The sequence below is a fragment of the Brachyistius frenatus genome, unplaced genomic scaffold (assembly GCF_029030835.1).
Source record: "Brachyistius frenatus isolate BFR_SWC_R1_liver_20210118 unplaced genomic scaffold, ASM2903083v1 Contig_35, whole genome shotgun sequence".
Lineage (NCBI taxonomy): Eukaryota > Metazoa > Chordata > Actinopteri > Embiotocidae > Brachyistius > Brachyistius frenatus.
In genome coordinates this window covers 944,034-1,088,212 of record NW_027210634.1, presented here as the reverse complement: position 1 = coordinate 1,088,212, position 144,179 = coordinate 944,034, and the positions used below count along the sequence as shown (strand labels likewise).

Sequence of the window (144,179 nt, the reverse complement as noted above, 5' to 3'; positions counted from 1 at the left end):
TTGTTGTAATCTCCAGAGTCCATGTGTAGTGTAAATTCAGGAGACTGTAGGAGACTCCCTTCTAAAAAAAAACAAACGTTTTTTAAATAAACTGACTGCAGCGTGACCGACTAATCCAGCCACCGGAGCTTGTAATGTTGTTGTCTCCAGCAGGGCCCGAGGAGCACAGCGGACCGCGGCAGAGCGTCGCTCTCCAGAACCCTGATCCTGAACTCTGCCGAGTTAGGATGCAACAGACGCTGCCCTGCCACATACCCAGTCTGTCTGTCTGTCATTCTCGCCTGCTCCCTCTTCTTCTTCTTCTTCTTCTTCTTCTTCTTCTTCTTCTTCTTCTTCTTCTTCTTCTTCTTCTTCTTCTTCTTCTTCTTCTTCCTCTTCTTCTTCCTCTTCTTCTTCTTCTTCTTCTTCTCCTTCTTCTTCTCCTCCCCCTCTCCCTCTCCCTCTCCCTCCAGTCTTGTTCGGGGTACCATCCCAGCTGCTCAGCTGAGCATTATGACAAACCGGTCGACATCGATCACGTGCAGCAGCGTAGGTGTACTAAAAAAACCTTTGAATTTTCTTCTTCTTTTTTTTTTTTCTCTTTTCCGTGACCGTCATCTGCCCCACTTGGTCATGAATCCCTCCCGGGGAGAGTCGAGGAAAGAGGCCGAAGCAGTTTGAAGGGGGGGAGGGGGGGGCGAGGGGGTAATTGCGGTGAACTCGCCAACTCCCACCCCCATCAGTCAGAACAAGGCCTCCACCCCCATGGGGTTATCCTTCTCTCTTCAGTCTGGAAAACTGGAAAAAGATCTGACTCACAGGGTGATAAATTCCTTTCCTATGTCGAAGGATTCCCCAAGGAAATCATTACTGGCACGAGTTACCACAAGTTGCCAGGATCAATGAGCTAAAAAGCTACGCAACTAAATAATCAGCAAATTTCAGCTGTAATATCTTTGTTTTGGACGTTTTATGTTTTGGAGGTAGCCTAGTTTTATGAGCTCAAAGATAAACTCCGTTGTTTGATTTGGCCCTCAAACATGTGGAATCATACTTTTTTTTTTTTTCCTTTATCTCTTGTTTGAGATTTTTTTTTACACCGCGTTACACTTTCCATGTTATTGGATTTTATTCCTGATTTATTACTCTTGAGTCAGTGTTGCAGGCTTTAAAACACTTGTGTCAGAGCTTGGCTTCTGCAGAGCCTTTAGGCAGTTGTGTCCTGCCATGTTCTTCGTGTTGAACTTTCGCTTGTTGGTGGCAACCGACTGATACCGTTGGCGACACCTTCGATTGTTTATGTAAGGCAAATGCTTTGCATAATCGTAATTAAGCAAATAATATCTTGAACGTGAAAGCGCTCTGTCCATCCAAAACGGACCATATCCAATGGTGGGCAAGTTGTACACACAGCTGTGAGTTTATAAATCATCTCGGAGAATATCAGCAGCGACCGAGGAACAGAATAATACCCAGCGGCAGTCTTGGAGTCAGCTTTGCCTTCATCTATCCTCAAAACATCGTGGACATGAAGACCAGCAAGCTGTTTTCAATCAAACAACACAATCCACACTTTCCTCCTTCTTTCTGCCATTTCCTGCTGTTTTTTTTTTCACTCCTCCATTAAAAAAAGCATCATTTTAATAACTGGAGAAAATGTCCAGATTCTGTGTGTAGGTCAACGTAGATTCAGCAGGAGAGAAGATGTCTGCTATGGTTTGTGAGGTCGTACAATCAAGTATGGGAGAAGACTCCCTAAGTCACACCGGAGGATTTCTGAAAGTTGTACCATGAATTGCAAAACCATTGAGAGTCACTAGGGGCTGGCATAAAAACAACAACAAAAAAATCTCTGGCTGAAATTTTTTTGATACCTATAACTATCAGCGGAGATTACAGCAGTATTGTTTGTTTCATTCACAAAAAACTTACAACAAAAACATGAAATTATAATTTGCTGTTGAAGTTGGCCGACCCACTGAAAGGTCCTGGGAAGGTCTTCATGAATGAGTCACTTGAATCTCACTCGATCATGACAATCAACTAGTGATTGTAGAGGAGAATGTCTGTGTATTTGTATTAATTGTTTAATCCAAAATGTATGACTTAAGACAAACAGAGACTGAATGAGGCTGTAACGAACATTAAAGTAAAAGACACCTTTGTCTAAATAAGAAAAATACAATTTTATCTCTTCAACAGACTAAATTCCATGTCTGGAAAAGACGTTTGAAGACAGCCAGGTTCTGATTGTAGAGAAACACAGTTTTCTTGTCATCATAACTCACTGTAAAGATTTAGGTGTCATCGGCATAATAGTCAAGATTTATAGAATTCAAGCATTTTAGCCAAATGGCAAAAAGAGCCAGCGTGAAAAATGTGAACTTAAAATGGTAAATCTTTCGAACAGATATGACTCAAAACTCAAGGTGCTCCAAATTCCAGCGGAGCTCACGGTGCAATTTCATTTAATTTATTTTTCTTATACAAAAATCCAAAGATCGAACGGGATCAAAAGTAAAGAACAGCCAGAATAGAGAGAAGAATTATTCCTTTACCATATTTTCAGTGTTGCTGCTTTGGAAAGAAATGTAGCCAGACTGCAACAGTACAAATAGACCACAGGTGGAGAGATAATCAACTTTGTTGTATTTTCTTTCCGGGATTTAAGAGAAAATTTAACATTGGCTCTTGATTCTAAAAAAAACATCAGGAATAAGCGGGGTTTTTTTTCTTCCTAGCTATTTGTTCAGCGGCAGTTTATTCCTTATATGACCAGACATGAAAATGGTCGTGATCAATTAGCAGAGATATATCACCTAGCCTGAATGCGTGTCACATGGGGTAAGAAGGCTAAAATCAATTCCATGTTTGTCGTGCCTGAGTTCAGGTCAGTTGTACGTTGTTATTGGAAGGGCTGGGTAGCGATGTTTGAAAATTTTACGGCACCAACTTTGATATCAAGTATCAAAAAATGTCTATGCCCACTAGGATCAAACGACTTCGAACGATCCCCCTACGGAGCGACATATATATTTACGCTGTGAATTTGGGCGTGGGTACACCAGGTTAGCGCCCCCCCCCCCCCCTCTAAACTGCATGATAATGTAATATTATCAATCTTTAAATGGGTTTTATAAATTTGGGATCGAAATCAATATTGTTCACGAACTGGGGTCGAAGTCAAGGTATCGGTACCGGTGTCAATATTTTTATAAACGATACCCCGCTCTAGTTATTGGTGTGCAACATATATTAAAAAAGATTTTAGAAGTGGATGTGTGTTAGAAATAGAAACATTTTTGTCTGTAATGAGGTTAATTTTGGGCTTAAATCAAGTCAAAATGTAGAAGAGAATATTTTGTTTGTCTGAATACAGATTGCCTTGGATGCATTTTTCGCAACCACGTCTGTTTGGCGCAGAAATTCAGATGGCAGTCATTATCAATCAACAAACGTGTGGAGGGAACAGAATCCTGTAGGCAGCCAAAGTTTTATAAAAAATTACCCCTCTCTCCTGTTTCAGGCACTTTTGTTTTTCTTTTCTCTACCTACTCCCCCGCAAATCGGTGGGAGCTCTCGGCTCGGGGACATCTGATCCAATGTTTTGGGCCTTTCAAGGAACACTTTAGTCAAGCTTTTCTTTTTCCTGTTGGATTTAATTTCTGCTGAAAATAAACAAAAAGCACAATATGCCTATTCTTAAACGGAGAACTACCATTTTAGTTTTCGCAGCGTCCTACAATCACCGCTCACTTGTGCAACTTTAAAACAGTTCTGGTCAGCAGTTAGACGCGTTTCACTCAACTCGTATGTGTTATTACAGCAAATGATGAAGTGCGTGTTTGTCTGACTGTGTCTGAGTGTAGATTATAAAGACATGAAAGCAGGAGAGGACGTAGAAGGAAACGGCACGCTGGCCTCCCTGCGACTGAGGCAACAGGCGGAAGTGAAAGGAAGCCGGCGCGCTCCAATTGCCAGCTGATTTGAGGAGTCGTCATTTCGCCCTCTCCATACGTTGCTTTCCCCCGTCCCCATCTCATTTGACAGAACGGACCCCTGACCCGTCGCCACCCGGGACCCCCAGGCAAAAAAAAAAAAAGCAACCAATGAGCTCACGCTCTCTCCTCTTCCCTCCACCTTACTTCTCTCAGGTTTGGGCCATGTGTGGACAGAAAAAGGTTTAAGTTCCCTCAGCTATCAGCCAAAAAAAACATGTGAACCAAGCTTCACCTCAAATCCCTGACTCTTTGACCCATAAAAAGTCGCCATCTCCACCCGTTTTGGACATTTACCCAAATTGCGGCAATTAGCCGCAAACGGTTGCGGCAAACGGTGGGCGGGACGTTGAATCTTTCGGGTTTCCAGTCAGATCCCCCGGCTCGTCCAACTATGGTCGCCACCGGCTCCAAACCGCTCCGGACTAGCAAGATGGCGCCGGCCAAAATCCGAACCTGAGGCTTTATAACGGCCGTTCGCAAACCAACGGGTGACGTCACTGCTGGTTTCATCCTCCCCCCTCTTCCCCTCACTCTTCCCCTCACTGGTCTTCAAATGCCGGTAAACTCACTGTCCACATCTTTCTTGTTCTTGACTGAGGTGTGTGTGTGTGTGTGTGTGTGTGTGTGTGTGTGTGTGTGTGTGTGTGTGTGTGTGTGTGTGTGTGTGTGTGTGTGTGTGTGTGTATACACGTGTATGTGAGTGTTTATACCTCACAAACCTCCCTGGAGATGATAACCTCCTCCAGGTTGACGTATCAATTCCTGAGATATTGCGTCATGACTTCACCACGTTGCCACATCACAGATTCATGACCGCTCCGTCCCCGTCCAACACTTAATCCAAACCATTTTGTGCAAATGTAAGATGGACCGCAGGACAAGAGGCTTTTTTTTCTTTTTTCACAGTACTTGAATTTGTTCTGATTTCTGCTCGACAGCTGCTGGATCACCTTTGGTCGGGATTAGTCAGTGTCTGGTGCTCGAGTGCGTGCTGGTCATTACTTCAGGGGTGATAGACTGTTAAAAACCCACAATGAGGGAAACGTCTAACTACGGTATGACTCACTCTTGTAGCACTTCACTTCGAGTCATGCCGCGCAGAACGTCTCTATCCTCCGTCTGTCTCTTACAGCCGGTAAACCAAAAGGCAAGAGGAGATGTGCCACTTCTAATGAACAATGCTGGCAGCGCGGACTTCACAGATGTTACCGACGGAGGCGGTCGACACTCTCCAGATCTCGTCTCCGTCGTCCAGCGGCGAGACGATCGGGGGGGGGGTTTGCTTGAGTGACAGAAAAAGAGAGACATATTTTTTTAAGAAAAGCCTGCATTTACTGTAACCTAATGAGCGCTCTCCATCTTCCCTCTCCATCCTCAGTCTTTCCAGTCTGACCACATCTATCTCTTCCAAACTCCCCTCCCCCCCCTCTCGCCGCCTCCTCCTCTTTATCCTGTGTCTTGTGTTTTAGCTGGCAGACATAAATCAAGTGTCTGGAATGGAAACACTCACGTTACTGGTGTGCCACATATGTTTATATTTAAAGCCCTTTCCTTTTTTTTTTTTTTTTTTAACTCTTTCACACAGAGAGAGAGAGAGAGAGAGAGAGACAGCACCTGAAACACGAGAGGGGGAAACCGCTGGAAAGTGTGATTCAACCGAAAATGACTGCCTGCACCCCCCCCCCCCAAAAAAAAAAAAAAAAAAAAAAAAAAAAACAACCACCGGACCTCCACCCAGCAGCTTAGCAGAGTCACATCAGTGTATTAACCAGAGGGAAGGGAGAGCGAGAAGGAGAGAGAGGAGAGGAGAGAAGAGGAGGTATGGTTTTGCTTGACCCGTGAGGCCGACAGAGGTGGAAAGAATGTGCTGTCCAGCCGGTGAACACGTTAACTTAAGAAGAGGGGGGAGGGTGGGGGGGGGACTTCCTACAAGCAGCCCCCCCACCCCCACCCCACCCTACCCCACTCTCCTCCTACTCCTCCCCACAGTTTACGCATGGAGGGGAAGGAGGAAGGGAGACAGAAGAGGAGGAGTGAAGGGGAATTGGAGGAGGGGAATGAAAACACAAACTGCAGAGAAATGGAAAAGGTACTGAATGGCAGCAAAAAAAAAAAAAAAAAGAAGACCGATGTGGTTTGGTCGTATAAAGAAACAACAACAAAAAAATGTTGGCGATGACTTTTAAGTTTGAATTTTAGAGAGAAGAGACACAAAGAGCATAAGTGGTACAACAATGCAGTGATGCAGCGGGCACTTCGGCATCATCAGGACTTCGGCAAAACTATTAAAGTCCCACAATTTGGGAAAAATGCATTCATGCTTCCTTGCGTAGGGAAGATCAATATTAATCAGATCAATATTCATCTCCTATCTTTTACATGAACATCTTGGAGACAGTCTGGGAGTCTCTACCTCCTAGGGATGGGTCATGATTTCAAATTCACGAGTAGAAAAATGGCTGCGAAGCACCTAAAAGCTGTGAACCAGCCACCGTTAAACAACCAGAGGAGGAGCAGAAGAAACATATTTGCCAGCAGGCTCCGATAAAACATTTGTAGCGGCCGCGAGATTAGACGCTAAAACACAAGAAGGAGAAACGTGCCAAGACGACTTCGGCCGTCAAAATAGTCGCGTTTTTTTCGGAAAAAATATACGTGCAGCGCAAACTCGGCCGGGTAGATCTCGCCGAAGGAGACAATGAAAAGCGCAGAACAACAATCAATGGCGAGCTTTGTCAACCAGACGATGGAAGTTTGATGTCTGACGTGCCCTCGTCTCAAAAGCAGTAGCAGAAGACACATTTCCCACCGGCGGGGTCTATGACGTCTATTTCTCTGGTATTGGGAAATGGTCTGCAAAACAAACTTGTCAACCAGCTCTCATGAAATTTTGAATAGTATTTTGAAATGCCCACTCCTATTTACAAGAAGGTACGAGTGGATAAATCCACCTACCGACACCTCTATGTGTCTTTATATCTGCAGTATGGTGTATGTACGAGGAATGATTCCAAAATATTCTCCACTTTTGCGAGGATCTTTTCTCGTTGAGTTTTTATTTTATTTCTTTTTTTAAATAAATTTTGGACAACAATGAGGCTCTAAGGCACAGAGAGATAAACTGAGCTCTGGCAACAAAGCCTTTACTTCGACAATCTGTTGTTGGTTTTAGTCTTTGTGTAGGATTTGTTGACAATATGAAAAACGAGAAAATCCCCAGATTTATCCTTAACGGAGCCATACTAGCATGTTTGCAAGTTTTAGTAAAAAAAAAAATTTAAAAAAAAAATCAAAAATCATAAATCGTTTTTTTCCAATAACTTTAGATACATTCTACGCAGTTTAAAAACTTGAAATGTTCTTTTTCTTGCTCAGGCAGCAGCTGATTCCATTCATTTCTGTACAATATAACAATCAGTGATCAGACTCTTGGAATGATTACAAGTGTCGAGAGTCTGCTTGATGAGTTTCACATCGCCTTAAAGTGATTTAAAGCCAAGGGATGCCTGAAATAGCTGGAAAAAGACGTGGGTTTCGAAGACACAACAGCATGTGGAAAACGGTTTGTTCGGTATATGCAACTTCTGGCAATTGGACTAAAGCATGAAAAAAATACTTTGGAAAGGGGGCTTTACAAGAAAACAATATCTTTAAGTCAGTTCTGTACACAAATCTAAACCCTCTACATACATACTCTTACGTACTTTTACACCACAGGGACCAAAAAAAAATTATATCTTGGCCTTAAGACTCTGTTTGAGAGTGATTGATAGGCAGATTTATTGCAAAATCAAACTGAAAAATGGAAGAGGAGGAATCCCACTGCATGGGAAACTTTAGGGGCCTCTTGGAGATGGAAAACTGTCTGTCCGCCAATACTTTAAAGGTTCACAGAGGCTTTAAATGGTTCCACGTAGCAAGGACACTGTTTCTGGCGAGACGCTATGATTTTCTAAATGCAATTTCTGATGCTTTAAGACGCAGAAACTTTCCAAATTGTGCATTTGCAAAATTGCATTCGGGTGAAGCCGGGAATCTCAGAGGTGGATATGTCAACACCTCAGCAGATAAGTCTGAAACTATCCACATGACTAGGAGAAACAATTCCTTTTTTGATTTTAATGTAATTTGACTGAACAGTCCCTTTAAAACTGAGGCTAACCGCCCCCCCCCCCAAAAAAAAGCCCAGAACGTAGGAAGATGTTGAACCAAAGAAACAAACAATCAGAATGTCGAAATGTTGACAGCCGTGCTGTTTCCTGTTGTTTCAGCAAACAGCGGGCCCACCCAGCCGGCCTTGAGGTGTCTATGTGCCTTGTGTGTGTGTGTGTGTGTGTGTGTGTGTGTGTGTGTGTGTGTGTGTGTGTGTGTGTGTGTGTGTGTGTGTGTGTGTGTGTGCCTGCAGCTACACACACACATGTGTAGGTGTCAGTCCCCTCCTCTGGGGGTCTCTGGCCCCCGTTAGAGCCACTTTATAGGGAACAGACACACACCTGTTCGCCCGTGGTCGGCCTCCGTCTCCCGGAGAGGAGACCCTCTCGAGTTCCACGTGGAGCCAACTTCCTACTGGCGTGCAGGGGTTGGGATGGGGCGGGGGGGGAGGGGGCACACACACCATGATTTAGGGGGGGGGGGCATCCAGTGAGAGTCTTTTTTTTTTTTTTTTTTTTTTTTTTTTTTTTTTTTTTTTTTTTTTTTTTTTTTTTTTCTCGAAAACACGGTGTAAATCAGAGGCAGAGGACGCCTGGAGGAGATGCAAGGACGGGGGCAGAGGGGAACCGGTCTGCCCAGGATATGGCTCGCCTGCCTGGGATGACTCAACTCCAAAGCATCTCTCTCCAGGCGAAACATCCACGTCAGCACTCTCCCATGAGCCCATTGGGTCTTTTACTTATTGTCTGGACTGCCTAATTCATTCTCAGCCTTATAGGTGAATCCCATGTGCGTTTCTTTTTGCCTTCAGATTTGTGAAACAGGTGCTTTTACTCCTCTAACATGGCCTTTCCTCGTCTGCGAGCGCGTGTCGGAATATTAATCTGAGTCGGCATAGCTGAGATTACCGTTCCTGGAAGTGTTGATAGCTGAGGGGAGAGGGCTCTGATGTCTTTAGCAGACTGTGGATTCTGTAAACAGGGCCTTGCAGCCTCCTGACCTGCTCAAGCCTGCGCTCCACGAGCAGCTTCCTGTCCTCCTATGTCACGCCACCCCCCCCCACCCCCACCACTCCACCTTCTCCGTGATTTCGATCCACACTGTTACAAAACCTGAACTTCAAATGACAGGAGTTCATACTTCCAGCAATCAGCAAACACATCAGCAACTTTAAAATTTTTTTTTTTTTTTTTTTTACAAAGTCTCATGAGCGGATACATTTAAAAAAAAAACTATCAGTGCTGATGTTTCACAGTAAAAGTCAACTTTATCGCTTCCCCCCCCCCCTCCCCCTGCATGTAAACAGAGTCGATCACAAACTATGGGAACGATCATGGACACATTTTCATGTTCATGCTGTCAGAACACCGAGTAGGAATGTTGATTGATAAATTACATTAATTCAGCTGCTCTGACCAGGCATTCATAGCAGCCATTCACATCCAAAAGTGCCCCACATTTAGAAAAATGCAAGAGGGCTGCGCTGACGTGACGTTTCATGGAACAGGTGAGACGGGAAATAACCATCCAGGAAGTCCAGCTTGTGGATTTAAGACTTTTAGTCATAGTTATCGTTTTAGTTTTTTGGCGGTCATCAGCTACATATGTTTATGTCGTCATTTATGACGCAACCTACCTGGAAGTGCACTCGCACATATTTGATTGCAAATAGCACGATTTCTGGATGACGTAGCCTTGAGAGCCGTCACGGTGTTATTTCGTTATTCAAAAACGGCACCAAAGTCGCACAATTACTCAAAACCAACGAGCCAATTGAGACGACGGTAGACCAGCAACACCTCTGTTCTGCGAAATAAAAACCACTTCTCTGTTAAAGTAAACGCAAACTGCAAAGAAATGCAAAAATCTCTTGGTTGCTATTGAGCGAGCATCCATCCCCTTTTCCACGCTCACAGAGGCAGCAGGTTGAAAGAAGTCGGCCCACACCTGCCTCTCCCCATCGAGATTCACCAACGGACCCTGTGGGGTCCCGAGGCGTTCCCAGCCCAGATGAGATATGTAATCCCGTCCTTCGGGACGTCCTTCCGAATGTCCAACGAAGAGAGCTGAAACAGTTTTTAAAGAGAGATCCGTCATGTAGCCACGAATGATCCGGGGTTCCTTTTTTTTTACAGTGCGTTTTGTCTTATGTGAGTCAGTGGTCCATCTCATGCTACTCTGACAGGACAGATCTGCTTGTGTTTGAACCGGTGCCGCTCTCTTGACATGCAGCTCCGACCTCAAGTACATTTTTTTATGCCTGAGCGCTGTCTTTTTTCGCTTTTGCCAGCGAAAACGTCAGTGATCGTGTGCTGGCTGCTAAAACGCGGGTACCTTCCACCCTGCGCTGCGCTTCGAGGCATCCTGCGTAAACACAGATGGAGGACTAAAGCTGCTGCAGCTCTGCTAACATGCTGCTTTCTGCACACAATTAGTGTAAACATAAGCCCACTGACAGCACCGGGGTTGGGTTCACGGGGCTTATTCTATAATAAGAGGTGTTTCTAATGTTTGGCCCCGCAACACATCCAAATGTGAGGGGTGGGGAAATTAAAGACACATTTTGATGTAATGCAGTCCGTTACAACAGCATTAGTGTAGCCTCAATAATAAACAAATGTTCTAATTAGCATCTCTCTGACAGTCTCCAAAAAACTGAACAATAAACAATATTTGTCTGTATTCCCTTAAATTGTATATGTGTACGAGGGGCAGCCAGCGAGTGTATGTCAGCGTTGTTGTCAACTTTAACCAAACTGAGACCAAGTCATGATGAGGACTAAAGTGTATCGAGACCAAGGCCGAGGCAGGGAAAAACCGCATCAAGACCAGGACCGACGCAATTCCCACACCGCATGACACACTCACAATAAACCACTTGATTTTCTAATCATAACACTGAAATATTAGTCATCTTTGGTTAAACTTGTACGGAAAGGAGGTAGGGGTTGTATTTTTCTTAGGAATATCTTAACACCCATTGTGTTAGCAAAAGAGGAAACACTCAAAACACACAAGCACTTGCGTTTGATGAGGTAAAGAGTTATATATTTGATCGGCGACCGAACTATTCGAAGGCAATCTTAAGCACACTCTAAAGTAATGTGTCGTGTGCAAAGCAGCCTATTTAATATGTAGAAGCCAGGGGTACTACTGGGTCTCCATTCCCCGCTGCCACAACATTAGTTCTCTTTACGGACACAAGTCCGTTTTATTTTGTTATTATTAGCTGATAACAACGGAACTTTATTAATGGTTACAAGCTTTATGTTGACTGTTTTGTCATTGTTTTTCACAAGCAAAAATGTAACTTAGGAACAAAATGTGTCACCACATCCCTTCCCCTTACACTGCCTTCGCCACGTACCTCCATATAAATATATTTTCTGTTTGGGGTTTGGCAGACGTGGTTTAGGATGAGGAATCTCGAAGATTTCGCTGACGTCTCCTTCCAGACTGCCACCAGCATCTTCACCCGTCTCCCACGTTGTTTCTTGAAGTAGGTGTAAAGGTGGGCGGGGAGGGACGATAACTGTTAAGAGAAACCCAAATTTTAAATTAGAAATAAATCAAGTTATTGGTTGCATACGAAGCGAGACATTTGACACATTAATGATGTTAATAAATAACGCTGACAAATCTCGGCAGTTATGGTCTTGCCCGGTCTTGAGATAAAATCCAGGACTGAGACAAAGACGAGAACAAGTAAAAATGCGATTCCGAGATGAGACGTTAAAAAAATGGTTTCAACATCAGTGCTGAGACGACTACAACACACTAGTGTATGAGAAAAGATGACGGTAATAATAATAACAATGATAATATCCTTTTAACTGTCCAGAACCTCATCATATTGCAACATTTATTGATCGACACAGGACTCAAGAGGCCTTTAAAGAGCTCACGGCTAAGACATGGCCAACGACACCACAATGGACTCCGCATTGGCCTTCATGTGATCAGCGCTAGAGTCATTTCATGCGGATCCACTTATGGAGGAAGATGTCACAGCTTGTGGAAATAATATCCTTTGCAAGGGGTGCCACTTGGATTTTATGCCCCTCCCTATTGCAGTCTGTTGCAGCTTTCATCTTCTCGGTTGCTGACAACTCAATAAAAAGCGAGAGGAAAGTTGCCCAACATATCTTCATTGTTTTGGACATGGAACATGCACACTTCCTCTTCCTATTCGTATAATAAATACATTCAAAGCCAATGTGTTTCATGAGAAAGGACACTAATGATGTTGTATTGTTTGGCTTTATGGCTTTCTGTAAAAAAAAAAAAAAAAAGGCTGCTGAAATTGAAACTCGTTAAGTGGTGCTAAAGACCGTGTCCTGGAGCTTGGGAAAGCTTCAGAGTGAGGGCAGAACATGCCTGCAACAACCCACATCACACAATGCAACTATGTAGCCACAAAATGCCGATCACTTTGTGTCAGAGATTGTAAATCAGGGTAAATTAGGAACAAAACTCCAGTTTGTGAAGATTTCAAGCGATTAAAGCAATAATGTTTGCTTTTTGCTCTGACCAACTAATAGATTTTCCTGTGGAATTTACTGAAAAGTGACATTGGATTGCAACAGCATGAGCTTTAATGGAAAAGAACCAACATACCGAATCAAGGAAGAGACTTTATTACAAGGAAATTGCACCCTTGGAGTTTAGTACAGGATGGTTTCCTCAGAAAACCTCCATTTACAAAAGCTTTTAAAAGAAAAGAAAGGGGAAGATTTTTCTGCAACAGGGTGATTTTGAATTTGAATGTTGTTCCTAATGCACGAGGATGGGCGAGGCTAATGTGAAAACCTGACCCTTGCAGACCTTTCTGACTCCGTCTTGACCTGAAGCTTTTGCGGGGCAGGATGAGATGCGGCAGAACCAACCTCTGGAATCCAAACATCAACCTCATCTCAGACAAAGCAGCAGAAAGGTGAGTCTTTTGACGCATTACAATGAATTCCAGTCCGTCACGGTTTTCACACCAAGAGTGAAAAGAGACATTCTCATATTTTAAAGCTGCGGCGAGACCCGCCTAAAGAGAAATGTCCCTTGGCAGGCCCGGTGTTTCCATAAATCCAACTTAATTTGATATCACCTGACACCTAAATTGAGTGTCACCTACCAAAAGCTGTGGCTCAAAGCAAAACAGGCAGCGTGCTGGCCACATCCATCCAGTGTGACCACGGCTCAAGAACAGTGTTAAAGATGAGCATCCACAAGTGCCTGATTTAGAGGCTCTTCGGATTCCAGGAGCTAAAAGTAGTTGACGTAATGAAGCCTCAACCTCACACGGTTGCGGTGCTCCCCTGTCATTTGCTAAATTTGAAAACTGACCAAAAATATATGCAGTATTCTATAGTTGTATTCTTTATTTTTGATCTTCAGTTTCAAATCTGGAGTATTATTTGGAATTTCTATGACTAAATACGTAAACAATCAGGGCTTACTGATTTTCAGGACTATGTGTTTGTGGTTTGGTTTAATGTGACTATGTGAGCAATATTAACATAAAAATCCTCTTGGTGCAGTGCAGGCAGTAACATCCTGTTTATTAAAAAATAATCCCATCCTCTTCAAACCACTGAGAAGAGGTTAGAAAGAAGAAACATTAAAATAAGATCGATAAAACTAAGCAAAACTTTTCTAAAGTTCGGTCCTTTGGATCCCGTAACGAAGCAGATGACTGAATGAATATTGCATTTTTTCTATTATAACACATACGCTTTGTAAATCACAGGTCATGTGCTGTTCTGCTTCTCTACCAAGCGGCAAGCACCAGTGACGTCAGCCGCTGGTTTGAGAACGGCCGTTATGAAGCGTCAAGTTCGGATTTTGGCCGTCGCCATCTTGCTGGTTGGAGGCAATTTGGAGCCGGAAGTGACCATATTTTGTCGAGCAGGGGGAGGAGCGAGCGGTGGATCTGACTTGATCTGATTGAGAACCCAAAGTTACTACGTCCTGCCCACCGAAAGTGGAAACCGGACTGCACCACGGGCCTGTCAATCAAACATATACTCCCCCAAAAACACAACTTTTTGAGGCCTAATTTTTAACTAATAACGGTATTATTTTCAGATGGCCTGCCAGAAAACTAATAAAAAGGAGTGACTTTAGCTAACAGCATAACTCGTGGAAAAAATGTATTGACTTCGTATTTCATGAGAGAAGATGAATGGGAGTCTATGGAACCAGAGCCTTTTTGGAGCCACCCCCTAGTGGCATTCGGTGGGAATACAGCTGAAGGCACTTCTGCATTTGCCACATGTTTTAGACCCAGAAGCTACGTCCATTTTCATACACAGTCTATGGTCTCCACAGATAGTGAACTTGTTTTCATACAGCCAATCAAACGACTTCATTTTAAACCATATTTCCAAGGTCACATTGACAAATTTAAGCAGATGGCAAGAGACAAGAGTCACAGACTTTACATTTTAACACATTTTAGCTTTCCTGCTAAAGCCTCCTTCTAATCCAACCTACAAATGTGAAGACACGTTTTGTCTTGCGCCTGAGCTTATCAAACAAGCAACCAAACATTCACGAGGGGAAATTGTTAATTAGCTGCTCAGGTACAGCTCACTCGACAGCAGAAAACCATTTGTTTACATGCTGGTGTGTTCCTTCCTCTTCAGTACCACTGTTATTAACATGCGATTTGCCCCTGGCTCGTAAGTTACAGAACGAGTTTGTTTATTTTGTGTCTCGTAGCCCTGCCGGGGTCTTCCTGGCAGCAACTGTCAATCAAACACAGACTCCAACATGCTCTTCCAGTCACTGAGAGGAAAACGTGTTATGGTTAGACCCATTTTCACTCTATTTCATTATTTTATTTATGGATTTATATTAATAAATCCATTGAAAATAAACAAAAACAAAGCTTCTGGATGAATTAATGTGATTTCCGTTGGATTTTAAAGATCAACGACCGGCAAATCATCACTGTCATTGTGTGCTTTGACCTTAAATCCCATGTCATAAAAAAGGCATCAGTCTGCCATTCATATAAGACATTTTTTTTTAACTCATCAGTGATGTGGGAATTTCTATTATTACCAACACATTTAGCTTCATTGAGAGGAAATCTTGGGAAAATAATAACAAACTCATGTAAAACACTGTTGTTTACATTTTTCTGTGGAATGAGTGGACAGCATGTCTGCTTCTTATCCCAGGGACCAGAGTGTCATCCTCCCCTTTTTTTTTTTTTTTTTTTTTTTTTTTCAAGTGAACACCCACCCAAAATATACACTCATGAGGCAAACCTCAAAGCAAATGAGCCTCCATCCAGCTGTGTCAGACACAGCTGTAACGGGCTTAACTCCGCTTGATTGAAGATCTCCAGGTCTGTTTCAGTATGTTTGTCTGCCTGCCTGTCCATCCCCAGTCCTCGGTATCGATTCCCTCTCTTGTTTTTTAACGAGTAGTCACACCACGCTTCACCCCGATTGGTTTAAATCATGCTGACAGTGGGATATGGGATCGTGGTCAGAGTAAATGACAATTCAGTCGTCCAAGACCGAAATGGAAGCAAAACAACATTCGGGATGGTTTCGGGAACGACGAGAGGGAGGGAAAAAGACAAGAGCACAGGCATGACAAAAAAAAAAAAAAGAGGTGAGAAGGAGCGATCTGGAAGAAAAGGGTCATAACGTAGGAGAAAAAGAAAGGAGGGGAGAGTTTAGAGAAGCTTTTTGAGAGGGGAGAAGGAGAAGTCAAGGAGGGAGGGAGCGGAGGAAGGAAAAAAAAAGTGACGGAAAGTTAAAACGTGGGAGCTGTGAGAACGTGAGGCAGGCGGAGCAGTGAGTGATGCAAATGGGTGGGATGGAATTTGCTCAAAAGACAGAGCCAAGGCAAATGTGCAGCTGTCAAGGACTTTTGTTCTCTTAAAAAACATCTTTCGCTCTTTTGTGCAACTTGTTTCAACACACGAGGCAACGGTCGAAAATGTGAAGCGGACAGGAAAAGAAAAAGTGGGAACGTGGGAGGAACACAAATGGAGGGAGATTTCTTCTTAGTTGCAAAACAAACAACAACAAAAAAACGACCAAAGAGAATAAGACAGGGCGGCAGAAACGAAAAAAAAAAAACAGAGGAGCAAAGTGAGGCTCAGCGAGCTGGGTCACATGTGGAACAAACTAGACGTGGGGAGGAGAAAGTCCAAAGTGAAAAGATCCATGCAGCAGAAGGGGAAACCAAAGGAAAACAGGAAGAAAAAGGGGAAAGGAGGAAAAGAATTAATAGTATTTTTTCAGTGCACCATGTATCCCTCACCCTCCCTGTGGACCCAGGGCCCGCGCACATGTCAGCGCACCAGTGCGCATATGTTTCTACTATTACATGATAGGCTGTGGAGGAAATATAGGAAAGCCGTATCTGTGTGTGCATTGGGAGGGAGCAGAGAGAGAGAAAAGGGGGTGGAGAGATATCGACAAAGCCGCCTTTCCAACAATGAGCTCCACCTTCGTGCGCCTGAAGTTTTCCAGTCCCGGCTAGGGAGCCCTGCCCTGTCCCACCTCCTCTCTCCCCCTACTGCTGTTTCTCTTACTGAACAATGACAGTATAACCTTAGAGTGAGCCAGACACATCAGCTGCAATACCTCCTCCTCTGTTCTAAAGCTGTCTTTCACCTGTCTAACTCTAAAAACACTCACTTAGAGGAAGATTTCTTTTTTTGTGACAACATTGAATGTTTTAGTGAAACTTTAGTGGTAACTTCATTTGTCACATGGGTTTTTAACGTGGATGAGTGCCATCATTCACAGGTCATTAGACATTAACAGATTGGTCCAGCGGTGAGGACAGCGTGGTGATGTCATTACATGAAAGACTGTCTGGTATGTGGCCGCCATGCCGTGTCGTCTGCGTGTTAGTCCCATGATGCTGATGCTTGGCAGAGTCCCGCTACAGCCGGGTTTTGTAACGGAAAGAAGGGGGACTCACCAAGGTGCTTGCTGTGATGTCACCCCATGAGGTCATCTGTGACCTTACAGGGATGGTTCAATAGTGGCGTTATGGGAGTTTAAATTGATAAATTTATATATGTATATATATACATTTAAAAAATTTCCCCTCGGGATTAATGAAACAGCTACCTAACCTAACCTAACCTAAATGTGCACCATATATTTATATTATAGTTAAATCTTTTTTTTGTATATCTTTGCCTTTTGATAGCAGGTAGCCTTTTGTACCCTCATTTAATGTCACATCTTTACAGAAATAAAATGAAAAGAAGTCACATGATGTTATGGTACACTAGCTACATAATAATATGTAAAACATGGCAATATACTAATGCCAAGTTGGGATAAGTTACTGCAAGTGAAGTGAAGTGAAGTGAAGTGAAGCGAAGGTACAGTATGTGAAGTGAAATGGAAGGAAGCAAAGCAAAGTGAAGTTACTGTAAGGGAAGTGAAGTGACGTAAAGTTACTGTATTTTAAGTGTCTATAAGTGAAGTGAAGTTACTGGAAATGGAGTGTTGTAAAGAAAAGTGAAGTAATTGGAAGTGAAGTTACTGTATGTGAAGTGAAGTTACTGAAAGTGACTTCAAGTGAAGTGACTATCAGTGGATGTGAAGTTACTGTAAGTGGAGGGAAGTGAAGTCAAGTTAATGTAAGTGAAGTGTCTCTAAGTGAAGTAAAGTTAATGGAATTTAAGTGAAGTGACTGGAAGTGAAGTAAAGTGAAGTTACTGGAGGTGAAGTTAAGTGAAGTTACTGGAATTGAAGTGAAGTTACTGGAGGTGAAGTGAAGTAACTGGAAGTGAAGAGAAGTGAAATGACTGGAAGTAAACTGAAGATATTGGAAGTGAAGTTACTGAAAGTGAAGTGATGTGAACATAACGTTCATTTCTCGTCACGTTCATGTTGAACTGATAAAAAAAAAGTACAACATTCCTTTTTAGCTCAGATTTGTTCTTCACCAAATATATCCGGGTCAGTATGTTATTCTTTCATACTTCTTATCTTATGTCACCGTGGCTTATGCTATGGTTTGTGGCTGTTAAATCATTAGCAGCAGTTGATCTTCAAACTTCATCTCTCACATGCTTTAATGTTTGAATACCCCAGAGGCATGGAAGAGGAAACACTTTGTTACATCCACTCGCAGCTGATGGGCCTGTCAAACAAACTGTGTGTGTGGCACTGCATGTATGTGAAAGAGAGAAACATAAAAGGCGGAAAAGCAAGAAATATTCCAGTGCTGATGAGTTTATGTCCTAACACTTTAAGTATTAGTGTGAAAATGTACATATTGGTTTGAAAAAAGGGGGGCATTTGTCTTTATGACTCTGCTTACAAAATGTGTGGTCTATAAACAGACCGTGTGTGTGTGTGTGTGTGTGTGTGTGTGTGTGTGTGTGTGTGTGTGTGTGTGTGTGTGTGTGTGTGTGTGTGTGTGTGTGTTTGTGAGTGTATATTTAGGACGGGGGGACTAAAGTGACAGACGGACAGTAAAAGCAAAGCGGGGTTATGTGTGTCAACAGACTTTATATATAGCGAGGGCTTTGTGTGTATATATATATATATATCTCAACACGTACAGCTAGAGCCATAAAGAACGATCTTTAACCAAAAGAAGCAAGAGGAGTCCTGCAACAAATGGTATTCATATTTTCTAGAAGCATTTTTTTGGGGTGGGGAAATTTCTCACATTAAAAAGTAAACAACAAGAGTAATAGTCTATAGCAATGCTGGTGAGGCTGCACTCTTGCACAGCAGCGATTTGAGCTAAATGCAAACACCAACATGTCAGCATACAAAGACAATGCTAACAGCCTAATGTTTAGCTATAATATTAACCACCTCTCAGCTTAGCATAGCATGCGAACATTTGTTGCACCAGTACATGGATCGATGGCCTATTCCCATTCCTAGAGCCTCAGTACGTGCATTGCTAAAACTCCAAGCCTGAGAAGTGTGACCGCGGCTTCGGAACAACAGAACCAGTTGAGTTTCTCTCGGTTAGGGAAAGTTTGTTTTCCTGCCCTCTCTGATCCGTCATCATGCAAATACGACAGCATATGCAGAATCTCATGTATTCCTTACATGTTTGCCCTTGACGCCTTCACTTGTAATTGCATATTTCCATTACAAAACTTTAGTAAGTGTACACTACCAAAACGGAGAATTGTGGCTGCGCATTTGTCAAGAGTGCCGCGCCGAGACTGCGTGACAGCCACCGCTGTTCTGTATTATTTGCATTTTGCTGTCAACTTGCAAGGATGTGTACGAGTGGAAGGCACCGTCCCATTCTGACGTGGATTCCAACGCCACTCTTGAGGAATAAAAATGCAAAGTACTTTGATAAAAAAACAAAAAACCACACCCAGGCAAAAGAAAAGCACCAAGATTTTGATCCTGCGTTGATATACTGATAAAAGAGTAAGATTTATATTAAGAAACCCTTTCACAGAAAACCAGGCAGATAAAAAAAAAAAAAAAAAAAGTCTGAATAGTGAATAGGTAGGAGGCTGATGCCAAACATATGGTTTTCTATATAAAAATGTTGGACCAGAACAAAAAGAATAGGCCAGTTGAAATTTCTTGCTGCTCTTACAGACACTTCCTTTATCAACTTTCAGCTTGGACTCGCTCTAGCTCATGCTGTTCCTGTCTGCCACAGCTCAAGATTTTATTATTACAGCCACAAGTAGAAATCACAGAGTTGATACAGCTCTAAAAATCAGCACCATTGGAGTTGCAATTGACCCCGGAGTTTGTACTGCCGTCGAGAAAACACCAAGAAATGTGGGAGAATTGGAGTTGCATTCCTCCACTAGAGGTCCAGATGTTTGCAGAATCGGTGCCAGCATGTGCTGCAGGTTTCTGAAAGTTCTGGTGTCTCAGAATTATTAGCACACATTTTCATATTGTGGATCAGTGTCATTTAATGGCCACCTGCCTGTGTTTAGACAAAAAGGTGGGAAAATCTCCAGACCAATTCACTGTCTTTTTGTTGTTTATTTGCAGGTCAGCTGATGTGAGAAGTATCACCGAACCACATAAGAATGTAAACTGTTTCATAACTCTTTTTTAACAGTGTAACCAGGACTTTGAAGCAATTCTCTGATTCAATTGAAGTATTTAAAAAAAAAAAAATCCTGTCCAGCTGGAGCAAGGAATTCAAACCGATATTGTCCACAAAGGATTTCATGTTCTTCTGAATTTAAGTTTAAATTCAGCAAGTGGTGCTTGATGCACAACAAATCTGGGCTCTTCTTCTATACAGATTATTCTTGCAGTGTTGAACAGGTCATCTACAGGCTGGTTAATGTCTGTATAGTTGTGAGGTGAGCAGCACAAGAACACCTCCTGTTCTTTGTCCTGTTTACCCTCTAAAGCTTTAAATCTATTTTCCATGATAATCACTTAGAGACGATCAAACTTTTGGAGGCCAGGTGCAGAGTTTTGTCATATTGTGTAAAGGCATAACAAAAATGCTTAATGTCTGAAGGGACAAGATTAATGCACAGCAGATTTATCATCCAGGGGGAAGGCAATGATACGCTCCAATCCCACTAGAAAATAGATCTAGATTTGGATAATAAATGAGGCTAAATGTCTCGACCACTCAAATCACAAAAAAGTACATTATCGCACTTTCCACTTGTGATATTTGGAAAATGTTCCGCAAACAGTGTCACAGTTACTCGTGATATTGAACATACCTCGCTGTGGACAGTTTCCAGCGCCACTACTTTCCCCCAATAAAGCAGTAACACAAACCTCCATTCGACCTCCCGAGCATTGTGTTGGCATCAAAAGTTTCAGGGAGTATAAACACATGGAAAATGTCACTTCAGAAAAATGTATGAATATAAAGCTTTGTGCTCTTGATACCAAAATCTGAGCATAAGCTGCAGAGGCAGCGATATTGCAGATGGCAGAGAAAAATTCTGCGTGGGATGAAAGAGACAGGTGCATGCTGGGAGTTAGGTAGTGTATAGTTTGGCCTGCTGATTTGGCCTGCTCACCAGCACAGCAGTGGGAGGTGCACAGCTCAAGGAGGCCAATATGGTACTTTGAAGCCCATAACACTTGTTCTGTACAATTTCCATGTCTTTGATCATAAGATTGCCATCAAATTTGAAAACAGACACAACATTTTAGAATCAGTGTGAATTACACTTTCTTTTCACATTTCTCCCCAATTTTTGAGAATTGCATTACCATAAAGTCTATCATGAATCATGGATATGTTGCTAAAAGGAACCAATAAGGGTTAATTCAGCTTATTTTAATGGTGAATTAACCAATTTGCAAAAATTCTGTTGAGTCCAGTTTCATTTCGGCCAAATCACAATATAAGTCATCTCGGCATTTAACTTAGTAAAGTCACTCTAACAGAACGCAGCAATATTACAGAGGAACCCAACAAATCAACAATTCTTACATGAGCGACAACTGGAAGGAAAAACTGGTGAGCAGCCATCTGCCTTGACCAGTTGGGGTGGTGGAAGAGCAGAGTAGGAAAAGAACAGCATCGAGATACAGCAAACAATGAATGAATGTAATGAAATTGTAAATAAACTAATCTTAAAACCTATAGAACGATGCTTCAATATAATACTTCCTTACAACATCCAACGGCCCCAAAATATGAAACTGTACGTCCAAAACAGAGCATGATTATCTCAAATCAAGTGACAAAAAATTACTAATATGCGTTTTGCACGTTCAACATACTTTTACATTGCAAATTCTCAGAAAGTCCCATCAAATATGGTTTTGATATTCCTGACACTCTTACATCTGTTTACATGAAAATATTTCCTCTTTTTGTTCATCCTGCTGAAACGGCGATACCGGAGGTAAATCGTAGGCCGACGAAACGGCAAATCAGCTAACTTCCTCCAGAGGAGACTCGAATCTTTCAATGCGCTCAATTTACTGTAAAGCCACATTTAATTTTTTTTTTTTTTATGCCGCTTTAATCTGGCCGTTCGACGGGCTGATGAAATGCCGCCGAGGGGGAAGATTGGTTTGCTGGGTTTGGCCTGTTAAGGTAGCGGTGGAGGAAGAGGATGTCAGTGTGCCATATTAGACTCCGTGACCTCCTCCCTTCATGCCATACTGTCAGTGTAATGAAGCTCATTCGGTTACCGGCTAATTCCATTGAGGCGTGCCAAGGCGCGCTTGAGGCGCTGATTTGTGCCACAAAGGATGATTTGTCTGTCAGTCAGTCCGTCTCTCTACAAACATGCCCAATCTGAGCGCTCTTCCACTTTATGTCTAACAATGAACTATTTTGTTGTCTCTTTTAATTGTTTGATACCTCTGTTTGAGTCATCTGTTATCAATTTGTATCCTACATGGTACAGTATACGAATTCCTTACTCTCTCTTTAAAACCCACGTCTCCAGTGGGTTGTGACATCACATCAAATCCCCCAACCCCAGTGCCAAACTACAGCAAAATTGACCGCAGAAAATGTTAAGTCATCGTGTTTAATTCACTTAGCTCATTCTCTCTTCCCCGGTTTTTTTTTTTTTTTTCTGAAAGTGCACATTAGAGACTCTCTTTGTCTGTAACAAGAGGCTTTTTTTTTAACAAGTTTCTGGGTTTACATTTTTCTCAGTGGGTTGTTTAGATTAATAACTGCCAGCAGCTCCCTTTTATGAAAAGACAAACCTTCGTGCCCCCACACACACACACACACTCCTTCCCCCTGGCCTCCCACCCTTCTTGTAATTTTCGGAAGATTCTGGAAAGTGCTACCTCACCCTTTCTATAACCCCCCCCCCTCTGTCTTTAAAAAGGGTGGCAATGCTTTATGTGCGACTTGCTGAAATGTTTCCACCACTGCATTGTTTCTGGATTGTTTCAGATTCCTGTTCGTTTGTTGAACTACAGTATACAGTGCACCCAACATTTTTTTTTTCTTTTTTCTGCGCTTTTGGTAGAGTCATTACCGCTGTCGTGTTTTTATAATTTGAAGGGAAGTGGCTGACTTCAGGCCCCTTGAGATATCAGACAGAAAGTCAATTAGAGCATCCGGGTACGAGTCCCGTCCTTTTTGCATGTGATGAAAAGCGCACTATCTCTTGTCTCTTTTTTTTACACACACACACACACACACACACACACACACACACACACACACACACACACACACACACACACACACACACACACACACACACACACACACACACACACACACACACACACACACACACACCTAACATCTGCTTGGAATGTGGTGGGGCCCAGTGCACGGCAAGGATGACGGAAAATGGCATGAGGGAAGGCAGGAAGGAGAAGGGTGGAGGTGGAGGTGGTGGTGGTGGTGGCTGCATAAAGGGGAAAAGGGATCAGTGGAAGGAATATGAATGGGGAGAGGAAGGGGGGGGAGGGAGGGAGGAAGAGAGAGAGAGAGAGAGAAAGAGTGCACAGTGTGACAGGCACTGAGGCTATAAACCCGGAGATGATGGGCTAAAAACAGAAGATCTGGAGTAAGCCTCATCAGAGCCCTGCACACATGCCCTGAGAGTGCAGCACGCATCACTAACACGCACTTCAAAAGAGCTGAGCTCAGGCAGGCCAGGAACAGTCTAGACACGCTCTTCCCATCACACCAGTCCCCCCCCCACCCCCAACCCCCCCACACACACCTCTGTTCAATTGAACCTCTCCCCACTACTTTTACATTTATTTTTATTCAACCTATGTTTCCCCTCCTCCTTTGGACTTGTCATTGCTTTCAAGGCAACAGTGACTGATTTAAAATTGTATTTATATGGTCTGTTTGTGCTCACACAGCTGAGCTGGTAAAGAAACGACTTATAAGACATGGAAGCATTTCTGTGTGGCTGTCAGCTAAAATGTTCATCATGGCTTAGTGCCTTTGATGTGATGTGAACATGGTACGGCAAAAAAGGGCATTTGAGGCAAAGGGAGATATCATCTTGTCATAAAACAAAATACTGAACAGATTGAAATGTTGACATATTGAACCAATACTGAGTCCGATCTGAGTCATGATTCTTGTCCTGAGGGTATGAATGTCTACCGATGTAGCAGTATTTCAACAGATGAGTAAAAAAATGTGACCTGTTGTTGGTGCCACGGAGATACAATATTAGTGCCACATCTACAGTCCCACAACACAAATCGTCTGCTGCCCATGAAGCATTTTTCCATTGTTATAAAACAAACATCTGTGAAACGGTCGACAGGACAATGTCCAAATTCAAAAAAGACCATTATTACTCTTTATGTTATGAATGTCTGAGCCATGAAGATTAAATGGTTGTACACTAAGACTTTAGGACCAAGCAGGTAAGGCCCTCGACAACATGGACACAAACAAGGAAGCTAAAATACATTATAATACCTCAGCACCAGCAATGGCCACAGCTGGAGGCCTTATGTTTTTGGGTTGAGGAAATTTCTTCAAATTTGGCACACACATTTACATGGACTCCAGGATGAACTGATTAGATTTCTGTGTCCCAAGATCAAAGGTCACCGTGATTCACTGAACTCATTTGTGGAGATAAAATTAAGAATTCATACACCGATTAAGAATAAGTTTTACACAAATGTTGGGATATAATGGCGAAGAAAAGACATTTTATACTCAAAGGGTCGAAGATCAACTTCACTCTGACATTAAAATGTTCTTCAAAACCATTTTTCTGGCCATCATTCAAAACCATATCTGACAAGATGAAGAGGAGATTATGACCATATTTCACATTTGGTTGGATACTGAATTGGTGACACTAATCCTCTGTGCTGTCAGGTCGGCGATGCGTTTGAAGCATCCACGTTTAAGAGTTTGTAGCTTTCTGGCAGCAACTTATATATGCGAAGCATTTTCAACTGTCCATCAGCTTTATCGGCCAAGCATGTGAAAAAATATGAATGACGTCAAAGTCTTGACTGCATATATGATATGAGTGTGGACTTCCCTGGTTGGTGGAGGCATACAACCATGAGGTGGCAATTCCAGTTGGCTTAAGCACTCGGTTTTCATAATACATGCTTTGGACACCATAGATATTCAAACCAAATCTCAGGGCAATCTATTGTATATTTGTCACTTAAATGCCTGAAATATAGCACGAAAGGAAAATTCAGAAGATGACTAAATTCAGCAAGAGTCGACCTAATGGGTCCCTGAAAGTCTGTACAAAGGTTTATGCGATTCTTCTCAGTAGTTGTTGAGATATTTAAGCTGCGACAAAAGTGGTGAACTGACAGGCTAGGCATGAGACCGACACTGCCATCTCTAGAGCCACAACGTAAGCACGGATAAAGAGAGATTAAAACATGAAAAAAGTGGGCAAACACTGGAACTAAAGAATAAGAATAGGAAAGAAAGAAAGAAACAAGGACTGAGGGAATGAACTGAGCGGATGAGTAGTTCACAGTGAGCAGTGGGGAAACCCCCACCTTCCCTGTCCACATCCCTTCCTCCTCTCTCTCTCCCCCTCCCTCACCAGTGGCTGCAGTCCTCTGACACCCAGTCTGGATGGGACTGATCTGGACTGACTCAAGGTTGGACGCTGAGCTGACAGTAGGCAGAATATTCCACTCATCACCACAGACACGCTTTCAGAATGGTTTTGTCTCCATCACTATTTCAACATCTACAGTTTATGTCTCGTCAATGGAGGGAATGACCACATTTTTTAGCTCCGTCTGTTGTAGTCTGGACTTGTACAAGAGGAAAGTCTTTAAAGAGTTCTGTGGTGTGGTCGTGTGAGTGTGTCATCAGCCACATGAAACAACCGTCACACTGGGATTTCTGACATACGCTTTGCTGCCCCTGATACCGGCATTTCTTCGGGCCGTCACGGCCTGTGGCCGTCTGCATATTTTCAGCATCGTTTGTGTCCGTTTGCGTTTTAACAAAGACACCAAAACAGTTTTCAAGCCATGCGAGTTTTCCCACTGAACATTGTCCATTTTCCCCTCCAGTATCCCCTTATACGACCCCCTCAAACAATCTGCCTCCCTTTCTGTCCTCGGCTCCCTCCCTCTTCTTTCCACTGAAAAAAAAACGACCCTCCTCCCGTTCTCTTTTTTTCCAACTGTGCATTCACCAGCAGACATCTGGATTTCTAACTGCAGACCATTACATGGTAACAGCTCCAAGCTTTTATGATCTTAGCAAGAGAAGTGGCAAGTAGCAGCCATAAAGTGACAGACATCCAAGGAGTGGCGTTACTGTACATGAGAGGCACGTTATGAATGGGCAAATTGTGCCCCCGTATGTTCCCTTTCATCTAAGCTTTGATGCAAACAGAATTTTTTTTTTTTTTACAAATATACTTCAGCGATACATTTTGCAGCAAGAAGTCACCACTGTGCTTGTGAGTTCCTGTTCGCAGACGTAGTGTTTATCAAAACCAACGAGCGCTTTGGTTGCAGTGTTAAGACTTTCCATAGGAGCGCTGCTAAACCTCAATGTTTGTGATGAATTGCGTTAGATGGAAAGTGTATTAAAACGGGGCTGAGCAACAAGACCGCCAGTAAAATGACGGAACAGTCGTCGTATATATGTGTATGTGTGTGTGTGTGTGTGTGTGTGTGTGTGTGTGTGTGTGTGTGTGTGCGCGCATGCTACCATTCACAGCAGATCAGGGACGCTTGTATAAACACGTATTATCCCCAGAAATCCATTACTCTTTGTGCGTGAAGGCCTTGAAGAGAAGCAGGGGGGGAGGGGAGGACGAGTAGACTTAAATCTGCGGAGTTCAGGGTCCTCCTGGCCGCATGCGGCTCCACCTGGCTGTTAACGCTTCTCTTTAATATGCTCGTCCATGCATACAATAAACATGGGATTTTCTGAGGGGGTAGCAGAAACAAGGAGTGAGGTGCGAAGGATTCCTCCCAGAGGCTTAAAAACCCCACAGGGAAATAGTTTGAATGTCTGAGACGGGTGCTTCTGGAATCCAGGCCTGTTAACTGCAGCGGGACATAATCGTATTACATTTGGTGGGGCTTCTTTGTGTGTGGTGTGTGTGTGTGTGTGTGTGTGTGTGTGTGTGTGTGTGTGTGTGTGTGTGTGTGTGTGTGTGTGTGTGTGTGTGTGTGTGTGTGTGTGTGTGTGTGTGTGTGTGTGTGTGTGTGTGTGTGAGAACATGTGCCGGGCAGATCTGGGATAGAAGCGAGATGAGAAGGAGGGTAGGGTCAGTCAGATAGGTATCAGTCCTTGATCTCCGTTAACTTCACACATTTCGGATGATTTATATATTAAAATTTGAGATCATTTAACCTTATGATAGAAGGAAAGTGTCCTGCATACTGGAGTCAGTTTCGTAAGAATGTCTCTGGCAAGAAAAGCGAGAAAGACACAAAAAGTCTCAAGTGTGTCTTTTTCATAAGCTTTTTGTATGAGCTTGAATCCAAACCCTCAGATTGGACCTCTTAGTCAGAGAGCTCACTGAGCCAATGGCATCATGACCAGCTAAAGGAAAGAAAAAAAAAGAAAAAGATGGCCACAGGCTGCTTGACTCAGCACATCTCACCGTTTCCAGCATTTTCCAAATATCTCACAATGCTTCACACATAGAAGGTCTCGTGAAACTGAGTAAAAGGTTCCACTTTGAAAGAGGTTAGGGGCGACAGACGGGGAAAAAAAGGCCTCTTAAACAGTTTTGGGCTGTCTGAGACATAAATTGACTGTTGAGAGAAATGTGGTGAAATCTACGGATGCCAAGTCAATGAGATGGTCCGCTATCAAACCGTGAGACACATCAAAGACACCCTGATGCAAAATTCAGACAGAAATTCAGAGATTTTGGATCTAATTCTCACAGCGAGACTGCAGCTACGACACACGTCTACAAACAGACCAATAAGAATAGCACAGAAAAATACTGATCAGTGCCACCTGCCACATGTGCCACTGTTAAATAAAGTTATGGGGCGAAAAACGACACACACGCACACTTAAATTGAATGGAGATGGAAGGAAAAGCAAAAAAAAAACAAAGTTAGTGAGAGACGCATGTCCCGAACGACCGACTTACATCTGTTTCCATATGTCTTTTTTTATACTTCACATCGTAGCGTTATGATTCACCACAAATCCATCACAGGAGTCTTGACACGTTTCAGATTTATATTGTAAAGTCTGACACGGACTGACATGAAGATTTTTTATCAGAACCATCTTGCGCAGTGTAATGTGCATTAAACTCACACGATCGTTGCCTATCAGAGCCGTGAGAGTCTGAGCTGCGCTAGTGGCTCTGTACGATGGCTGAGGCAGAGCAAGGCTTTGAGCTAAGTGCTCATGCCAGCATGCTACTGTGTTGATGTTCGGCAAGAGTAGTCCTTAAAATGCTCTCCGTCTTTGTACGTCACATCTGCATGCTAATATTTACTGATTAGGGATTAAAGGTCCCATATTTGTACAGATTCAAGTTTCAATTTATACAGCACATATTTCTAGGTGCTTTATAATAACATTCAGTCCACAGAGAAATACCCACAGCCTGCATTGACCAACTGACCAACAAATCACAGAGCTATCAATGCGCCTTAAAGGCACAGACACAAAACTCTTGGCAGAGTCAACGAGAAAAGAGGACATGTCAAACTATGTTGAGATGATTTTTGGTTCTTAAAGTCACAAAAACATCTTATTGTGGGTGTCAAGGCTGCAAATGAAATCCTTGAAAAGTGTAACATATGGGACCTTTAACACAAATTACAGCTGAGGTCGATGGGAATAGAAAAATAGCTTTTAGGTCATAAACAAACAAACATTTTGACCTGGTAAGAGATAATTAAAGTTATTACAATTCATCCAGAGGAGTCAGGGATGTCTGCACCAAAATGCATGACAATAAATCCAAGAGTTGTGGAAACATTTCACTCAGGACAACAAATGTCAACATTGCAATGCCACTGCATAAAATCAAGGTATCGGCTAAGTCACTGAGGCTTTGTTGAATCTATTGACAGGTTTATTTAAAGCAACAAATATTGATTCCACTGGTAAACTGAAAACGTCAATCTGCTTGTCACAATAGAGGAAAGTACCAAAGTCATTAGGAGTTATCCTTGGGGACCTTGAATGTCTGCACCAAATTGTATAGCAATCCATTCAACAACTGCCAAAACCTTTCAATAAACTTGGAAATATTCTGACGACAATAGATGGAGAGGAATTCATCCTCTGGTGACAATACGCTGTAAAAATGCCAAATTACATTCTTTGGCATGAATCACGAGTACAAATTACAGGAATATAAATTGTAAGCATTAAAAAAAAGAAAGTATCTTGCTTCAACAAAACTGAGTGAGTTGTTTTTGCTGACTGACGTCGCACTACAGAGAGCCATATCACCAGCGGGCTGAAAACCTTTAACAATTACATTTAAATTTGAAAATAAAAATTAAATAAGTCACTTGTAGCACAAGATCTTTCCATCAAAGTTTGCATTTATGAGAGACTGCCTCTGCTTTAACATCTGACAGGCCATCGAGGAAGAGGGTTTCTCAGAACATCCAGAAATCATCGAAGCTACAAGAAACCATCAGAAACTGAGATATGGTTTGAAAAAAAAAAAAAAACAAGATTTGATCCAGATTTTGGGATGACCCATTCCTTCCCCCAGCAACATTACTAATGTTTCATCGATCACCACTTCAGACATGTACTGTGGGCATTTCTCTTTTCAACTGAGGCACATCCACCCGGACTGCAGCTGGCATGTGCTCTATCTCTTAAAATCCCATTCCCATCGTGAAGTCTATGATTAGCATATCCCGCTGGCTCTTAATTATTACAGCCTGTACGTGATGTTTAATTTATGACATCAGCCCTCCAAAGAGCACAAAACGGAGTGGGACAGAGAACAGCGGGACCAGTGTGAGCCAAGAACAGGGGCTGCATGCCACATGTGAGACCAAGGTAGTGTATTTGAGGCGTTGCTTGCCAACAGAGTTGAGTGCACAGTCAGCCGAGGGGCAAGGAGCAATCCAAGGTGTTTCTCAGCTGCTCACGGAGTCAGTGGGGTCATTTGATTACATACAACTGATCTGCTGTTAATTTGACTTAATGTAGCACAGCTTGTCATGTAATGTACCCTGCAACCTGAACTTGATCTAAAAATATATTCTGAGGCAAAAAGATTAACAACTCAAGACTTTCGTAAATATCCAATCAGAAAACATTTCAGTGAAACCATCTGATTTGACTGTTACCAAAACTACTGAACTGTCGGTTATCGTCACACATCTGTTCCAAATATACGGGCCAGTAGGGATCCACTGTTATAACCCATTTATTTCAATAATCCTATGGTCTGACTGGGCAAAGTTCACCTATAAGTAGGCCATATTTAATGCGACCTCGAGTGGCTTTAGTATTTATGATGGAAGCAGGAGGAATCAGGAAGTCAAATGGCGTAGCATGAGGAGGGGGCAAAGTCCGTATGTTTGGAGGAGGCTCGCGAGATATGTTTATAACCTCCATAACATATGTCGTGATATAGGTTGCGTAATTAGTTCATTATTAAAAAGTAGTTATTTTAACCTGTACCACGACCTTTTCCTAAACTTAACAAAGTTTTGGTGACTAAAACCCAAAATAAACTGCAAGCGTGTCACAATATAAACGTGTTTATTATTGTTACTATGACGAAATAGGTCCGTACGCCTGGCACAGATTTTATTTTCCAACATACTTGATACGTCGTAGGTATCCACACTGAAGCTGCCAGTTCGGTCAATAGGCCTCCACTAGATCATATACTTGGGACAGATGTGTGATGTTATCATGTAATGTACTTAATTTGGCGTACATTAAATACCTGTGGCAGGTAAGCATGAAAATTATTGATACATAAACATCCAATTGCGTTGGATAACGCGCCGCACGCTGCGGACTGAGGATGCCACTTAAAAAGTCAGTTCTGAGTTGTGATTTATGCCTCCGCTCTCTGGGCGGCTGCTTGTTTACACGAGGGTGGGGCTGAACTCCTCAAACTGCAGCGCAGACAGCAGAGTTCAGGCCGCAGAGAGAGAATCAAACAGACTTTCGGGTTTATCTAACTCGAGTCGGAGGAGCCAGTGCTCCATCCCTTAGTGCGACAAAATCCACCATCGAAGGAGAAAGTCTCTGAAACGCCTGTTGAACACACAACAACATAATCTTAGAGATTATGCCGCATCTTGGGTTGCTCTCCTTTCTCCACTCAAGTAACTGCACCCCGTTCAGACACATCTAATACTTTTTAGACCAAGATTTGGTGCTTTTTTTTTTTTTTTTTGCTAATGGCGAGTTGTTATCTGGGAACTAAAAGCAAAAGATGGAGCCCAGTTTGTTATGTATCTTGAATTTAGTTGAGAGCTCTCAGCTACTCATGACATGTAGGACAAAAGAGATTAATGATTTCACGGGCTGCGCAGCCAGTTTCTCGTAAAAGACCTGCACTTTTCTGGTCTAAAGGCAATGATTAGTCCAAAATATACATCCTCGAATGACCACACATGTCGTTTGTCCCAAAACAAATTCACTATAATTGGGATAGCGTCCATTGTTGCTTCAGCGAGTGTCCCTGAATACACTGCAAGGAAAAACATTTTAAAACAGTCCCGGCTTTCTACTACTTTACCACAAAAGGAAAAATTATACATTTCAAACACTGGCAGCCACAAAGATTGGAACCGATATTGCACTTCATAATGAAATCATCAGTAGAAATGAAAAGTACACATGATTTGTGGGTAAAAAAAAAAAACGTGGACGTCTGTGATCTCTAAGTCAGTGTGTGCACAGGGCGGATACACAAGGAATACACAAATTTAGAGATGAGGAAACAGTTCATCCTCTCGATTTTCTGCTGCAAAAAAAAATGTTTTATGTTTTAAAAATGTTCGCACAGGGATTACACTCCAGAGTCGGAGGAGAGGTAGTCCTCCAGAGCACAAACATGCAGGCCGTGGAACGCCGCCAGCAGGAGATTTGCACTCAATTGATAACTGTCAGCTGGTGAATTCATGACAACGTGTCAAGTGTGTAACTGTGCGAGTGCGGACGGGGGGGGGGTGTGTGTGTGTGTGTGTCTGTGTCTATTAAGAGTGTGTGCGCGATGTATTCATGGTTTTACGATCTGATCTGATGTATTACTCTCTTGCGGGCAGCTGCTGAAGTCTTTCACATGTGCCTAAGTATTCTGCTCTCATGATAATATTTATATGAGCTCAGTCGCAGCTAAAGGCCAATGGAAAGTCTCGTGCACTCGTATCTTCGTGATCAAAACAAAAACCGAAAGAAGCGGGCGTATACCGTGTGAGTTTATTTTTGTCTGTGTAGGTGCTTTTAAGCTGCCATTAAGACCGCCTGAAGGGAAACACAAAATAAACAGATTTAGCCTAATTCCTGCGCTGACACTTGATATTTTCCCCTATCCTTTATTAGTTTGAACAAGTAGCTATTCTGTAATACAGTAAAAGGGTTTTAGTAACAAAAATCTGCGACCAAGTGCCAAAGATGTTTTAAAACAAACAGCCAAATCTCGGACCCCGGCGCCGCCGGCATCGTGGTAGAGTCTGTGTGGTGCCATGACGGGATGGTTTAGGCTGATGGGGCATTCAGTTGGTGTTGCGGGGTTGTCCTTTTCATTCAAGTAATGCTCGAATCACTGCGTAATTGTACTTCCATGGGGCATAGATCCTGAAAAGGCTGCAGGCTTGTTTGAAAAGGCAGCAAGCCGCCATTAAAGATGACCCCGACCCTAAGCTGTTTCTTTTGAATGCGCACCCGAATCCTGCGAGCAGACACTGTGGAAGGTCCGTAGGGAGCAAATTAACTAATTGTATATTGGGATGCCATGTTACGTAATGCCTCCCAAGTTTGTCATCAGCACGTGGGGAGACGGTAAACTGATTAGGATTTGGTGGTCAAAGGTAATTGTGATCTTCCAAAATATGTTCGTGACCATAGATGAAGTCCATATTCTAATTCGGACAACGTCTAATAGGACACTAGCTTACTGTTAGAAAATCAGCTGTTAGCCTGCACATTTTAGCTACCAGTTATGATCGCCCAAATGGCGACAGAATTTAGGTTTTTTTTTTTTGTCTGCTTGCAATGATGTATTAAAGTAGTTATGAGTATAAATATGCTAAATATAATCAAGCAGAAAGATGTAGATTGAAATGGGAGAAAAACTGAAGTGAACCAGAAAAAAATAATGAGGTCTGATACAGAGCCTTCATTCATCATGCTGATAGCAAGCCAATTATTGCTTTGATTTGAGGTGTTTCAGCGCATTATCGAGCTCTGATGGAAGGTTGCAGCGAGTTACAGATGAGCTGCCAGGCCTCAACCTTTTCGAGTTGAATGGAAAATGGTCTAAAGAAGTGAGTGAAATACAAACTGGCCTGCAAATTCTTAGATTCTCCAGGGTTGACTTTGGCCTTCTCCAACAGAAATATGCTTATTTCCACTTTTAAAAAATATACGCACACAGTTTCAGTTTCATAAACAGCCTGGTGAATTCTTGCAGTCTGTCAAGAGACCGATTAAAGAGGATTTACTCCACCAGGTAAATATAAATTTCAGTCATTTTTACATATTGCAACATTACCTGCCAAATATTTTCATATTTAAAGACGGTTTTGCTCAAGACCTTCAGCTTAGACTTATAAAATATTCGGTGCCTGTTGCGGATTTGAGAATCTTCTTGTGAGGACAGTCCTGTTTATACAAGAAAGTCGTATTTATTTCAGGTAAATATCATGATATTGCATCTGTACTTAAGTCCTCCTTCTGTTCACGCCTCAAGAAATTTCTCATTATGTGGACATAGACTAGTAACTTGTCTGCGCTGTGTCACTCCTCAGACCCTTGAAATTATGTGACAGGCCGCCTTCAGCAGTGAGAGATGAACATAACAAATAGGTCTCGTTAAAAGGCATGGGTATGAACTAACTTCCATAATTACAGTCACCACTACAAACAGCCGACAGGGCGGCGCTGGGTTCGCAGGGGTGGGGAAGGAGACATGGTTAGTTAATTCCTTAGACGAAGGGCGACAAATTTGGCACTTTGATTCTCTCTGCTTCGGTTGAAAGATTTTATTTAAGCCCCCCCCCCCTTCCCTCTCCAGTCTCTTCACGGGAGTCCAAATCTGAACAGACAATGTGGGATTCAGTAGTTTACAAAAAGAAGAAATAGGCTTACCTTCAAAATGTTCTTTTATGGTTGTAATTTGATGATGTTTTACCAGTTATACCGAAGATTGCCCCTTTTACATTGTTGTAACAAGTGTAATTAAGTCAGCCGAGAAATAATACACTTTACAGTGGTACTTTGATGATGCTAGACAACTTCAACTAATTAACATCTACATCAAAGCAAGTGCAAAGTCTAATTTGTTCAAGTTTTACTCAGCCTTTAGAAGAAAACTTGTAGAGACCTATTTTTTATCTCATCATGTTCTTGAATGTTTTGGCATCCTTCCTCGCCTCTTTCATGGTTCTAATTTATTCAAGCCATCAGTGCTGAGGGCTTTATTTATGAAGTAAAAATAATTTTTAATTTGACTTTTGCTGCCGAACATGAAAGGTGCAATATGTGGAAATTAAGTTACAGCTTACTTTACTAATTTGTACGTAAAGAGGTAATTGTGCAACTTCTTTTTTTATATATATAATCAATGATTGTTAAGTTTGATGATATGGACCCAGTAGCAAAATGATCCACAATTAAAAAATAAGTTAAAGCACCGTTTTCCAGCTCAGTGACCAGTTTTTGTCTGTCAATAGGAATTCTTTTTTTCAGTGTGAGTCAAACCTTGCATGGAATAGGCAGTGCTGCATAAGATGCCCCACTGGGGAGAAAAAAAAAAAAAATAACATTACAAGACTCTTCTTGAAAACAGAGCTGGCACTGTTCTGTAGTTTTTGTATTTCCCTACCCGATTTGTGGCTCTCAGCTCTAAGCCCATTTGTTCCTGCTGAACACATAAATCTTCAAAAATTTCACCAATATTTACTTTGATTTAAAAAGAAGAAAAGACTAAATAATCCTCTTACACAGGTTGGCCGTGAGGTGTTTAGCAAATGTCTCTCACACAAGAGTAAATCAGGTGTTTGTTGGGGACTATTTTCAGTCACAGATTTTAGTCAATATTTCCAACAGCAGAATGATGTGAGAATGTAGTTTAGATCAAATTAAAATGACTTGACTCTCCTCATTTTAGATACCAGAGACTTTTTGGGATTTTGTTTTCCACTGCTGGGTCCCCCTGTATGTGGCATCGTTTCATATTCTCTGATCAGTCAGTGGTATGCAGTGTTTTTACGTCATCTTTTAGTGTCGGCTCAGCTCACTTGGAACCTCGATAGAGGTGACACCAAATATAGTACCAGGTACCGGGTACTATCCACAGCTTTTGCCTTGTGAAAAAACACAAAAAGTGAGTAGATTCAAGCAGAACCAAGCCGGTGCAGGCAGTGGAAAAGGCGCCTAATGTAGGTCATTGCTGTCTTTAAATCAGTTTTGGACAGAATGAACTATTTCAGGGTGTAGATGCAAAGGCAACTCTTGGAGGGTCAATTTATTGTTGGTTTTGGTCGGACAATATCCTAAACTACCGGGAAAAAAACCCTGAATATTAAAAATGTACCCCTTAAGAACATCAATTACCAAATTCTGAATGACACATTAAGAAGAACTACAATTTTTTTTTTTAAAGCTAATTATGGCCTCACCTTAACACAGACAAATAACTGGCTGAGGAGAACAACATTGAAGCTAACACAGTTGAAGAGTGTAAGCAGATGTTCTGCGCTTATTGAATTACACAAACCGGATCAAGCTCGGTATTGTTAAAACAGGAAAGTTGCAGCCAAACTGAACTCAAGGATCATGGAGGACACAAGAGTTTGCCACATGGCTGATAAACTTAACTCCTTGCTCTCTCTAAAAAAAAAAAAAAAAAAATCATGTTTTCTCCTTTGGAACCATTTGAGGATCGGAGCAACAGTTCAGCACAGATTTGAATTCTCTACCTGTTTCACACTGTTTGGCATGTTTATGCAAGTCATTCAAGGCTGCTCATGCATCACTGTCTTATCTTGTTTAATGTAGTTAATGCCCATTGATTGATTTATGCCTGGCGTCGATATTTTTGGCCTCCGTCTTTTACAAGAGGAAATCTGTGCTCGGAATTTTTTTCCAATGAAGGAGATGAGCAGCAGCAGAAAGTATGAGCAGACAGGTGAGAGTGACTCATTAAACACAGCTCTTTTTCTTCTTTGATGACAGACACCATTTTCTCATAATCCCAAGTGTTCATGTACTCTTAAGTTTTTTTTTGTTTTTCTCTCTCCAGGCTGCAAAAGTTCCCCACAGTGAGTTTAGGGAAGCCTGCCATGAGCAAGTCTGGCACGGGAAGGAGTCACACATTGTGGAATGGAAAATATGGTGTCCTGCCATGATGCATCATGCCAAAGAGGCTTTAACAATGCATAACAACAACTGTGCGCATCTGACAGAGGAGGCACCGGGTTCAGTTTCTGGAAATGATTCCACGCTGTCTTTGGGATAACATAAACAAAACACAAATTTTTTACGTTTTCATGCAAGTTGTTCTCCAAGGTCTTGATAATCTGGTAAATACTGCATCGCCACAAATCAAAAAGACATCTGCGCTTTGACCTAGAGATGTACATTTGTGTTTCAGATGGCTGTCTACATTAATTATTCTTTTGATTGTGATTCAAAAATATAATACCGATGTCAGACTCGCGGTATTTCTTTTCTTTATTTCAAAGAGAAAGTCAGCTTCTCTCTGTCCTCGCTGAGTGCACGTGCCTCGTTTGTATCCCCAGACTTTCATTTGCTCCAGAGAGCACGCAAGAAAACACGCAAACACACACAAACACTATGAAGCTGTATTTCAAGTAACACTGCTTTTGTTACTTCCTGATCTGCAGTACAACATCCTACATTGCGTAAAAATCTAATCTGTGTTCGTAGCTGCCAGGAGCTGCTCCGTGCCAGGATCCACAATTTATCTGGTCTTTTGGCGTGATGTATTTGAATTTCCCCTTTCTAGCTCCTTCAGAAAGTATGATTAAAGTGAAACCAAAGAACAAACTCTGTCATCTCCCCCACAACACTGAAGAGCAATGTTTTGACACAGGGTTTGTGATAAATTTGCGGTTGTGATAGAAATAATTGAAAAGATCCAAAAAGGCAGGTCTGAATGTGTAATTCAGCTTGTACAAAGTTTACACGTTCTTGACAAATGAAACGCTTCAGTTTATAGGGAACCTGAGCAGGAAGAAGACGTGCAGATGCAAGCTTCTTTTACAGTCTTGCCCATAAAGATGGCCGTCTAAAATCCCCCGTGTACTTCAAGATGCAACTGTGAGATTAAAACCTTGCCTAAAAACAACAAATCCAAACTATGCAGCATTTTAATTGGCAAAACAAGTTTTTATATTTCAAAAAAGAAAAAAAAGATTTGACTGACCTGTGAATCAGAGAAGGGTACACATTCGATTCTGATATGCAGGAGCAGATGGAGATAACTAGGGTAGAGGTTGGGATCAGGTTAACTATGAAAAAGACATGACTAGTTAGGGTGAGTGGTAAGGTCAGGTTAAGGGGAAACACATCTGTTAGTTGAGTTGGAGTCTGTTGTTTACTCTTCTTGGAGTCATAATTCAGTCAACGGTGGTTTAACTGCTGGTTTAATTAGCAATGTAACAGTCCCGCCTGGCAATTACTGGGGGTCAGTATGCAGTATAAACATTTAGCCTGTGTGGTGCAGCAGGTTTTGATTTATAAGTGCGCAAATCTTCATTTCAGTATTGTTATCGGTGGGCTAAATTTGAACTAACCAGCAGCTGGTGCACTCTGCAATGAGTGTGTGTTTACTGAGGTAACTGTCCAGCAACAGGTTGGAATTTTTCAGCTGGTTTCAGTAACAGTCTCACCATCTCTAGGAGAACAATAAAAAAAAAGATGGATCGTATTGGGTTCTCTCAGGCTTTCACATATCCACCCTGACACCTGGTGAATTTGGAAAATAAAACAAAAGACGACTGAATAGAAACTCTTCAGCAGTAAATCACCGTTTCCTGTTTCAGACAGTATATTCTATCTTGTGTCCCACTGGGACGTCTTTAGTGAAAAAACAAAGTCAAACTCAAATGAAGCATAACCAGCTTCAGATAAATCAACATGTCTCTGGTTAAAGGACAAATTAAGTGAGCAAGTGCAGGCCTTGAACAGGAGCAGTTTGTGAGCTTTGAGATTAGTGCGGTGTAGGCATAAACCCACCCTAAACATAGGTCTTGGGCCATAATTTGACCCATATATCTGACCACGTAACTGCTCCACGGCTAAGTGGTCAGTTTAGAGAGGCTAGTTTATTGTTGATGTAAATCTCCTCTTCACTTTTAAGGACAAACTCTTCATTTGATACAGTTGAGTCAAGTATTGGGAACGTTTTGTTGCATGTGGTAATCTGAGTTATCTATGAACTATAAGGAAGAGCATTCCAGGTGTGTGCTTTTCTTTTTGCGCAACACCTCTGTTTTCCAAGTGAAGGAATCCCCCGTCACAGAACATACATGCAGATATGGACCACTTATGTAACAGTTTCTTTCAAAGCTTTTAAACACATTTTTTTATGAACTTCACAGCCCGATATTAAAGTGTCTTCTCTTGATAGTTTTACAGTGTAACATAAAACAACCTCCATGCCTTGATGTAGAAGGTCTAACGTTCAAACGATTGTTTGAACATCCATGTTCGTGGTGTCAGATGTTGCCACAGCTACGGTGCTGTTTGTTTACAGTGTTTAAAAGCAGCTTTAACTGGGCAATTAATGTAAGTCTGCCCCCCCCCCCGGCCCCCCGCTGATGCAGCCATTTGACACCTTATAAAAGACAGATGACATTTTTGGCAGTTTTGGAGTCAACGGCAGCGAGAAATACAACTGTTCTTCATTGTGGGTAAATGTACTATACTGTCAAGGTGAGTCCTCCGATCTTTTGTGTTGATGGCCAAGTAGTTATAGAAACATCTCATTTGCTATAGCCTTTAATTATCAGGTTCATATTACTGTCCTGTCATGAGCCCCTATGAGGTGCAAACTTAGGTTTCAGCTACTCTGAAACTTTAATGTGAGACACTGACAGTTGATGAAGCGCAGACTTTGATAGATTCCTGTTCTTTAAACAAAACAGGACGCCCACTCACACGTGATCATCATCCCATTGATTGAAAACACCCCTGGGGGTTCACACACTTTTGCTCCTCACAGATAAGTCGTATTAGATCATTTTCCTCAATAAATAAATGAATGAGCAATATTTGTAACCTCATTGTTTTGTTTCTTATTATCCACATCTAGGACCTGTCTGAAAGTCTGATCATTTTTTTTTAAGTGATATTTATGCAAAAATATAGAAAATTCATACGGGTTCACAAACCTTTTAAGCATCACCATATATGCTGTAAAATGAACATTGGTTGTGCATTTAGACATTATAACCCTTAAAAATGAAGCTGTATACTTTGAAGACGGTTCAATATTTGTTTATGAAAGGAATATGGATATAGACAGATATAACAGCGTATAGGCACTGACTTTAAAAAAAAAAAAAAAAAGAGCCAGGTTTAAACAATCAACAATTATGAAATGGCGACCACTGACGCTTATTTACTCACAAAGTAGGCAAATATTTGGTCGCAAGCACATAGACCAACATTATACAACGGCAGCTTTCTGTTACACTGGCTGTTATGAAAGCCAGATTTACAAAATATGTGATAAAGGCATGGTCAAAATTGTTGTATTTATTTTTGTATATATAGATTGGGTGTGTATTTATCCATTGGTCTTACTTTTTCTAAAACAATCTTTTTAAAAAAAATCTATGATATTGTTATTGTGTACGTATTTGTAATTTCTTCTTATTGTGTGCACATTTTATTCCTAACTGTGCTTCTATGCTGCTGTGACGACTACATTTTCCCACTGTGGGATTAAATAAAGTCTTACCTCTTATCTCTTCACTCTAGTATGAAATGTGCTGTTAAAAAAAAAAAAAAAGTTGCCCTGCGAGCGATGTCTTCATCCTCTTCTTGTTGTGCCTGGGTGTTGTTAGCATTAGATTCCTCCTCTCCTCTCGCTCCCTGCCCTCTAATTAGAAAAGAGTTCATCGGGGTATTTATATTTTATCGTGTGCACGGCAGCTGCTGCCACCGTTTGTTGGTTCTAATTCATTAGGTTTTGCTCTTTTTTTTTTGATTGCTTCGTACAGAAGTCTAAGGTTTAGCTTTTGTTTGGCCACTTTCTTGCTGTTGCACGTGTTAGTGGTCACCTGAGACCTTTGACCTCTCTGCCTGACCTTAATCATAATTTCTGGTCGGACTGAAAGATTCAAACCTATAATATCCACCCTTAACCACCTACTGAAATCAAAATATCATTAAAAATGAACACAAATTAAAATGAAATTAAATCAAACTTTTATTTCATGTTATTACTATTTATTTTTTTATTTATAGTGGTGGATTTGCAGGTCCTCTAACATCTGCTTCCAAAGACCCGTATGAAGACTAATCTATACTGTGGTGCCCACCTGTTGGTGATACAACACAATTTGATCTTACTTCCCAGCTCCTGACTCTCAGATCCAGGTTTAAGAATCACAACAAACTGCATATTAAACAGACTTGCATGTCTTTGTCCATGACTTGTCTCAAAAGGCAGTTTGCTTTTCCCGCTCTGACCCTCCTCTCCTCTCCTCTCCTCTCCTCTCCTCTCCTCTCCTCTCCTCTGGAAATAGCGGACTCCATGTAAAAGAATTCAGAGCGCAGGAGTTAGTAGGCGTGAAACTTTCCCCTCAACTTTTCCTCCCCACCCCACCCCCGGCCAATAACAGGGGCTGGCTCTATTATATGGACTCCTCTGATTTGCCTGAGTCTCCCGTCCGCGCAGTGACTGACAGCCTGAGGGGGAGGCGGGGGAGGGGGGGGGGGGGCTTTTTTTTTTTTTTTTTTTTTTTCCTCGTGTGTGTGTGTGTGTGTGTGTGTGTGTGTGTGTGTGTGTGTGTGTGTTGCCCCGTTTACTTGAAGGGGGGCTCTACGTGACGACTGGAAGAAAAAAGGGGGCAACACTTTCAGATCGGAGGCGCTGCGGTGCAGGACAGTTGAACAGCAGAGCAGAGAGAGGAGAGGAGCAGTGCGGGAGAGACGGTGCCCCATCCGTCAACCAGCTGGAGGAAACCCCACACTAAACAAACCCTTATGGCTGCTTGAGAAATAACGATACACCCCCCTCCCCCTTTTTTCTCTTTCTCTGGGACTTTTTGGCTTTTAGTTTTTTTTTTTTTTTTTTTTTTTTTTTTTTCTCCTTGGTCCTGACCAGAAGTTGTTGCAGGTCTAAATAGTTGTCTCCCAAGTTGAAAAAGTGAAATCCACTTGCCCGTGGACGTCTCCTTGGCGGTCATGGATACCCATATAAGATGGAAAGTTAAACGGAGGATAAGGGACGCCCAAATCACTTTAGCGGTGATTCTGCTTTTTGTCACGTCGCGAGCGAGCTCAGGTAAGATGCGGCTGTGTGTGGTTTGTTTGTTTGTTTGTTTGGAGACACTTTGGAGAAGCGCTGCGCTGCAAAAGAAAAAAGAAAAGTTGTTCTCTTAGTTGGATGTCTGCCCCTCCTCCTTTTTTTTTTTTTTTTTATTGGTGCCTTAATGTATCCAGCTTTGGTCTGTCCGAAAGTTTGAGACTTGACAAAGTATGAAAAGAATGCTTTTGGAAGGTTTTCTGAGTCGAGGCGTTTTTCTTTGCAGAAATAATGAAATGGTCACTTTATTCTGTCTATAATCTACATAAAAGTGGGGCGGGGGGGGGGGGGGACGACGACGACGACGACTGGTCTGCAGTGAAGTTGTGCAAAAGTTTTGCCACTGCAACAACGTAGTAACTGATAAATATAGCCTATAGGTGTACGAATTTATTTATGAACTTATGACACCTTGGGCGAAAGTACTTCTTAGAAATCACTTTTGAGATGTTTTTTTTTTTTGTAGACTTATTGTCATGTTTTAAGGGTAATTGCTGGGTTGCAGTTTAAGAGAGTTTTAATCGGCTTTTTTTTTTCTATAGATTTTTATTTTCCACAGATGAGAGGGATGAGCATAATTTTCATAAGAGGGAGGGGCTGTAGCTCGTCTGAAGTGGTAGGGTGGAGCCGCCTCAAGGACTCCGGCATCAGGGGGGTGAGGTGGTGGGTGGGTGGGTGGGTGGGGGGGGGGGGGTCACAAAGCACTGGGCCCTACTCAAGCTCTAAAAGAAACACATAGGCTTTATGTCAGGAATAACGTTCTACAATATTTCCTCATGCTCAGTGTGAGAGTCTTAAAATACGAGTGTAAAAGTTTGTTTGGTCACTCAGTCCATCTATAAGCCGAATGGAAGATGGTGATATTTAGCCCATCATCACTGAGTGGCACTGTTTTGCCCCAGGGCGTTGAGAGGTAGTGCAGCGGGGCTCGGGGTCCGGCCTGAATGTATTATTAGCACCTTGAGAGTGCCTGCCACGGCTGGTGGTCCGCAGTCTGCTCTGAGGCTCTTGACACGGGACCTTGAGGTGAACAGGTGGCTTCTTCTGTCTGCTCTGGACAGTTAGAAAGCGTCCACGTTAGTGCTGATGGGGTGAATTTGTTGCAGTGGCTGACAAGAGCTCAAAATATTCAGCTTCAAACTCCGTCCAACGCAGAAAATTGTGTAGGGTTAAGATTGAAAACAGATGAAGTTAAAGTGTTTTTTTTTTACAGCCTCGTGCGTACTGATAAATATATGAAGGAATTACTGCAGCCTGTTGGTTTTCCGTGTTGCCTATAAAAGCTGCTGAACACAAGTTAGGTCACCGTATGACGGCTGGATCCAGATCTGGGTCATTTTTTTTAGATGACAGAGGAGGGGTTGAGTTTTTTTGGTGGGACATTATGGAGCTTGGGCCTGAAGTCATTTTGATGCTGCAGGCGGGATTTAATCATCTCTTAAAAAAAAAAAAAAAAAATCCAACAGATACGAACCAGAGTCTTGTAAGGGAGCCTCAAGGGTACTGGTGCACTTCCTGAAACTTGACACATACCCAATGGGAAATACTTCATGATTGAGTGCTAGCAACATGCCAAGTACATGCAAATTTTTGTGTAAACTAATCATCTTGTTCATCAAGATTTTAACTTTCATTCACCTTTTTTTTAATTTTATATATATATATATTTTTTTTAATCTCGGTTGCTGTCATTTAAGCATCAAATACAGTATCAAATTAAATTTAGTTTTTGATATTATCCACAATAATACCACAATTTTGAAAAGAAAAACGTTCACTACCAACATAGACAAATAGTAATTATGGGAAATTTGCTAGATTGTCAGTAGTAAAAAAAAAAAAAATAAAAAAAAAAATCATCTTGACCCAAACCTGATGACATCTTTGCCTTAGGGAGGACCTGAGTGTTACATACAAATGAAGACTTGCAGAGGCCTGCCCAGACACACACCATCACTGGTTCGCACTTTACGCAGTATGCTCGCATAAAAAAAACATTTGTACCAAAAATTATGGTAACAATGCATGTTTATAGTTTGTATTCATTCCGTTTTCATGACAAATCTAACCTTTAATAAAATATATCTCATTATAATTGAAATAGGAGGCAGATTTTGTGTGATTTTTACACTGAAAAAAACCCAAGACTAGTTAATGTTACATTATTATTACACAACTAATCATTTAAATAAATGATACTTTTCATTCATTGTTCATTTGGTCCAATAACTAGTTACACAAATGGATATGATCTCAAATAAAATACTCAGCTTAGCTTAAAGGCTTGCAAATCTCTTATCAAATCATATCTTCTATTGATAATATGGATATAAATATAAAGATATAGCTTCATAGCATAGGTATGTTGCATAAATTATAAGTTTGGTTTTAGTTTTAGTTCATAAAGCTGCACTGACTGACTTTTTTTTCACACCTGGGGGCAGCAAACCAAGTTGAAAACACAATGTTGGCAACGAATGTTTTTTTTTGTCCACAATGTTTCCCCTCCAGCAGACGCAGAGCAGCGGTAGAATTCACCAGGAGGTGTCCGTCTGTGCATTCGGAGGATATTAGTCATATTCACCTTTTAGCTCTCCTTTGGTCTCCAAATAGCCTCGGCCATCAGCCTAATTCTGCTGCGAGACAATTGGTGTCGGGTGGCTCGTCGGTTCATCCGAGCTTCTCCCGCCGGAAAAAAAAACGAGAAGTTGCCTGCTTCTGCTGCTGGAATATAAAGTTCGTAGGAACGGTGACGGCGAACAGAAACTCCGAAGTCATTGGCGGTAAACGGTAAACGTAAAAATAGAGACTGGCGTGGATTTTAAGGTTCTACTGGACCTTAAACATATTGGTCTGCGGTCAAAATGTCGCTCAGCTCGTTTTTCTGCTAACCAGTTCGCTTGTTAGCCGAATTGTTTAATAGGGAACAGCAGTTGATATTTGCATTAAATTGCACTTAAGCTACTGACAACTCTAATGCTAAAGAGGAAACGTTACATGCACATACTATTTATGCACATGTTCATTGAATTCATAGTTGACATTGAATTTCTTTGAGTTTTTTCAAGTTCACAGGAACCTGAGGACTCAGAGGATGAGCACACCTGACCGTAAGGTGAGCTTTGTCAGTAAAAGCGAGTTCCCAGGTTCTTTAACCCGGTCGTCTCATCCCGACTTTAAAGACGGAACCTTACTTTAAAGCCATGCGAAAAGTGGTAATAACACGAGGCCCGTAAGACATAGAGGTCAAGAATGAGAGGAGCGGGTCGGAGTTCAAAGGTGAAGGTCAGGACTTTCAGATGGCCATCGCTGTCAGGTTGCACTGGTCCTTGTTTCAGGAAGCTCTCCTTCTTTGAAGAGAAAGACAGAGAGAAAGTGTGCTCTGCACGGATTTTTTTTTTTTTATCTCAGCAACAGTTGACAGAATTTGTATTTACTTCTGAATGACCAAATCCAGTGTTTTGCCTAAAAGGCAGAGTTTGAATTTGAGACTTTCTCAGGGCATTAAAAGGAGTTTTGTCTGTCCAATTTGTTGCCAGTTGGTTCCCAGCTTTTGACCAAATCTTATTTTGCAGCAGGTTTCCTTTGTGTTTTTGCTGAGTTGCCACTTTATTCTATTCGGTTTTCTCCATCAATGGGCTCTTTTCACAAGCCCTTAGAAATTTTTGTTTTGTCTCTTTTCACAGTGGTTTGTTATCATTAATTAACCAAACGTTTTTTTGGATGGCCTTTATCCGTAACAAACATTCACACAAGACCAGAACGAACTTGTCCGGAGTATTTTAGTCACCAAAAATACTGAAATAACATTTTTGAATACCTTGTGCAAATGAAAACAAGGATGGATTTTGGCCAAAACCACTGATGGTAATATGTGACTGAAGTGAAAGGAGCAGTTGATGTGCAAAGAAATCACAAACTATAGTCCTGAATTAAGAATTAAACTACATATTAGGAGCTGAGATTTGTTTTAATCCTTGTGTACGCTTTAACAGGATAAACAGAAGAAGGCCTTGCTGTTTCGCTCAGCGCTTTGCCATCTGGATTTGATAAGTTCCATTGTGCTGTCTGCTAAGCCCTCCAAAACGCCAGAAAAAATTTCTTCCAGATGTTTTCTTCCCATTCTTGGTGGAACAGGGACCGTGAAAAAAATACTGCTGCATTTTTTTTCCTCAAGAGAAAATACACCATCCTGTGCTAGTTTTGGAGAAAATTCATAAAAATATAACATCTGCAGCCATATAGTAGAGTTTGTAAAAATAACAGCAGCGTGCCTTGCGTTTCGACCAGGTTTGCACACACACACACACACACACACACACACACACACACACACACACACACACACACACACACACACACACACACACACACACACACACACACACACACACACACACACACACACACACATCCAAGGTCATTAAAAGTTTTTTTTTTGTTTTAAGCGAGCCAACTTTATGACAAGGTTAAAGGTCCACTACAGCTGGTCCACATCTGTTTTTCATTTACAGTCTCTTCATATCTGGGCTACTCTTCTCCAAAAGGAATTTATATGGATTAGTCAATTTTGCCTTTTTGTAACCGTTTATTAAGTTCTTCATAAGGCCAATGAGAAAAAAGTTCATAGAGGTGATTGATTCCATACAGAAGGGAAGGAATTGCGTAACTTTCTGTGTGCTTTATTTGTAATTTTTACAAGGCGTTAACAGCTGGTTGCCCTGACAGATGTTATAGGATAAAGGTCATTTTCATTTATGAATTAATGCCCATTAATGTAGTTCTTAGGCTCATTTTTCATTTAGAACAGTGGGTTTTGTTTAAATCTATCCAAAATGACCAACTCGCATTCCCCTTATCATATTACAGTGGGGCATGTAACTCTAATTTCTGCATGGGGTTCCAGTAGGCTCACCTCAAAGTGGCAAATCTGAGGTCATGTCCAACTCAATCAGATAAGTGGCAATGAAAAAAAAGAAAGAAAAAGTGGCTTCTTGTGTGTGCCTATTGCCATGGCGCTGAGGAAGGAATCTGAGTTAGCCGGCTGCTGCGGAGAGAAGCAGTGACCCCTGCAACTGCATGTGCCACTTCAGCCTGTAAATGCCGGCTTTGTGGAAAAGGACTCTGTAAATCAGCCCTAATGCCTGATAATAACAAGGAAGATAAAACAGAAATATGCAGGACAAATGTTTGACCCGGGCAGCAGAGCCTTTGTGCAGCACAAACGGTGCGTTATTCGGTCATATCCTGGACAGTATATCGTCTATTCCTCTCCAGACTAATTAAGGGTCAAATAATTGTTTTGAGCTACTCAATGGTGCCCTGTGCTCACGACACAGTGTACTTGATCTGAAGCCAGTCGCAGATTTTCCTCTAAAGGTGCTTTCTGCCCTAAACTACTATCTGCTAAAACCACACACAGACGGAGATGGATCATTTCAGCTCCAAATCACAACTGAAAGGGACGATTTGTATTTTACTCCCTGGCAGACAAACAAAAATGGAGCCTGTTGTGTTTGAAATATGAACATGAACTCAACAGTGATGTAAAAATTGGATGTGCTACCTCATGATGCAACCCCACTATACTGCATTTCATTTTTAACTGTATGCTTTGTTGCAGCATGTAGTCGAAGGCAGAGTGAAAAACTTAAGTCTGGTCCTGGCTCACAAGCCCAGTGTTCACTTTAGCTGGGAAACAGTGCATTTCTCTGTAATAGGGTATTATAATCATTGAGCATGGAAAGCAATGTATGACTCATCCTTTCCAACCCCATTCCCCCCTTCCCCAGCCCGAGCCCTTAGCCACAGCCTGGGCAGCAGAAATACTGAGTGTAAGCACTTTTTTTTTTTTCCCTACGAGGGGGAAATACAATGGTTTCTGGTCTCTCCAGAAACTTTAGTGTAGTCAGATGTAGTCTATTTTTAATTTACTAGGTGATGAAATTAGTAAGAGTTGGAATGGAAATTCAGTATGAAAGCAAGACAAGTTTTTTTGCTTAGGCAGCAGTATTTTGTAATTAAGCCAGAGGCCTAATTCATTTGGTTTCATTGCAACGAGGGACCGAGCTGGAGTTTTACCGCAAACACGAGTCCGAGCTGAAGCGAGCTGAAGGAAACGTGTCGGACAAACGAGTAAACTGTTCAACAGCAGCAGAAGTAAGCAACACTGTGTCCTAGAAATTACACGTAATTCACAACAGTTCACTCATTTTGTCTGGACCATCAACATACAGAAGAAATACTGTTCAGTGTTGTTTCCGCAAAGTTCACCACTATCTAGCAAATAGTACCGCTCTCCACCAATCTCCCTATATGGTCTTTTGCTCCAACCAACAGTGCAGAGAGATACAACGAGTCGTTTGGCCATTTTGCTAGCTGCATTAGCGAATTTCCCGCACGTACACCTACGACAGGGACGTATGTAGAAAAAGTTGTATATACGGCTCGTGACTGAAATAATAAATCCGTCATTACGTCACACAAAAAGCAAGTAAAGAGCGTAATATTTACCAGTCAGACGTCCTGCCGTGGCCTTTCGTTGTCGCGGAGGTCCGTGCTCTCCACTTTCATATTCTGGTCCGGATTCGGGCTCGAACACGTTTGGAGAGGTTGCCATTTCTAAAATGAAAAACGAGAAATGATATTAGTTAGTAGGTTAACATCCCAAGAGGAAGAGGCAACGGCTGCTGCCGCTCGTTAGACTTCCTGGAAGTTGGCCAATCGGTGGGCTTGTCGGGAGAGAGTCCTTAAAGAGACAAGAGCTACGATGATTCAGACGGATAATGAGGGACGGCATACAAGATAAATAAGGGTTGGTTTCAACTATTAAACATGAAAACTTGTTCTGGTGGAATTAATAATAGGTCCCCTTTAAAGCATGATAAAACTTTATTATGGTTATGTTTATGCAGTCAAAGTTTAGGGATTGACTGCGGTCTTGGTTTCATGTTGAAAAAGTCAACTATTACGTAAAGCAAAACCACGATTTTTGCCTAAACTAAGCCAAAACACTTTTGTTGGGCAAACGCTGGACTCAGGATACAAACCCTAGTTTGTGGTCCTTTACTTTGGATGCAAAACCTAGAAAAGGTTACCCGGTTTGTTACGGCCGGTTGGCAGGCCGCAACAACAAATACATGCCAGGTTCTGCTCCAACAAACTTTATTAAATCATTTTAGAAAGATGACGTGTGGTGCATGAATGTTAGCGGGTAAACGTGAGGGTACATAATCCAGGCAGTAATAAGATTCCTCATAAAGTGCAACTGCAGAAATGAAGATAGTCTCAACCAGACAGGTTTTGATTTGACTGTCCATCTTCTTTTAAAAAAAAAAAAAAAAAAAAATCATTTTACAAAAGCCTTTGATTTAAACCTGGGACGTGAAGTTGGTATCTGATTCGGATGATTCATGTAGTTCACCCGCACATGAACTTCTCACTCACACAAGTGGATTGTTGCTCAAGTGTTACTCCGGTTACCGTGTCAGTAGGAGAATTGATGAATGACTGCAGCTCGGGCGCGTTATTCAGCGGTACACGAGATGGCAAACTTTTCAATTACACCGTGTCATATCACTACTGCAAGAACTATGATTGATACCCGAAGTATTCCTATTGTTTTTCTGTCACCCCCTTTTCACATCTCGCTGAATTACCTTTTAAAATCGTCCCTTCCTCCCGCTTTGATTTCTTTCATCCTTCAGACATCGTTGACAAGATGGTTTGTGCATCTTGAAGCGATGCTGCTTTTGATGCATGACTTACATTCGCATCTTTTATGCCTCATGCTGTCAGTACTCTCACCTCTCTCTGAATATAAACATTACTGGATTTTAATGAGGTGGTTTTATGCTTTTAGATGCATAAAAAAAAAAATAAGCTCGTACATCATCTTTGTTCAAGTACGCTTGTGGCTAGAGTCTATTTTTGCCTTCATTGATGTGTTGGACTGAGTGAGAATATTCCTTTGTAATATTTTTATGGGTCACCGAGTTCAGGATCATGATGATGAAACTCCTTTGTGAGAAAACAGTGGATATCTGGATGGATTCCCATCGTTAGCTAAGAGACACTGCGCCTCAGTGAAGTGCAGGTTTGATAGGCCTCATACCCGTGTGTCAGCACTTGGATACTCCTCAACAATGAGAGAAGCATCATTATTCTGCAGAATTTCATATGTATTAGATTCTGTTTTATTGTTTTGCGTCTGTGTGTGTTGGTGCAGGAGTAATGGTTATCTGTGAAGCTGGCTGAGAGAAAATGACTCTGTAATGTCAGTGCTGCAGGGCCCTCCTTTATCATACATTTCTCAGCAGCCAGCCGTTAAAACCGTATCTCCTCTTGGAGAGGCAGAGTGAGGGAAAGGCTTCATTGCAGGAAAAAAATAAGATAAAACAGGCAGTTGGAAATAAAGTTGCTAATGGAGATTCCAAACAAAATAAAACCGAACAAAGCTGGTGAGGAGGAAGAGGACGCCTGAGCCACACAGACGGTGTAGATAAAAAAAATAAAAATCAATCGAATAAAAAATAAAGCAGATATAACAGTGATCACACATGCGCCTCAGAAGTGCCAGTCCTGTGCTTTTCTCTGTGTAAAATGAGCCCTCAGAGGTGCACCGTGGAGTCACTTTTTCCATCTTAGTTTGTGGTGGACGGCAGACGACGATTTATCTTCGCTGCTGTGAGCTGCAGTGCGGAGACAGTGAAGTAAACCATCTGGTATTCCCACTGCTAAAGCAATAAGAGTCCGTCTAAAGCCCTGAGCCTCAGAGTACACAGGAGAAGCTCTGGTCAGAAAAACTCTCTGCTCTCCGATCAAGAGGCAGTGGGGGTTTACGTCTGAGCGTCTCACGCCGAACGTCTGAACGAGTCGATTAAGAGCAGGGAACTGAACGCGGTCGGTGTACAAACAGAAAGATCTCGCTCCTCTCATTTCCTCCCCGCTGCTTGTTCCACGTGCAGCCTTCGAGCGCAGGTCACTGGGTCAGTGTCCTGAAACGTCTGGAGTGAAGCTGTGCCGACTGAACGAAACTTAACCGACGGTGGCATGAGAAGTAATTTGCGGACTTCGTTTTTGCTGGTGCTGGTGTAAAACGCTGGCCTCAGATGACTTTGAGAGTCAAGAGTGTCATGATCTTGACACACGCCTTATTCTGGCTGGTATTTATACTCCATTTTTATTTAAAACAAAGCAGCTGGCAGCCCGACGACTGCTATCGCTAATACTACTGCACGTAAAGATAGACTGCGCAACTTTTGCTGAACTACGTCGCTGTAGTGGACGTGCAGAAGAGTCGTCAAGTTGTTGAACTTTTTCAGGAATATCAATTTAATGTTTGCTAACATTAGTTACCATTAACTACTGGTCAAATCAGACCATGTAATACTAGCAGCAAAAAAAAAAAAAGCTGTGTACTAAATACCTATTTTTAAGAGACAGAATGTGTTAATTGTTCTTTAAAAAGTAACTTAATCTCACTTTAAACTATCTCTGTGAGCCCTGACTAAAAATAAATGTTCCGTTTTTGAGCTTTAATTTCCAGCTTGTCTTCATAAATAAAACCATGTAAAATCACCCTGCAGCTCTTGGTAGAATTTTACAACCGTTTATACTGAAATACACTTTTTACTTACACCCGCATCATTCACATTCGTACACCGTTCTAGCTTTGTTCTTATCTGGAGGATTGTGCACGCGTCAGTTTTGTACATGTTGGTGCAACTTGAACTTTGGTTTAAGCCTCGCTCCGAAGTGTTTTGAGAAGCTGTGGTTGCCAAGAAATCTGTCTGACAGTGGTTTTAGTAGATTTAATTAACTGAGGTGTGGAGGGATGCGTGATCGCCTACCACCGTGCTTACTCTCATTCAGATATGTGCTCGTGTTAGTTTACTTACATGTTGCACATCTGCAGTAAAGCGTGTCCGTGCATTGTAATGTGCTCAATGTAGCATAATGCCTTATGATTCCCATGTCTGGTCACATGACAACCAGAAGTAACAACTTTAGGTCAGTGCTTAAGTATTTTGCAGGAGTTGTGTTTTAATCAAGGCTTTCTTGACGTGTTTTATAGCACACTTAATTAAAGTTGAGGCACTTTAATGAGATCAAATGCGAACCTTTGAGAAGAAAGATCAGAGGAGCTATTGCACACAGCAGATGTCACATGTTTAAAGACTTTTGAGTCCGGATCTAAACAATTTCCAGGAGAAACCTTTGTAACTTTTTGCTGAACATCTGCTACAGTGGCTTCGATGTCAAGTACGGGATAACAATAAATGATTTATAACTGTAACAGAAGAGTCAGTTACATGGCGATACCTGTTTTTAGTTTGTGAATATTGGCTAACATTACCCAGCATGAGGCATTGGTCATACTAGATCAAACAATAATAAAACTGCTGAGTGTTTTAAATCGAGCAAAAAGTGCTTTTTATTTGTTATGAGTTCCCCTTTTAATTTGAAAGAGTAAAAATGTCTTACATCACCTTTTAAAAGTTACATAGTCTTGCTTTAAGTAATTAAAGTCGGGGGGTCTTAATTGCAACCTGTTGTACTCACAGTGAGGCTCCAGCTTCACAAGAGTTGGCTTCAAGTTTTATAACAGAATCAGGTGAAAAAAAAAAAGAAGACTCACACCCTCCCTCATCTGTGATGCCCTCTAGGAGGGGGAAGTCTCTCATTGGGCATTCTTGTTTTCAGCTGTGCCGGTTTCCAAGAGAGGCAGGGTCCTCTTTATGGCTGCTAATTACTCCTTGTCCTCAGCGCCAGGTCAAGCATGTGCCTGGAGAGTTAGGCCTCACTTCAGGAAGGGCCGGAGGAGGAGGATAGGGGGCAGTGAAAAAGTGGAAGAATGTTAATCCCCCTGACCCCCCCACCCACTCCATGAAAAAAATCCTAATTCACTGGTCCGGCACCCCTCCTCCTGTCAAACGAAATGGTGCCGTCTAGAGTAAGTGTTGCTGCAGAGCCGGTGTGTGTATATGTATGTGTGCATCTGCGGATATAGAGAGTAGATGGGTATTTAGGGGAATGGGATCCACCACAGTCTTGGCACTGAGCCGAAAGCGGGATTATGAATCTGGCACTTGAGCTACTGTTCACATAAAGCGAGAAAAAAGGTAGAAAGAGTCGTCAGGTAGGGAGGGGAAGATATTTATACAAGCACATCACGCCTCCTTTTTTTTGCAACGCTGTTGTGATGTCATGTTTCACCACTTAAACAATATTTTTTTTATGAATTAATTATCCTTTACTATCCCGCAACCTCATTCAACCCATGTCTGACAAACAAACCTATAAAAGGCTGAAAACAGAGTTAACCGCTCCGTTTAGCGCGTCACATCAAAGATTCAGCACTTTTCGGACTAGTTTGTACAGTTAATTTACGCGTTTTTCCAGTGCAAATTAATGGGGAATAGCCGACTGTCGGGGAAGCAGTGGATACACCATCCATCTTTCACAATAAAAGGGTTTGGAAAATTAAAGCTTCATCGCAAGAAATAGGTTTGTGCAAGTTGGACGTTGCAGTTACACCAAGATGAATGACTCCTATGTGAATCCTATTAGCCGTTAAATTAATTTACACTGTCTTGTAGCTATGATGCTATGATGCTATTTATTTGCGTACAGCAGAGGCCCTGTGGTTAATCGAAGCATTGCATACATCTGGAATAGTGCGTCAGTGTGTTGATGAAAGCAATGTGTACGGATGAACAGCTCAGCATTGCGTAACACACCTGTCAGTCCACTAGAGGATACCGTGTCAGTGTGACGTTTTGCCTCGCCTGGGCGTGGAAAGTACGTATGATCGGGTTTAAAGGAGGTCATGTGACAAAGTACGAAAGCGCTAAAGTCTGATGGTGTGTTCAGACCAAACGCGAAGCGAATTGTTCCCACGACAATGGAAGTTGGTTCGGTGTGGTTGCATTGATCAATGCCACAACTTTCTCCTAGGAGACCGGGGTTCGAGTTCAAGAAAGAAAGCAACGTAGATTTCTCAAAAACATATTTTCCTAAGCCTAACCACGTGGTTTTTCATACCGAGACGAAGCAAAGCGTGACACTGACGCGGTATGCTGTAGTGGACGTACGGGTTTATTACACACTTTGGCGTGTAAGGTGAACGATGAGAAGCAAAGGAAAATAGCTATTTTTCTATTTACACATTTGCGAAGAGGACTAAAGCTTAAAGGGTGTACTGCATTCACCGTGTCGCATTCACTCGCATGAAAGTAGGCGAAGGTGGACAGAGCCGACCGGCCGTGACCAAATGTACACAGAACCGTGTCATGTAAACAGTTTCTGTGTACGTATGGAGAACCTGCCTCTTGGATGTGACGGCCTGCGGTCAGAGGGAGAAGTGTTTTTAGCGTCGGGTGCCAGAGGTGTTGGTCCCTCGAGGGAACTGCCATGCTAAGTGGGTAAACATCTCATTTTAACAAGGTGGGATTGAGAGCCATACCTGTGGCCGAGGATGTGGTCAGGACAGCTTCCGCTAGAAGGTCGAGTGCCGGTGACAGAAATCCATGAATGAAGGTGTGTGAGAATATGTCGACCGGGGCGATAATGTTTGCAAGTGTAACTCTCTGAAGTGCCTGAGGGAAAAGGTTGTGGATTTTTCTTTTCTTTTTTTCCCCTCCTTGCATCAGGCGGATCAGTACTTTATTGGACAAGACATTTGCTCTTTCACAGTTGGGTTTCCTGCAGGTCTTTTATTTTGTTGTTGGATTCCTGACAGAGCTATACTGTATTACGCTTTCCTTTCGCCTTCCGCTTTTCTTGCATGCAGTTTATCGGCCGTCTCCACTTGGCACACCTTCAGGTGACCTAGCCCTGTGGTCGCTTTTAGATCCAAGCGGATCTAAAACCTTGGATGAAGGATAGGATTTCTCATGAGGATAAAAGGAAACTGGAAAAAAATGGAAATGAGAAAGTGGAACAATTTGATCATATTAGAGAATGACTGATGGATGAAAAGAGTGTTTAACAGGTACGGAAGTACCGGTGTCCCGATGACAGTTGTTTCCTTCCCCTAAAGCTGCTGATCTCTCCTGGGATTTGATGGTGTCAGTGTGGATTAGCTGAAGCAACAATCCTCGGCAGGGGTCATGACACAGTTAGCATCGACTGGATGCTCCTTACAACCCTCCCCCCTGTTTTCGTCCCCTGTGGTGCCGAGCTGGATGTGATTATGATGTTATTGTTGTTATTATGACTGCCATTTTGTTGTCATGCAATTGTGAGCGTAGGCTTTTGTAGCCCAAAGGTACCTTGTCAAATCACGTATCAATATTTGTGTGTTATTGTGATCTGTAAACTTAATAAAATGTCCGTAGCCTGTAGGAAGCATCTAATAAGCCGTGGTAGTTTGCTTTCAGCTTCATTTGTTTGTGTTCTTGTGTAAAAGACAGACCTTAGACATGAGTGGAAAAATGTGACAGCATTACAAAGACCTGTCCAAACAAAGCAATGCTGAAAGTAGAAGGACACTCGGAGAGCGCAGACATCTGCCAAGACCAATGCAATATGCAAATCTACAACCACAATGTACACTATATGTGGCTGGATATATGAATAAATCCACTACAATTATGTCAAAGTACAATCATGCTTAGCTGAAGCCTCGCATCTCAGCTGGTATAACGGCTCCGGCTCTGAAAACACGGATCCAGAGGACTGCATAACGTCTTCTAATGTCTGAGCAAGTATATCCCAGAGGATTACTGATACCTATGAAATGTGGATAATGATGTGAAGTCTTTTTATAGCCTATATATATATATATATATATATATATATATATATAGCTATAGGTAAAGTCTAGCCTATGTTTTGTCACTATGGTACTTTGCTACCATCGACTGGATTTGCAATTCAATTTTATTTGTATTGTGCCGAATCCCAAAGCAAGTCATTTCAGCTCATTTTACATAGGAGGGTCAAGACATTGCAGTATTTTGGAGAGAAACCCAACAGTTCAACAATTCCCGCAGTAGTAAGCATTTTAACAGGAAGAGGGCTCCAACAAAACCCGAGCAGGGGCGGCGAGCTGCCTTGACTGGTTACCGCAGGCTCCCTTCGTACTGTCACCCACCCGGCCTGGCTTCCCGGCTGCTCGGGACCTGCTGGGGCTAAGTGGGGTTGGCCAACACCAGCAACCCAACCCAACAGCTCCCACGGCTTGATTCCATGGCTAACGAATTGTTTTCTATGGTGCGGTCAGCCTCGCCGCCACTGCTTAACAAATGGTATATTTACTACAAATACCACTGTCGTTAAAGAAGGCAGATAATAAACTAAACATTTGACGCACTAAGTACTAGAAAGATGTAGAAACAAAGGCAGAGAAAGAAGCCAACGCTAACGGCTAAGCTGGCAGACTTAAAATAGCACGTTAAGTATAAGATTAAAAAGAAATTCTACAACAGAGGAGCTTGAGTGGAGCAAATATTTTACAATTTCAAAAATTAGCCACAGTATAGACAGATTTAGTGTTGGTGAGCAAAGATATACAGCAAGAGCTAAGATAAATGAAAGAACAGCGGCATAGCGCAGTGCGCTGGCAACGGGGAGTGATACAACAGGTTTCTTGCGACGTCAGACGTCACACAAAGGATCCAGAACACGTATGACCAAATGCCGTAACTTGTGATGTTAATAAAAATTTAAAAAAATATCTTGAATCTGACCTGTGATTCAGATCCGCTCTAAAATGTAATGGCTTCTTCGTTGGCCAACGCTACACCCTTCCACCAAGTTTCATGAAAATCGAGCGCGTCATTTTTCCACAATCCTGCTGACAGACGGACAAACAAATCGCACCAAAAACATCTAATGTCGTGGCGTACCATGAAATACTCTACATCTATACGAGTATAGTAGAGACACGAGAGGTTTTTTTTTTGTTGATCTGTCACCACCGGAGTCTATAGCAGTCAGGCACAGTCCGAATAAGGAAATGTGGAGACCGTGTGTGGTCGGTGGAGACTACAGTACATGTAGAATTTTAACACTGGAGGCCGGCTGGTTATAACGGTCTGAGAGTCAAAGACATTACGCCACCACCTGAACATCACTATCAGGTTGTACGACGGTCGCCTAGTTTTAATCTGACCACAGAGACAGTCGTCCCTGTGTAACTGTAACAGTTATTTCCAGCCGTTGTATGGACCGTCTCTGATCAATTGATCTATCTCTTAATCTGTGCTGTCGGACGTTTGCAGATTAGAGGGAATGACTGTTAAAGCAGACTGTTGTGGTTTTCACAGTGAATATCTGTGGCTGTCTGAGAAAAGGGCCCAAAACGGAGATTTGCCTTTGGTCAACCATGATCCTTGTTAAAAAATGGAATTAAAAGGAAAACACTTCGTGTGCCAGTTCACGTGTCACTTTGCTCATATATTAGAAGCTTGGAGACGGTCGCTGTCTGCGTGTTTTTCATAGAAACAAATAATAAAGAGACTTCAGCTGGATTTTGTGATTACTTGATAATGATTGCTTCATCAAGCAATACAATAGATGCTAAATTTATGCAGTAGATTTACAAACTTTTGCATAATATAGAGCAAGTTCTGGACTGCAAGAGTGCAGTAGGAGTTACATACCTAGATATTGATGGGAAATGAAGAACTTTGCTATTAAAAATGTAGGAATCATTTTCTAATAATTGTATTGTCGGTCACAGATAGTTGGAGTTTGAAACTTTTGCCAACTGACCGGACAACCTCTACTGAACTTCAAAATGTTTGGTAAAGGTATTTTACATATAATTTTATCATTATAAATACTTTTAATAAGCAGTCAAATTTTTGTCGCAGGTAAATACGACATTTAAATACTTTTAATTATTTCTAACATCATCCTATTTTTTCGAAGAGATCATATCTGTATAAAAAAGCCATCTCAGAATCATTTTGATGGTTTGACGGGTAATAATCATTTGATTTCTGTCTCTTTCCCCTGAATCCGAGTCACGTGATCTCTCATGACCTGCCAGACCAATAAGTGATAACGATGTAGAACACAGATAGGAGAGTAAAGATAGATGAATCGGGTCCGTTCGTGACAGTGGTACATTTCCCACCGGTTGACAGCGCAACGTGTCATTACGGTGCCGCAGAGCTCTGGGAGTCAGCCTCATTAAACGAACCTCTGTCATCATGGTGAATGATAGACATTTTCTGGCTGCTGGGTGGGTTCGTGTCTGTCGCTTCATTGTGAGCTGATGACAGACAAAGCTGCCTTTTTGTTTAGACTCTTCAACTTCTTTAGAAGCTGACATTTTGCAGTACGGGCCTGACAGCAGGAAAATGAGCGCGGGTATCTTTGTGCGCGAAGGATGGACGAGGAAAAAAAAAAAAAAGAACAGATGGGTGTGGTTGATTGGAATAATAGATTTCTTTCAGATGAGCTGCTTTTTGCAGATCCATATGCCGCTACCTAGTATGACCGCCAATGAAACTATCACACACCAACGTTACCAGACTCAGATTTCCCATTTTCTCTTCCCAAAAAACTAAAAACTACATATTAAATATTCTCCGTTTTCTTGAGTCTTTCTGCAACATGCAGTCAGACTTCAGTGGGCGCGGAAGGTTTTTTTTTCTTCTCACAATTACTGTGCAGCTGTGGAGGAACACGTGCAGCCAAAGTGTTCTTAAATGGAAACCTCTGTTAGAGATTCTTTTTTTTTTTTTTTTTTTTTTAAATTGATCTGTGCTACACGTGACTCATTTGTAATGACATCCAGCTGGAGGCTGTTGCGAGGAAACGCAGACTGCATTAAAAAACACTATTTCCGATCTGCCCGCTCACCTTTCCACCTTCCTTTTAGCAGCCCTTTCACTCTAAGATGGATGGAAGCTATTGAAAGCTGCTCTTTTTTTAAAAAATTTTTTTTTTTTTAAACAGTGTGTGTGGTCTTTATAGCCTGACACAAGGACTGCTTCACCTGTGTGTGGGTTATGTGTGCGTGCTTTTAATTCGGGTTGCCTTTTTAACACAAAAAACAAAATGCATCCAGCGGAATATAACGGCACGCTTTCTTTTGTTGCATTTCTTAAAACTCCGGTGCCATAAAATCCTTGTGTTTAGTTTGTCTCCTCACTTTAGTGTTTGTCCTCCTTTAAAACAACCCCAATCCCAATGTGACTGTCCCTACAGACAAGACCCGGTGTCCCTTTTCTGTCCAGACCTCCGCTCGGGCAAAGGCTAGACGCTAACGTGTGTCATTGTGTGCAACTCGCTGTGTGTGTGTGTGTGTGTGTGTGTGTGTGTGTGTGTGTGTGTGTGTGTGTGTGTGTGTGTGTGTGTGTGTGTGTGTGTGTGTGCATCTGGCTGCAGGAACAGCTGTTTGTCCTGGGTGGTTTTGGCCTGTGAGAGGTGCGGTCCAGGGTCAAACGCCATGTCACATTGTTCTGACCCAGTGTACTCCTGCGGTGGCCCCGGCTACAGCTGGGACGAGCGGCCCCGAGAGTGTGCTAATTGCACGGTTGTGGTCGGAGGGGGAGGCAGCGGTGGATTTAGCGTGGCAGGAAAGTGGATGGACGCGTGGGTTTTGTCGGGTTTTTTTGGTGCAAGTGCAACCCGTGATCATGGGGATCTATAAACGGGCACATCTCTGTTTAGCGCCTGAGTGGATAACAGAAATCTTCTCTGAACCGCAGCAGTGGAGGCTCCTGCGGAGTAACTGCTGCTTCTGAGTCAGCAGAAGACAGAAAATAGAAGGAATGGGAAAAGTTGTTTTGCCATAATTAAGGCTTGCTTAATATGCAAAACGTTTGCTTTGTTTGTACAACGGCTCCATCTATATCTGTGATGCACAAACAGTGTGACTGTAAATGTTGCCGTGCGTGCTTCTCTGTGTGTCTTCACATGTCATATATATACTGTATATATCAAAGCGTCATTTCAACCAATAAAATAAAAAAATTTAAAAAAAATCTAACATTTTTTTCTCTATGCCTCTTTTTCTTCTCTACAGCGGAACCAGAAGACCTCTTGAAGATTTTAGATTTTCACAGTTTACCTGAGGGTGTTACAAAAACAACGGGTTTCTGCTCACATCGGAGGTCAACACAAGGACCCGATGTGGCTTACCGAGTATCCAAAGACGCCCAGCTCAGTGCCCCCACCAAACAGCTGTACACAGGTGAGCATCTGCCTCCATTCACTGGATCTTTTCTACATCCGAGAACTTCTTCAGACATCACACAAAAGCCATTTATAATCACATTTTTCCCATACTACACTTCAGCTTAGCCACTACAGGTGTCGTGTCCTTTAACTCGCCCTGCGGTCTCGCCATCTGGTCGTCCTTCGTGAACTTTCACCCCGGCCTCACAGTAAACGGCAGATATAATGTTTTTACATGGCTGGAGAGCATTTTGTATTTGCTCCCACCTACTCTGTTCCTTTCTTTCCACCTCCAGGTTGCACTTTCATTGGCTCCCATAACATTTATCATTTATATCAACTCTACCTTGAGTTTATAGGACTTTAGGCCCGGGCTGTTTAATCCTTCGGCTCCCCATGTGCAGTATGTCTCCATTTTTTACTGTAGGACTTGTAAAGATGTTTTTTTTGGTGACAGAGTTCATTTTGCAGCATTAAAATGTTGTAGAAATACAATAAGATTGTAGAAATGAAGACACCCACCAGATCCCTGTAATATTTGATGTAGTAGGAGGAGCTGGACGATGGAAAGGCAGTGGAAATAGGGGAGGGAAGTCTGGGGTTCCACTTCTGCCTTGTTCTATTGTGCTGACGTGGCTCTGAGTTCCTGCTCTGTGGTGCGCTGCACTAGTACTCTCCTCTCTCTCTTTCTCTCCTCCCTCTCCAGGAGTCCTTACTTGCCTTTCTCCCTCCTTCTGCTTTTATTTTCCCTCCAGCGTCATCATTTTTCCCTTCTATTATTCCTCCCAGACTGCCGTGTCTCGGAGTCACTGCTTTTCTTTTTTTTTTTCTTCTTTTGTATAACTTCTGTCTAGTGAGACAAGCTATACTCCCTTATCTTGTTTTTTTTGTTTTTTTTTTTACATGAGAAAGCCATAATTTTGTGAACCAGACAACCAATTTCAGAAAATGACTGTGCCTTTTTACTGCAGCATGCATACAGATAAAAAAATAAATAAAAAAAAGCTGCAGTGAGACATAATCACACTTCCACAAAGAATGAGCTTCCACAAAGTTCAGATTGGATGACAGCCCCGTCCTCTCAGACATTACACTGGCCTTCAGCGGACCTTTGATCTGTGCCACGGCTCTTCCTTCGGGGCTTCAAGCACATAGAGCCACCGAGGGCTCCTGTGTCCCGCATGCTCTCACACGCTACCCCAATCAAACAAACACCGTTCACTTTGATGCTCTTATGACAGCGCGGCGCCCAATCCGAGTTTCTGTTTAAGACCCACACGCTGTAATTACCCACACGCTCCTCTGGATCATCCAAAATAACAGTCTACATAAAACAAAAAAAAAACAGCCGGTGGAGTTGGGAGCCGGCACCGCGGCGGTCTCAAGGTGCAAACGGAATAAACTAACTGTCTGTGGACTTCAGGAGCTTTAAAATCCGCCTGCAGCGTTTGTGATGTGGCCCCCGTACAGCTAATATATTCCAGAAGGCAGCTAAACTTCTGACATCATTTTATCCATTTCTTTTTTTTTTTTTCCCCCCCTTTTAACTAACTTTGCTACTGAGTTATGACTTTGGCCCGAAGCCCGGAGGTGCTATTTCCTTAAATGATCAACGCAGCATCCTGATGCCAGAAGGCTAAAAAGAAAAAAAAAAAAGAGTCACATATAGGAAAAACGAAGGCAGACAAACGCGCTCGTTTTGTTTCGACTACATTGTTATTAATAAAAAAAATAAACGGAGTAGCGAGTGATTGGGAACACTCTGGCCCGTGACCCCGTAACCACAGACAGTCTGTGATGATGTGCTGGAAAAGAACGAGTGCAGACATGCAATCATTAGGCAAACATGTGGAAGAGATGATTCATCTGAAAGCTCTGCGGCTCTGAAAACAGAGGAGACCTTTCTTACCTTCATGGTGTGAACAAGAAGTGAAGGAAAAAAGAAAAACCCCAATGAAACGTGTCTGCTCGCTTTTACTTTTACTTGTCCTCGTCCTGTGACTCTGTCCGGATCCACATACATCAAGGTCAAACGTATCGGCAGAGAAATTTAAATTCAAACTGACATAAATCTCTTTATCGTTTTATGTCCAGTTTTTTTTCTTCACTTCCCGTCAGTGTTTATTTGCCGTAATGGAAGGTAGCCAATAAACAGCGAGGAAGAAAAAAATAAATAATGCAGCAGCTCTCACTGTGTCTTTGAACGGGGCTAGCTTTAACTTTGCGTGTCCACTTGGGATCTGAGCTGCTGCGGCCAGATGGCACTGGACATTCAGTTTGGGGGCTTCTGCTGCAGCGTGCAGCGGATTTAAAATAACCAAACTGAGATCGCAAGCCGTAAAAGTAATACTATTAGCTAACACAGCTCATGAGGGACATAACTTTATGTAGAATTGTAGAAAATATCTTCATTTTACAGGCAGCGTACCATTTAATTTGAACAAAAAAACTAGCTTGTTATCGTGTTAATCGCTATTAAATTGAGACTTTAAAGACGCACAACATCCGAGAAGGCAGTTTTTCATATGATAATTATTAGTAGAGACGGTTTTATTCAATACAAACCACAAAGATGTAATTAACCAGTGATTATGGGATGACATTTGGCAGATTCTGCTGATATCCATTAACCAGTCATTAATTATTACATCTATTATAGCTGATATAGATAACCAGCAGTTCACTTGTCATGTCTTTGTGGTATACATTTTTTTTTTTTAAGTATTTTGACATCTCAGTTTTGTCTTATGTAAGATGAAACTTTTCACCCTGTTGCCTTCAGGAAATGTGAGGTGAGGACACGTTTAATGACCCCAGAGGAAGGAAGTAATAACAGATCACAGGTGGATCGTAGATAATAAGTTGCTTCTCTTGTTGATGTTTCCTAAAATTGTATGTCTTTTGCACATAAATGAAGTGAGCTGCTCACACAGCAAAAGCAAAACAGAACTGTGTGTTTTACTTAAGGATGAAAAAAAAAAAAAAATCCTACTTCTCTCCGTTTCATATCTCAGGCTGCTTTTAAGCCGCAGACGTCTGAGATGTTATTTGGGAACCTCTAAGTCCAAACTTTCCATTAGAGCCACTTAAGAGTTGGGCCACTTGTCGTGTCTCTGCAGCCATATGCAGCTCCACAGGAATGCAGCTTGTCTCATACACAAGGAGGGATTTGGACACAGCGATGACTGAGTGACCAATTACAGGACGCAGAGAGTTTCTACCCCATTTACCTGCTTGTATACACAGTGACAGTATAGAGAAAGTGGAGCGCATCAGTCAAAGTGCTGCATAACTCCAGCCCCTTCCTGCTTTTCTTTAGGACTCTGTAGGTTTTGCAGGTGAGGAAGAATAACTGCTTTAACTTGTAAATAATACCTCCCACTATCAGCCCTGATTCTTCTACCACAGACTCGTCCAAGAAAATAAAATAAAAATAATTCTCGAGATATTTTTCGCCTGATTGGCTGGTTCAGATGTCTGAGGTTGCCTTTTTCCCAGGCCTTTTTTATTTATTTTTTTGGGCTGGTGATGCCAGTGTAAATTGCCAGAACTCTCTGGCACCACAGCCTTTTCATTCCCACCATGTCGACACACACACACAAACAAACAAAACACACCCCCTCACACACTAAATGAGCAATGAGGAATATCTCTCATCTGGTGGACTGAAGTAGCAGGTTGAGAGACGCATTCCTGAGAAACCAGAGCTTTTTCTGAACGATCCCCGCCTCCCCTCCTCCTCCCCGTCTTTTCCCACTTTGCTATGCGTGAGGAGGAAGGTAGCTCAGTCCATCTTTTTTTGTTTTGTTTTGTTTCTCTTGCTTCCTTTTGTAGTTTGATAGCCTCTTTCTTTCCCTATCCTTGTCCCATCACTCTGAGGGATGTTCTCTCAGGGCCTCAGGTCCTCGTATAGTAAAGGCATAAATCTGCCGTTACTTTGAGCACTTTAATTTTGAAATTGAGTGCTTTTATTTTGAAATTGAGTTATTCTCATTTCTCCTTCTCCGTCTGTGCCACGGTTTCCCTTTCACCCCTCAGCTGACCTTTCACCCCCTCACAAACAGCCTGTCCCTAAATAGTGCCGAGTCATCGTCTCTGTGACAGACGTGTCTCGCGGCAATAAACGTTTCCCTCATTGTGTTTTTTCTCTGCTATTTCCCACCTTTCTTTTTGTTTCATTTCATATAACCAGCCAGCTAAAGATTTTCGTACACGTCTTCCTCACCTAACTGCTCCAATGTGAAGGAGGCTTTTTGAAGGGCTGTGTCTCTTTCTGCTCTCCGTTTTACACCGTCCCTGGTGAAGCATCTGTCAATTAAAGCAATGTTTCTCATGATGCCAAGCAGAATTCCTGAGGGAGCTCACTGCCAAGGCATGTGCTCTCCACATGATGTGATCTGATGCCTGGCATTAATGGAGAAATGATAGAAAAAAGCAGGAAGGCAAACAGACGTGCAGATGCTGCGGACTGGGTGAAAGAAAACGAGTACGAAAAGAGGGAATGGATGACGAGAGGTGGAAAATGTCTCTTTTCTTCTTTCTTCTTCTTCTTTTTCTCCATCTTCTCCTTCTTCTCCTCTTTCTTCTTCCTTCTCCTCTTCTTCTCTTTCTTTTTTTTTATTTCTTCTCTTCTCCTTCTCCTCCTCCTCCTCCTTCTTCTTCCCCATAGTTACCACATTGTATCAATTTCCATCCTGTCTCCTTTTTATTCTGAAAATGGTGGCTGGGTTCGGGGGACTTTGATTGGCTGTTAGAGGAGTTTCAAACCCACTGCAGCCACAAACGCTGCCTCTCTCTCTCTTTTCCGGTCGTCTGGAAACTTCTCCTCTGCACAGACTGAACAGCGACAGATCCAAGTGGTTCCTTTGCTTATGTTTAGCATAATCCGCATAGCTTGTTTCTCATAACAATAGTGGCTTTAATGTTTTGTTTTTTTCCCCAAACTAAGCGATCAGAAAGCCCTGCTAGCCTGAAGTGTAGTCTGACCTCCACATTAGTGAGTAACAGTCTCCTCATATAGTGGGAAAGCCCGCCCTCTTTCTGGGGTCCTGAGAACAACCCGCTGAGGGAATTCGTCCGGCAGATGTGTTCCATACTTCTGCAAAATGGAGGAAATAGTGAAGGCTGCATAGCGGAACCGGCCAACACCTCCTTTTTTCACATCTTTCCTGGTGTTTATACCAATATATTGTTGGTATTTCCATTTCCATACGAATCTGTCTTTAATTATTCCTCCTGTAAAAAGTGTTGTTTTTTTTTTTACTCCTCTCCAAGCCATCCTTGGAGAGTCTTAATGTCTGTTAGATCCATCAGCTGTGGGAGGCGAGAGAAGCGGTCGAGGAGGAGTTTCAAGGATAGTTTGACAAAAGTCTCCCAGGATCACATGCTTTTGTCATTATGCTTCTCATCCTGTGCTGCGCTGGAAATGATCCACTTTGTACTTCTTCTTCTTCCAACTTTTCTTTCCTCCACTTTTCAGATGAATCCTATCTTGTTACATCTCCTCCATTCCTCCAAATCTAAACGATCTCTGTCTGTTTTTCTGACATTTCTCCCCCATTCGAAAGCAACAGTGAAAACATTAATCTCCGAAAGATCACAGTCCGTCTCCCAGAATAATAATCCTGAACACAAACCCGACTATTTCATTCCACACGCATGATGATGAACTAACTTCTAACTCTCCGAAAACCTTTTTTTTTCTCTCTCTCTCTCTCTCTCTCTCTCTCTCTCTCTCTCTCTCTCTCTCTCTCTCTCTCTCTCTCTCTCTCTCCCTGTCTGTCCGTCCTGCCAGCTGATGTCTTCCCCGAGGACTTTTCCATCTTGGCCACGGTGAAGCCCAAGAAGGGCAGCCAGTCCTTCCTGTTGTCTGTGTACAACGAGCAGGGCATCCAGCAGCTCGGACTGGAAGTGGGCCGCTCCCCCGTGTTCCTGTACGAGGACCACACAGGCAAACCCAGCCCCGAGGACTACCCGCTCTTCCGAGGAGTCAACCTGGCGGACGGAAAGTATGTGCGCTCGACCGTCACTCGACCGCCGCGCCGCAAATAAACGGGTGTCGGGCTCTGCTTTTTCTGTTTATGCATCTTTCCCCTCTAATCAGGGTCCAGGTGTAAGTTCTATTCAGTTCTATTACAACAGAACGTTACAGCATTACACAGAGGAACCCAAACAGTGCAACAATTCCCACGTAAGATAGGAGGGGGAAAAAAAAACCTCCCCTTTAACCCTCGTGCTGTCCTCGGGTCAAAATGACCCGCAGCTGTGTTCAACCGAGTTCTATTTTATTTCTATATTTTTTATATTTTTTGGGGGGGATCGTTGGTCATCATTCTTTAAAGAAACCCTCACAGCCTCCTTGTCACCAATGATCCCCAAAAATATGAAAATAAAATAGAACTTGGTTGAACACAGCTGCGGGTCATTTTGACCCGAGGACAACACGGGGGGTTGAAAGGGAGACGAACCTCCAACAGAGGGAAGGAAAAACTCCTCTTTTAACAGGAAGAAACCTCCCGACAGAACCGGGCTTCATCCAGGCTTTGACACTAGTTTATTTTTGTCATAGCGGTTTAACAGCACTTGCTAACCTGCTTGCAACATGCTACCTGATCTACTAGTGCTCATTTAATCCTCAACTTCAGCCCCGCGGTCGGCGTGGAGCTCCATTTATATCGCAAAAAGAAAAAAAAAAATAATAGGATTCAACAGCGAAATGAGATCCGATTTCACTTCAAGAAAAACAGAAAGGGGATAATATTTCGAATTCGAAGGGACAAACGCACAAAAGGTGCCCCCCCCCCCTTTTTTTTTTTTAGCCTGTTAGCGCTTCGCCTATCGGGGCAACGTGTAACCCAGTAAGTGTGTGAATTAACTTCGCCTCCCGTTCCAGGTGGCATCGAGTGGCCATCAGTGTGCACAAGCAGACCATCACCCTCATTCTGGACTGTAAAAAGAAGACCACCCAGAAGCTGCTCCGAAGCCCGAGCCCCATCATCGATACCAAAGGAATTATCGTGTTTGGAACTAGAATACTTGATGAAGAAGTCTTTGAGGTAGGCGCTTGCACTGTCACTCCTAATCTGCTTTTATTTGTAATTCGTATACTTGTATTGATTTGCAATTTAACGGACCATTTAGGTGTGTGTGTGTGTGTGTGTGTGTGTGTGTGTGTGTGTGTGTGTGTGTGTGTGTGTGTGTGTGTGTGCGGGATGGTTTGGCGGGTGCCATTTATGCCAGATTCACACTAGCTGTATTTTTGGTCCATTTGCTATCCGTGCACATTTTTGAATCTCTCGTTAAATGCTATTTTCACAAACGTAGCAGCAAAGCAATCTTCTTTCTTTCTTTTCTTTTTTTTTTATTGCCGATACTCGGGGCCAAGTTAAACCAGCCTGACTGAGCCAGATAAAATCTAATTGGATTCTTCATTTAAAGGCAGACGCACATGTGGCTGCGGTGCAAAACGACGGTCATCCTCGATGGTCGTTCCGCGCAACGCGGCGCACGAAATGGGGGACTGTGGTAGTGACCACATCCTCTGTACATGTGTGGATCTGATCCCCCCCTCCGCCCCCTCTCCAACTCCCCCACATCCCCCCAAAGCCTCTGCCACCCACTCACACCCGCACAATCGCAAATCAAAGTTAATTTGAGGTGCTGTATATTCCACATCTTCCACAAAACAACATCATGTCCCCAAATCCTGTTTCCAGTTGTGCTGCATTTGTTTGCAGCGTTTGCATCTGCTTTAAAGTTTTACCTCCACGTGGCGACCACGCAGCGAAACCTATAAGTCAAATTCTTTTATTTCCGTTTCTGTTTTCATCTCTGGATTCTTCACCTGAATCGGCTGCGGCATTTTTGTTCGCAGAGATTTCTAACAAGCAGTTACGTGTTTTAATCATTAGATTAAAGCTTTATTTCTTCCTTTCTCCTCTTTTTAATGCTCATGAAAGCTTTGTGGCGGGAGATTAAAGATTTATGCCCGTCTGACTATAGTGACAGGAAGCCTTTTTGGAGTTTATAATACCTGGAGATCATCGCTAGGGCTCAGAAACTATTTGCTTTACCTTGTGTGGAAAAAGACGAAGAAGAATCCATTTGGACAGTTCCTATAATGGGCTTTTGTGTGGTTCCTAAAACAACCTTTTGTTCGGATATTTTTGCCTCTTAAACATGACCCCTGTGAGGGACACACACACAAACACACACGCACACGCACACACACACACACACACACACACACACACACACACACACACACACACACACACACACACACACACACACACACACACACACACACAAACCGCCACCGCCACCACCAAACAGAGAGCACAAGGCACAAGGAATAGTGTTGTCTTTGTCCCTTCAGAGTTGTGCTTGTTTAAAGGGGGATTAGTCCGTGAGGCTGAGGCCCTCAATAATAATTAGTAACAGAGGCTGACTGATGTGACTGATGCTGAGCCAGCTGACCTTTGACCTTATCGCTGCTCGGCACAGAACAGACCAAAAAGAAAGAAAAATGACATCATCCCTCCCTCCGCAATCCCTAAAGTTAGTCTCCTAAACCATACAGGCGAGATGGATATACGATGGGTTATAAAACTAAAACAAAAGCTTAACTACTCGCCCTCTTTCGCAACCACGAACCAATCACGGCCTTGCAAGCAAAACCAGGTTCCTATATTCCAGCAAAGGCAAGACGTGCTGTACATACATCAATTTTTATGTTATATGAATTGTTAGGGCGGTGAAGTACAACATTGTGTTATATTACACAGACTTTGCTCACATTTCTAGGAAAACTGTGGACTGTGAACTACTCAATAAGGCATAAATAAAGATGCTTTATTCGTACAGTGTGCATGCACGGTACGCGTGCACATTGTGTGTTGTAGCTATTGCTTCCCCCGAATAGCTGCTGGTAAATTCCTCCAAGATGACCGCATTCATCCAGTTGTGACTCTTACTTTTGACGCCCCCTCGAGGTGATACACGAACAACTTTGAAATCTCAGCCGGCCATCAGAGCCGAGGTAACAGTCCGGCGGTAACCGTGGGAACAGACGAGATATTTTTCCGAGGGATGTTTTTAAAATGCCCCCCCGCTGTGTGCGTCTGCCAGTCGGGAGACAGGACAGGCTCCGGCGCTCGCAGAAAATGGAAAATATCCCACATAGTTTCCAAATTATGCTCGGCCTGCGCTCCTTTCCTCCCCTTACTCCCTTTTCTCTCCGCTTTTGAAGTTCAGTCGGATCCTGTGTTGACTTTTAATTTTTTTTTTTTTTTGTTGCCAGAATGAGTTATCACCGAGAAGGGGTCAGCATGAAAACACACACAAAAAAACGTATTCGATTTCCAGTCAATCTCATCAGAAAGACGGAACGTTTTTTTCCACAGTAGATTACATGCCAATTAAAAAAATGTCCTTATAATCACTGATAATCAATAATACAAAGGATTAAGGCGAGAAAATCGGATTTATCACATCGTTGACTTGCAGTAAACGCTTTAAGTAAACGTGCCTTTTCTGTACATCCAGCCGTCAGAAGAGAAGTAGTACTTATACGGTGAGGTGGTTTGTGGTTGGGTTTCTGACAAGGTTTTTGTGGTCACACAGAGACTATCTGCTCCTCTCTAAGTACCATAATGTTGTTTCTTTTTTTCCTCCTTAGCAGCTCGCAGAAGGCGCTTTTTGCCGCGTTTGTTCTCGTGCCAGTGAAGACTATGAAGGAGATTAAAGTGGTGTTTAGGTTGTTTTAAGAGAGCAAGCAGATATTTTAGCTGCTAATCAGTGCTCATCTGCTGCAAATGAAACAGTAGTTACTTTTTTTTTTTTAAATTTTTTTTTTTTTTAATAGAGACTGGGTGACGTTATCTTTAGCAAAGTTCAGCTTGTGACCTCCAGCAGTGACGTTTTTCTGGTGGGTGTCGAAAGCTTGTGTTTTCTTTTCCAGTGTGTTGTTCAGAAGCCAGAGTCCATCAACAAAATGACCCCCCCCCCCCTCCCCGCCCCCACCGAGTTCCCTGTTCACCCTTATTTCCGAGCGTGTTTGCCAAGAAAAACCATCAGTCGATGCCCATCCTTTGGCTCCGAGTGGTGTTCGGGGAAATAAATGTCTGCGGTTGGTCTGAGGGAACACAAGTGGGACCGATGGAGAGCTCGGCCTCCCCGCAAGGGGACGGCGGGTGAACTAAAGTGGCTGAGGTGAAGCTGAAGCAAACACAGCGGCTCCTGTATCAGCCAAAGCAAAGCAAAAGGCCTCCTTATCCTGTATCCTGTTTGCTGATATCAATTTTTTTTTTTTTTTTTTAATCAGAGAAAGACTATAAGATCATATTGAAGGAGATCGGAGGGGAGGGTTTCGGTGTTGAGAAAAAAAAAACATGTCGAGGATTGCGAGGGGAAGCTGGAGCCGCAGGTTCGCAAGCAGAGGAGCCAAAAATTTTGGGTCACACTCTGGAAAGAATGAGGAGCTCTCTCTACCCCGCTGATATCAGCGTTGGAACGGCAGCCCGCATGACATCATTCAGAGGTTTCCTTGGTATCTGCTGATAGGCTGTCGTGGGCTGATGGTGTGAACGGGAGGGGGGAAGGGGTTGGATGTGGGGGCGGGAGGGGTGTGTGTGTGAATGAGTGGTTGACAGGGATGAGGAAAAGACGGAGGTTAAGAGACATACAAGATTAGAGATGGAATATTAAATATGATAAGGCAGTAGTGTGCAAAGCGTTGGGAAGCCTTTAATGGGACCGGGATGAGGGAAGTTGCGGGGCTCCCACAGTGCCGCCAGAGCCAGGAAAAAAGTAGTAAAAAACATGCAACACATGCGCTCGATGCTCGTAATGAGCTTTAATATCCTAATGATCCCTGATGAGTTTTAAACATCCTGTTTCCTCAGCTTCTCTTCGTACTCCCACATGTTTCAGTCATCTAAGGTAAAAGACTTGACAGGATGTTTTATTTTCGCAGAGGACTCTCCAAATACGATTTAAGCCCATTTTGGCTCTGTCTCTACTTCGACAGTTGTTGACTTGGCCTCTGTTTCAGCGTGTTGTTTTTGTTTTGTCTGTTGGTAGCTTCACTCAGGAGGTCTAAAGCTTTTGAATCTGTGGCTCTAATTTTTTTTTTTTTTTTTTTTAGTCCAAATGTACCCGGCTTTAGATTTGTGTTGTAAAACCCGAAATAAAGCCGACAGGGTGTGAAAAAGCAGTAACAGTTCACTCACTGTTTAATGCATGAATAATGGCTTCTCTCCTGGAGCCCCATTTAGAGGAGGCGTGGAAATTTGATGCCCTGCTCGGGCGTTCGCGGTCTCTGTCTGGTGCAAAACATATGAGGGCTGCATTTAAGGCTAATGTTTCCATAAAAACCTGGTACGGTAGATCTGATGTCACATGGACAGAGTTAGTGGTCTTCTAAAAACGTAACAACAATCGTTTATTTAGGTCTCCAGGTGTGTAAAACTGTACAATAGAATACCGTTTAAGGCCCGTCTGTTCATATGTTTTGAATCTCAGCAGTTACGCAAGGTTTCCTACTTCGCTAGTGTCACACAGACTATTTTTCTTGCGCAGACATTACATTGTACGTTGGATTGTTTGCTTATTTCCCCCCCCAAATTTGGACCAAAAAAATGCTCCGGCCAGTGTATTCTGTGTCATTTCCTGTTGTATTCTGACAGGTTTTGTTTTGAAGTTGTGGGTCGTAGCAGGAGTCAGAAGTTTTGTCTTCGAAAACCTCCAAACTGCCCCTTTAAAGTACGATCCACGACGACCGTTATGATTTATTTTTACCATCCTTTTTCTCATTACTTTCGAAGTGCACTGCAGACTCTTATTTAGCTCTTATTTAGAAGTTTGACGGCAGACGATGGTGGCTTATTGACACGCGTCAAACAGTTCAGACTAGTTTAGGAAGTAGGTACCTGAGGCAAGATAACAAGAGTCTCCCTCAGTCATATTACACTCTGCTGGCTGACACCTGAAGCAGTCTAAAATAAGATAAATCCCACCCTCATGGAGGTTGTGATTTTTAAAAAAAAATCTTTGTCATGCTGTTGAACTGTATTGTTTTCTACGCAGAGGTGTTTCTGTTATTTAGCCCACTTTCACTGATATAAATGACGTGGACATAAAACAATAAAAAAAAACAGCTGATAGTTTGAGGCAAAGTAATTCAGCACCATTATTCTTTTAAAACAGTTTTAAGTGTATTTCTTCTGAAGTGTCATGAACAGATGTGTGTGGTTTTCCTGTCAGACTGCAGTTTTCCGACTGATAAAATCGAGTCAGTGGGGGAATCAGTGTACTTGAATTCGATCTCTAGACTCCCTGTGTGAACTGCAGTCTGTCCCAACTGGATTTAGACACGCAAATTAGTCCAGATGTTTCTGCAAAACACGCTACTTTGAGGTATTAGGTCATATTTTATACATAATTATTACAGATTAAATTGGAAATATTTCCAGCTGTGTTTTCCACCGTGTTGGATAAAAACGGACTTCTATCTTGTCCAAGGTGTATGTCAAGCATCAGTGACAGAGCACACTACATTTATACATTTCAGACTAGACCTCAGCAGCCCTGAGGAAGATGGAGTTTCCACCACGGATAACTCATGTCAGATGTTTGTCTTTTCTCCTCCTCATTCCTTCACTGTGTCAGCAGGCCCCGAAGTGTGCCCTCAGCACATTTCATTTTTTTTCAATGTAGATTTCAGCAAATGGCCAAACCAAACACCCAGAATCTACGTGCGCTCCGATTTCCACGAGAAGAAATGGGAAAATGGGGGAAAACGGCTGCCCGCAGTCCCACCGAGACGTGGGATTAAAATCTTATACGTTACAGAGTGTGATGGAGGCAGGGAGGGTTGAAGCGGTGGAGAGGATCTAACCTACAAACAGGGCAGAGGTGAGGGAATGGTTAAGGTGCTGTGTGGAGGATAAGTGGGGTGGCAGACGGGCCTGTTGCTCTTGGCAGCGGCTCTGAGCCTTCAGACTGCACTTTGGTCTGGAGGGGGGTGGGGGGTGAGGGCTGATGTCTGGTAAAGGTTTAAATCCCTGCATTGCATGTACATCTGCATTGCAAGCACTTGTGCAGCTGTGTGTGTGTGTGTGTGTGTGTGTGTGTGTGTGTGTGTGTGTGTGTGTGTGTGTGTGTGTGTGTGTGTGTGTGTGTGTGTGTGTGTGTGTGTGTGTGTGTGTGTGTGTGTGTGTGTGTGTGTTGATTTATTGCCTCTGCGCGGCTCGCTGACCTCTGTGGTGTGTTGTTTGGTTTGTGCGGTTAGCCCTGGAGAATGGCACTGGGAGGCAGCGTGCCAGCGTGGGGTTGGCTGGCAGTGGGGGACCGAAGGCCTGGCTCCAGAGCTCAAGGGGTTGACTGTGTAAATATGTTGGGAAAGCAGCTCGGACCTCCCAGGGTCTTATCCTGCATCTGATGGGCGGGCAGGACCTACCGCGTTTTCCTTTTCGCCGACATCTGACCAGGGAAAAATGACGAAAACTTCATTTTTTTTCTTCCTCAAGCTGCCGTCTTAGTCTCGTGTGACAAAAACGGAGCCACGGTCAGGTGTCCCTGGGGATATGGAGGAATTATAATTGTAGGGATTGTGCTGTTTATTTCATGGTGTGCTGCTCAAAACTCAAGAAAGAGCAAATGGCACGGGAGTCCATCCACCTCAAACGGATTGGCAGACCAATCCAAATACCTCATGCTTCAAGTAATGTGTATGTAGATTAAAAAAAATTAAATAAATCGATACGTTTTAGCTCCTTAATTACACCCCATTCGTTCACATTCACTGTTGTGATGATTTTTTTTGATGCCGCACCACTTTTGCTTTCCACTCCCTGCATCATATTCTTGAATTGAGGAGAGGGAAGGCGGTGAACTTGGTCCACTCAGCGTGATTGTGGGTCAGATTCATCTGTGGAGACAGATGTTTAGCTGTGTGCTCACCGGAGCTCACTCCTGCCCCCATCTGGACACAGCTGGAAAATATAGCAGGGCCTTGTGTGTGTGTGTGTGTGTGTGTGTGTGTGTGTGTGTGTGTGTGTGTGTGTGTGTGTGTGTGTGTGTGTGTGTGTGTGTGTGTGTGTGTGTGTGTGTGTGTGTGAAAACCTAAAAAAGCTTGAAAGATGATGTGAATGCGGAAACAATATTGATCATTGTTCTGCTTTCAAAATCTAGTTGCAAGCTTCGTCCTTACAAATCACCTGTGGATGATGTTTTTACTTTTGTGTGTGTGTGTGTGTGTGTGTGTGTGTGTGTGTGTGTGTGTGTGTGTGTGTGTGTGTGTGTGTGTGCGTGTGTGTGTGTGCGCGCGTGTGTGTGTGTGCGCGCAAGTGTCTTCAACATGAAGTGTGTGTCAAGTGAGGTCAGCCGGCAGCTCGCAGCCACAGGCGATGGTGATGGCTTCTCCAACCAGAGCGTGCAAACACGAAGGGGGCGGGGGAGGGGCTTTGGCCGGGAGAGGAGTCGTATTTCAGCCGCGTCCGGGGAGATGCTGACAGCGGCGGCCCTGTTATTGTCTGAAAAACTCTGCCTTAAGCACCACTCTGATGTGCCACATGATGCTCCGCAGTGAAAAATGTCACCGTCCCCTCCTGGAGCAGGGAAGCTGATTGCATGTGTTTTATGGTTCCCTCAGAGGCTATAATACCACAAGTGTGTGTGTGTGTGTGTGTGTGTGTGTGTGTGTGTGTGTGGTTGTTTTTTATCATATACTCTGATGTTGCCCTGTTTGGGTGTGGGCTTGGCTGTCTGCATTTGCATGTATTGCTGCATATCAATCATGTCATATCAGGCATATTTTGGGTCTGGAGTCATGTGTCATTTATGACTTTCGAGGTGAAGAATAAGCTGTAATTTCTTGTTCTTTTTAAGTTGAGGTTTCAACCAATCAGGCCTTATTACAAGCTGAATCCCTGACTCCGCATGTACATTAGCTGCGATGCAATTTCCTACATCAAAATATAAAAATATAGCCTCCCATTTACAGTAACGGGGTAAATATCTCACGCTTTAATGGGGCCGCTGGATCCAAATTTTTCACCCGCTCAGCGCCGGAATACAAAATGATAAAATATAGGAATTATTTACTGCTTCCTTACATCTGTAAAACAGCAGCTTATATCACGTTTGGCAGTTGAGTGACGGGCGGTGAAAAGAGCAGCTCGCACTGAAGGGGAGGAAATCAGAAGCAGCTTTAGTGGTCGTCACGGCGGATCGAGGCGGCGACAATAGTTTTACTGTGAAGGTGGGCAGCTTTCACGTAAAGCTTTAGCATGTAATGCAGATTGTTTGCTCCATATGTGATCAGAATGAGAATGCATGCATGTCAAATCAATTACATTCGATGATTATATATACTTGTATGCATAAAACTGTCGATAAAAATTAAAGGGGCGCTGCGTAGATTTAAAAAATATGTTTGTTATCGTCAGGATTATCTCAAATGTACATTTTATAATAGAAAATCTGCATCCTAGATTGTTGAGGAGGTTGATAGATGTCAGAATTCAGCAGGCAGGGAGGGTCTAATAAAGAGATGCATTATGGGAAACTGTGTTATTGCGTTGTACCAATAAAGCAGAAAAGTCGCCCGCGTTCATTTTAACCATTATTTGTCTTTGTTGCTTGAGTTCCTCCTTAAATATATGTTTGTTTATAACTTTGTTTTTTTGCATGTCAAAGTTAACTTGGTTTTATTTGTGCTCAGTTTCTGGCTTGAGTTTTAATGCAGAATAAAACTTCAGACGTCTGGAACGGGTCGTCCTGACTTTTTTTTTCTTTCTCGCCTTTGGTTATATAGTTCAGCACCGTCAGATGTAGCCATCGTCTCCTCTTCTCCGCCTCTTTCATTCTCTGTGCGCGCATCACACATCATTAAACACGTTCTGCTGTGATGCTCTCAGCGCTGCGTGGATGTTCTCATTAAAGCTAATCAGATATATGATTAATTAGCTCATCTCTGGCGAAACGTCAGGCCGCGCCACTCGTGGTCATAATCTACCCTGACGTTCCTCCAGGAGAAAAAGTAAAAGAAAAAAAAAAGAGAGAGAGAGAAGTGCAGGAATGGCATGTAAATGCTCCTGACTGTTTTGTTGTGCCTGTGGGTGGGAGGGAGGGAGGGAGGGAGACAACTTATTTCTTATTGAGTGTGACCTCATTTCAGACACTGAACCCCGTCATTCTCCCTTTGAGCGCAGCCGGGAGTCACGATTTTGCTCGAATAAGGAAGACAAGAGCATCGAACTGATGCCGGCCTGCATACAGATTGTGATTTGTGCCTCACAGGGAAGCCGTTTGAAAGTTTTCCTGGGAGCTCATAGCCGGGAGTAATAACTCCTCCAAGTCCCTCTCTTGTTGGAGGAGGAAGGCATTTGTTTGCCTGCAGCCACCATAAACCCGGCGCTGATAACATAAGCCAAGGTCGGAGCAGGCGAACGTCATCCCGTGAAGGGTTTTGCCAGGGTTCTTAAAGGCTCCGGGGCTGGGAGGTCTGTGCGGTGTGTTCGAGTGTAGTCGGGAGATTTGGTGCTCATCGGTGAACTGTCACTGGTTAGACTGCAAATGCCATCCATTTCGTGATTTGTCAGAATAATGTTTTTGTTTTTTTTAAAGCAGCAATCCATTGAGAGTTTCAGCTGGAAAGAGGGAGTTCAGACTTTTTTTTGGCAAACGGACGTAATTAAAACCACTTTTTTTTTATCCTCCACAGCGGTCCGTTCCCCAAGCTTGCTGTGTTTGATAGATGTTGAATGACGTCACTGCATTTGGACGTGTTTGGATAGATGCAGTGCAGCGTTTGTTTGGTGCCATGTGCATTCTTCTCCAAAAACATGTGGCAAACACACCCAGCTCCCCGTGTAGCCTGGGGATCCTTCAGAGCCTCTGCTTCCTCTTTTTTCTTCTCTCTCTATCAGTCTCCTCTGATTCTGTCTCTTTTTGTTTTCTCTCTCTTAAATCTCGCTCTTCTGCTTCTGCTTCATCCCCCACCTCCCCACCTCTCAACTCAGTATATACATGCAGCCCTTTCAGTTAAATAGGCGCAGATCAGCTGTCTGTATTTGCAAGTCTGCTCCTGTACGACCTCGTCGCCTTTCACAATCTCATGTCCTATGCAGATTGGGGCTGGCCTTACATGATCTTTTAAAATCATTCATCTGGCTAAAGACACTGTGTGTGTGTGTGTGTGTGTGTGTGTGTGTGTGTGTGTGTGTGTGTGTGTGTGTGTGTGTGTGTGTGTGTGTGTGTGTGTGTGTGTGTGTGTGTCTGTGGTTGTGTGTCTGCTGTCATCTACAGCTACAGTCAGCCAGTTGCTCTGTGTTCTCTTGTAACTCCTCATTGTTTACTGTAAGCTTCTTTTTTCCCCCCCTCACACTTAAAAAATGGCGCTCTTGGACTCGGGACAAAGTTCTTCATCATTTGGTCACCCAAAGACTTCCCCACTCGCTTCACTTTCAGTTTAAGGACTTCCTGTTCTCAAGTGTTTTTTAAAAGAAACATGTTTTAATCTGGCTTTCTAGTGTTTATCATCCTGATTAAAAATGTAAAACAATTTATTTATCGCTTGTGTTTTTCTTCTTATAATTCTTCTTACAACGTTGTTACAAACGTTACAAAGTTCTTCATTTTATTTAACTGACATTTTTTAATAGTCTTTCCTTGTTTCTAATCTTATTGTTCTGTTTGTATGCCTGTGGATTCATTTGGTTCAGTTGAGTTGAGTTGCTGCAGTATCACATGTGTTGATGCTATTACGTTCCCCCAAACGGGTCAAATACTGTCCGAACATCGCCTCGACTCTTATCTGTGTCCAATGAGATTCTCACGACTTCCTGTTTCTTGTCGTTTCCAGGGAGACATCCAGCAGCTAATGATTGTAGCAGACCATCGCGCTGCCTATGACTACTGTGAGCACTACAGCACCGATTGTGAGGTGCCGGTACCCGACCAGCCGCAGAACCAGGACCCCAACACCGACGAATACGTGAGCAACTTCTCTCTTTTTTTTTTTAAATTTTAATATTCAAGTATTTACTTGTAAATCGGGGCTCCAACTGCAGCTTTGTAAACACCAAGGCTGCCTTTGACTGGAGGTAATTTTTTGTGGTTTTTTTTGTGGGGCATTTTGCATACTAAATAATGCTGAACGTTGTAGAAACAAGCAAGAGTACCACTTAATGTCTTTCTGGCTGACCTTACTCAAGGAAGTTCATTTTCCCTTAATCCATAATCATCTCTAATGCTCAAAATCAGATCTTGGTTGGATCCTGTGCTGAAAAGAGGCCTTTTGGCTTAGGCAAGGAAACTGCAATCTGCCAGAGGAAAGTGCTGACTGGAAAGAACGGGGTTATCAGCACTATGCGAGTTAGTTAATAACGTTCAGGAATGATGTGGTGCCTGCCTAAGCCTGCATCCCGGCGCTGTGCCGTTTTCCGCTCTGAATACCAATGCATGCATGCTAATTAAAGGTGTGTCAGAGAAGTGTTTGCAAGAGGAACAGGAAGCTTTTCCTCTTAACCTAATGCTTTGCCCCAGGGGTTGCAAGCTACACAAAAAAACTTGACCTGTTTTGTTTTTTTTCTGCCCCTTTTCCTAAAGATTGGTGACAGACTCATTAAGAAAACTGTGGAAAAGTAATTTGTCATTGAGTCGTAGCGAGTTACAACAGGGAGATGGTTTTACGAGAGTTGAAGGCATTCCTGTGCGCTTTCTGATCGATGGCCAAGCCAGTCGCGCATACATCAGTCAGCCAGAAGCAACAGAGCAGTAGATCATATTTAAAAAATCATGTTCTTAATAATTGATTGTTACTCTTTTCTCTCAGTCACACGCTCATGCTCAACGTCCGTGTACTGTTTTTCTTCCCCTTTAGCACACAGAGGAAGACAACTACTATTATGAATACCCGTACTATGAGGACATGGATGGCAAGCCTTATGAATCAACTGCTGATAGCGAGACAACCGCAAAAGAAGACGAGGTAGTCCACCGATAGATACTCCAAATGGACCCCAAACCAGAAATAATCAAATTATTTCAGATGTACCAACAATTTCCTCTTTGCGTTACAGGTGACGGACGGAGACAGCGTGGTGACCACAGTCAAGGAGAATCAGAGAGGTGGCGCCGGAAGCAAACCCCTGACCTCCACCTCGGTCTCCACTGGCTCATCCTCAGGCTCGTCCAGCAGCTCTTCATCGAGCTCTTCGGCCGCTGCTGCCGCTGCCGCCGCCGCCGCCGCCGCCGCCGGAGCCGGAGCCGCTGCAGCCGCCGGAGCCAACGCAGCCGCCGGAGCCGCCGGAGCCGCCGCCGCCGCCGGATCCGCTGCAGCCGCCGGATCCGCCGCAGCCGCCGGAGCCGCCGGAGCTGCCGGTGCCGCCGGAGCAGGCAACACCTACGGAGAGGAAACCAGCCCTTACGACAACTACGACGGCGACGGCTACGGCAACTACGAGACCTACTATGACGAGTCCACGGCCGCGCCCGACAGCGACACCTCCCGGCACGTCACCGTCACGAGCATCGGCACCGGGGGCGAGGTGGACCTGGGAGCAGGCGGAAAGATCGACTTTGGTACCGGGACCGGAATCGAAAGGAAGGTCATCAACAGCAGTGGAGGAACCTCGACAGTCACGAACTCTAGCAATAAAATATCAGTAGGTCAACATTCGTCACCTCAATTACTTGTTGGTTGTCTGATAAGCTGAATTCTTCTTCTGTCCATAAGCATGGGATTCCTTGGTCCCCTTTTAGTGTCATGATGGACTGATACTCATTGGGGAAGTAAAGCCATTATGAATATATCTAAAAAGTGCTTTCATGAATAAATGCTTTTATAAAAACATCAACTTTGGGGGGTAAAAAAGGTGCGCCAACGAGCTAAAACTACTAACTTGAATCGGCAACTAGTTCCGTCTTCGAAATCAGGAGTCTCCAACCGGTCAATCTACCCGGTAGAGCAAAGGAGCTCTCGGGACAAAAGGTTGGAGACTCCTCTTCTAAATTGTCTTATGTGGTAATAAACTATTTGGGTTTTGGCGTATCGGAGGTCATGTTCTTGTTTGAATTGTTTAACTCATGGTTAGTAGCTTCTAACTGAGTATTTAACTCTATCTTAATCTGTGTTTCCACAGACAGGAAGTTCCTATGATGACTACGGCGACGGGTACGATTACGGGGTGGACAGCAGCTACACCACCGGCGGCGGCGGCGGCACAGTTAACGTCGGTGGCGGCGGTGGCGGTAGCAGCAGCAGCAGCAGCAGCAGCAGCGGCACAGGTAACGTCGGTGGCGGCAGCAGCAGCAGCAGTTCTACCATCACCATCGGCGGCGGTTCTGCCGGAGGAGGTTCCGTATCGGTCGGGGGCGGTTCTGTTTCAGTGGGAGGTGGTTCCGTATCCGCGGGATCATCGTCCACCGCCGGAGGCGGATCGGCCATCGCCGGCACCGGAGCCGGCGGTTCCATCGCCACCGGCGCCGGCCTGGGCGTGGAGGGCGAGGGCGACTACACGGACCTCGACCGGTTCAAGGAAGAGCACATCTCCGACTACGGCGAACTGGACGGCTACGACTCCTACGACGACCTGGAAGACGGCGACCAAGTGGGGAAAGAGCTTCCTATCCTGACCGATGAGTACTACGGACAGGTGACACACAACAGAAGGATGTGTACTGCCAAAAAAAAGAAGAAATGACCTGGAAAACGAGGGGGATGGCATGACATGGTGTTTTTTTTCTTTTCTCTGTGTGTGTGTGTGTAGGTCGATGGAGCTCGTGGCGAGAAAGGACAGAAGGGAGAGCCTGCTGTTATCGAGCCTGTGAGTATCACTTATTTGAACAACATAGTCGACCAGCAGATGCGGGCGGCTGAACGAGAATCCTTTCGGCCAAACACGCTCATTTTTAGGGCCCGTATCCTTGGGTGAGGCTTCGATCGCCATGACTGCAGCATAAACATTTGGGGAACGGCCATGCGGGGGGATTGTCAATAATCTCTAAACACCGTGTGGGTAGTGTGTAAACACGGAGGGAGGGAAGGAAGACAAGGAAGAACAAAAGCGAGTAAAGAAAGATTTTTCCGGTCTTTTCCACCCAAAAAAACAAAGCTCGTCTAATCACAAACAGGTGGAACACAACCAATCCTAATTCAGATCCTCACATATATATATATATATATATATATATATGTATACAGGTAACCGGGGAAAATGAAGATGACCCCTTTTGCATGTTTGGAATGGTCTATCAGGCAACAGAAGGAATTCATATCTCCTGCAGCTGTTTCCCTTCAAACAAACGTCACAGAGCTCCACGAAGAGTACACACCAGTGTGACGGAGTGTCTTTGTGTTTAGACGTGGGAGCAGAAAGGAGTGCGTCCACTTCCTCGACGACCCAAAGGCCGACCAGTTTTGAGCACGCATCGCATGACGCAGTGTCAAAAACACGGCGGAAAAAAAACACACACTGCAGCGGAAACATGGGAAGATAAATGTCAGTCATTTTACGATGAAACTGCTCAAAAGGTGCAGCCTGGGGTATGACGTTTTTGGGATAATAGGCGGGTTTCTTGTCCTCATAAAACTGGGAGGCAAAATTGTTCCCACAAGAGCAAACAAAACAATTGGAAGCAATTTTTTTTGTCTCTATAGCTTGCACAGCTGCAACAACAAAGCATCCGCGCGTTAGATGAGTCCGATCCAAGGTGGCTCGCAGTTGTTGTTATTTTTTTTTATTTTTTTTGCGGAGCGTTATAATTGCACCTGGATCGGAACAATCCCCCGAAAGATTCAAGCGCTGATTATTATTTCAAAGCGAAGGCACATGAATAAACGAGCTTTCATTGTCGCGATCAAAGAGCTTATTAGCCGGTGTGGACAAATAATGAATTCCCCCCCTTTTCATCTGATTTATAGTTCTCTTACCTCGTCCAGGTTCGAGGGGGAGCACCTCGGGGCGTCTTCGCGGTCGCTCACCCTCCCTCTTCTCCATCTTTTCTTCTTCTTGCATTAATTGCAAGCGCGCCTGAAATGACAGGCGGGAATGTAATTTAAGCGAAACAAGGATGGAAACGTGATAGGCCGGTGTGTTCGGACATGTTTTCACTCTTTTTAACCAGAGCGGTGTGTCAATGGACCTAAAATGGTTGTGCGGTTATGAACGAGGCCGTGGGACCGTTTCATCTGACGATTTCTGTGCTTTTGTGTGTTTCAGGGAATGTTAGTGGAGGGTCCGCCTGGGACTGAAGGGCCAACAGTAAGTCTCAAATCCTGTCACTCTCTCCATCACAACTTCTTTTATTTCTCCTCTTTACTCTTTTCCTCTCTGTGCCTCTGAATCGTTTGCGTCCCCTCCCTCCCTTCCCCCGTTTTCTGTCGATTAAGAAAAGCTGATGAAAGTCACCCGTTCCTAATCTGTCTGCGCTACAGAAAGTCAAGTTTTCGTGCTTTGCTTTAAAAAATTTAAAAATTTAAAAAAAAAAAAAGTCATTCTCTCACGATTCCTAATGCAAAAGGAACAGCCGAAAACAGTTACCCTGAAGAGATATGGACATGCTCAGACGTTTAGCAACTTTATTTATTTAGAGATTTTTGTTTTGTTTTGCTCTGAACACTGCAGATGGAGTCCTGTTGAGCTTCAATACAGACAAATAAAGAGGATTTACTGCCGCATGCATTTCTTCCTTTGACATGTGACCACTTTGCGTGATGCACTTTGCGTTGCATTATGTATAAATGGAAGTCAAATGAGTTTTTCCTGTTTAAAAATAGGGTCTCCCCGGACCCCCAGGTTCGTCTGGCCCACCAGGCAGTTCCGGAGATACCGGCGAGAGGGTCAGTACTTTTCAGATCTCTACGAAATCCACAACACAACCCGGTTTCTGCTTGCGTACTCACATGTGTGTCGTTTTCCCATCTCAGGGTCCTCCGGGTCGTGCTGGTCTTCCCGGTGCTGATGGTCTGCCAGGACCCCCTGGTACTGTCCTGATGCTGCCTGTAAGTAAATCACAATTGTTTCTGAGTTCAAAGCAAAGTCTCATGTTTAGCTCAAAAAACATTTTCCGTGTTTTTTAAACTGGTGTTTAGCCTTGTATGTCGCCAACGGTGACGTATCTTTCCTCTGTTGTATCAATAACACGGACATGTGTTTTACACCGTGAGCTCGACGGAGGGGGATTTCCTTTTTAATGAACCCTTACAAATATTTTGACTTAAATCTGTGCTTGAGCAGCCTCTTGTGGCATGCTAAGTAAGTGCGTTATCACCTGTTGGGCTCAATCTCCCTTGTTTTGAGCTCCTTTCGCAAGACTTTCTCCACCTTTACATTTTTAACTCATTCCACATTCTTTAAGTCAAAATGGAAGTGATCGGGTGTCTTTCCAGGAAGTCGTCCGGCTTCAGACAGGAAGCAAAGCAACGCAGCCGCTTCTCTCTGTGGCTTCAGCTGCATTCAATGATTCAGCTGCTGCAGCACTTACGCTGCCATCCGAACGACTTCCTGCCACCGCGACTACCTTTTCACTTTCCCTCCCCCTTGCACTCGGAAGACGTATCACCCTGGACCTGATTACTCGCACAGATGGAGAAGCTGTGGTTTCAGGAGGGTCGGCAGAGCCGTCTGGGCGGAGCAACGCGGCGAGCTCTGTCTGGACACTAACTCAAGTTGTTCTGGTGTATCCGCTGGCGGAGAGGCGCTTGAGCGCGCTGCTTGAAATCTGATCCTTAAGCTCCAAGACTAATGAGAAACATGCATTGTTGTTTCACCCGAGCGGCATTTTTTTTTGTTGTTGGCTCGTAGTGTTGAAATTGTCAACAAGACTGTGGTTGGATCATAAATCTGAACACTGGTGATGCTTCTTCTCCAGTTTCTGAGGTGCTTTTGTGTAAAAAAAGAAAGAAAAAAAATAAGTTTTTTTTTTTTCCTGTTTCTTGGCCTCGTTAATGAACAATTTGTTGCAGCAGAACATTTTGTTCAGTCAGAGTCAGCTGAGGTGGATGGTGGATATCAGCAAAGAAGTGCATATTGGAAAAGGAATGACAAAAACCTCACACATTACCACGGAGGAACAAAAAAAAATATGGTGACTGCGAAAGAGAAGAGCCGATGCTGAATCAACCTCAAATTAGAGAGCAGGATAAACTGTAATGAAAGCGTGAAGCTCGCGGTGGGTGAGCTGCAGCAGATCTGACTCAGACCCCGATGTTCTCAATCAACTGTTTGTATTTTGCTTCTTGGTAACTTGGTGTCTGTGATTTTTGAAACCCTGCACCGTATTTCACCGCTGCGCTGCTGTGCATCGATAGAGCCAAGATGACTGTCAGCCTCCGGAGAACTGTGCCAAGTAATCCGACCCAACATGTCTGGCCCAAACAGACCTGCGAGCATTATTCACCTAGAGTGTAATGCTGCCTTCTCACCACCAGATGGCAGTAGGATTTGAATCTGTGAACAGCCACTCATCGTGCTGGTTTGACAGCTGAAGGCTGATTCTCAATTCAGTAGAAACGCTTTACTTAAAGAAATCCTGAAGATTTTGTTGGAAACAGATTTGAATGTAGGGGCTAAATTCTTTATTTTGCTGTAAACGAGGATTTCGCTCCTTCTAAGTGTTTCTCTTGAGTTTTCATCCTTGTGATGCTCCAGTGCCTCGAGTGTTTTCATCTTCACTGGAGTGAAGTCTCATCAGTCTGTTTTATTCTCTATAGTTCAGAATGAGTGCTGGAGGTGACTCCGGACAGAAGGGACCTGCTGTTTCAGCGCAGGAGGCCCAGATGCAGGCCATCATGCAGCAGGCCAGGGTAACAGCTCACAACCAAACACACCATCACACAGTTAAAATACTGTTGTTTCTCCATTTTGCAAAGTAAAAGTTTCTCATGTTGAATTATGTCTTCTTTTTGTCCCATTTTTCCATAATCTTCTCTGCTTGAATCTTGTGTTATTTTAGTTTCATTGCTGCATTTTTTTTTAAACTGTTTGTCACTCGTGTCTCTTTGCATTTGAAGCACATTTCAAACGTAGCTGCCTCTCATTTATTATTAGCATTGTTACATGTTATCTGTGTCCCTGTGAGTTGCTTGCAACCATGTTTAATTTACCAATTCATGTACACAATCACGCGCAGAACACACGAACAGAAGCAAATACACCCGCGGCACAGACTAATGTAAACAGCTTGGGTGGTTTTAATCTTCCATCAGCTGCAGTCTGTCTTTTCTAAATCTTTACTTATTAGTTTTTCTAATCTGTTCCTCTCTGTGTGTGCAGCTGGCTATGCGCGGCCCGACGGGTCCGATGGGTTTAACCGGCAGACCCGGTCCTCTGGTACGTATTTCAAATCCCTTCATGGCAAACACAGAATCCAAATCAACACAAATTTAAATGTTAAAAAAATGCAATCAGCAGTCAGTGTGTGTGCGTGTCAACAAAATGATGAGCCAGCAGTTTGTAGTTGTGTTGAAAACTTTGAATTTGTTTAGTGCTTATTAATTCTGAGTCTCTATTTGTTTTTTTGTTTTTTTTTTCCACAGGGGTCTCCTGGTGTATCAGGACTGAAGGGAGAGTCTGGAGAGGCCGGACTTCAGGTAACAGAAATCAAAATGATAAATTCGGATGACTTAGAGCAACCTCCATCTGAAAATGTGTTAAACTAATGTTGAACTAATGTGGCCCTTACTAATTAGTAGAGAAATATGCTTGTCTTTGTATGATATTTTCAAAATAGTGCAGAAAGATGCCAAATAAATGTCTCTGCTTTCGTTTCAGGGACCACGTGGACCTCAGGGATCCCTAGGACCCTCTGGAAAGCCTGGCAGAAGGGTAAGTTGTCTACCCAGCAAAAAGTCAACAAAAACAAAGACTGACAATGAACTTAACAGTTTCATCTCAGAGTGTTTGTTTGTGAATATATATAAAAAAAAAAAGCCGAGCTTATTGTATCCAGTGAAGCAATCTTCTCGATGTGTAAACGGACGAACTGCTGTTTTTTTTTTCAGGGTCGCTCTGGAGCCGACGGTGCCAGGGGCATGCCGGGACAGACCGGACCCAAGGTATGTCGACTCATATATTCATAATGCACTTAAACGCATGCGTGTTTTGTAATATCAGAGTAAAAGTTTTTCTTGCTCTGCAGGGAGACCGAGGGTTCGACGGTCTGGCCGGACTTCCCGGTGAAAAAGGACACAGAGTGAGTCGTGTTTGCGTCTCTCTGTAAAGTGTGTATTTGATTTGTGATGAGCGGACTGTTAAACATATTAATATTTGTTTTTTTTGTTTTTTATAGGGCGAATCTGGTCCCTCTGGACCTCCTGGTGCTACTGGAGAGGATGGAGAGAGGGTAATTTCACACCTGCCACGTCACTTCATCATACAAGATCCGATCCCATCTTCTTCCTGTATTTGTCGAGCCTCGGCAGAAACACTGAAACCGCTCCTGAGTCCAACATCTTCCTCTCACCAGACTCACCTTTCTTGTCACCATACCTCCACCTGTCATTTTTTGATCTTCGCACACCCTTTATCTGTTTCTAATCTCCCTCTTCTTCCTCATCGCACACAGCTGACGCAACCTGACCCCTCCCCAACCCCCTCCGCTTTTCTCTCTATTATCTCACCATCTCCATAACACACACACACACACACACACACATCCTCACTTTCTCCTCCATTATCATTCACTGTCTGTTCCACAGCCTGACCTGTTCTGTCTCTTTCCCAGGGAGATGATGGAGAGATCGGACCCAGGGGACTTCCTGGTGAACCAGTGAGTGATCGCTTGCATTACCACTCCGTCTTACACCCGGAGATTATACGATGGAGCTGAGAGGCTCGTGGGCCTGCTGTCGCCGTGTTATTGTGTTAGAGAACAATCATATGGTCTGATGATATCATATATCATTTTCAGACTGCCCCCTCTCCCCCTTCTTCATATCCATATAAATTGAGATTTTTGTGGGCAGAGAGGGGGCTTCTATGCTGCAGGTTTGATCAGACTCACTTTTTAGTGTCAAGTTTTTTTGGTTTTTTTTTTTTTTTTTTTTTGGAGTGAGAATAGCTGGGTAGCTCACATCAAGCTTGTTATAAGAGCCTCCCACTCTCTCAGGCAGGATATTCCCCACGGAGGGGCGAAAAAGACACGGAAGGAGAAAGCAGCAGAAAAAAACCTCTTCTGTTATGACTTATTTTGTCCACCAGGGTGTGCAATACTCTGGTTTTGAATTCACACCGCCCAGGACATCAGTTAGGTAACTGTAGCTGCGAGGCAAAGCACCAAAACATTTCAAAGCATTGTTTGATAGGTGCAGTTGTAGGGAATGAAAGAATAGTAAAAAGAAAATGTAACAAAAAAAGAAGCTTTCTCCTCACTATCTCACTCGGAAGAATATCCTCAAGGACATTTGGGAAGTGAGATTATTTCCAGAAGTCTAATTTTTGAAACTTGATTGAGCTGAACGTGTTTAATAATTCGACAATCCTTTCACTCACAGGTGTGATATCAACTCTCGAATCACATTTTCTCCTCTTTTGCTTCCTATAAGGGACCCCGCGGTTTGCTCGGACCAAAAGGACCTCAGGGACCTCCCGGACCACCCGTGAGTCCCCCCCCCCCACCTCTCACCCCGTCTTTTCTCACCCTCCTCTCACACTTTTCATATCCACCCCGTTACGATAGATTTACTGTTTAGAGGGCAGAATCTATCTTTTTATTTTATTTTTTTACCATCTCAGGCAACGAGAACAAAAGACGCCGCATACAACACCCACAGGGAAATACAAAACTCAATATATCTGCGACAGAATACACAAAAAGCAGCGCATGTTATTGAGTTTAACTTTCAGACAGACGTCTACAGCGGAGAGAGGCTTCAACTTAATGTTTATATTGTCTCGACAGATTTGATTTAACATGGATAGTGCACATTGATCCAATGGCTTATTTTGATTTGATATTGCTGCGCAAGATGTGGATGTCCCAAACACGATAAAACACACTCTAAAATCGACTTTTAGTGCATAAAAGTCTACCTAAAATACGGTCCGTTTCAGTGTGTTAAGGATTTGCTGACTCTTCCGCTTTTAATTTGTGTGTAACGCCCTGTTCATCTCGTCTGCTGCAGGGGGTTACTGGAATGGACGGCCACTCTGGACCCAAAGGAAACATAGTAAGTGAAAACGGAATTGATTCGATTGTGTTGCGATTCACGATACGGCGGAGGACCGATATGCAGGACACCGAAGCAGCGAGTAAAAGGAGAGCGGGCGAAAAAAGATCACTTACAAGAAATAAGGCTGGCCAATGAAAACATAAGAATGAGGCTGGAGCATGGTACAAAAATTGGCAAGGTGCACATATATATATACACACAACTACCTGACACAGGTGGGGACAGAAACTGGCGGGAGCCAAAGATTGGCCGGAAATAAAACAAACATGGACGCCAAAGAAAGGCCCAAAACAATTATTACACAATTGAATGATTAACGTTTCAACTCATATTTGTAGAAACGGCTGGATGAAACTAAGAGAAATGTCACCGTTTCCACATAGTTTTGTTTGAGGTTACATACTAACCTTTCATTCTAATACACATACTAACGCACTATTTAGCGTGCCAGAAGAAGATTTGCCCGTACATACTATCTTAAACGTAGGATTCCAAAAGTACCAGGATGTCCTACAACATCCAGTCGTATTTTGCAGTATGCGGGCCAGCGTGCTACTCTGGGCCGTTCTGACCCACAATCCTTTGCACAATCCAAGATACGTCACATCGACTGAGCCTCCGAGACAGTTGGTGGCGCCTCCTTTCTTATGCTTTACCCGCAAAAGGAAGGAGGAGACGAAGAAGAAGAAGAAGAAGAGGCATTAAAAGGAAGCGTACTCGTTCCAAATCGCGTCCTTTTTCTTTTGCCTTCAAACGTCGCGCTACGGATCGCGACGGATATGACCGAGAGGGTCAAAGTTCAAGGTGCATTATTATGTATACGTACTACATGCAACAGTACATACTTTGTGAGGGTAGCTGCTGTAAGTACTAAAAGTAAAAAGAAGTAGTGTGCAAACCGGAACGCGGGGTAAATCATTTTATGGCATATTTAATAGTACGAACTGTTAACTTCGACCGACTGCATTTCGACAAGCATCTATCGACATCATCACCGTAGATTTAGTTGCAAAGCGAAACACCGCTGCACCATCGTAGGTTTAAAACGGATGAAAAAGAAAAACACAACAACTTGGAGGACAAATTTGTCAGATTTTCAGCAAAAAAGTGGCGATCAAAGGCTCTATTTATATGTTCCATTGTTCAATATCAATAAATGTCTCTTCATGAGATGTATGTCTTTTTAACAGACTACGACTGGGCTCATTCTTCAATAGTGGCATAAAAGGAAGGAAAAAAAAAAAGAAAGAAAAAAGACATCATCAATCGCAATTATTTGTCTGACAATTCACAAGCCAACAACAATGTCGCAATCGTGAATCCCCAGGGGGAGGACTCTAAAATAAAAAACGGGATTTACACCGAGTCCAAACGGGATGTGACTAATTACCGATAAAAACCCAAAACACACAGCTGTCACAGAATCCAAAGACATTGTACGATTCAATCTCTGCAGCTTTAACATCACCCTGAAATCCATGACACGGTCTCTTGAGCCCTCTTCCACACACACATACACACACACACACACACACACACACACACACACACACACACACACACACACACACACACACACACACACACACACACACACACACACACACCAGTACAATCAGAGGAAGCAACATCATGAATAATAGACCGCCGGTGCGAAGATCCATTCGGGCGGTCCGATCACGGCCAGTTGTATCATTCCAGCTCAATTTCTGGTTGCACCGGGCCGTAATGAGAGAATATCTAACCGGAGCGGCCCGCTGGACACGCTCCAACGAGGTGGAGATAGAAGATGCAACTGCTTTCCCACAACTCTTTAGACTGAGGCAACATAATTGATTACCAGTTTATCTCAGAGGGTGACGGGTGTTTTGTGTTTGTGCTTCAGATGTTTCTTTCATGAGGAAAAAAAAATAAGATCTGAGAATATGTACTGTGTTTTGTGTATCTTAGCCTGAGCCAGAGTGGTATCCGTTTAAAAAAAAAACAACCCATTATGATCTCTATTGGTGTAGGGAGGTAATAACGCAGAGATGCACTGCTGGATATCTTCTAATTTATATCTGTTCAGAGGAACATTTCACTTTTAATGGGCCGCACGTAGCGACAAATCACTCTCACGTGGGCCGTTTAAGAGTAAGTAAACCAATCAATCTTTGTGTTTTTATAATTAGATTTTTTAAAATTAGCTTTGTGTTTTTTTTTTTTTTTTTTTAGGGACCTCAAGGAGAGCCAGGACCTCCCGGGCAGCAAGGCAACCCAGGCGCCCAGGTGAGTGATGAACAGGCCGGCTGACGTTACATTCTTCTCCGATCTATCATGAAAAATGTTCTGAGTTTTTTGTATCTCCTCTGCAGGGACTTGCAGGGCCCCAAGGAGCCATCGGACCTCCAGGAGAGAAGGTAAGACGTCACACACATGACCGCAGAATGAAACGATAACATATTAGGAAATGTGTAATTCACACAACTCAACAAAAAAAAACAAGAAAAACCTGCCAGCTTGATAAAATGTTAATAAATTCAGACCCAGAATCTAGAAAATTGGAGCCAAGTTGCTATCTTATTCAGCTCCAAATGCTTATCAAGTTATTATGCAAACGCATCCCCAACGCAGGACCAAATATTGCCGAGTCGACAGTACAGATTTTAATCCTGATACATTTTAATCCAATTTCAGCGAAATCACATTTGCCAGCTTATATGGAGGATATTCAGTTTATTGTTGAACAGCTGGAATATGAATATGAATAATGGAGGAGTGCTGTTTGCCCTGATTCAAAGAGAAATATTAGAGCGACTGTGGTATTTGATGAAGAAAATAAAGACTAAATACTACATTATTTATGTGAAAATGTTTGGTTGAAAACAAAAAAGTCATATAAATGCAAATAGCATGACAGTGTTGAAGTTAATAGATGATTAAACCTTTGACACGAAGCCTCTACGTTGCAAAATTTGGGGGCGTTTGAATGTTTTGTTGAAACTCAGCGCAGTTTAGAAAAGAAAAGAGACTTAACGTTTGATTATTTTTTTTGGGGGGGGGCTACTTTTATCTGGACCGAATGAACGGACAGCTTTTGTATAGAAAATCACGTTCACCAGAGGATGAAGCCTCCAGACTTTTGTCATCCCCTGACCGTTCCTCTCGTGCAGTGCTTCACAATTACACTCCAACTAGGCAAAATCCAAAATATTTTCATTTCGTTTAGTTTAGCCACAGCGTGACGCTCGCTTGATGGAGTCGTATTCGGACTCCTCGCTCGTTGATTTTAGCAAGTGGAAGGGTTGAAATTTCGAAATTGTTCCAAGATCCAAAACACTGCGGTGTCTATGTGCTGCCCCCTGCTGGTTTCGAACAATTTGCTTTAAACTAATACATTTATTCTTGGATTGAAAATGTTAGCTTTATGTTGTCGTTCTTCAGCCTTTTTGAAGCTGTTGCTCGGTTGGAGTGGGACTTGGGGAAACTGGGTTTGCTGCATGGTCTGAAAAGTTTGGATGGCTCTGCTCTCGTGCCACCACGAGGCCGACATTTGCTGGCTGGATTACCGAACAATTCTGCAGCATGTCCCTCCTCAGGATGAATTGTAATAATTTAGTGACCCTTTACCTTTCTATTTAGCTCAATCGAACTGTCAAAATCAGTTAAAAAAAAAAAAAATGTTGGGCAAAATGAATATTTGGATCTGCCTCACACGTTCTTTATTTTTGGCTCCAATTGACAAACGTTAGCATGCTGTTGTTCCCGTTTGCCTTTGTCTTCCCACAGCCTGTTGCGAGACAGACAATCATTCATTTCCGCGTGCTCTCTTCCTCTGTCATGTCATCATCATTCCAACGTTTTGTTGTCTGTCTAGGGTCCAACCGGAAAGCCAGGTTTGCCAGGAATGCCGGGAGCTGATGGTCCACCGGTGAGTTTATACACCAGCAAGTAAAACAGCCTCTAATTCCTTCCTCTGTCTTTTTATTTATTTATTTTTTTCCAGACAATTTATAACCGTGACAAACACTATCTGTGAAGCAGTGCGCCAATTTAACACATACAAAACACAGATAGTGATTCACCTGAAACATATGCACGATGCGACGCATTGCCACCGCAGCGTTTGTAACAGCGGAGCAGCCCGCCCACACACCGGCAATATAGATGCAAAACACACACTCTCTCTCTCTCTCTACCGTCCCTGCTCAGACGGCGCAGAAGACACCTGCACCGATGGCAGATGTTTTTCTTGCGAGGCGCCAGGTGGTAGCTAACAGAGATGGAGACAAGAGAGGCCGTGAGATTTGAATAACTGCAGGGCAAGACCAAGAAACGCAGGGAGATGGAGTACAAAAAAAAAAATAATAAATAAAACTCGAGGGATCTGTTGAAAGAGAGGAAGACGGAAAGTGCAACATCCCCCCCCCCTCCCTCCCCCGGTCCTCTAATGGTCTTCTAAGAGTGGAAATAGCTCGTCCACATTTCCACCCTCGTCCATTTGTTGCATGAATCATAAACCGGGATATTCAGCGTCTTACCGCTCCCTCTTTGGCCGCCTAATTTCTCTCCTCTCCGTCCTCACGTCACTAAAAAGCCATCACAGGGTTTTTGCAAAGCTCCTTTGTCTCATGAGAAACAAATCAATTTCCTTCCTGTCTTTTTTTTTTTTTTTTTTTTTAAACTGGACATCCACTTGTGTATTAGAAATGTGACTTCTGTATTGTGTGTGTTGTCATGCGTGTGTGTGTGTGTGCGTGTGCGTGCGTGCGTGTGTGTGTGTGTGGATGTATTGTGAAGTCCCAAAACGGCCCTCTTAGCTCTTAGAGCCCAGTAATAGCTCTGTAATGCTGTGCATTAAGGATAAAAAAATAAATAAAAAAAAAGAATCCCAAATGCGATTGAACTCTAAAAGGCTCCCCTTTTTTTTTTTCTTTTTTTTTTTGCAGTCTTCCAGTTTGATACATCCTCTGATAGTTTTACAACCTAATCCCTCAGTTAAAGTGGGGTGTTGTTGTATTTATGGTGGCAATTATCCTGAAATGATATGCAATAATATTTCTCTTAATAATTCACAGGGTCACCCTGGAAAAGAGGGGCCTAATGGAGAGAAAGGACACTTGGTGAGTTTTATTTCTTCTCTGCAGCTCGCGTTCGTTCCTTCAAGTTTCTTCTCCCTCCCGTTGTCCTACTTCAGACGCATTTGCATAAAATGTTTTTGCATGAATGTTGGTAACATTAGCAACATTAGTGTGTGCAGGCGTGAAACTGTAATTGTGCACGAGCTCTCATCAAACATCTGTCTCTCTCTCCAGGGACCCGCCGGCCCTCAAGGACCCATCGGTTATCCGGGGCCCAGAGGGGTGAAGGTGAGCTGATCATCAACCACTAAGAAATAGATATTATTATTTTCTATTGCTTTGCAATTAACGACTGCTACGGGCTGATAGTTTGCCATTATCTTATTAAAGTGAAAAAATATGATCATTATTATTATTATTATTTCCAACATTTGTCCAACAAAGCAGCAAAATTACATTCACTTAAAAGGACAGTCTGGATGAGTTTAGCGGCAGCAGCGCTCGCTACTGACATTAAAAAAAAAAAAGAAAAAAAAAAAAGGCCATGATGATGCAACGATTAAGACAGGAAAGCCTTCTTTTCAGATCTTACACAACCTCGCGTAAGTCGGCGCCAAGGTTAGTCACAGGCGCTGATAATGGCTCGAGGCGCTCAGCCCTTCTCTTGTTTGGTGTCATTAGTCGCTGATCAAACCGAGACAGAGGAAATCCCATCAAATAATTCTTGGCGAGAGGGTGTGACTGACGCAATCATTAGTCGTTCCGCTGAGAGAAAGGATCACACACAAGTGGCTTGACTTCCAGTTCGTGGTGCCCCTGTTACGTGGCTGAAGTCTTCTCGCTGGGAACATGAGACGAACAGTCCGGAAAGGAGGACTTTAGAGGATTTCCTGCTCTGAGCTACAGATGAAACCGTTGACTGCGTATAAAAGTGGACGTAGCCTCCAGCTCCGAAAAATGAGCCCGGTGCGGAAGTGACTTAAACAGCAATACCACCGGGTGCCACTAGAGGTCGGCTCAAAAAAGAGCCGCTTCCCATAGACCCTCCATTCAACTTCTCTCGTGAAATTCTCAGTCAATACAATTTTTTCCACAAGTTTCCTGTATGTCATTTGCTAAATTCCCTCTTCCAGATTAGTGTCCATCTGAACATAATCCGTCATTAACGATAAAATAAGGGCTTTAAGGGTGTTTTTAGGGCTGTGTCTGTTTGATTGACAGGCCTGTGGTACAGTCAGGTTACGCTTATCAGTGGGCGGGATGTAGTATCGCCGGGTTTCCAATCAGATCGAGTGAGATCCACCGCTCCCCACACATATAAATAGATCTATTACGGGGTTTACCGTCCATAGCATGCTTGTTTGACTCATTTAGAAGAATGAAACGGTGACATTAAGCTCTATCGGGAGATGTTCGTGACTTGAGCAGCCATATTTTAGATTTGATTTTAGGTGAATATCCTCCTGTCATTCACTGCACTTCAACTCCCCCTTCCTCTGTCCAACATTCACCCCTATCGGCCTGTAACTTCTGTCTGTTCTTGCATCACAGGGAGCCGACGGTGTTCGCGGACTCAAAGGACACAAGGGTGAAAAGGTAAGAAGGATGCAGATGGTCGGCTGGGAAACGTCGAAACGACGTTACTGCGTGAAAAAGGAAGAGATTTTGGCCTTCAGATATATTATTAATATCAAGGATTACACTGAATATTGGCAGGTAGATGAAGGTGATTACAATAGTGGTGGCGGTTTCATGGTAATGATAATCTCAATTAAATCCTGTAAAATGAATTTTGCTGATATGGAAGGGAAAAACAAAAAAGGCTAACGAGTTTCTATGGCAACAGGGTATCTTGGTAAGACTCCACATCTGTATATGCTTGTCTCTGTATGAATACTGCACAAATGATGTCAACATCTGTATTTTTTTGTATATTTTTTTTTTAAAGCCTCTATTTCAACCTTTTATTCTCTCGCTATAGGGAGAAGACGGCTTCCCCGGCTTCAAGGGAGATATGGGAATCAAGGGCGACCGGGTGAGGCTTGTTTGTTTATATTTATATGAATATATATATATTTACATACTGTCACATTAATCATACTGATTGGACGACGATAACACATCTGCACTTAGGATTGTTTTAAGCTCGCACCAACCACTTCTGTCACGATATCGCCCTACTGCCTAAACCACTGTGCCTTCTGTGGAATTGGGGGTAATCAGCAAACATAAGGTGTTGTTCCAATTCCCTCTGTGTGTGTGTGTGTGTGTGTGTGTGTGTGTGTGTGTGTGTGTGTGTGTGTGTGTGTGTGTGTGTGTGTGTGTGTGTGTGTGTGTGAGAGAGAGAGTTTCCAATTTGCCAGTCAGTCCTCCTAGCCTCGGCAAATTTCAGGAGAAATGCATGATTTTGATAGGTGTAGCCGGCAACAACTTCTCTCTCCAAAGTGCATCGGGGATTTACACTGTTAAGTCGTTGGGGGGGAGGGGGGGGAGGAACAAAACAAAACACACCCCAAAAAAAAAAAAAACGCTTTCTACAGTGAGAAGTATAACTCGCACCGGCCGCTTCTTCAAACACCAATCCCTGACCAGGCTGTCTCTCGCTGAGTGCGGAAAAGGGAAGGAGAAATCAATGGCACTTTAAACCCCTTCAAACCTGAGAGAGAGACACGGGGCTCCGGCCTTGTTTTCCTCCGGAGACGCAGCAGATCCAGATGAAAGCAAAGATTTGAGGAGGCCTCTGCGCTCTGGAGACACGTGCATGGACTGGAATCTAAATGACTAATTCTGAGCATGCCTGAGAAAACAGTGCGTGTGTGTGTGTGTGTGTGTGTGTGTGTGTGTGTGTGTGTGTGTGTGTGTGTGTGTGTGTGTGTGTGTGTGTGTGTGTGTGTGTGTGTGTGTGAGTGCTCAATTTATAGTGCTCTCTTTGATGAGCTTGTAAGTGTGAGTCAAGTACAGTTTGCTTGATGTCGTTTTATGTATACGTGAGCGTGGCCGTGTGTGTGTGTGTGTGTGTGTGTGTGTGTGTGTGTGTGTGTGTGTGTGTGTGTGTGTGTGCGTGCGTGCGCTCCCTTCCTTCCTTTGCAAACCCCGTGCACAAACCTTTAACTAGATATCTTTCACACAACAGCGGGTCTCCGGGGCAATGACTGGTTGTCAGGGCGAGTTTGTACTCTGTCATTTAGCGCGTGTCCTGCTAGAAGGTGAGCACACTTTCAGGGAGAGGCAATAATAGGACTGCTAGCTGCTTTTAAAAAAAGGGGGCAGGTAGCCAGGGAAAACATCCTTTAAACAACTTTACGGTCACCACAGTTTTAAAAGGGCGACCTGAACGACGCAGAATACACCGACTTGTTTGCACAATAATATACCATGAATATAAGTAAAGGAACACGAGGAAGATTCATGTTGAAAAAAAAAAAATGATTTAACACAGCATGAATTATTTCGTTCTTAATGACGTAAGAAAGAAGTAAGAAACCGATTTAGAACAAAGCGACTGCTAATTGCTTTAGAGGATTTGACCACGGGTGGCGCTGTGGAGCAAAGTTTTGATGAGCTGATGCAGGACGTGCATGAGCAACTGCAAAACACATACAAATGGACGTAGTCTCAGCTTCGGAACAGCTAAGTCAATGCCCTAAAGTGTAGTACCACTGAAGGCCACTATGGGCTGGCTCCAAAAAAAATCTCTGGCTCCAATAGACTTCCATTTAAAAAGTGTCAACTTCTCTAATGGAATACAAAGTCGGTGTATTTTTTCTACAAGTTATTATGGTGTCATTAGCTAAACTCACTCCTTCTGATCAGTGTTCTAGTGGCACTTCTGAAAAGAAATAATAATACATTAGATATTAGGCCTCAAAGAGAGGTATGTTTGGGGGCGTGCCTGATTTGATCGACAGGCCTGGGGTTCAGTCAAGTGTCCTCCAGTTCTCAGTCAGACCCACCCCTCACTCCTCCCTAATGGGTCCAAATATAGTAACTTCTTGTTCCAAAAAAAACAAAAACAAATGGTGACGGCCAAAATGCCAGACTCGAGCCTTCACAAACCAATAGGTGACTTCGCGGTGGTTTGCCACTCCGCAACACATAATAGAACTTCAACTGCAGATGCCAGTAATGTAAATGTCATGTTATTGTGTGGATTGACAGGCGGTGGAGGTAGTAATGCACGGAGAAACATAAGAACAACAAGAAGGAAAATACATTCAGCATGTTGGTTAATTCCCAATGATTAACTACAATATTTAAATACAAGGACAAATCCATGTGGTACATCAAAAGACAATGATAAAAGATTTTTTTTTTTTTTTTTTTAAATGGGTCTATTCGTGATATATAATATGTGGTCTGATCTCTGTTAAGCCCGCTAAATACATCATCATCAAATTAGTGAGCCACATGAATGGAACGAGATTTCCAGTGTCCCCGCTGACGGTCAGGGAAAAGGAGCTGAGCAGAATCAGTGGTGAAAGACGACCCTGTCAGACCCAGTTCTGGCAGCGGGTGCAGTCTCTTATGTTTAATTATGCAGGAAAGTGATACTCATGCTTCCTGTTTTTTTTCCCAGGGAGAGCTCGGAGCAAGTGGACCCAGAGGAGAAGATGGTCCCGAGGGGCCGAAGGGTCGCTCAGGGCTCCCAGGAGATTCTGGTCCCCTTGGCCCCAGTGGTGAGAAGGTGAGCTCCTTTCGCCAGTTTTTTTTTTTTTTTTTCTCCTCCAGCTGAGGTATGCCGATATCCCACAGACAAGCGTGAACAGAATTATTATTATCATTTCATTTCTTCAGTCATATTTGATCTCTGATGATGGCTCAGCGGGGTTTAACGAGGAAAATAGTGTTCCCGATCGTTCTGTTCGGAGCTGCTCTTCAACCAGCTGAGAGCATAAATGGATTCCGATAACAATCTTTATTGTTAAGCTGAACGCTTGGTAAGCTGTTGCTTACAATTCCTCAGCCTGCCGACAATCTCACTGACAAATGGCGGGGCCATTTTTTGCGGTGTTAAAAACGTCCGTCTTTGTGTTCCGGAGGATGCAGCGTCTTAATGATCTGTCACTAAAGGTTTGCAGATGTGGTCTGTTAACAAACTCAAACCCACAGCCTGATCTTGAAAATCATTAGCCAGCGGGCACATAGTGGAACTTATAACCACAGTGTTTGTTATTATCTTAGAGCTTTCTGCTTTTAGTGAAGGGCATTTTCTGAACGTGAATTGTATATATATTTGCATTATGGGAGTTGGAAATGGAAATTGGTTTGTGCATCCCGATCAGGCAGGAGGTAACAGCTCAGTCATTTTTGTGTTTAACCAGAGCCGGCACACATTTCTACATTCAAACACAGAGCTGGGCTCTTAAAAATACTGCTGTGGTGGTTGTGCATGTTGTTACTATTAGAATAAAACTTACTTCTATCATAACTGTTTATATTCACAGATGTATGAATATAGCATAAAGGGAGACTGATGCGGTCTGCTTGTCTTGCGTTTTAAGTTGGAACTGTACTTATGTTGAATTCAGTACTGAATAGAAATTGTCCTGGATCATTTTAGATCTCAGTTTGGACAGTGTGGGCGTCTCTGAGCGCTGCTGCTAATTTTGGTTCACGTAGGTGCAGCGGCGCAAAGTGCAAAAAGGGCTGAATACAGTCAAAGATAAACTGGAGGGCGTGGTAATTTAAAAAACAAACAAAAAAAAACACGACTTTGCTGGTTTTCATTGCTCTGAAATGGACCGAGCCAATCACAGTGACGCATGTCACAAGTGTGTAGGTTTTTGTTTAGTTTGTACAGTGATGATAGAAATAACATTTTTTTTAAAAAAGGTTCATGAAGCCACTGAAGATTAATCAGTTTTTTATCTTTTTGCATCTGATATCATTAAATGTCGCATCAGATTGCAAGAATGGTGAAAACACAGCATTTGCATAATTAAGACCAAAACATGCCGTGCTACTTATTCTACAAAGAAAGTTGTAAAGAAAGCAATAATACAACAAGTTTAATGAGCCGCTGTAATGCGACAGATCCTGCGTGAACATCCAAAAAAAAAAAAAAAGAAATAACTTGTAACCGATTCATCTAAAGTGTGTTGAGGTGTGTGGAGCATCCTGTACGTGATTTCATTTCAAGGGAAACACAGACGGATGGTTGTGTGTAATAGTTGTAGTGTCCTACTGCCTTCAGATTGGCTGCTGCGATGTAAAAAAATAACTACAGATATCATATTACAACAGTATAATACCATCTGACAAATTTATAATAAAAATACAGCCGGCTTCAAGCTCATTAAATGTGATAATTTGATTCATTTTAAATGCACCTACTAGCTGAAGAATGATTAATTAAATTATGTATTTACATTTTTACAATTATTCTGCCACTGTTGCCCTTTAAGTGGTAAACTAGTGTGGATAAAATCATAATGGACGGACTTTTGGCATTTTTTTCTGCCTGCAGTTTCTAAGTCTTCGTAACTGAGATCACCATTAATTGGTTATCAATTATCATTAAATAAGAAAACAGGGGCAGATATTAATGTCAACGAGGAATGTAGTTTTTTCACAAAAATATTTATGGACGATTAAAGGTTAAAAGTCTTTCATTATATGACGAGATGTAAACTTTTTTTTTTTACATTTAACAGGTGGTAAACTGTATTTTGCCGTTGGTTTAGCGATACAACTTCGGCTCTATTTTTCGAAGAAAATATTTGTTTGCGTTTTGAAAAAGTAAATACGCTAAATTAGCAGATTATTTTTGCTATGTATGACTGGATGTACTAAAAAAAACTACAAAGGAAAACTTTGAAGACAAAAACCTGGTGATTCTCAGACAAGCTTTTTTCCATGATGTATAAACAGATTAAGAACTGAATAATTACTCACTTACTGAGGTGTGACTGACAATGAAGTGAAACCATTGCTCGACCGAATACCACACCTTCCTGTATCCCTTTCAAATTAAAAGCTCTTGTTTCAAATGAAAAGCCCTCTTGCGTTTTCTGCACAGTCCAGCAACGTGAATGCATTGAGTAAGCTGTAGCAAGGCCCTTTTCAAAGTTTGAAAAAAAAAAAAAACATAACCTGGACGATGTCATGAGTGTTACAACATTTGGGGGTTTGAAAGAAGTTAAATACAACCAATTTTCTCTCTTCTACAGGGTAAACTCGGAGTTCCCGGATTGCCAGGATACCCAGGAAGACAAGGACCAAAGGTACGTGCGCACAGATGGCTTAACAACATTGTCATTAGTTCACGGATTTCAGTAAGAATAACTGATTAGGGGCACAGTTTAGTCGGCCAAAATGTCTACACTGTGGCGTTTCTGTGTGCATTTGAAAGAGAATAAAAAATGCACATGTGCGTGTGAAGACTGCTTTGCTGAACTTTTGATGGCTCATCCTTTAGCATTTTTTTAGGCAAAGCCGCAGCCTGACAACTGGACATGCTTGAAGCTCTCTGATCAAAGAGCCGCGGATTTGAATATGCTATTTGGTGTCAGCCCCTCAAACTTCCTGACACGATAACAATAAAACACTGCTTTTATTTATGTGCACGCAAAATCCTGTTGCATTTAATAAGCTAGGGGTATCTCGGGGATTAAACAAGGGATGTAATGTTTAAGGTTTGTCTCACAAATGATTAATTACTCTCTTCTCTCGCACACAGGGATCTCAGGGTTTCCAAGGTTTCCCTGGCGCCAACGGAGAGAAAGGAACTCGGGTATGTCAGATAGACTTCTTTATTATTCTTCTCATTCCTACAAGGGTTGGATACCGGAGACGGGCTCCTGTCCCAGCTCCAGATCCATCAACCTAGCGGAAGTTGCATGTCTCTTAAAACAAAAAAAGATTTTGACCAAGGACAGAAAAACAATCGCATTCTTTCTTCATTACCACCTTTACACAACTCATTTCAAACTACCAAAAAGCTTTGTTTATCATTTTGTGCCGCTTGAGCAATGTTTCATTTTCTTTGTTTAAGGGATGGGCCATTAGCTCGCCTGCAAGAGTAATGGTTCGCCACCACGAGTGAAGCAGGGCGCACAAAGCTTTTCATCTTCACAAAATATTTGTGAAATTTATCAGACCCAGCTCCCAGACACAAAGGGATACGAGTGCTATTAACATAGTTTCACAACTACTTATTTGAATCTTAAAAGCCACACAAAAGATCTAATTGTTTACCTCATTAAAATTGTATGCAGCTGGTGTAATTATAATACTGCTGTCAAATTATTATATGGTGCAATACTGTTTATTAAAATGTCCTTTTCTGAGGTATTAATGACTCAGATGTAAGCGATTATAAATGATGGTAATTTTGAAACAGGTAATTGCTAATCAATAATAAAACAGCTCCTAAATGGCCCAATTTTGTTGAAATCTGCTCGCAAATGTTCCTGTCTGCTGGCATTACATGAATTCTTCTGGAAGATGCAGCCTCTTATTGATGTGAGTGCCATTCCTTTGATCATTGTGTGTGTTCTTCATGTCCGCAGGGAACAGCAGGAAAGCCAGGCCCACGCGGACAGAGGGGACCAACGGTTAGTCTTACTCAGCAGACTCGTGGTTGCATACAGATGGCCAGCTTGGCACCTGAGTTCAAAAGTGGAGGTTCAACCTGGGCACGCTCGAGGGCAATCCAAACGGAGACGATAACTAAGCTCAACGTTTCCAGGTCATGCATATCTACCTAGGAAGCTTCATGTGATTTTTTTTGTAATCACTTTTTTCTTTTTCTCAAAAAGGGGCCTCGAGGAGAGAGAGGACCAAGAGGACCAACAGGAAAAGCCGGACCAAAGGTGCATAAAATATTTCTCCGCCACTTTCTTGAGGCAGGGCTCTGCCCACATTTTGCTCACAGATTTAGTCTTGTGCTGGAATTAGCCTGGAAACCCTGTGTACGTGAAGGCTCAGTCACACTGGAGGGCGGACCGATCAGGGACTAGTGGGTGTAGCTAAGTGAGATGACGCTGAAGTCAAGTTTCTACAGTTCCAACAACTGAAGCGACACGAACAGCTCGAGTAACACTAACAAATATCGAGGAAGAGAATATTTTTTTAAAAATTCAAAAGCAAAACCTCCGCTATTGTGGGCTCCAGAGCATAACATACGTCATGTGGCAGTCAATGCCGATTGGTTAAAGGCTGCTCCAATCATTTCCGAGTTAACCCGAGGTTTACGCCCATTAGGATGCAACAACTGGATACAATCCCCAATGAAACATGACATTAGAGCCATAGACTGTATATAAAAGTGTACGTAGCTTCCGGGTATGAAAAAATTAGGCTGATGCGGAAGTGCCTTAAGCTGCAGTACCACCAAGTGCCACTAGAGGTTGGCTCCAAAAAGCCCCCTTCATTCAAATTCTCTTATGAAATTCAAAGTCCACAAGTTATTTAGGTGTTGTTAGATAAAGTCAGTACTTATTAATTTTCTGATGGGGCCATCTGCAAATAATCTTGTAATTAATTAGAAAATAAGCTTCAAAAAGCAGTGTTTTGGGGGGCTTGCCTTTTGATTGACAGGCCTGTAGTGCAGTCAGGTTATGGCTATCGGTGGACGGGGCCGTAGTATCATTGAGTTTCTCTCGAGTTCCCCCCCCTCAACACAGCTCGTCCAAATATGGTCACTTCCTGCTCCAAAACCGCTTTAGCTTAGAACCCATCTATTCACGCAGCGAATTTAGCCCTGGTAATATCAGGCTAGCTTTATTGGATTACACTACAAGTTCACAGTTTACTCTTTATTTTGTCTCTTCAGGGTAACTCAGGAAACGACGGCCCACCAGGACCTCCCGGTGAGAGGGTACGTACCATCACACGGCCATCAAGCGTCATTTTGTCGTCATGACATTACATAAGGTGTATTTGAATATTGACCAGGAATGTGTTGTTTCTTTCAGGGTCTGCCAGGACCTCAGGGACCAACAGGTTTCCCAGGACCAAAGGGCCCTCCTGTGAGTCCAGACTGTCGATATGCAAAACCCATCATGCCTTTTTTTTTTTTTTTTTTCCTTCGTCAGTCAGTGCATTTACTCTAGCTTTATGGATTTGTGTGAATTTTTTTAGGGACCAGCAGGGAAAGACGGACTGCCTGGACATCCCGGACAGAGAGGAGAGACTGTGAGTAAACTGCTTTGGTTACCCAGCTCTTCATCTGTATTCCAGTGAGTCACTTATATGACAATCTGTTTCTTTTCTGGTACTACACAGGGATTCCAAGGCAAGACGGGCCCTCCCGGTCCTCCGGGTGTGGTTGGACCTCAGGTGAGTCACTAATCTTTTTGCTGTGTTTGCCCTTGCAATGATGTTTTTTTTTTTTCTCTAATACATTGTTGTTTTGGCTGCACAAACTTATATTGATTGTATCCCTTTGTGCAGAGCCAAATCTCCATTAAGTGCTGAAAATTAATTAATGTCTCTTTGTAATGTTTATTTAAAGAGATACACTCTTGTCCAAGTGCCGTCCAAAAATTTACATGCAGATGACAGAAATCTGTAAGCGGTTATTAGGAACACCTCGGCATTTCCTTTGTCTTGACTTATCCTCTTACCTACATGTCAACCGCCATGACTCAAGTGTTGTTTATCCTGGGCCGTATTAGCGACGGGCTCCTCATCCATAATGCATAAACGTTTAACAGACTTTCCCTCCCAGCCACTCTGCTAATGCCAGCTGAGAACATTCATGATAACGCAGCGGCGTGTGGCTTTAATGACTAGTAGGCCTCCCACTCAGCAAATGTTCAGCTTCTCCTGGCCATGTTTTGTAATAGATGGAGAAATTGTAACATCTTTCTTGTATTTAAATTGCTGATTTTGCTCACAATGTCCTCTCTGCTCTCCGCTTACTGTGGTTTCTCTTCTTCACACCTCCTCTGCAATTTGGTTTTAGTGTTCATGGTTTTAGTTTTGCCTTTTTTTCCGCCTCAATTATAGGGACCAACAGGTGAAACTGGACCAATGGGAGATCGGGGCCACCCTGGACCCCCAGGCCCACCTGGTGAGCAGGGTCTACCCGGAGCTGCAGGGAAAGAAGGAGCCAAGGTGAAGCTCTGTTTAATATTTTATCATTCTGTGAGCTTAATACATATACTGCTCACATTTGTTTCCCTTTTCTTTTATAGCACTGCTAACATTGTGTTTTCTCCTGTAAGGGTGACCCCGGCCCTGCTGGTCCAGCAGGTAAAGACGGCCCTCCTGGGCCAAGAGGTTTCCCTGGAGAGAGAGGTCTACCTGGCCCCGTGGTTAGTATCGCCTTCTGCTCAGTATAATACCATCTGACAAATTCAATATCTCTCACAGATTGGTTGTTGCATAATAGTTCTGCGCTATTAAATTGCTGTAAGAATGTGGTGAACCTCAAGAATCAGAGATTATATCAGATCCCTGAGTGGGCTTCACAAGAGGAACAGCATGCTCTGGGCTGTTTATTTTTTTAATTTTTAATTTCTTATTCTAACTTGACAAAGTCATGTCCTTGCAGTTATGCAATTTACACCATTTTCTCACCGCAAACTTGCTGGCGAGAAATCAGTTGTAGAAACAGCTTTTCTCTTTACTTTAGGATTTAGAAATGATGTGAAACACCAGCTCCTTTGTCATGTAAAGGATGTTTGCAGCGTTTTTTTTGGTAAACAACTGTCCTTCGCATCTGCTCTCAGCCTCCACTTGGAGAGTAAGGGAGTTTTTCCCATCTCACACTGAGCCTGTTTGAAGATAGGGAGTCCAGTGTTCGGCAGGATGTGTGCTTCCCCAACAAATATATTTGTTTTCTGAAGCCTTCGCTTTATTTTGTTCTGCAGGGGGCTCATGGTCTGAAAGGGAATGAGGGTCCTCATGGCCCACCTGGCCCTGCTGTGAGTACAATTTACTGCATCCGCATCCTCAGTTTGTCATTCTCGCGCTCTATATTCTGCATTTATCTGTGGGAATTGTCTTCATAGTAAAGTTATTCCATTACATAATATAATGATATGCACAGTTTGCTACTTACATAAGAGAGGTCTGACCTATTTGATATTGTAGATGTGCCTGAAATTACCCTTTAATTTTCAGAATTAAAAACTGTATTTTTGCTTTGTGATTTTAATAACTAATATTATTGTGCGGTGCCGGTCTAGGGTTCTCCTGGTGAGCGCGGCCCTGCTGGCCCAGCCGGACCCACAGGTCTCCCTGGACGCTCTGGTCCTCAGGGACCTCCAGGCCCTGCTGGAGAGAAAGGCGGACCGGTAAGAACATTACATTAAAGGAATTACTGTCACATACAACACTGCAAATTTTTTTCTTTGCTGACAATATGGTGTGATTCAATGAAATAAAACAAAAAAACAAAAAAATATATCTCAGGGAGAGAAAGGACCTCAAGGCCCAGCTGGAAGAGATGGTATCCAGGGACCTGTGGGTCTGCCAGGACCCGGAGGACCTCCTGGACCCCCTGGAGAGGACGGGGACAAGGTGAGTTGCTTTTCATGGCCTCTTGTTCCGTCCAAGTGAAAAAAAAGTGTAATGAAATTCAAGCTGCGCTGAAGTGATTCAAATTTTGAGCTATTTCTCACTCTCACTCACACACACACACACACACACACACACACACACACACACACACACACACACACACACACACACACACACACACACACACGTACATGCAGATGTATGACCTCACACTGGACACACAATTTTACAGTTGAGATCTCGGCCAGATATCCTCACTCTATCCTCTCTCTCTCTCTCTCTCTCTCTCTCTCTGCGACCTTAAACGCTGCGAGGGGAATTTGTCTGACCGATCTTGCATCGATTTACAGATCTTTAAAAAGGCGAACCAGCCGTATTGCTGCTTTGTAGCCTCTCTGCACAAACAGACAGCGGAGAAGGGGAAGGATTTCTGTGGCAGTGACAGAATGTGTGAAAGTGACCTTTTAGTATTCAGAAGCAAGTGCGACTCCTCATCCCCTCGAAAAACATTTGCAGGAAGATCAGCAGCAGAGATACTCAGAGGATAATCTCTTATCCTTTTGAAGAATGCCTCAGTTCTTAACTTGCCTTACGACGGTCCCTGCGGTCCGGACGGACATGGACAATGCAGAGGGGTATTTGCCAGGCAGATTAAAAAAAAAAGAGGATTATGACAGCTAGTGTTTACACACATTCAGACACTTTCTCATTACAAGTCCCGTCCGCGGGGAACCGACGACTCCAAGGCCTTTATTTAAGATACTAATGCCGCCTCACAAAGAGCATTTGTCTCAAAAACGCCGTTAGCTGTGGTGGTTATTTAAATTAATTTCTCCATACACGGGGGCTTTGAAAGACGCGGTGCAAGGTTTTTCTTTCTGTATATTCGCGTACAAACAAGTTCCGATGGGAGTAATTATTCATTCTGTTTTGGCTGCCATCATGATAAGTCCCCCCCCGACCCTTCACATGTGAAGAGTATTTGTCAGAGAAGGAGAGACGTAAATTAAATATCTAGAGGCAGATCTGAAAAGTGTCTTTTCAAAAGGAGGGATTCACCTATCTGTGCTTCGATGGGGAGTGTTTGATGATATCTTAACATTATTCATTGCATTACTACCTGTTTGGGTTTTAACGCCCGTGATGTCATTTCACAGGGAGAGTTTGGAGAGCCAGGCCAGAAAGGAAGTAAGGGCGACAAAGGAGAACATGTAAGTTGCCTGTCTGGTTACAGAATTATGGAAAAGTTATTTTGCTTCATTCATGATCCAATTTTCTTGTGATGTTTTTAAAACACAGAGCAATAAAATCGTTTTGATGTTTTCTTTTTCAGGGTCCACCTGGTCCTACGGGCCCTCAAGGACCTGTTGGAGCACCAGGTCCTGCTGTAAGTGTCTATTTTGGGTTGCGTGTTCAGCTCATTCGATTTCTTTAAAGTATGTGAGCCCCGGACTCTCGGTGACTCTCACATCACTTGATTATGTGTTGCATTGTGCAGGGTGCAGATGGTGAGCCCGGTCCCAGAGGTCAGCAGGGTATGTTTGGCCAGAAGGGAGATGATGGATCAAGAGGATTCCCCGGTCCTCCAGGACCAGTCGGGCTGCAGGTGCGGACTAGAATAAAAAATAGAAAGTGTGACTGATGTTTTTATTTCTGTATGTTAGCTTTGAAGCTGTATTGTGGTTGTTTGACCTGAATTAATATATTCCCTTGACGTATTTTTCGGTCGATGTATTCTGTTTGGAATCGTAAAGAGTATCGGGACCATGTTTCAAAGTGATTTTGCACTTTATACACATTGATTGATTAATTGATACATTGTCTCACATAATGTCTTTAGGGCTTGCCTGGTCCACCTGGTGAGAAAGGTGAAACTGGAGATGTTGGCCAAATGGTAAGTAGCTTCATTTATACACACATTATGACTGCGTTATTATTCAGTGTATTAAATGTAAAAGGAGTGAAACGCATTTCTAAATCTAACTGGCTCTTCTTATCCCCGTAGGGTCCACCTGGCCCCCCTGGTCCCAGAGGCCCCTCAGGACCCCCAGGAGCCGATGGCCCTCAGGGACCTCCTGGTGGCATTGGAAACCCTGGTGCTGTTGGAGAGAAGGTAAGCCTCTCTTGTCTTTTAAGATCGAATCACATATGTTTGGTCTGCTTCCACAGAGTTGGGCGCAGCATTACGTAGCAGTTTGATGGCAGATATCATCGTCTACCAAAACAATTTAGTGCTCTTGAGACATTATAGCCTGGCTCCGGCTACCTAGTGCACACAGCTTCAGTCTTTTCTGTGATGATAGTCTGGAAACCTCGTTCACATGAAGGTTGGGTTTCACCACTCTGGATGGTGGACCAATCAGAGACCAGTGGGGGAGGCTAAGTGTGACGACGTTGAAGTTAAGCGCTTGTTTCGAAATGTCGTTCCAACAATGGCGGCGATAGACGAGCGAGATGAAGCGATACAAATAGTTGTAGACGATATTAATGACTTTAAGCCGGAGCAAAAATGATGCATTGCTATTCTACCCTTAAGTCCGCAAAGGTCATTTACCGACGAGCCTCGAGTTTTAGCACACAACATACGATAAATGGTGGTCAATACCAATTGGTTAATGGCAGCTTCAAGAGTCTCAGAATCAACCTTGAGTTCTGGGTTCATTAGGATGCAACGAATGGAAACAATCCTCAACAGACCGTGGCCATGCAGTGAATTTGGGTCCGATAACAGTTGGCTAGGAACATTATTTCAACTGAAATAATCATATTTGTGGTGCTGAGTATTTGTGTTTTGGTGCCTGGAGAGGGAAACGGGTGGAGAAGCCAAACTAGCAACACATTTGGAAGAGGCAGGGTTCAGTTTGGTAGCAGTTTGTTTTGAGTGTTCTTTGGTAAAGACTGTGAATGATACCCCTTAACACGGCTTTGCAGTCATTAATATTTCACGCGCCTATTTATATGATGCCATTTGAAATGGGGCGCGATCACTTTTTTTTTTTTTTTTTTCTACCGCAGAGTGACAGATGCACACCAAATCTAATGGACAGGCTGCCGTCCCCAACAGTACTGCTGGGGTGGAGACGATGAATAAACAGTCAAAAGGCATCACACTGCAATTTCAAAATGATGGATGCATTATTAAAAGGCAGCTCTCATAAAAATCGAATCCAGCTCTTATTTGTTGCTGCTGGAATGCAACGCTGAGCACTTTTCTCCACGCTTTCTGTCCGCAGTGATAGTGCGATTTGTTTCATCTGGTTCAGTCAATAGAATCACCTTTTGCTCCTTTATAATCTCCCCGAGGGTAGCCTGTCCTCCTTCTGAGCAAACAAACACAGTGCTCTTTGGGCTAATCGCACTTCAGCTGATCTGGCATTTTGTTAGCCGGCCCAGGGAGCTGGCAAGCAGCGGGGGCACCACCCCCCTTTTTTTTCTTTTTTTTTTTCTGTAAACACATCCCTCATATCTGTGATGAGCAGCTGTCTTTCATGCTCTCGGTTTTCCCGCTCTCAGCAGATTTTACGGTGGACACGAGCAGGCTGTCATAAGGACGGAGTCAAAGGCCTGTGCCGCGCTACGTTGCATTAAAAACCAGTGTGTGCCGCTAATGCAGGAGGATCAGCTGTGCTTTTAAACAAGCACACCAACTGCTTACGGTGGATTTCTTGACGGCAACAAGAGAGATGTTGGACGGCAGCCAGACACTAATTTAGAGTATTGGTTGATGCTCACAATGCAAAGCTGTTGTTCATGCACGAAGGAATCTGGATATGCTTATCATAACACGTCACCGTGCGGCTTGTCGTTGGCTCGGCAGACCGGTGCTATCGATCGCCTACCGAGTGTGACATATTTTCTGGCAAACAGGTGTGGCAGATCGCATCTGCAGTTAAACCCCCAGCAGGCAGGTCGGTGGGCTTATATGACAGTGAATAACGATGGCGCCCGGCGTCTAAGGCGAGTCAACAGGGGCAACTATCCAATAAGGCAAGAGGCGAGAGGACAAGATATATAGGCAGGGTCCGGGGAGAACAGTGAGGTCAGCGCCCTCCTTTGCTCCAGACACCCAATCTGCCGGCACTTGATGGATTGAAATCTCTTGTGTCATCTCTTTCTGTTCCCATTTGGGTGACAAGGGCAGCGGGGACAGTGAGGGCTGCGGTAAATGATGGGAATTTCAGGAGCACGTTGGATCAACAAATCACCTTAACTGATAATGTGTGTGTGTCTCTCTCTGTCGCACTACTAATACCTCTTCCCAACCTTCCTCTATCAGGGAGATTCTGGTGAATCAGGCGAGCCGGGACTTCAGGGAGAACTTGGCCCACCGGTGAGTTATCGGCTTCACTTTTTATGCTTTTGTTGTTGCTTTTTAATGAAAGGACTTGGCAGAGTTCCAGCAATAATTAATCTTTGTTGGTCAAAAGCTTGACTTCAAATGAGTTTATCTGCAATATTCAGGAAGAAAAGAAATCCCCTGTTTATTTTTCTTTGGCGCTTTTGTGCTATTGTCCTTGTTTTTTATGAGAATCTGTGTACAGTACAATTGCTACCATGCTGCATATTTTTCTAGGGTCCTAGAGGAGAACGAGGAGAAAAGGGAGAGTCTGGTCCGGCTGGTGCTGCCGGACCTCCAGGCCCTAAAGGTCCCCCTGGAGATGATGGTCCCAAAGGAAGCCCGGTAAGTTCTCTCCCACTGTTAGCTTCAATTTTATAGCAGAAATCGGTGCACAAAGGATGATTGTAGTGATTTAAAAGTAAATGTCTTATGTCATTTTTAGGGTCCAAGCGGTTTCCCCGGTGACCCTGGTCCCCCTGGAGAGCCCGGTCCAGCTGTACGTATGACACGAGTGCTCAGCTTACAAACTCTGTTGTTTTTTAAGCCAAGCAACATGACTGAGGTTCTGTTTTAATTTTACTGCAGGGGTTAGACGGTCCAACTGGTGACAAGGGAGACGACGGAGAAGCCGGTCAGGCTGTGAGTATTTGTGTTACTTTTCCACAGTGCTGCGTGTCATCACTGATAAAGTGTAAATTGTGATTGAAATTGTTTTATTTTCAAACTAGGGCTCACCTGGACCTACTGGAGAGTCTGGTCCCTCTGGACCACCAGGGAAGAGAGTAAGTACTGTCCGGAGCTCTTTTTTCTAGTCCTTGCAAAAGGTTATCAGTGTCAAAATGCTAAAATGTTCTGTCTTTGTCCTCCACAATATTAATCTCAATTTTTTTTTTTTTAAATAGGGCCCCCATGGACCAGCCGGACCTGAGGGAAGACAAGGAGAGAAGGGAGCCAAGGTAATTTTATGTTCACTTTTATACAGCAACGATATGAAAATATCCTACAAGTGAGCAAGAATCAAATGGTTTGTGTGAATCCTGTTTCCGTCTGAAAGGGAGAGTCCGGCTTAGAAGGTCCCCAAGGAAAGACGGGCCCAGTTGGCCCTCAAGGATCACCTGGCAAGCCCGGTTCGGAAGGACTCAGGGGAATCCCTGGCGCAGTGGTACATAGCGTGTTTCTCACCCACACTTCATTTCATCACAGTCACATGCTGATGTTGTGTAGGATTGTTACTGCTGAACATAAAGGACGCACACTGTTTATAGAAATGCGTGTTTTCCTGTCAGCTGTGGTTAAAAACATTGTATAACTGGTATTTCTTTGCAGGGAGAGCAAGGCCTACCTGGTGCTACAGGCCCAGACGGACCTCCCGGACCTATGGTAAGTAGATGTGAGATGTGAAATATCTTACAGAATGTGTGGTCTGACTCCTTTCTAATGCGACTCTTCTCTCACAGGGACCTCCTGGTTTACCTGGTTTGAAAGGAGACTCTGGTGTCAAAGGAGAAAAGGTGAGAGTGTTTGATTTGCTTAATACTAAAACTAATGAACCTATTAAGTGATTGATGAGATGTTTTGTTTGCCACCGGCCATGAAATCATTACCGTAATGAGTGGAGGGTGTGCTTATTAGATATCTTACAGGGATAATGTTTGTCATGGTGTAGACTGCAGTATTGATAATATATGTTGTTCTCCGTCCTCAGGGCCATCCAGGTCTTATCGGTCTTATCGGACCCCCAGGTGAACAGGGAGAAAAGGGTGACAGAGGTCTGCCCGGTCCTTCGGGAACATCCGGTCCCAAAGGAGACAACGTAAGTAAACAAAACAACAATGGAGTCATGGGGAAAGGCCCACACAAGCTTAACCGCAGAAGAGCGGCAGGCACTAGTTTTCGCCCAGTCAAAGTTACCGACAGCCTTTTCTATATTTGTGGTCTTTTTAATTTAGTGTAGCCACCGGTGTTAACATCCCTTATGCTCACCAATACTGTAGCTTCAGGAATAAACAAAGCTTCTCCTGTTACGGATTCACACTCTCGTTTTTTGTTTTTTTTCCTGCAGGGTATCGCCGGTCCCTCAGGTCCACTTGGTCCCATCGGCCCTCCCGGATTACCTGTAAGACTTCGCTCATCATACGTGTCATGTTACAGCAAACTCAGGAGCTTGTTACGTCTGAGCCGGTATTAATTACTTGATCATCTTTGTGTCTGTAGGGTCCTCCAGGTCCCAAAGGAGCTAAGGGGTCATCGGTAAGTGATTAACTAAAGGCTGGATTTCACTAGAAACAAGCATCAATCTTGACATCAACAAACGGACCGAATTTCCCCACTGTTGAATTAAAAAAGTCTAAATCTAATCTAATCTTGTATGTCGAGTTTAAGCATTCGTTTAATTTGTCCTGCTCAGGGTCAAACTGGACCAAAGGGAGAATCTGGTACACCTGGACCTCCGGGACCTCCTGTAAGTCATCCTTTTACGTTATCGTTAGCTTTGTGGACGTCTTCACAATCCCCATCTCTAACTGACATTTATCTCCTCTCGTCTCCTCCATAACAGGGCCCTCCTGGTGATGTCATCCACCCGCTCCCCATGCAGGCTTCCATGAAGGGCAGAACGCGTAGGAACATCGACGCCAGCCAGATGATGGACGACGCGTCCGTGGATGCCAACTACAAGGACTACGACGACGGCATGGAGGAAATCTTCGGCTCGCTCAACTCCCTCAAGCTGGAGATCGAGCAGATGAAGCACCCGCTGGGCACGCAGGCCAACCCCGCTCGCACCTGCAAGGACCTGCAGCTCTGCCACCCCGACTTCCCCGATGGTTTGTATCCCATTTAGTCTAAAAGGAGGCATTTATCACGCAGCAGCTAGCCAGCCAGTTTAAACAAAGACAAGGCTACTGTATAGTACACCTGGCTGTGTGTGTGCTGTTCCATCTTGTTTTCCAAATAACCAACAGGTTTATTGAAATTATCATTAGTTGCAGCCCTAAAATCAATCATCACTACGTGCTGTATTTTGGATATACGTGCAGCTGACCGGTCATCACTGCATGATACCTGCAGCTGCTGATGTTTGGACTTGTTATTTAGTTAAAGTATCTAGATTTCTGAATGTATCATCCTTTTCTTGACAATGATGTCATCAAACAGCAATAACAACTGTAATTTTCTGAATAGATAAATGTTTGTGAAGCCATATCAAACTGTCAGGTGGTCTTCTGACTAAGGTCGTAACCACACAACCACAACATCCTCGGTTTGATTCCCTTACACTGCCTTGGTTTTCTAGACTGTCAGCTGTTAAAACAAAGGTAAAATTCCCATAATAATTAAAAAAAAAAAATAATAACTGTGCTGAATCTACTACAAGATGGTAACAACCAAGAATGCGTTGTAAATAATGTTTCACAAGACATCTCATGTTTGCCTTAAGCAACACAATATTAAACGGTCTGTTTTTTTAAAGGGAGTCTGGTGACTGTTCCCTACAAATACGATACACAGACTCGCAGTGCATCCCGAGCACACGCCGCACGCTGTCAGACACTGCCTTGACCTAAAAGAGAACATTATTGGCATCAAACTGCATGTGCTGCTCTGTAATCGCTCTCCGTTTTGTGTTTTTTTTTTTTTCCCTCTCTCCCTCTCTGCGTCCTTTTTGCAGGTGAGTACTGGATTGATCCAAACCAGGGCTGCTCCCGGGACTCCTTCAAGGTTTACTGCAACTTCACAGCAGGCGGAGAGAGCTGCATCTTCCCAGATAAGAAGTCCGAAGGGGTAAGTGTGTCCGCGTGTACACGAGCACTCGCCCTCATTCGCACGACACACACATTCAGGGTGGAGGGTATAGTCGGAAGGGAAGGGTGGGACTAAAAACGATATACATGTACTGTCTGTGATTTGATTGGCAGTGAAATTAGGTAAGCAAATTAGGTAAGCGGGAATACTAACCGCTTGTGCGTATTGCATAAATAACCCGAACATCTCCAGACAACACTGTTTGCAACAGTAACTCTATTGAACCTACTCATGTATCCATATAATTAGCCTCAACGAGATTACCTGCTGTGCTGCTACCAAGAAGATGTGGAAGATGATTCACCAGGACTCTCCGCATTCCCCAGAAGGGGCCCCGAGTTGTATCACAAAATCCCAAGTCATTTTCTGATATTTGGTAACTGCGGGGAGACAACTCAAACACACACTCATCTGTAGTCTTTTTTGTTTTGTTTCAGTGCCATTTTGAGATAAAACGTCGTTAACGACTTCATTGCCGACAAAAAGCCTTTTGACAGGTGGCGGGCACACGGAAAAGATTTTCCGTTCATTACGTGCGAGCGGGGAGGCGAGAGGAGCACATCGGGAACACTGTCTCTGACAAGTGGAGGGTTGTGCAACAGCACGGCGCTACAGCCATTTTAATGATCCCACTCACCAGGCCTCAGAGGAGCCGGAGTTTGCTTAAGCTCAGAATAATGAAGCAGACTTTTTATAGCATGCGGGGTGATGGGCTGTTCTCATTTATGTCAGGGGTGAAACGGAAAAAGCCTCCGCTGTCAGTCTCGACTAAAAATGTAAAAAAAAAAAAAAAACGTAAAAAAACGCTCCCACGTGTGCTTCGGATTGGCACGTTTATTACACGAGCACACACTCGATACGGTCCGCGTGCTTTGCAGAAGCAACAAAGCCCGACATGCGACCTTGGAGTCTAAAACATAGACAAAGTCACGGCAAGGACGTACTTCCTCCTCCTCTCGATCCACTCCGGTGAAAACAAGCGAAGGTCACCTTCAAGGCAGCATGGGTCTAATGTATGCCATCTCACAGCAATGAGCGATCTCCGGCCCATCATTCATTAGCGCATTAAGCAATTGACGACAGTTTCACATCAAACCCGGTTCTCTAATTATAGAGAAATTTATCATTGTCATGGCGGAGACCATTAGAGCCGTGCCCTGTTGGCCAAATTCACAGCTTTTAATGGCATAACGAAGTTAGAGCACCGACACCGACACAGCGGGGATAGAGGAGGCCGCGGTACGAGAGCTCCTTGCAGCTGATCATTTCTTAATTAATCACTGTGTACTCATGAATTTTTCAGCAGCAATTAGCCGCCAGATATGGTTTGTACTGTACAAAATGGCATAATGGCTTACAAAAAAAACCCGGACCCGGTCCAGTTGGTGCGGTTGATCTCACCGAATGCTGTTTCAGGTTTTGGCAGGACTCCTTCCGAGGAGAAACAAGAAGGCCAAAGACCAAAGCTGAGAGGGGATGTGGGATTTTCTGTCACGTCGGTTTCCTTTCTTTAACACTGCTCTTTTTCCCTCCTCCTTCCTCTGCCTCTTTCTCGATCCATGCCCCCAGGCTAGGCTCACATCCTGGGTAAAGGAGAATCCCGGCTCCTGGTTCAGTGAATTCAAACGTGGTAAACTGGTAAGCCAGACTCCCTAATTTCCCAAGTTCCCTTCCCTGAATGCCTCTTATATTTTACAGAGCAAAATGGCAAAATGGCCCAAAGACTCGCCAGGCACATGGTATAGTCACTACAAGAGAGGTTCCCTGGTAAGTGGCCCCGCCTGCGGTCCCAGAGTCCTGGCTGAGACCGGGACTCTGGGTTCCTGTGGCTCTGCATGGTTGTGGTTCTGCTGTATGAAGTATGTATAGACACTGGCACCTTTGCTTGTTGGATTGTTCCATTATCGAGACGCATGACTCAGCACGACCTCCACTCACGTCAGTCCAACAACAAACAGTAGGTGTGATGCTCTTACATGGAAATGGAGGAGAGGTTTGTGCGGCGCACAGATGAGAATTCAATGTGGTGAATAGATATATTCGGCAACTAATGGAGTTTAACAATTATACAACAAGTAGCTACGACGCAGAGATCTAATTGGTCAACTGTACATTTGAAACGTCGTCAAATCAGCATGACATCACACCCTGCTCATCATTAGAAACATCACTCCACCTTCTCAATGGGAATATATAATTGGAATTGAATTTCCGTAACCGTAACAGCACGGATAGTCTTGAAATCTTAAAAATACACGAGTCCATTGATATTTTTTTTTTCAGCGGATATCTTACTTACAACAAGATTGAGCTAGCTGAGCAGTTCAGTGTTTCTATGTGCTGTATTTATTCAGTTTGAGAAACGATCTCTAAAAAGCAATAAAACAGACTAAGAAACCCTCTCTGTTGCTATGCTCGTTGCTAAGGGTCGGCCTACTTCCTGGAGTAGTAAACATCGCATACGGGTCTACTGACGCGACTGATTGTTTTTTTTTTCCAGTTCTTAGTCATAACCCCCGCGTGTCACCGTGGAAACGGAGATCGCACTACGAAAAAGTTGTATATTTTGAGAGCGAATTGCCCCACAATATGAATACATTTCGATTACATATTTTACTTATGTTGGTAACTTGTTGTATAATCGCAATATCACACAGGAGGGTGTCCTTTAACGTCATTATCGGCACTTCGGGGATGCTTACGGCCCTCGGCGCAGGCGTTACAGCACACCCTCTCGCGTAATGTCGCCTAAACAGAAAACAACGTGCCGGTATTTCCTGACTACATTGTCCACTCCGCCGTACCTCTGCTACATTAAGAGAGCATCTCTTCAGAGTGACTGCGTGCCCGGACGCTCCCGCGGCTCAAGGAGCATCAGCATATCCGCAGATATAGCTGCGTGGAAACAAAAACAGCCCCGGATCGAATGCATCACTTCAAACTTCCCCCGTTCTCGTTTGTTTTAGTCGCTGATCCCAACGAGTTCTCGCCTCAGCAGGTCATCCATCCTCCACAAATGGAGAAAACGCCAGCATCACTCGCTCTCCGCCGCCGCCATTCGGCCGCACTCGCCTTCACGGCGTCTCCCCACTAAACTACCACTTAGATCCGGCGGAGTAGCTCCAAGTCAAACGGGTCAGGCACTCAGTCACCACCCCAGGGGCTTCTGGGTACTCAGTCGCTGTTGACTTGCGGCTGTGATGATGAAAAGGTAATGTTTCTCTGGCGATGTCGGGCTGGATCCACACGCTTGTGTGGGCCGAAGGGGAGGGGGGTGGGGGAGTGGTGGGGTTACATAAGACAAGCATGGGACTACCCGGCCACTCCGAGGAGGAAAAACAGTTGGGAGCCACAGCGCCGACACTCACAGACGTGAATTATCGAACAAGTTCTTCATTGTCTTGTAATTAATTTACCCGTCAAATCAATCACCGCTCCTGAATGGTCGCACCATGAGCTAAAACGTGATGAATTTGTCAAGTCGGAGTGTCGGCACTGTATTTTTTTTTTTTTTACATGCATGCGTGTTCGAACGTTCGCTTCTGTGCAAGAACGAGTCGAGAAAGAGCATACCGAGGCTCGCGGACGGTTTGCTGCTCTGGCTGCGTGGCATGGATTGTGCATGCGCTCCAAACTCAGTAAGTCCCATTTGTCTGAAAGACGAAGCGACCACGTGGACCTAATGGATTCCTGATGGTTGGTATGCAGACAGTCATTAACGGACATTTAAAAAAGAAAAAAAAGAAACTGTGACTGACTCCGAATATGCTGTCTTATCAGTCAGGATTACAAAGCACTATAATCAGCTTAATGGGATAGCGCTCGTGTTTCTGTAACATGAGCTGGAAAAGCAGGCTTCTTGGTTAATTATAGGTTAATGAACAGGCAATTAACTTATCGTTACTGCAACATAGTTCCTTTGAAACGAATCAGGTTTTCATGATTTTACCATCATTTGCTCATATTTGGTTATATATTTTACATAATTACACTATTAGGATTAAAATTAGGTGTTTAGTTATGCTTGTTTTTGTTGGGCTTGTTTTACTTCGAGGGGAGATTATTCCACATTAAGCCTCGAACATCAGTTCAGCTTCCAGGCATAAAACCTTGGAAATACTCTCAACCTCCTCCTTTGAAACATTTACATATATTTGTTACGGATAAGTCTGGTTATATGGAATTTTTTTTTTACCATTTAAAAAAATGTCATAAAAGACCAAAGCCAACAATGAATTGATGCACTAACTGGTATTGTGTATGTAAAGCCTGACAAAGACCCAACATAAGGTTTGTTATCTGCAGCTGACAATAGACCCCAACAAATCTGCTTTTTGATCTTTTGTTTTTATTCATTTATGCAAAAAAAAAAAAAAACAGCTGTTAAAATAAATTACTGAGCCCTTTAAAAAAAATGAGCATTGAAAAGATACACATTGTTGGTTTGTGTCTTTTCACGGGATTAGCTGACATCCGATTAACCGCAGCCTCGTGCTTTAATGATTGGATCAATATGCAGTCCTGTATTATCGGCAGCTGAAGTTCCACTAGTTTTGTCTGTGCCGCCACACAGCGCAGTACTATATTAACTCTTATCGACACCGTTATCAATGAGCAACGCGTCCTCGAAAAATCCCAAGACAGCGTTAAAACAAGAATACCAATTACCAGTCATAAATTAAATCAAAGTGACAAAAAAAAAACGTCGTAGTGTAGACGTGACGGCGGGGCAGTGGATCATTTTGGTTTTAAACCTTTTTGGGGCTGAGATCCCACCGAAGGTTAAACCAGAAAAGGCACACAAAGCTGGTTATCGAATATGAAGCATGTCAAATACATGACGATAGGCAGCGATGTCATCAGCAAGGCGAGAGCCAAGCTGCACTACGGCACGCTGTCAAATAATTACAACCCTGTTTCCGAAAAAGTTGGGACGCTGTGTAAAATGTAAATAAAAAACCGAATGCGATGATTTGCTAATCGTGTAAACTCATAATTAATCAAAAATAGACTAAAAGACAACATAGCAAATGTTGAAATTTTATGGTTTTACGAAAAATGCGCGCTAATTTTGAATTTAATCGCAGCAACACGTTTCAAAAAGTTTTGGACAGGAGCACGTTTACCACCGTGTTGCGTCACCTCCGGTTTAAACAACACTCTGTAAACATTTGGGACCGAGAAGACCAGTTGCTGGAGTTTTGAAAGCGACTTGCTTGATTTGCAAAAACACTCCAGTCTGTTTTGAGTTACATTTACAAAACAAGGTTTTCATTATCAAACGGGTGAAAGTGCATTTGGTCAACTCTGATCGTAAACTCGGGCAACCCGAGTTTGCTCGCAAAAATGAGCGATCCCTTTCGCAATCACAACGTGAAACCGACAACGGTTCGGAAAGACCGCCTTCTCCTTCGGCTGCTACAATAACACGCAGGACCCAAATTTATTTTCAAAATCAAACTAAAAAGGGGGACTGGAGGCCAAAAACCTAGTAGTTGTTGTAAGTACAGTAAGTGACTACCTACAAACATAAAAGAAAAAAAAAACAGCATTATTTATGTACTATAGTATCTCATGAGTCTGTATAAAAATTCCTCGGCATCAGAGCCTCGCGCTACGCAACCAATTCCTTCCAGTCAGCTCCATCCGCGTTCCCCTTTCTTTTCTTTATTTCTTTCTTTATTTTTTTGCAGCTTTCCTACGTGGACGCGGAGGGCAACCCCATCGGCGTGGTCCAGATGACTTTCATGCGGTTGCTGAGCGCAGCGGCCCGGCAGAACATGACCTACAACTGCTACCAGTCGGTGGCCTGGCACGACCAGGAGCAGGACAACTACGACAAGGCCATCCGCTTCCTGGGCTCCAACGACGAGGAGATGTCTTACGATAACAACCCCTACATCCGCACCGTGGTCGACGGCTGTGCGGTAAGCCCGACGCCTCGCGCCTCCTTTAATTTACGTTTCCCGCCATCTTTGTAGCGGCGGCTTCAGTCGGCGAAGAGCCTCGCGATGTTTTTTGTTTTTTTTTACTTTGAAATCCTGTTTTCCACGCACTAATTTGCCCTCTCTGCTTGTGTCCTCTGTTTGACAGTTGAAAAAGGGCTACGAAAAGACAGTACTTGAGATCAACACACCAAAGGTGGAACAGGTGCCATTTGTGGACATCATGTTCAACGACTTTGGCGGTTCCACGCAGAAGTTCGGATTCGAAGTGGGGCCAGTGTGTTTCATCGGCTAAGACTTTTTTTAACTGAGCAAATGGAGAAAAAAAAAAAAAAAAAAAAAGCATATTTTTTTTTGTTTTCTCAGAAAAATAAAAACAAAAAAAAAACAATTGAAAAAAATAGGACAATTCTATTTGTAAAAAAAAAAGTTACTTTTTTTTTTTTTTCCATAAAGCAACAAGTACGAGTAAAATGAAATCAAGTTGAGAATACGGTGAAATTCTATAGGAATAGAGGAAATAACCTTGAAACCTCAGTGTGCCTTCTCCATCACATGCAAGTTTTGAAACTGGATGTCAGATCGTGCCTCCTACACAGCACACTCGCACACACGCAGCCTAGCCCCGTGTCATCACACTCGATTTTGAACAACGAAGGCGACCCTGAGAGCTGCAGCCGTTCCAGACGGTCGCAGTATTTGCCACGGACTCCATCTGATTTGGCTCTTTTCTTCTCTTTAGTTTTTGATCTCGTGTTTGGTTTTTTTCCCCCTTCATCTCCCCCCGCCGGCTTTTTTTTTTTTTTTTTTTTTTTTTTTTTTTTTTTTTTTTTTTTTTTTTTCTCCCCCCCCCCCCCACTTGTCTTTTCTTTGGTTCTTGTTTGCTCATTCACTACGGGAGCTTTTCGTTTGTGCATAATTGTCTCCCCATTCTCTTGGAATGGACCTTATATATATAAATATATATAAATGATTTTTATGTTTGTAAGTACATTCTGTATATTTTTTTTTTTTTTCCTGGTTATGTTTTATTGCTTCTGGCTTCAAAACATGCATGTGACTTTTATTAATTATGAGGTAGGAGAACACGGATGCGGGGATAAACATTAAAAAAAAAAAAAAAATTTGTAGAAACAAAAGTGAGGGAATTCGACTTGTAAAATTGAAAGAGGAAAAAAAACAAAGTAAAATTGGTACGTCCTGTCTTGTTGCAGTTGTGGAGCACACCTTGTTGTAATTTAAGAACAGAATGGAAATAAAAGACGAAAACAAGCTCTGTGATATTATGTGACAGTTGATTTGCAAGCAAACAGAAAAAAAACAAAAACAGAATACATTCCTCTTTTTGTGCCCTCTGAACTGAACCTGAACCTACCTTGGTGGCAATATCATTAACTTAATAAACAGCTTCTGTATTTTCTTCCCTGAAATACTCATGTCTGACTACGCAGTGGGGGATGACGTCACATTTGAACGAAAACACAAGGAAATCGAAACTTAGGTGCTATTTTCTCTCTTCTGTGGTGCTATGTATTTTTTTTTTTTTTTCTAGTTTGTGTTGTTTGAGTGGAAGAAAAACGTGTGGTGATAATTCTCCCATCACCGGCAACCCCGACCCCCCGCCCCCTTCTTTGACTCGCTTAAAACCACCATGTCTGACGCAGGTGGATCTTTGCTGCATCCAGGCTTTTTTTGTTTTTTTAATGTTCAGCGGTGGTATTTGCATGTCATCTATCTACATATCCAGTCACAGATAAGCGCAGCATGGCGCCGTGTGTTATCTCCTGCCTCATCGGACCGCACAGATAAGAAAACGTGCCCGACGCTTGTGCCGAAATGTTGAAATAATGGGAGGAGACTTAAGATGGGGCTGTTGGCTTCTGCATATCATTGCTTCTGTGACGCTGCATTTTTTTTTTTTTCTTCCTTGCTGTCGGATCATCCGTGCCACATCAAACTTGATGGAGTTGAAAAGTGGACATGTTGTGATTGGGCCGAAAGCGTCCAAGAGGGATACGGTCTAAAAGTTTTGTTTGGTGTACGAGACCCTAAACACTTCTACCAAAGGTTTTATATTTAGCTTTAAGTGGCTCAAAGTGGCTTGAAATCATTTTTTTTTTTTTTTGTATGGGAAACAACTTGAAAAGTATATTTCTTGATTTAACCACAGTAGAAGCGAGTCGCCAGATTAGCCAGATGGAAACGTAAAAAAAAGCTTGTTGGTCTTCTTTTTGTTTTTATTTGCCCTTATTGTTATAATGCTCTTTGTTCAAACTATGCACTCTCTATGCTTATGACCACTAGTATCTACCACAGAACTTTTTTTTTTTTTTTTACAGCTCTTCATACATAAGTTTGTTTTGTTCTCCTTTTTTTTTTTAAATCTTAAAATATGTGACTTGAACCATTTCTGTTAAGATAACTCAATATGCTTGTAGATCTTTGGCTATATTTTTCATGATGATGCAGTACAGCCCAAATTTATCACTCTGCTCTCAATAAAAAGGACAAACAAATTTTTTTTTTTTTTTTTTTTGTAAATTTCCAGAACCAGCAGTGGTGCTGCCATTGTTTTTGTTTTTTTGTTTTTTTTTGGTTGTTGTTTTATTTTGTAGATTTCCGTTCGTCTGTCTGTTTTTGTTTGTTTTCACAGTCTTTTGTCAAAACCTGTGTAAGGATAAGATGATAGAAGATATATTGGTTTTTATGTCAATAAATTCAAGTTTACTGTGGCCATCCACTCTTGTATGTCTTTTGAAGCATTAAAACCTATCTGTATGCATGAAATTGTAAAGTTTTTTTCTCTTGTTATAACTTTTTTTGTAGAGCGACATGATCTCTGGCCCACGTTTTATTTCGTCGTGATACGTCCCGTTTTTTCACTGCTGCGGATGAAAAAAAAAAAAAAAAAAAATCTAAAAAAAAAAAATAATGTCCACGATTGTGAAGTGGAGAGAGAAATGATGAACTTGTAACTCTACCAAAGTCAATGTTCGTTTGTAGTATATTTATTGTATTATTTAAAATAAAAGAATAAATGTTAAATGATACCATAGTGTAAGTGTAAGAGGCCCCCTCTTTACCTGAAGAAAATTTACTGTCGAAAGGTCATTAATTTTTCCACATGTTATTGTACACGGTATAAGTGCTGGACTCCTTTTAAATGGAGCCTCTCACGACGCGTTTGGCCACGCCCATTTAAGGCTCTACGTGTGAGAGAGAGAGAGAATGATTGGTCATTAAGGTTGAAATTTCGATCATGTAAGTGCTAAATGAGTGCTTGGATGTCTGTTTAAGCTGCATATACCAGGTAAGATTTAACAAGATGTTTTAACAGCGTCAAACAGTTCTAGCGCCGCAGACGCTCCGCAAGAGGGAAGGCCTTCCGAGCTGCAGCCGTCCGCGGACGACTCCGTCCCGACGACGACGCCGCCCCCCCCCCCCTCTGCCCCGCCCCGCCCCGACAAAGACGGCATTTTTTTTTTTTCCCAGACAGCTAATGTATGTACTCCAAGCTCATTACGATCGGCAGGATGAATATTCTGTGTTAACCGCTGTACGTTGTTTTCATGCAAGCCTCCCTCCTCAGCCATCGTTATAATAAAAGATGTGTTTTAACCCCGTCATGCACCGCTCGCTTCAATAATCTGCGGAAAAGCTTTGATCAAATCTGTGCTGGTGAAGATGACTCGCAGTGCTTCGAGTGTCTCATTAGGAGGGGGGAAAAAAAAAAAATTCACATTAAGCCCTGCGCAGCAAAAAAAAAAAAAAAAATGAAGCAATAAACAGAAAGTTGTTCTGCACGATACCGTGATCAATATTTAATGCCGTGTTTACAGGATGGATTTAGGATGATCGGAATGCAGGGATTCTACCGAGGCAGCATCCTTTTAGTGAGGCAAGCTCCGGCTAAAGCGAAAAAGTTAATCCCTCATCGAAGCGCAGAGCTACTTACAATGGCAGCGTTGATAAGTGGGGCATCGCGGTGGGATGGGGATGGCGGCGGAGAAGGGGGTGAGAGGAGGAGGAGGAGGGGAGGGGGGTGAGACAGCCAGGTATAGGGATTTAGCTCCCTCCAAGATGTGGCAACAGGTGACATGTTTAAAAAAAAAAAAAAAAAAAAAAGACGACAAGTGTAATAGGCGTTTTTTGTTGTTGTTTTTTTTTTTTTTTTGGAGGAGCAGATTTGGGATGTGGCGGGTTTTAAGATGGATGAAGGGATCAGTTTGGGACATGCAAAAGCGCTCCAAGCAATTTGTTAGCGGAGGGAAATGTCTCGACAAATGCTAAAGTGCGCCAGGTAGAAGATTTAAAGTAGCTCAAGTCAAACAGCTCAGGGATGAACCCACAAGCAGTCGGAGCCTTTACCACGCGGCAAAAAAAAAAAGGGAAAGTCCTCGAGTATCAGCAACATGTACTTCAAAAGTAAAAGTACACATTGTGTGGAAAAGTGCCACCTGTGAGCGATATATTATTTACTGTTGTAGCCGGTGGAGCTAGTTTTAACCACTTACGACAGTGTAGTCATGTGCAAAAAATGTTCAAGTTAACGTTGCCGAAGTTTTGAGGAATTAATGGAGGCCAGAATAAATCAAAGTACCCACTACTTCGTGTGTCATTAACTTATTGGCATTGCATGCTACTGTGTTTGGTCTTTTTTTTCTTTCTGCCTTTCAGTCATTTCTTCACTTTGTTCCCCGCATCACTCCCTCCAGCCACTAGAGGTCCTCAGTCTCACTCTCTGTGGCCAATCTTCTCCCATGGCCCCGCCCACCTCACCTGCTCTCAGTTCTCTGATCTGCTCACCTGCAGTACACTCCCAGTCTGACACCGCTCAGCTGTGCTGAGGACTTCACGCCCTTTTGAACGCCTTTTGAAAGAAACCTCAAGACATACCTTTTTTTTTTTTTTTTTTTTAATTTAGCATTCTGGAAATTTATTTCATGTATATTTTACACTCATTTCTATATTGTCCATATTGTCTGCCATGTCACTTATTTTATATTACCTTATTTCTTTAAAAAAATGTTTTATCTGTTCTAAAAATGGTTAGTTCTATTTTACCGTGAAGCACTTTGAATTGCAATTTTGCACGAAAGGTGCTCTATAAATAAAGTTGACTTGACTTTATGTCTTGTCTACTTTTCACCCCGCCTGCACCTTTTGTGTTCCGCTTGCCTGTTTGTGTCTGGACTTTGGTCTCCGCTGCCTTCTGCGCTCGTGTTCGCCTGCTTTGCTTCACAAGCCGCCTCAAGTGTCGAGCACTCGGGTCCTCGTTTCTGCGAACTGACACCCGGAGGCAGAGCAGCAGCAGCAGCAGCAGCAGCAGCAGTCGATCAAAATCCAAACACACTGCGGATGTGTTTCGGGATGTCATTGTTGTGGCAGCAAACTGTTCCCAGCTGCTGTTGTTTGACAAGCGATCTCGCTTTCAGTGTTCGGCGATTGCTTTCGGAGAAACTGGTGTGTGCGTGCAGAAGTGATTCGTTTTTTTTTTTTTTTTTAGGGTGGGTTGAGGACGAGAATGTTAAGTCTGATCCGGAGACATTTAGCGATGATTTAAAATACAATTACATCCGTTGACATCTTTCGTACGGTCCACGACAGGCCGGAGGGTGCAGTTAATGTGTGGTCTGGGCATGTTGGGGAAGAGCTGACGGGTCAAGCGCCAGACGTTAAAAAGGCAAATTTGGGACGGAGCCCCTGTGTTAGTCAGTGTGTAATTGCTCTGAGCCTGTGGATCTTGGGCTAACAGAGCCCATTCATAGCCCGGCCCCGGCACCACTGACCTACTTACATACGAATCAGATAGCGGCGAGAGAATGAGATAGTGTTACTACGCGCAGGCACTGACATATTGCAATATTAATAACGGGCTTTTTTTTCTGCTGTAATAGACTTTGAGATTGAGGAGTGGCTGCGGTTCAAGTTGTTGCTTTTTCTTAATGTGATTACAGGGACGCCCACCAAGCATTACACACGGCCGCATTTCTCAAATGATCTGTGTTTGTGTGCAGTTTCAGTTTCCATTGGACAACAAAAATGCTTCTTCGCAAAACAAAAGTGCGCTTTTGTCCATTCCCAGGAATGATTTTTTTTTTTTTTTTTTTTTAATGGCAGGAATAGATTTACACATGATGTCAACTTTAAACTTTTTTGATCAAAGGGATGGCTCATGGGACCACAGATGAACCATCCTCTACTTATGTTTTCATCGGTCTAGAATGCTCCTTTTTTTGACAGTGATATTTTAACGTGGCTGTTTATTGTTTTGTTTACTTGTTCCTGCATCCAAATGGAACTCGTGGGAAGTCGTGTGCTCGATGTTCTAGTCGTAAAGACACCGTTGCTCGGCGAAGGCAACGTGGAGGGCGTATAGAAGCCCGAGAGGCTAACGATTTAGCAAGCTAACGGGCTGTGACGTTGTGCAGGAAATGCAACGGCACCGAGTGAAAAGATGAGGCCGTTGGGAAGATCAACATTTTACGTAGACAAACTCTACATGATAAAAATATATGAGCTTAACATCGAGCAAAAAAATGAACTTCCGTGGCCTCTGACATTTCCGTAAACGTCAGCAAACACGTCACAACCCGTGAACACGAGGCTTATAGAAAATCTCAAGTTCCGACGTCGTGACTACCACAAGAGGGCGCCGTTAGTATAGACCCTCCTCGTGTACACGGTAAATACGACCCCATTTGAACGCAGCACGTGTTTCAACACCGTGCCGCATGGTGACTTTACACTCTACTAAACTATACTGTACTTCAGCTACACTTATAAAAAAAACAAACACTGGTACAAAACTCCTTTTCACACTTTTAGTTTTGCAACATCTCAGGAAGATGGAACAAAACCAGCGAAACCGTATCAGCTGCGAGCCATCTTCAGTGTAATGTTACAGCAGCTTGTATCTCTGCGAACAACTCCACCCAACATCCAACAGCTGCAGGCCCTCAGTCATTAGCTGATCCAATTAGATGATGGAAAAGATTGCGAAAATCTAATCACAGACTGAGTCATTATGGATGTAGAAGTACAGAAATGTCATCCGGGGAACCAAACCATCAAAGTACCTTATTATTTTTTGGAAACGGTATTTCAATAAAAACAGGTGAAAGACAACAAATCACACACACAGTATAATAATAATAATAATAATCTTTAATTGTGTAGCAATTTTCTAAACTTCAGTTACAAAGTGCTTCACATAAAATAAGCTACGATTAACACACCAGCCGAACACGAGGCCACGAAAGAGTTCAGGAGAGCCGTACACGGAGTTAATTACAGGAGTCCTATTCAACACCTCCATTACCACCACAAGTCTGTTGTTTTAAAAATACCAAGGACACGACCTCGGTATTGTCGATGGCAGAGACGGCCCTGGAGTGCATAGCATAAATTATACCGTTGTGTATTTTTCGACCTTCGGACCTTTGATTCTTTGTACCTGCCTTCCTTCTCCAGATATATTACAAATAGCTTTGCCAGAACCCTGACTCGAGTTCAACTGAGGCCTGTACTACGAAGCAGGTTCAACACACCCCGGATATATTTCCGTTATCTGGCTTAACAAACCCTGATAAACGAGATCACACTAAACGGCTGGTTAACAACTCACTCTTAAACATAAAAACAGAATTCAAAGCGATATAACGACATATTGCCATTTACGTACAACAAGGACAAGGCTTCAGAGTTTCAGTTATTTTCTGATGTGCGATGATATCAGTAAAAAAAAACAAAGAAATAGAATCCATATCTCATATATCCCATCACACTGAGCTCCACAGGATCTTCTACGATAGGTGACATTTTCCAAGATAAGTGATAAGTAGGCGGTACTTTTGTACATTTTAAATGTTAAATAAAGGCCCAAAGTATTGTGGCTACAATCCCGGGATAGTAGTTACAAGTCTTTAAGCATTTAAAAAAACAACAATAAAAAATTTAACAAAAAAAGTTTATTCAAGGAATTAAAAGGAGAGTGAGGAAGATGTCTATCAAACCCAATCTGTACACGCCCACACAGCGATGCAGCACCTGTGCCGGTGTGCCGAGGTTGAAAAAGGAGCTGACACAGTCGGAGGATTCTTTCATTTGTCGGTGCTCGCTCATTAGCTTCAAAGTATAAAAAACATTTCAAGTTTATAAAGTGCTGCCGTGTTTGTCGAGGCTGTGATACCTCTGTTGCGCAACTCTGCTATCTTGCTTTCATTTAGTTTTAAATGGCAGAGCACATGTAACAAATGTAATTATTTGCTGTGGTTCTAATTTAAGACGATTATTATGAGATTAGTGAGATAACGATCACAAGATAAGGCTGTTCCTTTGTGTTGTGGAACATTTTAAGAGGAAGACGGCGTGTGAAAAGATTAGAGAGGAGGTAAAACCAACGGTAAGAGCAGATGGGAGAGGATCGCAGAAAAACTAGAAGACTAAAAAAGAGAAGCGAGTGATGGGGAAGCGAGGGAGATGTTTGATGTGTAAATACGCCATACACAGCCGGCGATGTTTTCCCTGCAGAAATGCAGGTAAATAACACGAGTTTGGTTCAGATTTAGAATAATATTCAAATAAGTGTCAGCAGATATCATTAGCATGCCGAGAGTGAATTAGTCTCGTCGTCCTGCCTGAGCATCTCCTTTGTTCCTCTCAGCTATTATCACCGGGGATGAGAACATCTGGGATGTCGTTAAATTCAGTTTCTCAGAAGATGCTCAGACTCTCAGGGGCGAAAAAGCTCAGATGACTCCGGAATTAAAAAAAATGTTCAAAGTATGAAATTAAGAACATTAAAGTCTGCCACATTAGCACGAAGTGTGTAGGTGTAGGTGGGTAACTTAAAAAAAAAAGAAAAAAAGTGCGATTTGCTATAAGGAAGAATTCTTGGCATTTGAAATGATGAGGATGAATTCGGTGCCAAAAAGGAATTGCTAACAATACGTCTTTGAACCTTCTCTCAGCAGGAGAAGCTTTGTCCCACTCATGTAAAACTTAGCACTTGATTTAATTAGATCATCTTGTTCCACGGCCAGAAGGAAGAGCATATGGTCCTGCACTCCCCCCCCCCCCCCCCCCCCCCCCGTTCACTCACATGCAGTGGCTCTGTTCTATTTTCAGGATCCCAGAGTACCAGCTTTGAAGCCGTGGGCTTCTCCTCCATGCTTTGGTGGTCCCCTGTAGTGAGACAGGGTCAAAGAGACCTGTGTGGTACAGGACTCAAACAGCAGCCAAGGACGGGCCCAAATTAACAGCATTAATTACTTCGCCTAGACGCAGTGTGAGCTTGTCTTTTTTTTCCCCCCCTTGATGTCATTCAAAAGAGACAAACAAGGACAGAGTAAATTATTAACTAAGAGGATTCACTTTAACTCAATTCTGTTGTTTGGTTTGTATTCTATACATTCCCGCCCTGAAACTGTGAGTGCGCTGCAATTCTTGGAATAACTAGATGTGCTGCCTTGCAGTTGTACTGTCTCTGCCAACCAGTCAAGGTGCAGTTCACATCATTGTCTGTCCAGATTCATTATATATGCAGTGAAGACTTTAAAGGGGAAATGGCTTGGAATGCACCTGCAAAGAAGCTACAAATGCTACAAACTTCAAACATCTTTGTCGCGCGATCTTTGCAGTCACCACAGTTTCAAGGTGGGCACCCAAGATCAGCGTCGCTAACTCAGTATCCAACCAAATGTAAAATACGGTCACAATCTTCCCTTCCGTACGGCATCCTAGTCACAAGAATGGGACAAACTTGAGGTGACAAGAGACGTTTGACCACCGACACCTTAACCAGTTCATCCTCGAGTCCAAGTTAACGTTTGTGCCAATTTCCAAGAAATTTCCTCAAGGCGTTGTCGAGCTATTGCGTTCACGAGAATGAGACGAGCATGCATACAGATGGACTACCCAAAGACATAACGCATCTGGCTACAGCTGTCTAAAAAATGTTGTGTCCTAAAATGCCTACAGTTCTGTCACAAATATTCAAAGGAGGAGAGACACCAATGTGCGACACCGGAAGCTGGCAAGGTTTGAAGCAAATTGCCGACTTTACCGACGTCTATTCCGAGGCTAACAAAAACCACGAGTGGCAGGCCGAAAGGCCAAAACTTCAAAAACTGGCACAAGAGTCATCCACGAAGCGAGAAATGAACTGGAACACAATGAAGAGACGGCGGAGACAGTGAGCACAAAAACTGGCGGGGGAAAAAAGGACGTAAAACAAGACAGACACAAGAAGCAACTTATGCAAATAGCCCTATAAATGTCATCAAATTTTGTATATTCAACTTTTTTTTTTTGCTTTGATTGGTGGCACAAACATGAAATGACATATAATTACCAAAAAAAAAAGAAGAAATCTCTTTGTAAAATATATTTACAAAAGTTGACCGAGAAAGAAATCGCGCCAAAAACATCGACATGGAGCTTAAGCGCTGAAAGCGACTGGTCACCAACAAGCGCGCATCTATCCGGGCAGACGGCGGGACAACAGGCGCAAATATAAAGTCGACGTAAACAACATGTTTTTACAGCAGATTTCTTTTCATGGTATTCTTTCACGGCTCTCCGGTGTGCAGAGACAAAGGTTCGGCGTTGGACCCCAGGGAGGAGATGGAGACCCCATACGGGTTGACATTTGGAGACAGAAAGGGGAGGAAAAAAAAACAAAAAAAAACTTTCATATACTGAATAAACTGAAGAGGGCTTACCAGGTCAATGAACACAGAAACCAATATAGTTTGCTCTCGGATTCAATCAGGAGATTTTTCTTTTGTATTTGTGTCTCTGTTAGCTGTCGACAAACAACCACTTCTTTGACTCTTGCGATTTTTTTTTTTTTTCCCCCTCCTTCCCTTTCCACTCCACTCCTCGCCTCACTCAATCACTCACGGTAAAATGTTTGCTGGTTAAACGCGTTCGGGGAAGAAACGAAAAGAGCCGTTCATGGATTTGGGAGCAGGGAAAAGCAGACCTGGACAGTGAGAACACTGTGCGGTTGTTTAACATGCAAGTGCGCAAGCTGCGTGGGTGCGTTAGGAGCTTAAGGATTTGACCAGAGGTTGTAGACACTGTATAAAAAAAAAACCCATTTTGGAGTCATTAATTCTTCTATGAGTCCATTTTCCGCGATAATCTTGAATATATCTGAATATAATGGGAAGCACATTTCCATTAATCTTAAGAAGAATGCACCTCGAAGAAGTCAATGTTTCAAAATATCCGACATGCGCCTTTGGTTTGGCTCAAAGGGGAAGACACATTGTGCAGAGATAAATGTCAAAATCGCCCCCGTCGCGTGGCATTTATTAGATGTTTACAACAATGTGAGGAAAAAAATATGATTAAGAATATGTCAGTTTGATTCAGTCATCAGGTTTTTTTTTTTTGCCTCCTTTCTCGGGTGGGCGACCACATCTCTCAGCTCTACATCAGCATATGTCTTAACAGATTCAAATGAATCAGGTGATAAAAATCATTTCAGTGCCTGCGCACTCGACTGAATATTTCATGATGCCGGCGAAAGCTATCGGCAACGCCATCTCGCGTCCCTCTCCTCCGTGCTTTTTTTTTTTATTTTAACTTCCTATTTAAATCATTTGCGGGATGACACGGTAGGATCCGGGCGAGGTGATTTGCAGATGCAAATTCGGGCCACGAAGATAGAGAGCCCGGTGCGTCCGCGCGTGTACACTGATTATAACGCTGGCTTTATATACCGCGATGCCATATCCTGAGACGCGCTTTATATCAAAGTGCAAACAGAAGACGGCGACGCTGACCCTTAATAGCCTCTAAAATAACAACCGGATGGCTCCTTGGCTCGGCCTTGACCGCATTCGGTGCCTGTCGTATTTCAGTCTGTCGCGCAAATGGACGTTTAAATGATTTGTCATCCTGTTTCTACATACAGGGTTTGCCATTGTGCGTGTGCGCGCATCTGGCAGGACTGATCGTTGTGTATCCAAAGTCACCCCATGGTGTTATTTTTCCTCCAATTCTTGTACCCCCCTCCCCCTCCTCAAAATTGCGACGGCTCCCATTTCTTTGTAGCTTTTCATATTTTGTAAAATTAAAAAATTAAAAAAAAAGGCCTTTAAACCCATTTGCCCAAATTTGATTTTGTATTGATTAGAGTCACCTGGAATCATCCAGCTTCCCTGCATCCTGCCAGAAAAATATAGAAATTTAGAAGAAAAAAAAAAAAAAAAAAAGAAACTAGATTGAATTATAAGAGTGCAAAGAATACCAGCTGAGGTCACAGCGCACGGAGGTAATTCATCACTGTCATTTCAACATCAACACCTCTCCAGCAGGTCAAAAAGCTCCGTCTGATTAAACATCAACAGGGGACAGTGACGCCAAGGAGAATCAAACCAGTGAAGCATCTTTGGCTTGCTGAAGACTTTTTTTTTTTTTTTTTTGTTTTGTGCAAACCCAGACAGATCTCCAACCAGTCCTGAGAGAAACACTTGATTGTAATGAGGTTACAGCGTTTTAACCTCGTTTACCTGAGTGCCAAAAAAACATGACTGCAACCTCCGGATTTGTTTGTGCCCAGTCGTATGAAACGGCTCAAAAAACATTCATGATCCAAAAGTGCACCTGACTTGAATGTGCAGCTATACAGTATCTAAACAAAAACGGACCACAACGCACTGCAAAGCTGCTAATTCTTGCAACTGGGGCTTTTACTTTGGCACATAAAATCGAAAATGGTCATTTTTAAACTTCTTTTTTTTTTTTTGTGATTACAAAAAAATGAGATAAACATGTTAAAAAAAAAAATACTCTTTGAAGGGTGCCGGTTTGAGCAGAATTCGTTACTGTCGACAGAGCTCGGTACAGGGACTTTATCTGAATGTCTCGTCTCGCCGAATAACCACCACCACACGGGACAAGCTCGAGGTCATTTCTTTTCTATTTACTGTTTACTGACCTGTTCAGTATTGTATTTCCAGGATTGTACACAATTTCGTCCAATAAGGCTTCCTGAAATGGGAAAAGAACCTGATTTAATAGCAAGCTCGCTGCCGTCCAGTATGGCACCGTGTAAGCTTAGTCGCTATAGGGAAAGCAAGTTTCCACAGGTCACTCGGAAGATGTATTTGTAATATCGACTATCATCATCCGCTGCTGTAAAGTGATTCATAGATACTCCTTCTCTCAATTCAAGTTCAAATTTAGCTGCGAAACACTAACAAATGCGTCGCCCTAATGCAGCATTTGCCTGTCGATGCTTACAAAGTGAAATGCGGCGCGCTTTCAACACCCGCGCTTCTCATGTTACGACGTCCTCTATGAAGAGTCTCTGAAGCTGGCGTACGCGACCAAAAAAAAAAAAAAAAAAAAAAAAGGCAAAATATGTCAAAGAAATATCATTATTTTGAAATTAAAAAAAAAAAAAAACTCTCTCTGTATTCTCTCTGTTCTCGCGCTCCCTTGCATTGAAGTGACATCAGTGAAATGCTGAGAAGATTGGTGAGAGCGGAACAGCCGGACTACAGCTTGTCGAGCTTGTGCTACTTTGCTGTCCGGAGCCAGACTGACTGATGGGGAGAATAATTCATCTAATGGTATTAAGTTGACACAGCTCACTGCTGTCGTCACTCGTCTTCCTCGGTACTAGCCGCAGCCCATACACTGCTGGCTCTGCCCGTCTTTAAACACACACACACACACACACGCGCACCCATCCATATCAACAAGAATACACACCAGGAGGGAAAACTGCACCAGCTTCCTCTTCTATACCTCCCGCAACCGGATCCCCTCTTTTCTCACCTTCACGCTGACCTACCGTGTCTGTCCTAATTTGCCGAGTCAGCAAAAAAAGAGGAACCATGAAGCACAAGACGTTTCATACCACGTGGCGAAGAAACACGATGGTCCTCAACAAAAAAAGACAACCCGCGCCGGAGCCTGAAAACCAAACTTAAAGAGGAGGGTTTTTTTTTTTGTTGTTGTTTTTTTTCTCTCCCCTCCCAGCTCGCGTGGGAAATGTGGAATTGTTCGGGCTCCTCTGTACAAGTGTCGTAAAGTTCTGTCGCGAGGACTTTTACCGCGTTAAGGGCCGTGAAATATCCTGGCGTCGTGATTTGGCGCCACATTAAATCAAATTGAATTGGATCGGCGTCTCGACTCCGATCACTCTCGACTCAGTCGTGCGGATTTCTGTTTCAGGGTCGACTTCCCAAGCGTTACTTTTTTTTTTTTGCCCCGCGTGAGGTGTCATTAACTGTTACCTAAAATGACAGCCGGATTACAAAATGCCACGCGCACCCACGCGTTAGACGAACAACAAAAGACGTTTCATCATCAAAACCCCAGCTGGATCAAATAAACTTGGGTGATACATCTTTAATGGCGCCGAGGCAGGCATCAGGAAGCATTAACTTTTTAAGGGAATAATCCACCGTCAGGTATTCTTACACTGTTAGTTATCATCAATCTGTGACACTCCTGTGATGAGTGTTTTGCAGGGTGCTTCTATCGTTGCACCCCCCTCCCCCCTCTACCCTCCGCCACCTTCGACTTCTATTTCAGATTTATCGTTCCTCTATAGAAAAAAAAAAAAAAAAAAAAAGGCTTTCGACAAAACCCCCAAGAGAAGGAGAAGCTCTCATTCAAAGTTGGGGAAGAAGAGCCAAGCGGATATAGCGAGCTCGCCAACCGCCACGTGCAACGTGGGCGCGAGTCTGTTATGGCTTGCTATTATTGCCATAGCAACATGTGATGTCATCCACAGCAATAAGACAAATGTGGCATCAAAAAACAACAACACGGGCCCCGAAATACAAGTCACATAGTCGACAGCTGTTTCGTAAAGGACAATATGGCGAAAGCAGAAGCGCACATGCTGTTCGGCGTGATGCAGGGCATTCGTCACGGCGGCAGTATGTTGTGACACGCCGCCTAATGCATTTTTTTTTTTTTTAAAAGCAACGCGAGCCCATGCCTCACGGCAGGTAAAACCCACCTGCAGCAGCATTCCATTTACGTGAATGAATTATGGGTTTAGAAATGTTTACACATATTGAAGTTGATAAGGAAATACACCCCGTGATAGGTTATATTCTAGGGCACAGATGCTTTCAAAATGCGTTTTTTTTTTTTACCGACTTTAAAGGGAAAACGAGAAAAAAAAAAGCAAATGCCAGATTCTTCAATGCACTTTTTATCACTAACGTGGATTTGTTGTATTTTCATTCCTCTTTCAACTCAGCCTTTTGAGCTTGTAGTAAATCTGTCCGAATCTTTGCAACCCTCCTGATCCTGCTTTATTAATGATCTGTTTTTACAAATAATTCTCTTTCTCTGTTTCTTTTTTTTTTTTTTTTTTCTCCCTTTTGACTGTTTCCCTCAGATTCACACAAATATACCCGATTTCCAGTCCTGGCGGAAAAAAAAAAAAATTCCATAAATGATAAATCAAAAGGGATACATCTTTTTTTTTTTCCTTCTTTTCCATTTCTGTTTTTTTTCTATGTTTTTGTTCTGTTACAAATACAAACACAACACACACACACACACACACACACACACACACACACACACACACACACACACACACACACACACACACACACACACACTGATTTCCTCCAAGTGTAACTTCTTCAGGAGATAAAAGGGTAGACGTCTCACGGGCATATGCTTTTCCTTAACTAAATGGAGTGCAAAACCTTAAATTAGGAATTCAGTCAGCCATTCGTTCGTCGCGAAGCGGCAGGCTGTCACCAAAATCCAGATGCTCCTCTACGCCTCTGAACCCCCTCCTCCTACCGTCAGCCGTTTGTCACTAACTATTCAATTCAGGAATTTTCTTTCAGAGAAGGGTTCAGTCTTGCCTGTCTGACATGTAGGTGCTGCTGAGCGCCAGCACAGGTGTGCAGTTTGAAAACCGAAGACTCGCGTAGAAAGAGTCTCTGACAGCTGAACACTCAGTGTGATATCTCACTAAATGCTTGACAACACACACACACACACGATTCTCCAGCATTTTAACAGCGGTGCAATGTGCGGGGAATGCGGATGTCGGCGTTTCGTGAGCTGCACAAGGTCAAGTGCTTTTGATGAAGCTGCGGCGTGAAATGGAAGTTTCTGGAGCAAGAGGGATGTGATGCACGGCCTCCGGGGACTAAAACAAAACACACAAAAAAACAAAAGCATTTGTGAATACTAATTTTGTTGTGGCCTAGTTTGGAGGGAAATAAATTGGGGACAAATTGTTAACCTACATGCCTGGAAAAGAATGGCAACCCTCCACTTTTCCCTGATTCCAATTTTACAGGGTTCCACCGGTCTGAGGATTGCTGGTTAGGGCGAGCACGCAGGGTATGTAGCTCGGCATCGCGTTCTCTCACAGCTGTCAGGCCTCCTCTGTACCTCGCGTCCGTCTTTAGCAGTGGGGATTTTGTATTAGCTTTGATGAGAGCAATACCCTGCAGCAGTCGGGGGAGGGAGAGGCGGGGAGGAGGAGGGGGGGGATCATTATGGGATACACGTCTCATGAAGTAGCTGGTAGCTACAGCCTTTTTTCTTTTTTTCTTTTTTGGGGCGGCGGTGCAGCTGCTGACAGGATGGATTTAAACCCAGTTTGAGCTGTGAGAGTGAAGGCCGTGACCATGAGAAATTTCTACTGCTGGCTCTCAGACATCACACTGGGTCTATCATGAGGTCCGTCCTCAGCGAAAAGCATCCTGCATAGCATTGACTATCAAAGGAGTGGGAGAGCTGCATGAATTGGGGGGAAAAACTGCAGAACATCTAGTGTAAAAAATGTGTTCAATAATTGAGGATATGTATAGGCCTATTTTTTTTTTTTTTTTTTTTCTTTTGCATGTGTAGGCAGGTTTAGTGGTGCTTCAGAGGACTGAGATTAGAGCTCTCGTCTTTTGAGGACTATTTTTCCCTGGTTGCCAATACATTCATAATACATGATGCCCCATAAAATGGTAGACAAAAGAGGGAGTCACAATGAAACCACAAAGTTTTTTTCACTCTTTGTTTTTTTGGGAATAAATTTAACAACCAAGATATAACATTATCTTTAGAGGTGCCAGTGGGTGGATTTGATTTGTTTTTGGCCAGAGTGTCGGACCTGCTGCTGGCTGGCCATGAGAGCGATATTGATCGTCTCATTGAATTCTAAAATAAGTAAACAACATTCTTACAAATGCAGAAAAAAAAAAAAATCAAGTGTGTGTGTGTGTGTGTGAGAGCAAAATATAGTCAGTATATTTGGGAAAGAAAAGTGCTGTCTCTTCTGCCTTTGGTGAGTAATATTACCAACAATGTTACAGTTTCAAAAAAAGTGAGGACCCGAATGCACGACACCAGAGACAGCGGGTAGAACCAAGCAAGCAAGTTGCACTTACAAACAGTGGCAAAGCCAAGGAATCAAAACACAATGCAAGGCAGGGATCGAATACAAGAACTGGCAGGAACTGAGGCAGGAAAAGTCTGTCCAATATGACAGTCTGACAGGATGAAAGCGTAAACAGAAAGAACAGTGGGGAAAGTGGGGGAACAGAACGATGTAGCAGGGAGCCAAATCCGGCTAGTAGGGGAAGGTGGGAAGGGATGATTGTGTTGTTGGGGGGGGGGGGGGGGGGGGGGAGAAACTTGAGCATTTGTAAAATGCACTGCGAGCGGGAAGCATTGTCACGTTGGAGAACCGAAGTGGCATCGGGCCACAGTTCAGGTCATCAGTGTTTTCCCTCAGACGCCCCACAACGTCACAGTTGAACTTCCGTGTTGACGGTCCGACTCAATGTCAAAGGAAACCAATGCGCCTGACCTGACGCGCCCTTTTCCGGTGACGCTCTGTCCCTCTGGAAATGCGAAAAAAAATCACTGGAAACACGTCACCAGGCTCATCGCTTCGTTGCGAAAAGGCTTCCTGAAGCATTTTAAGGATCTCCATATCTGGTTTCCAGACTTTTACACAAACTCTGATGTGCGCCTTCTGGTCACCGACCAGCACTCGCAAAAAAAACAAAAACCTTGCGTAACTTCGGGTGCTGATTTTCATCAAGCGACAAAATTTGCAACACTTAATCATTAAGGTTATAGCTTCCTCCTTATCGGTGCGCGTCACGGTTGCTGCGCATCGCTCGCACGCAACTCGAGCAGTCTCTGAGCTTATTGATCCACCCTCTTGTTAGGGACGGGGCACAAATTTCTAATATTCTAACAGTTGTTATAATCGACAAAATCGATTAGTACGTGCGACTGTCGTCCTTCCTTATTTCCCCTGTTTCTACCGGCACCTGGTTGTAATGCGTTACTCCCGTCAAGAAGGTGGCGGTAACTGCGGCTAAAAGCTGCCCGCCAGCCGCCTTTTAAATGACGTACGAAGAAGACCACGAACATTAGATTTAAAAACGTAACAGTTCCGAGCGAATTCGGAATAAGAGTTTTGTTTGAAATGCCCGTCCCCGTCCCCGGCGTGTCCCCCACCCTCCCCGTATACTGACGGAGCTTGTCAAGCGGTTGCGGGTGGGGCAGATTGAGCAACAGGGAGCGGGCGAGTTGGGTGTGGCAGGCGGAAAACTGGTCGCCGAGGAGGGAAGGAAAGACTGGGCACCCCCGGCGAGTTGAGGGATTAGCGCAGGAAGCAAGCCCAACCACAAAAAAAAAAAAAAAGGCAGGAAGACCAAAACCGTAACACAGTAGGTACACCCACGATCTGATTCTGAACGACAACGGCGATTTGGATTCACAAATCTGGACGAGTTTTTATCGGTGGACATCAAATTATCAAAATGTCTGCACGCGAAACAGCTTGTGTACAATCTGTCTCGGAAAACAAACTTGGATAAAAACAGGAGAGTGGGGGAGTGGGGGGTCACATGCGACTCATTTACTACTGCGCTTGGAGGACGCAGCACACTATAATAGCAGCGAAAGTCTGTTCCGCAACACATGCGTGACTCTGGAAATAGGATGCCCGGATGTCTCCCAGCCGTCTGTCTTGTGCTGATTCACTTTCATGCCTCCCATACATCCGCTTTTTCCGCTCCTGCTCTTTCCTCTAATTCCCCATTTCTCCGCCATGATGGCCACGGCGCCTGATGCAATGTGCCGGGCATGCACGCATTAACGCCAAAGTCAATGGGAAGACGAAGGGGGCGAAGCGATTTGCACGGGTCCGGGGGGAATTAGTTGCGCGGCAGTCAGGTACCCTGGGGGGGGGTTACATGGGGAGAAATTGGATCTGGAGGGAATGAGCGTAGGCTGTGTGATGTCATTTATTACAGTAGATTGGTGGAGAGTGGGCGAGAGAAGGCGGGGGGTGGGGAGGGGGAGGTGGGAGGATGGGGGAGAGCAGCGAGCACAGCTGAGCTGCTGTGCAACATGACGACTGGCTACAGGAGCCATAAGCTCCAACCTTACATGTAGGTGGCAGTAAGTAACTGAGCAGTGGTTGTAATTCACAGCCAGCGGCTACCAATCTGCACCGAAACGTGTAAACCCTCACCCCCCCCCCCCCCAAAAAAAAAAAACAAACATCTTCATATCATTATCTCGTCTTTTTGTCTGAGCGAACTCGTTTACTTTCTTATTTATCGCATCCTACGTCCCTCGCTGTGTGCTCGCCATATTATTATTATTATTATTATTTTTGTATTGTTGTTGCTACGAATAAAAGAACACAGAAATAGCTGTTCGCTGTGGCTCACATGGTTCTCGGAGTCAATGCATTATTAATGACGCTGTGCCGCGATAACACCGCGAGTGTCCGGCACAGAACGGGCCGACACGCAAGAGGAAAAGATGCCGTGTTTGGCACCGAGACCGTCACGCAGCCAAGCTTCATGATCCCAGCTTAATACCGACGTGAATTATTCAATAACTGACCGGCTGTTTTGTAGTCCCGCGCTGCATCTTGCATTCACGTCTTGTGCAGTTTGTCTTCCGTTTTTTGTTTTTTTTTAAATGACAAAAAATAGCAAATTGAAGCAAATAGGGAACAAAAGATTGAAGTATTTGGTTAAGCGGCGATATTACGATTCTGACACACTCTTTAGTGGCAGGATGCAAATTGGACCTGCACAGCTCAGCGCCAGTATCCTTGTCATTTCAATTGGGCTCATTTAGGCATAAACTGGCCTCAGAGAGAGAACGAGGCCGGGGGAACAAGGAATTAGCTGGGAGCCAAGTCACAAAGCATTCGGCACCTGATTCTCAGCTAGGACAGATGGCAGAATTGCAGCACGATGGCACAAACATGCCCAAAGACGGATAGGAAGAGGGAGAGGCAGAACACACACACACACACACACGCACACGCACGCACACGCACACGCACACACACACACACACACACACACACGCAAACACACGCAGAGCCCTGTCTCAGTGTTCCCCTAGGCAAGTGGCCAAGAAATTCAATGTTTCATAAGGATTAAAGTCTCTCTATGAAACCTGTGACTGAACATGAGGCATTGCATCATGAGACATTGCCAAAACAGCTGTCGGGGACTCGTCACGGCACCGGCAGTGAGTCACACTTCCTGCTCACAAGCCGTTTATTTTGTCACGAAGTGAAAGATTTTCGAATTCAGCGAACATCACGCTTTTGCCCACCATGTTCCAAATCCTACGGCACCACAAACGTCACGGGCCTCTCCAAGCGTCGGACTTCCGGTGACGACGCCGTCCACGCAGCCGATCGTCCCGCAGATGGTAACTGTGTTCACCAGCTCATCGTGGCTTCCATATCACGCCCGAATATGTGCAGCGGTATTAGCTGTACCCTGCTTAAGCCCCTCACCCTCCCCTCGCCCCCCCCACCACACACCCCCGGTTTCTCAGGGGCAGCGTTAATCCATCAACACTTAGATCTGCCTCCCCACTCTTCCGTGATCCAAGATGATGAGCTGAGCTAATAAAAGCATGGGCAGACAGAAAGCTGGTGATAACACATTATCCTCGCTATCTAATCCCCCCCCCCCTTCTAATTAGAGATGCCATCTTAGACAGTGAAAAAAAACAACAACAACAAAACAGGGGAAAATGAAAAGGAAAAGAGACAGTACCAGACACCCACGGTTTATTTTTTGAAATTATTTTTTTTCTGAAATAGTCAATTAATGGACCACACTGGGAGATTTGTATGTTTAAGACCAGTAATTATACATCATAAACTTGATATGAATGTCAACCTTTTTTTTTTTCTTTTTTTTTCTTTTCAAAAGCAGGCAGCCATTTGTTTCCAGCCACTGGTTTCATTTCTGTACTTAATTGCTTGTCATTTAGGTCAATTCCAGTCGATTTAGGTCAATATTGGATGTTTGCGCGCCCTCCGATGTAATTACTAAATGTCAACTCAGCAGATAGTGTGTACTTAATGCAGCGAGGTGAAAAGTGACGGCGTGGAGGTTGGGTGGGAAATGGGCATCGGTCCAAGTTTGATTTGTCTTCAGGAGAGGAAGAGACTGACGATCCAATGACCGAATGGTTGCTGCCGTTACCATATGGGCTAAAAAAATTCTCTCAGCAGCAGAGTCCCCGGTTTGATTCCCACCATAGACCGCATATAGAAATGGATGTCGTTTCCAAGCCTGAAAAGTGAAGCCAATGTGTCTGAAGGTGCAGTACCATCGATGGCCACTAGAAGCTGGCTCTAAATAACCTCTGGTTCCAATAGACTTCCATTCAAAAAGCATAAACTTCTCTCACAAAATACTGATTCAACAGGTCATTATTTTTGTTTTTTGGAAGTACTTCCATAAATAACCAGATATAAGGCCTCCAAAACAGGTATGTTAGGGGGCGCGCAGGGTTTGATTGTCAAGTTTCCGGCACGGGTGGCGACTTCTTGTCTCGCGACAACGTTTGGATTATTTCAGAGTACAGAAGCTGAATTCCAAAATTCCAAATCACCGACCTTCCTTCAACACCTGGAAGAACTTTAGAAAGCTCACGTCCACGTCCACAGGGATTTTGACTTCTAGAGCGCACTTTTTTTTTTTTTTTTTTTTTTAATCTAAGAGAAAAGTTGCAGAAAGGAAGAAAAGAAGAGGAGCGCGATAGACGACTTCTATCTGCCGCCGTTAGTATTTTCTAAACCCGGTAATGAGGAGAGGGGGGGGGGGAAGGGGGTGTTTTTGTCGTCACCGTCACCATTTCACATGCGTCGACTTCGGCCCGAAGCTGCCGTCGTGTGAACTTATGTGTGTGTGTGTGTGTGTGTCTGTGTATCTATTACGTTTTGGAGAGAAAAGAAAGATGCTCCCAGTGACACCGTCCTACTCCTGTCGCTCATCTCATGCCTCCTCATTATCTTTGCACAGCCCCTCCGTCCACCCTCCGTCCGTCCACCCCTCCCTCCATCCACTCCGCTTTTATGCGGCTCTTTTCTATTTTGTCTTCCAGTGAACATTTATTGCTCCGCTGAATTTAAATCCCCCTTCCTTCTCGGCTCGGGCGCTGCGTATTCTCCCTTTTCTCTCCCTCTCTCTTTGTTTACCTTCCCCATCTGAAGCTTTTTACACCAACCACCGATTTTCTCTCCTTCCCCACTCCCTCCCCCCCGCCTCTCCTCCCCTGCCCTTTACATCCCATCACTCACTGATTTTTTTCTGCTGCTGCTTCTCTCTCTCTCTCTCTCTCTCTCTCTCTGTGTGTGGTTGGACATCATTGTAGTCCCTCTCCTCTCTCTCCCTTTCCCTCCGAACGGGCGAGTGAGCTGAGGTAGGTGTTTTTTTTCTACGTCTCAGGCGGCCGAGGTGTTCATGATGAGAGATCAAGATGAGAGAAAGAGGCGGCGCAGGGAAGTTAAATCTGGTTTTGGATCATTTTCAAATCAGGTTGTTTTTTTTTCTTAACTAACGCGAACATAGCGTACATTTTTAGACGAACGGGAAAAGAGCCGAGATCCGGCAAATTACAGTCGTGTGACCTGGAAACGCTTTTGGCAGCTACATTTCAAAAAAAAGGAGCTACCGTGCGAGTTTCAAGAAGTTAACTTGACTAAGCTGCTGATGTTGTGAAGATACTTTGCTGAGCCCAGAGAATAAATTGGGGATGGTAGATGGCCTAGTGGAGGCTTTTTGAGGATCTCTCTCTCTCTCTCTCTCTCTCTCTCTCTGTTTCACTCTCACTGATTTAGTCTCCTTTCTCTATTTTCACGGGACAAATTGATGCACATTTACTCCAGGACAAATCCCCCTCAAATCCCGGCTGACATCTGGTGTCAAGAGGTATAAAAGTTTTAGAGAGCCATGAAGGGAGTGATCTCTAAATTGGCTCAGCGTACTTTGGGAGTAAAAGCTTGACTTTTACGGGGTCAGTTCAGACCAAAGATTTGCGATGGGATCATTTGAGGCTCGAGTTCCTGGGCCGAGCGACGGAGTTTAAGCATCTCGGGATCTTGTCCACGATCGGATGGTTGGGTACATGGTGAAGGCGACGAGCAGCGTTTTTACCCAAAGTTGAACATTTTTCAACTCTCTGTGACCGAAAAAAAAAAAAAAAACCTGCCGAACAATCAGCGCTTCGTCACGCCGCTGGCGTTTGTAAAAAAACAAACAAAAAAAACACGGCGTTCACCATTAAAAACATTTTAAGAAATAGACTGCGCTCATAAAAAAAAATTAAAAAAAGAAAACGCTTAGGTGGATGCGGCCTCTAATATGCCGCTTTTTTTGTAACTGGATATACGAGCATTTTAAACCACGATTGACGTTAGGGAGAGGGATGGATAATTCCAGCAAAATCCCCTCGACCGCCCGACCGCGCGCGCACACACACACACACACACACACACACACACACACACACACACACACACACACACACACAGTTGCAGTTTCAGCAGCGATAAAGTGCAAAAACATGAACTCGCGAGACAGGAGATCTCCCGTGTTTTGTTGTATTTTTTCACATCTTTTCGCAGAGCAGTTATGTTGTTCAGAGTCGTCTCCACAAATGTTCGGTCTGAACTGTACGAGCTGCGAACTCACGGACAAGAAACGCAGATCATGAGATGTCAAAGAAGATGGCGGGTGTATCCAATAAACAAGAATTGGTATTTTTGTATCATCACTTGTTTATCTCTTTCCAGGACTAAGACAACTCACTATTTCTTTTTTTTGTGTGTGTGTGCGTGCGTGCGTGCGTGGTGTGTGTGTGCGTGCGTGCGTGCGTGTGTGTGTGTGTGTTGCTGATGGAGCTGGTGCATGAGGCAGACAGGCCCAGAGGGTGGTGATGTCAGATCTCTCGTCCTCTACTGATACACAACAGTCCAATAATTTACACACATTGGACAAGAAAAAAAAAAGAGTGAACCTCCGTGTTTTTTTATATTTTTTAAATACAGTACAACGAATACCCTCTGTATCGCATTCATTTCTCTGTCGGGCAGCGTTCTGTGTGAACCGCTCTTCTGTGTAACGTCACGTGTCTATATTAGCCGGCTGAGAGAAGCATTAGCAGACAATAGAAGCTTAGGAGTAAAGAGGAAAATCTGCAGTTACCCCGAGGCGGAGAGGAGCTCGCTCTTCCTCATCTTC

At 43.3% G+C, this 144,179-nt stretch overlaps 1 protein-coding gene across 1 annotated transcript; it reads left to right on the top strand.

Annotated features, from left to right (window-relative positions):
- Nucleotides 1-41,513: 41,513 nt before the first annotated feature.
- On the top strand, nucleotides 41,514-120,003 carry col5a1 (procollagen, type V, alpha 1). The gene is made up of 66 exons (XM_069700797.1): nucleotides 41,514-41,688; nucleotides 59,696-59,863; nucleotides 65,642-65,855; nucleotides 66,740-66,902; nucleotides 77,714-77,845; nucleotides 78,734-78,841; nucleotides 78,933-79,517; nucleotides 79,995-80,507; nucleotides 80,622-80,678; nucleotides 82,074-82,115; nucleotides 82,631-82,693; nucleotides 82,781-82,855; nucleotides 84,566-84,658; nucleotides 85,128-85,184; nucleotides 85,391-85,444; nucleotides 85,626-85,679; nucleotides 85,856-85,909; nucleotides 85,993-86,046; nucleotides 86,143-86,196; nucleotides 86,578-86,622; nucleotides 87,398-87,451; nucleotides 87,977-88,021; nucleotides 90,239-90,292; nucleotides 90,379-90,423; nucleotides 91,881-91,934; nucleotides 93,082-93,126; nucleotides 93,319-93,372; nucleotides 94,636-94,680; nucleotides 95,066-95,119; nucleotides 97,661-97,768; nucleotides 100,254-100,307; nucleotides 100,763-100,816; nucleotides 101,595-101,639; nucleotides 101,844-101,897; nucleotides 102,860-102,904; nucleotides 103,002-103,055; nucleotides 103,168-103,221; nucleotides 103,312-103,365; nucleotides 104,038-104,145; nucleotides 104,256-104,345; nucleotides 104,904-104,957; nucleotides 105,222-105,329; nucleotides 105,448-105,555; nucleotides 106,713-106,766; nucleotides 106,889-106,942; nucleotides 107,054-107,161; nucleotides 107,396-107,449; nucleotides 107,561-107,668; nucleotides 109,832-109,885; nucleotides 110,129-110,236; nucleotides 110,337-110,390; nucleotides 110,480-110,533; nucleotides 110,623-110,676; nucleotides 110,797-110,850; nucleotides 110,949-111,056; nucleotides 111,221-111,274; nucleotides 111,352-111,405; nucleotides 111,600-111,707; nucleotides 111,957-112,010; nucleotides 112,109-112,144; nucleotides 112,302-112,355; nucleotides 112,452-112,719; nucleotides 113,565-113,677; nucleotides 115,268-115,336; nucleotides 119,392-119,625; nucleotides 119,792-120,003. Exons 1-66 carry the CDS (start codon nucleotides 41,589-41,591, stop codon nucleotides 119,936-119,938), a joined length of 6,180 nt encoding a protein of 2,059 aa, XP_069556898.1. The 5' UTR covers nucleotides 41,514-41,588; the 3' UTR covers nucleotides 119,939-120,003.
- Nucleotides 120,004-144,179: the final 24,176 nt, after the last annotated feature.

What these genes read in the sequence shown, in the direction of transcription:
- col5a1 (XM_069700797.1), top strand. Translation starts at nt 41,589, where the DNA reads ATGGATACCCATATAAGATGGAAAGTTAAACGGAGGATAAGGGACGCC. An exon ending in CTGGAGAGAAAGGCGGACCG is followed by an intron (nt 105,330 to 105,447) that starts GTAAGAACATTA and finishes AATATATCTCAG; the next exon opens with GGAGAGAAAGGACCTCAAGG. An exon ending in TCGGCCCTCCCGGATTACCT is followed by an intron (nt 112,011 to 112,108) that starts GTAAGACTTCGC and finishes TTGTGTCTGTAG; the next exon opens with GGTCCTCCAGGTCCCAAAGG.